Below are 144,179 nucleotides of genomic sequence, written 5' to 3'. Positions count from 1 at the left end.
GCTCTTGAATGAAGACCTCTTGAATCCAGATCTCCTGAGTCAAGATCTCAGGAAACACCCCAGAAAGCACCATGTACTTCGACTCTGTGTTGCTCATTATTCTCCATCCCAAAGGAGATGCTGTTACATGTATGTAGATTTGTGATATGGCAAGGAATTCCTTAAGAGGCAAAAAAGAAGGGGCATGTGTAGTCAAATAAGTTTCCACCCATCATCACAGATCCCACAGTCTTTGGCCAAAATAATACAGATTTTTCTTTTGTTTGGTTTTGTTTTTTTTTACCAAATGTTTTTCATTACAGTTATTTCAAAAATAAACAGATACTCTACATAAAAACATAAAAGAGAATGGGACAGGAGGAGCAAATCATGGCTCCTGGGAGGCATTGCATTTGTCAGTGGTCACAGACAAAAATGTCATGTAGATTTATCCCCTTAGAAAACAAGTACATGTGCTATCTCAATAAAACACTTTAAACTGAAATTATGCAACCAGTCTTAAAGGAATGGAAAAAACCTCTAGCCTTTTGAGATTTCTGTGTCTGACAGAAAGCAGTAGCATTAAACTCATTTTGGTCCATCCCTAAATCCACTCTTTACCAGGCAGCATTTTTTCCAGCTAAGCAGCAACCCAAAAGTAACACAGCTCACTGTGGGCAGCATAACCTGGGAGCCAGGACACACTGGTTCATCTCCTGTCTCATGAAAAAGCTGGTTTGTGAAGACTGAGAGGCCTCAGTTCCCTACACTGATGGATTATAGCAGAGGAGGGGAAAGACTGAGGGCCAGGATGCCTCAGTTCTCTGCCAGGACCTGGCAAGGAAGCAGTGTGAGATGAACAGGAAATATATCTATGCTTGCAAACCACTTGCACAAGATGCTAAAATTATTGTGAAATAAATCTGCCAAGAGCAGTGGAGCCTGCTCTTCACAATGCCAGCATTGTGAGGAGACGAAGAGGCTGAGGGAGATGCTGATCACATAAGATGACCACAAGGCTCTAAGATGGCTACAACTTTGAGTCACAGTTCCTCATGTCATTGTGGGACCCAAAATCCACGAGTCTGCTGGGACTCATCAGTCTCAAATTGTAGTTGCACTGCCATCCTACAGGCTCTGTACCAAATAGAGTATCAAATTCCCTGGAGAAGTTCATGCACCACATGCCCTGCCAGGAGTCCTGAGCCAAGCTCTGGGGGATGAGGAAATAGATTCAGGTCAGCAAGGACCATGGAGATGGTCTGTAGCAAGAGGGAGAGCCAGGGAGTCCCTCCATAGCACTGAAGCAAAGGGAGAAGGTGAAGAGTGGGATTCACTCACTACCAGGTCCTAAATTAACGTTTTCTGGTCCTCATAAAAAATGCAGCACTGTCCTCTAACTCCCCCATGGAAAAGGGGTTGTCTGCAGGGATCTTGGTCCCTGTTATCCAGACCTCCATCACATCCTACCTCTCTAACCTCTCCACCACCCCGTATTTGACCTAGGTGACACTGACAAAGGACAAGTACTACTGTCACAGCAGCATCAGTATGTATGTAGCCTTCAGCACCTTTGCAGGGGTGGCTGTGGTAAGCAGGAGGAGGGTAAAGCTCTGGGTAGCACGTCTGGAGTATCCTGCAGGGGCACAAGGGGTAGCATAAAAATGCAACAGGCTTTGTCAGTAGAACAGAGCTTAACAGTGGACTAAGCAAATGGAGACCATGCAAACCACAGCTAAATGTCAGCTGGTACCTGCAGCTTCACTCCCTATAGGTTGCTCCAGCATATCTGAGGATTCTGTGGCTTGGGCAGCTCAATAGTGGGGTTTGTAAACTGCGTGCTTGCATCTGTGTCTAATCCCCCAACTTGCAGTCCCTCCTTTGATTCATTCCCAACGGTCGTAGCACTGAGTCACAGCTGGGTAGCACAGAGGACGGACCTCCACTCAGCCCTGACATTTCACTACTGGTTTCAGCTGCAGTGCAGCCTTTCTGAGGCTGCGTGGCAAACCAGAAGCCAGGCAAGAGGCAGGCAGGAGGCACAGAAAAGAAGAACAAGGATTATTTTGTTAATCCAAATTTGGAAGGATGTGACTGTTCAAAGCAGGACTTGAATTGTGCCTCTGTTTGCTTATCTATTGGCCTGCCAGAGGGACTGGGACAAAATCTGAGAATATCTGTTTAACCAGAGGGATCAACAAAGAAACTGAAATTATTTATCTAGCTGGCTAGGTGATTAAGGTCTACAGAGATCTGTATTAAACCTGAAATTGTGTGTCATCTCATCTGTGCAGCACCAGGGCAGGGACCCAGAGGGATCAGTACAGAATTCAAAACTACATGTTTATTCACCCTTCAGCCTATTTACTTTCCCAGATCTAAGACACGAAGGAGGCCAGCAGAAATATGAAGTGCACCTCTCAGACTGGGGCCAGCCTGTTCTTGAGTGGTATATAAGGCTTGTGTTGTTAGAGCATCACTGCAGTTGTTGAAGACTTTGTGATTTACAAGGGCATTGCTAAAACAAACTGCAAGGTGCAGGACCACTATGGATAACAAAAAGGTACCACATGGGCCCATTCCCTCAACCATCTCAAGTGTTTGTCCATTTATACCCAGCCACTGCCTCCATCTGATCCTATAATTATTTAGAATCATAGAATAGTTTAGGTTTAAAGGGACCTCAAAATATTGTCTAGTTCCAACCCCCCTGCATGGGCAAGGACACCGTCTTCTAAACCGGGTTGCTCAGAGCCCCATCCAATCTGGCCTTGAACACTTCCAGGGAGGGGGCTTCCACAATTTATCTGGGCAACCTGTGCCAGTGTCTCCAGTGAAGAATTTCTTCCTGATGTCTAATCTCCATCTACCCTCTTTCAGCTTAAAACTGTTCCACCTCATCCTGTCACTACAAGCCCTCATAAAAAGTCTCTCTCGGGCTTTCCTGTAGCCCCCCTACATTCCCTCATGTATCTCCCCATCTCTACTGCACACAGAGAGTGAAGAGGAAGGGGGATTGTGTCTAATGCTTTTTAGTGTAAATACCAGATCCTTTTTCCCCATGGGATATCAGTGACTAAATCCCCAGAGCCCTGTTTCCTGGGCTTCTCAGCTACAAACACAGTGCCTCACTTTCTTGCTGGAAGAGATGACAGGAGTCTGGGGTCACAGCCCTGCAAGGGATGCAATGTGAGCCTGTAGTTTCTTTGGCATTTCTTTTTGAGATAAGGGTTTAAAGGTGCCCAGTGTCACAAAATATTTTATTGACCAGGTGCCTTACAATAGGAATTTGGCTGACAGGTTAAAAGGATGGATCAGGAGGATTTGTGAGTTGCTTGCACAAGATGTGCTAATGGTCACCTCTATCATTTTGTTGCCTTAGTTTCACCGCAATTCCAAAGTGGCAGGACATATCTCTTTGAGGATAGCTAAGGCTTATTCTAGTCACCCTCTATCAATCACGTCCAAAAAACAAAGCTGTGTTTTTCTTGCAAAGTACTTATCGACGCCTATTTTCAACAGTCTCAAGGAAAACTATGGATTCCTTTTCTGTAAGTGTTTAAGTGGATTGCCTGACAGTAACCAGGGATTTTGCTCTCCTAACAGGGTCCCAGGGGAACTGAAGTGTGATGCTTTTTCGTGGCAGCCAAAAATGGTTTATCTAGTCAATGCTGAAAACAAAAGGCATGATAATGTGTTGCTCTCTATGATGACTCTCTGTTCTTTCTTGGCTCTCTGTGACAACGGGCTGCTCTTCTGGAGCCAGTCCCTAAAAACGTGTAATTATGCACCTGCAGGGATATTGCTGAGTTAAGGCCAGAAAGGATTGCAGGGCTTTAAGACACCTTTCTTTCTTATTGGAGAAAACTCTGTGAGAAATGGTCAAGCCCTTGGCAACACAGAGCAGCTGTTTCAAGGCAAATTCAAACGTAATTTCAGGAGAACAGAAATTATTTGAGAACAGTTCAGCTTTTCTAAGATTCACAGTGAATCAAATCTTTGACAGCAGACAGCTGCAACATTTATTGATCAATGTTTTGAGCAAAAAACCCAGAAAGTTATGACTGTATCGACTGGCCATTTATCATATTATATGCATTTTAAAGGAAGCAGAGGAGGCAAGTGTAGCCTTAGCACTCATATGTGGGGAATGTACACCCACTTCTTCAATGAACCCCAGTACCTGCAGGCAGAACAGCTGGGCTTCATCCACATTTCTGGAATTCAGCGTGTTGATTCCTCTCCCCTCTTCCCCCACTTCTAATCACTTTCAGTAACAATTGCTGTTTTTTCCCATGATGGTTACTTTGCACTAGTGCTTCAAAAGAGTTGTAATTTGATTTCCTCACAGACTTTCCCTGTCCCAGGATCCTGCTGGTCCAGACTTCCCAGCCCATGAGTGCTGTGCTCCTCTGAGAGATCTTTTGCTGCTCCTTTTGCAAAGGTGGAACCATGGCAGAGAGAACAGAAGTACAGGGCACATTTCCAAGCAGGAACATGTCAGTTATTAACCAAAAATGACAAATATCAGCTGAAATGTTATGAGTATTCAAATTTTCACTCTTTTTTCATTCATCCCCCTCCTTATTCCAGACCGCTAGGTAGTACATCACCACTAAAACATTCAGGAATGAGAGCGAGAAGCATGGAAAAGAGTGGGGTGAATACAGAAAACCAACACTGTTATTTTTGTTTAATGTTTATATACCACTTGAGGCCTGCCTGCAAGCAAATTAATTCAGCCCCTGCCACAACAGATATGGTACAGACAAAAGGTTAATGACTCTTATGTCATGAAGCAGCTCCTAGCAGCATGCAGAAGCCCTACCCTAGTGGAAGGGAATACATGCATATTAAAAGCCATTTACCAAAGTAATGAAGAAAAGAGAAGCAATACTTTCCTTTGACTTGGAATTCCCTTTTCTGCTCAGCTGGTAATAGAGGCATAATTAATCAAAGTGCATAAATAAGTTTCTCTCTGCCTTAATCAGAACTGTGTAAATAAATAATTCTTCAGTTCTGTAGCTGAACCAAAATAATAATAACTAACAGTAGAAACATTTTTAAGTTCTCTAAGATGAAACTTCAGGCTTCCTCAAATATTTTCAGTGAGCAGAAATATTTGATTTAACCAAAATGAGATGGTGACTCTTCACTTTAATTGCTCTTTACATATTTTAAACACAGAGAGCTAAATTTGTCCTTTAAAGGTTGTTTTGAAGGGAAAAATCAAAACAGATCTCTTAAAAGAAGTGTTCAAATTAACTCTTCTGGTTGCACTATTTCTTTCTATGCTTCCTGACTTAATTTTTCACCAAATTCACTTAATAGGATCACCCCCAACTGGCATTCCCCAGCAGTTGAACAAGCTTGTCCAAAACAACTGCTATCCAGCTGTGCCTAACATCTTCTGAAAACTCTTTTGCAAAGGTACAACCAGAAGCCCTGTGGAGCAAGGGGTAGGAGGGATGGGATGAGAAATGGATAGACTTGGAAGGACTGCTTGTGTCTGTGATGTGCTATTCCTCCAGAGGTCTCTCCTTACAGAGCAATCACCCCTACTGATTTAACATGTGGCAGAATTCACAGCACAAAAAAGCTTGCTCAAACTTTCCCAGTCTGCCCTCAGTGTACATTAGCTATCTTTGGAAAAACAGGTAGTACCAGGGCCAAGAAAAACTCAGAGGCAAGACTCTCCCTTGGCTGAAGCCAGCTCATGGCTATGGCCCTCAGTGGAAGTACAGGTGTGGAGGTACTGGGAGAAGTGCAGGGTGATATTTGTAAGCTCATATCAGTACGGTGAGACACAGCAATGGTTCTGTGGCTGCCCAACCCCTCTTGACCCCAAAATGTATGTTTTCACTATTTAACATAATGCATTTCTACCTGCTCTTCTCATCAATTCTCTCCTCTGAGAGAGCCTCCAGAGTCAAAGTCTGAGGGACTCAGAGGTCTGGCAGGGTCCTCACAGCCCATTAGGCTTCTGCAAAAGCTGTAGAGGCATCTTCTGCCTCTTTGATTGCATCTGCAAATGCTGGGTCATGTTTGGCTGGCATGTCTCAGCATATGAAAGGAGGCTCCCCAGGATTCCTGGCTGGGCTGGGAGAATGCTGACTGGAGCTGGAGACCAGGAAACACCACTGTTGCTGTTCCTTTGATGGAAAAGGCTCCAACAATCCCCCAGCATTCACTTGCCTATCTAGGCAGCCCCAGTGTGAAGCCCAGATTAATTATATTTAAACTCTAGATGCCTGATGAAGAGAGAGAGATCCTTCCAGACGTGCTGGGGGCTGGCTCAGACCTGAGGCTCCCTCTGTCACTCCCCAGTGGGAAGAGCTAAGGGATGCTATGCATTTAATTTGCCTGTGTGCAGTAACTAAGGCTCTGAAGTGATAATGGGGTTGATCCAGCAGCAGGTGTTATGTTTTGCAGTTCAAAGTGTCCAAGATTGGAAACCAGCCCCTGCACACGTGCCATTCGCAATGTGGGTCTAATCCACAGTTGCCCAGGAGTTAGAAAAACCATCTTTACCAAAAGTCTGCAGCCCATACATGGCACAGCAGCTCTGTACGCCTGAGAAAGCTTCCAGTATAACTCACCATGTCCACAGGAAGCACATCTCCTTTATTTGGCAGCACCAAGTGGATTTAAGCATAGTACCTCCTATTAAAGCAACTGATGGATTCAGCATGAAACAAGCTGCTTTTCTGTGCTCAGGTTTGGGATACATGTGTGAGCTGCAGTGCCAAATATAAACTGAGAACAACTGCTCATGGCTCAATTTGATCAATTAACTTGGTGAGAAAAGGTAGTTGGTAGCCAGTAAGTGGAGGAGGGGTGTTTTTAGCATGAAGAGAGGTTAAAAAGTCATTCAGTCCTCTGGGAAAGGGAGAGGGACAGAAAAAATGAGAGTAGCAGGTAATTTACTGCCAGTGGATCAAGAAGCTGTTAGCTGAGAGGAGGGGATAAGAATTATAAAGTGCCATAAAATCAATATCTCTATAGAGCCCGTGATGTTTAGTGTCCAGAGCTATGAATTTCAGTTCCCTGGCTTGTCTCTTGCTGCTCCTATTTCAGACATGAAGAAGGACCTGGGAGCTCTAAAACTTGTCCCTTTTATCTGTCTCTGTGAATTGTCTTTTAAAAAATGTTACCTCTCCTGACAAATCTTGCCTCCAGCACCTTGTCCAAGTCCAGTGACTCCCAGCAGAGCAGCACAGAGCTTGGGCTCGATCCTGCCCTGCTCATGCATGACCCGGTGCATGATGAGCACGAAATGCCTCTGGTGCAGGAAATGGACTGCCCTGCCCTATCCCTCCACATGCCCTGCTGTGGATGATGGGCCATAGAGCAGGGCTATGGAGATGCACAGCCTGTTGCTGTCTCTTTGTAGAACTAACCCCAGTCTTTCCTGCAAAATGCAGCAAATCCCTTTTGCTCCAGAAGTAACAGAAATTATGTCTGCTGGTCTAGAAGACCGCTGCAGTTAAACCAGCAGAGACTGGTGGCCATATCAACACCAGCTTTCAGGCATCCACCTGCCCTTTGGTCCCAGGGCCTTTTCAAACTGAACTTCTAACAGGAGAACTGGTTTTCTCCCATCTACAGCCAAGTCCTGGCCCTCTGGCTTGTCTTGGAGGAGAGGAAAGCTGCAGCTCACACAGGAACCACCCCCTTCTCTTTGGATGGGGAAGGCTTTTCCCACCTACTTCCCACCATATGGCCTCACGCAAGAGCCAAAAGCAGAGCTTCCCTGCCTGGCAGCGCAGCGTAAGGGATCTGCCTCAGCAGGGAAAACAGCATTCACATCCTTTCCCCTGCCTGCCCTTGGCCTCTCTCCAGCTTACTTGGAGTGACTCACTTTCTGTGGGTTACTGGCAAAAATGGAACAGAGTCAATACAGAAAATACCCTATATGAAGAAATCATAACAAGAGGGGGGGAGGTGTGGGTTGTGGGGTAGGTTGTTTGTTTGTTGTTGGTTTTTTTTTGCAAAGAGGACCAGAGAGAAAGGCTCCAAGTGAAAAATGCTGGTGCTGATGGCAAGTCCTTATTGAACTGCTGATGTGCACAGAGGTTTGCCTTCTTCTGCAGTTCTGCAACTCAGCACCAAGCCCATGCTGATGTACCTTATCTGGGTAGCTCTGGCTCACTGCATGAAATTCCTTTCTCCCAAGACCTTTTCTCAGTAAGAAAGGTGGCTTCCAGGATGTTTTGGGGCTTGGAGTCAGGCTGTCCCTTGGTGCTGCCTTTCATCATTCTATGTTGGAGGGAGCTCTACTGAAGGACATCAGTTGACAAAGAGCCACAGAGACTTTCATAAAGTTACTACCCTCAGGAGCTGAAAACCCAGAAGTTAGCCCTCCAAAATTCAATCAGCTTCAAAACAGGACTTTGAAAGATGGAACAAATGTTGGTATCTTCTCGTTTTCCTTACGGGTTTTGTGTCAAACTGTTGCCTGCAGCCAAACAAGTTAGAAATGTAATGCTGAAAAGAAAGAAAACCCATGGCTCTCACTCAACCGTGTGACTCCCTGAGCTCGGATTACCAGGCAGGGACATCGCTGCAGTCACTGGCACCTGCCACAAGGAGCTTCAGGGAGGTGATAAAGCACAAACTGGTTTTTCACCAGTGGGGCGAGGGGATTCCCCAAGTCAGAGATGATACGTAAGGATGGGACAGAGCCTTTGGAGCACCTGGCCACTTAGCTGAGGGACATGTTGCAAACAACAGCAACAACCAGTTGTGAGAAAGTCTCCACTCCTGCCTAAATGTTGCCTGGAGGTCAACATGTGTTATATTTCTGCTACCTGGAAGGCAGGAGGTGCTATGGCTGGTTTGACAGGCTTAGAAAGTTGATCTGCAGTGATTCAAACCATCAGCTCAGGTGGTGTCCTAGAGCATGCTGTTCTCAACCCACAATCATAGCCTGGATTTTCTGTGCTGTTTTTTGTCACAGCTGGTTTTTCAAGCATTCTGAACTGTGGGATTTTCCACATATTTGGAAAGAAGTCAGCATATCACATGGAGATGTCACTGTGCATTTCAAAAAAGCTAATTTTCTCCTGGAAGGTGCAGTTTCCCCACACACCTTGTCTTGGGGATCCACTAAAGGCACCTGGGTTTGGGGTAGGGATCCTGATTGAAGATGTGTCCAATGCAACTTCTCTTTCAATTATTTCCCATACCACTGTATAACTCTATGTCTGGCTTAAAGACCCCTTGATACAACAGGACCACTGTCTTCCAGTCTACTCTCAGCAGACATGCAGGAAAGTTACCATCTGCTGTGCCCTGAAAGAGTTTTAGGACTCTAGAAACCTTAACTGACCTTTTCAATCACTGATTTGGATTGAAGTGGTTTGGGAGTCATCCTTCCAAGTTCTGCTGTGACAAGAACACCACCACACACTGTTAAGAACATGAAGATGTAAGCGAATTAAATTCTTAGTTCTCACAAGCGTCCTCTGATATCTATGGGGACACATTGGGCCTGTTTCTTGTTCATATGAAGAGCTGTTTATGCTGCTGCACTAGAAAAATTGCTACCTAGGCTTTGTTGTAGATCCAAATTAGGCTCCTAATGTTGCTGCTGGGGAAAGGATTAAATTTAACACAAGCAGTAGGTATATAATATTTTGTATTCCCCAAGCAAACCTTTCCACAGCAGAATGAAAGACTAGAGACTGTGTCTGTAATCCAAGTAGGAGGGCTTTCTTTCTTCATGCTAGGCAAACTAGCAAAAAAATAAATAAATTGAACTCCTTTTAAACTTTCCTGTATTGACAACTGATTTGCAATTTCTTTTCCTGGAGAAAAGACGCCAAAACAAGCCAAACAAAAGCTAATACAATAATTACGAAGGCTTCCTATGGGTCCAGAGCCAGCCTTACTTGTTCATTACACTAATAAATAATAATGCTGAAGTAAGCCTGCATGGAACTTGAAGTCAGTAAAATGTCCAACCAGTCTTGTTCAGGCATGGAGGAGACATACCAGAGGCACTCAAGCTAGAGGAGCAGAAGAAGTTAGAGGGAAAGATTTTCAGCTTTCTTTCTGAGGCAAAAGCTCTGTGGGAAGTCAGCACTGACATGACTGTGGACTCTTCAGGTGTTCACTCCCCCATGCTTGAGCAGTGGTCAAGCTACCGTGCTTGCCTGCAAGCAAGATGGGCACCCACAGAGAAGCACTGGAAAGGCTGTAGGGGACTTTTGCAAGAGGAGCCACCAGCAAAACATGGCTGTGCTGTGGGGGAGATCATCAGGTTTGAGGGGTTCTTTGGATACTGAATCCCTATCTTCAGGCTTCAACTAAATCCATGACTCGCTGCCTACCAAGGAGGCAAGCACTGCCTTGAGGATGGCTTCAGATGAAACCCCAGTATGGGCACAAACAAATATACTTACAAGGAAATGGTGAGCTCAGGAGAACTAAGTTGGGATGGGTTTGGTACTTCTTAGGAGGCAAGGGTCTCCCTTGCCCTTTTTGCCCTCTTACTCACTTCAGTGCACAACCTGTATTGAGCAAGGACAACTGAGCATGTTATAAGGCCATCAGGGTTGGACACGCTCCAGGGGCACTCAGCTGCACCTCCCCATCAGGCTAGCCCCCCAGGTGTATCAGTGCTCTCAGAAGGATCAGGACTACATGCATTATTTTCAAGGATATCTATTCACCCAGCTGCTCAGTGACCTGCTAACAGGTCTGGTGACAAGGTCCGGGGTGCTCTTCACTGAGTCCTCAGCCCCTCTGTACCCATGCAGAGCTCACAGCTCAGCTTGGTTCCCTCCCCCTCTCCTTCTCTCACATGTAAACAAGTCAAAATAACTTGTTAGCAGTCCAATTGCATTCCACTGCTTATCATTTATTCATTCTGATTTCTGAACCAGACCTAACAAATACACCCACCATTAGCTCTGAATACCCATTCCCAGGATGTAGAGCACACTGTAAACAATGAATATGCAGAGCCTGTTGCTTCCACAGCCAGAGGCTGGTAAAACCCATATTCACTTACCTGCAGTTCACAGAGATCTAGTTCAGTTCACCCATTTCTTAAAAAAACAAGGCTATTAGGAGGGAGGTGTGCTAGAAGGCTCTACTATGCAAAAGAAACTAGTTTTTTTATTTCTTTTCTTTTCTTGTTTGCTTTTTGTTCTGGGTTTGATCCTGCACATATCAAAGTCAAGACAAACATTGCTATAGGGATTAATAATGGCTCTGAGGGCCAAGAGTGAAAATCATACTCCAGAAACTAGTCCATGCTCCAGTTTTGGAAAGCTAGGCTCTATTTTGAAGACAGTAGCTTGAAGAATCTCTGGCTGTTGCTCTGAAAAACCACCTATAGTGCAAGCCTAGAGTGAAAATGATGTGCTCTTCACTACACACAGTTGCACAGTTGTTGCAGAAATGCAAAGAGCCACATACTTAGTGCACCTATTTATCCACAAACTCAGACAGATCACAAGCTTTGCGGTCAAAACTACCCCTACCATTTACCTACTAAATCTGGGAAACAACAGTTATGCATTAAATAAAACAGACAGCTCCAGAAATCCAGTTGTCAGTATTTATAGCATACATAGTGATCACCAGCTGCAGCACACTACCCAAAGGAATTCCTTAGCTACGGTTATAGAAAGCAATTAGAAAACCAAGCAAAATCCAGATAAACAACAAATATGACACAAAAGCAGGAAAAGGAAAACCCACCAGAATAATTGCTGCTTTTCAAAATTGCAGAAGTGTTCTGGAAAAAACTCAGCAGTTTAAAGGGTGCCACCCCTGAGTTCAGATAAAATCAGAATCAAGCCAAATTCTGAGAGCCCGGAGGACTGACCTGGGCTGGAACAACTATTCTCCTGCCCAGTTTGTCTCAATTTAGTACTGGGTGTTCCACAGCTAGAGGCATAGAGCAAATCACTGTTGTTTGCCATTGCAGAGGTAGGGTCTGAGAAATATGCCATCTGATTCGTGTTGACTGCACTCAGCTTCAGTTTAAGCTTGGGTGGTTATTAAAGTCAGATGAGTGCTAGAAACTAATTTCTATCCTCACTATAAAATGCACCTGGGCTTGCAAAAACACTTCATCTTCTGTTGGTCTTGCAGAAGCCAATTTGAAGATAAGGCAAAAACATTTATGTCCAATCCAAAAGGCTTTTAGGCTTAAAGCTCAGGTCACTGGAGACATGGATCTGTGGCATTTCATTCACTTGTACCTTAGTTGTGGTTGCCTGTAAAACCAAGAAACAGAACAAGCTCTGAAAGAGGGAGCTTTCAGCAAGGTAAAAGCAGGTGTCATTTTCAGAAAGAATTTGATATCTTTACAAGCGTCTAGCAAAGAACAAAGCAAGAAAAATGAGAAATATGCTTTAAATAATGACCAAACGTGAATTACAGATTTTGTGGTTGTTTTTATCTGTCCATTCATGCATCCTCTCAGTGAGGAGTTCTGTGCTGCATTATGAGTCCTCAGATGTGTCAGAAATACCAGGTGACGGCTGAGCACCACATTACTATTCTTGCCCATCGCCAAGCCAGTTGCAGGAGTTTGGACAGGAGGAAGCAAAGCTTTTAGCCTTTCAAAATGCAGCTAGTGTGCACTACCACGTGCAGAGCAAAGCTCAGCCACAGAGATTCACACCATGATTAATTCATATGCATACAATCCTGCTTCACATAGCTCCTTCAGCAGAGAGTAGGCAAGGTGGGAGGCTCCCATGTAAGTCAGCCCACGCACAATTATTAATGGTGTTATTAAAACTTTTGTGTTGTTGTCTGTCTGATGAAGGCAGTCAAGTCATTCATGCAAGTGCTAATAACTTTCATTACCAACACTGTGATTTTGCAATGTTGAGGAGAAAATGAAGAGCAGGAACCTCACACCCCCAAACCTCCTATAACTCAAATCTTGCCTGAAGCTCTCTTTGGCACTTCAAAGTCAGGAGGTACTTGCTGCAATAAATTTGGGAGAGGATGTCTCAAATGCTGCAATAATGACTGCCTTCTGAGTATCCTAGAAGGCCCTAGGATTTTGTCCTCCCTGTAAATAAAGAGGGGCCATGCCGTAAGGGTAAGTGGCACCACACAGTCCCTGCACGTACTGCTAAATTCTCTTTTCCTCCAAAATGGAGTGGTATCCCTTATGCTGCACCTTGGTAATACATCAAAGCCATGACAACAGAAGTGCTAGTGTTGATGACTAGTTTACAGTGCTTGAGCCTCTGCTCTAGCCTTATTCATTCATAACTGATATCTTCACCTCATCATGCTGGACTTGCCTCCCCAGCTAGAGGAGGGCCAGGCCACATGTTTGGCCTCCTAATTTTCAAATCTGTTACCTCAAGTTTAAGCCCATTAGAGAGACAGGCAATGTTAGCAAGGTGCTAGATGTGCCCCATACCTGCAGCCTGTGCAGGGAGAAGGGACATAGAAATCATGCTGGTAGGAGGAGGTATTCTTCCTGCTCTCCCTCTTGTTCCTATTTCTGTTCCTCCTGTTCCTTATTTTCCTGTTACCCCTCCTCCTCCTTTTCCTTCATTCCTGTTTCTCAAACACCCCCTCTCTCAACCTTTTATACACAAACCTTCAGAAATGTTTTATATAAAATAAATGTTTTGGGCAAGTATAGCTCTATACTTGCTCTGTCCATACCCTGCCATGAACACCAAACATCTCCACTGTCAGAGGAAGGGTACAGAGTTTCTCTCTTGTGTTGATCCCACACAGCTGGTTGTTCTTGTGTTTCATGGATGAGCACTTGGACGTTGAACTTACTCAGTCCACTCATTTCTTGCCTCCATACAGCCACCCCAACAGCCACACCAATGTGTGGCCCCATGAGGACGGGCACTTGGAGGTCTAGGGGCATGGAGCTCAGTGTACTTTTTCAACCCCAGAGTTGCTTCAACAAAAGCCAAAACAATTTAAAAACTTTAGTCCAAAAATATAGTATTAAAAAGCTGAGAAAAATATCTCAGGTAGCCTGTGCCTTGCTTTATGGTGGGTATCTTTGCTACAGTCAGAAAAAGTTCATTCCCAGACCGCCCTTCTTCTAATTATACTGCAATTAGTTTTCAGCTGGGATCTTTTAGCTGTTCCCATAGAAGGTCTCAAGTGAGTGTGTCTGCATGAACCTTTGTGTTTCTCCTCTACCAGACAGGCATATGTACTGTGATAGGGGATAGGAGGGTGGACTCCTGTCAACCTATATTCATTCTGGCTACAGGGGAGCCACTGCCCCTCCACTGCTTCTGTCCAGTGTATTGAGGGCAGAGTCTGTTCCCATGGTATCTGTAGTGTTCCTTGCACCAAGAAACCTCCATCTCATTGGGGACAGAATGATTAGTGGCTGCCTACAGAGTTCCAAAACCTGGACCCAGTAATGAAATTAAAATGAAAATGTTAATTAGGAATTCCTAACAAGGAAAAAGACTCAAAGGAACTGAACATAAAAAGAAAATAACAAAAGCTCTGTCAAAATGTACTCAACTATTTTTAGCCTTCCCTTATTTTCCAGAGATGATAACATTGCATTAATATAGTGTCTTCCATATACTAATCAATTAAGTCTTCCTCTGTAGAATGGTATTATCACCATTCTACACATGTGAAAAGCAGCATCTTGGCCAGAGAATATCCTCCCAACAAGGGACAGAGCCCAGGTTCTGGAAACTCCACGTCCTAAGTTTTCCCCACCCTGTGTCCTCCTTTCTTCCAGTCCCAGTCAAACAAACATTATAATGCGAGACAATAAAGCCAAACAGCATTACTGTGGTAACCTCCCAGAAGAATTACTTGTGGGTAGAACAGCCCGGGGACCTTCCTGAATGTCCATTAGCATCACCAGTCTCACAAGCATGCCTTGTGTGCTGTCCATACAGCTCTCCAGTCCAGTCTGGATGGGATACATCCTGCTTCACTCCCGGGTTGACTGTAGCTCCGTGCCTCTTCTCCTCCTGCTCCTACAATGTAAAGACTTCTTGGCCGGCTCTGGAGGTGGGTGATATGTTGTAGATGAGGCCAGGATGTATGTAGGCATGTAGGTACTAAGCTCCTGCTGACAAAAGGACCACGAGATCCTTGTCCAGTGCCTGTGTCTCTGGGAATCAGCCAGGGAGCTCTCATCTGCTGTTCTGCACTCTAACCCCCAAGCTCAGAACACATACTCCATTAATATTTCATATTTTTTTGCTTACACTGTAGACCTGTTGGGGCTGCTTTCATATCTACCCTAGGTTCCAGCCAACTGTTATATTACCATCTAAGACTCAAAAGCATGATCCTCTGCTCTACAGTGATGCACCCATGGGATGGCTCAGTATGGACAATCTCCCAAACGAATTAAGCAGAGAGAAAACAATGTAATCAATCAGTATTAATGAGCACAGCCCGATTGTTTACAAGCTGTTTCTATGTTTCAGCCGCTGCCTTTGATCTCCTGTGCAGGTGAGTGCTGGCACTGCATCAAAATGCAGACTATCTCCTGCTCACTGGGGCTCAATGCTGTGTCTCTGCTGGCAGAGGATCGAGTGACACAAGTGCACGGCTTCAACCTACTGACTTACTGCACAGGACTGGCCAGTGGAGCTGGCTGGGAGTAAGCACATGCCCAGGTGAAGATCTGACCTGAAGAACAAAATGCTGATTAAAAAAGGCCAATCCAGCTGGGCTGGTTTTTTTGCGGTAGGGGTGGACAAGGAGGATGGGTAACTGCACAACTATTAAATGAAGACTAGGTTTCTCAAAAAGCTGGGAACCCATATGTTGTTATTGCAGTACTTGGTATGGGACTGGATTCCCCAAAGAAACCTCTGGCAAGCAGAATGAAGCCTTGTAGGGATTCACCTGCTGGAGCTGCAGTGTGGCCACTAAAACTAGCTGGAAAGTGAGGTGGTGAGGAAGAGCTAACTGGGAAACAAATGGAGGGCTGAACACATCCCATGTGGTAGTGGCTTTCAGATGGGTAAAGATGGGTATTTTAAAGGGAGACTAGGATGCTTTCAGGTATTATTTCAGAATTATTTTGAGCAACACCAGGGGTTTTTCTTCATATCAGGGATTGTCTGTGTGCAATGCCTAAAGCTGATTCTCTCTTCTGGCCCCAGCCATTATGGTAATAATGAGAATAACAACAGCAGCAGCCGTGCTGTGTATGCTAATGACCATGTACTCAAGCGAGAGCAGGTTACATATTGCAGCAAGGTTAAGATATGACAGGCACATTTAATGATAACTATATAAACAGTAGAGAACTGACAGACAAAAACTTTGGTGAAGAAGCATAATCCTGCTGGAGGGACACATTAGAAAGACAACAAAGGAGGTACAGAGTGAAGAACTGTTGGAAAAAGAGAATGTCGTAAGAGATTTTTTTTCTTTTTTTCTTGAATTCTTAAGAAGAAGGTGGAAATCCACTAATAACTTCTCAAAGGAAGGATACAGTGTTTTTCTGTTGTTTTTTTGATAGGGTTTTTTTTTATACATATACCCTGAGAAACAGGCTGTAAATAAAAAGGGGGATGTACAGGGACCTCACCAACGAATAGCACAGGAACTGGACAGCTGATAAAATCCCTCCTGAAAGTGAAGGGGCAGAGAGAAGCAAGGGAGCAAAGCAGAGATGTGCAGTCTGATCCACTATTCCCAGTATCTTCTCCCACAGTAGACCAAGCTGGTTCATCATCTTGGGTGGAAAAAACCCAAACAACCCCAAACCTGAGCAGTAACTTGTACACTTCTCTTCCCAGCTAGAGCAGAGTGTGCAAATCTGAGCTCACCACCCTGCTCCCAGACCCTGGTACAGACCCCACCACCCATACTTGGAACTGAAGCACACTGATGAAGGCCATGGAGAAAGCAATGCAAGTGTATCCACGTACCTGTCCCATACTTTCAGATAACCATGCTATTCAGAGTGACTCCAAATCTGCATTGTGAGTGTTCATAGCTACTGCACTGTTAGTGCCACTAAGTATATATTGTAAGGATCACATTCCCATGTTATCAGTTCTTTCCAGTTGACACAGAATTTTCTTTGTCATATTGGAAACCAGTTACTCAGGAGACCCTTTGGCCACTCTTCACTTCATCACAACCACCATCCTAGGCAATTCTGTATGATCTGCAACCTTAGCAATTCCCCTACTCATGTTCTTCCTTGTGTCTCTTATGAATCTGATGAGTACCACAGGTCAATGAGAAGAAATAGAAACATCTTCAGTAATTTCCTTGCATGGTGAAAACAGACCCTTACTCCCTACCTTGAGCTGGTTATGAATCTTTAACATGCTGGACATAGTTTTTCCTTGATGGGTTTTATGAGGAATCATAGAATCGTGTAATGGTTTGGGTTGGAAGGAACCTGAAAGATCATCTTGTTCCAACCCCTGTGCCATAGGCAGGGACGCTTCCCACTAGACCAGGTTGCTTAGGACCCCATCTAACCTGCCCTTGAACACTTTCAGGGATGGGGCATCCACAACTTCCCTGGGAAACCTGATCCAGTGTCTCACCACCCTCACACTGAAAAAATTATTCTTAATATCTAGTCTAAATTTAACACCTTTCAGCTTGTAACTGTTCTCCCTCATCCTGTCAATACAGGACCTTGTAAAAAAACCCTCCCCATCTTTTCTGTAGGCCCCCTTCAGGTACTGGAAGGCTGCCATAAGGTCTCCTTGGAGCCTTCTCTTCTTCAGGCTGAACAACCCCAACTCTCTCAGCCTGTTTTCATAGGAGAGGTGCTCCAGCCCTCAGATCATCTTTTGATGCAGTCCATGACACAGTTGGCTTTCTGGGCTGCAACTGCACATAGCTGGCGCTTGTTGAGCTTCTCATCAACCACCACCCCCAAATCATTCTCTGCCCAGCCTGTAATTGTGCTTGGGATTGCCTCAACCCAGATGCAGGACCATGCACTTGGCCTTGTTGAACTTCATGTGGTTTGCACGGGCCCACTTCTCAAGCCTTTCAAGGTCCTCTGGATGGCATCCCTTCCCTCCAGCATGTCAACCTCACCACACAGTTTGGTGTTGTCTACAAACTTGCTGAGGGTGCACTCAATGCCACTGTCCATGTCAGTGACAATGATGTTAAACAGCACTAGTCTGAGCACCCACCCCTGAGGAATGCCACTTGTCACTGGTCTCCACTGGATCTTTTCAAAGGGATCTTGCCTATGGCCTCTTTTCAATAAACGTAGACCAGGTAAGACTTCCTGTTATCCAGAGTCCTCCCAAGAATATAACGGAGTTGACAAGATATTTTGTCAACTTTTCTCTGATGTATCCCACTTGTTCTTGTGTTTACTGCTTCCACTCTGCACTATGGCAAACATATTTTGCCCCCTGTCACTGTCTGACTTAGGTCTGACAACAATGCTCCCGATCCCCTCCCCCTCCCACCCAGGTAGGGAAGGAGAGAAAGAAAAAGAGAGAGACTTGGCTGGATTGAAAACTAAACTACACAGCTTTAATTAAACACTAATGATGAAATAAAACATATACAATTATATACAAATGTGTTCAGGAAATGTACAAAGTCCCTATTGCCTCCCCCCACCCCCCGCAACTCCCACAGCATCTCCTTAGCTGTGAGCAGTTCTGAAAAGTTCCAGACTGCTGCCGGAGAGAGCACAGAGTGATGAGGGTCAGGAGAGCTCCAGCCTGGGGGTCGACGGTGATGGGTGGACGGAGTCTTCCCCGGATGCCAGCCATGGACGGAAGAGAAGGGAAGAAGAAGCAGGAAGGAAGTTGTCTTCTGTGATCTCTGACCTTCCTCTGCGCTTACGTAGATACATGGAATGGAATATCTCTGGCCAGTTTTGCTGTCTGTCTAACTCAGCCTCCTACAGGGGGGTCATAGATCTCCCCGTAGTGTCTGAGCTGGCAGAGTGAAGGTGTGACCTTGGAGACCCAGCAGTTAGCAAAACATTCCACCATATGTTATCACTCCTAACTGGAACACTCTGCTACTAGTTAAAAGGAAGCCCACTGAGGTGGGGGAAAAAAAAATCAGTAAAAATAAAATTGGTTTCATCCTGACTCAAACCAGGATACCCCCTTCATTCCTTGGTGTTGAGGCTGGTTCATTCAGAGTACACTACAGCACTATCAGAACTTGTAGAATTTTTGGGTGGATTCCAGGTGGTTCTGGCAATACCATAAATAATTTTGTTTTCAATATATTCAGAAATATCCAATTCTAGCCCTGGAACTTGGCCTGGTTCCTTCTTTGGAGATAAAAAATGGTTTGGGGTTTTCTTATTGGCTCAAGTGATGTCAGTGACCAGCTCAACAGGGCCGATAGGATCAGGTTATTATTTCAAGGAGCCTCTCAGCTGGTCATCCCAGGCACATGCCTCCAAAGCAGGTCACATCACCCAGAAGAGGTAAACCTTGGTTGTCTTCCCATGACTCAGGTCAGGCAGAGGAATCAATCAGATACTGCAGCCACTGTGTAAGCAAGTTGTCTCCATCAGGGGCCTCAGGGTTTTGTTCCAGTTGGGCAGATTTGTTTTCTCTTTCCATTAGTTGTGCATCCACCCCAGTCACTCATGTGAGAAGGTGGCCAGCTGGTGAGCACAGTGGGCTGGACGTGTACCAGCAGTGTTGCACACATGTAATTTTCCTTGCAGACCTTTTGCCTAAAATATATATGTATAAAAGAAAAGTAAATGACCACTTCATACTCAATGAAAATAGTTAATCTATACAAATGTGCAGGGACTATTTCAGAGGACACTGCTCACCCCAGGGCATGGCCCTGCCTGCCAGCCATGCTGGTGCCTGCTGCCGCCTTGGCCAGTGGCTGGGGTCAGCTTGGCATGCCAGGCAGGTGCCATGGCTAGCCAGCACCAGCACTCACAGCACCCTCACCAGCTCTCCTGGTGGCTCCTGTCAGTCAGGTAGATCTTGCTGCAGGCATCTATCTGGGGCGATCGCTGCTGGAGGCGATGCCAGCCAGGTCCTGCCATGAAATATGAACTTCACTGTCTTTGTGGAGAGCATGTGAAAGGTGTCCTTCGCAGACATTTATATTTGAGATGCCTTCATTTGTCTGAATAGCTTTTTAAAATAATGCTAAACCTTGGTACTAAAAAAATAAAATAATCTATTATGTTATAAAACGGAATGCAAAAGGAACAGTTCGTAACTAATGGTTTTCCTTCCACCTCCTCCAAGACCCTCCAAAGGTTGAGAAGATTGGGACTCAGAGAACAGCTGGAAGAGCCTTCCTAGGTTGGTTTTGAGAGAGCCAAGCCAAACACAGCATAGTGCCTGCAGGATAATTCACAGCAAGTTTTGGGCTACAATTTGGAATTTGGTGTCCCCGTGCCTGTAGGACCCAAAGAGCCATCCTAGTTTCTCCTCAGAGGACTAACTACACAGAGACAAACACAGCTCAGCCAGATCCCTAACACAGTCCCTGTGGAGCAGAAGGCATCACTCAGTTCTTTTAAACATGAACTCTCCCTACACTGGGGTCCCTGTCACTTCTAAGCAATACTATTTTGCACGAGGGTAATCACCGCCCAAAGAAGTGCTGAAGATTCTGCTGTCCCTTGACCCTCAACCACGAGCTGCATACCAAGAGAGCTGAAAGAATGAGCCCCACAGAGAGGAAATGTTTCAAGGAACTGATTTGGAAAGAACTTCACTGAAAATACTGATTTCTGAATACAGCATGTGAAGTTAAAAAAAAAGTAACACAAATATTTTAAAAACAAATAAACAAACAAAATTACTTTTCTTCCTAGTTTCAACAGATACATTTTTCCCAGCCCTACTTCTCCTACTGAGACAATGAAGAAAATACTGCCTGACATGGGTAAGACTCCCTCCCCATGCTCCTTGTTTAGAGTGTAGCTTTTTAACCAGCTTTACAATTGCAGACTCATGAAGATAACCCTTAATCTAAAGACACACTGGAAAGAGAAACTCTCCAGTGCTTAAAGAACACAGAGTGGGAATGCAGGAAAGAAGAAATAACAATTCCAACCTTGATCTTGCTCCTTTTCAGACCCTGAAGGGACTAATGTGGGTAAGGTATGATTTATTTTCTGCTCCATCAGGCTTCCTGATAACAATCCAAGTCGTAATGTGATCACGCAGGAGAGAGTTTCTCTTGCTCTCCTGGAGGTGGTAAGGAAGAACAGACTCATCATCTGCCTTGAATCCTAGTAGAGCAAGGCTGAAAAGAGGCCCAGAAGCATGCCTGGGCCATGTGTGCTATGTGTGAGACAGTTGGGGAGTTAATTTGTTTTTTAGCTTGCTTGTTTGGTTGGTTGGTTAGTGGGTTAGTTGGTTGGACTCGGTGATCTCAGACGTCCTTTCCAACCATGACTGTTCTGTGATTCCATAAAGAGAGTATCATCAAATTGCAACTTCCCAGTTAGGTTACCCTTCCAGTTAACAGCCAATTACTAATGGAAATTGTGTCAGCGAACTTCAAACTCCAGCCCTGATACGTGGCACAAACTAAAGGCAATTTCACGTCACCAGCAGGAAACATCTCAGTGACCCTCAGCGCACAGGCAGACCAATAATGGCAAAAGGTAGATGGGCAGGTCAGCAGTAAAACTTCCTCTGTCTTCAGTAGCTCCAAGTTTCTACCTACCACAGACCTGACTTCCCAGAGATAGAAACCTGAAAGAACTATACAGACTGTGTTGTAGGCTGCAGGGGCTGGGTTGTTTCCTCCTTGCAGCTGTGCAAAGGGCTGAAGTCTGCCAATGCCTCTGTCTGTCCTGGGCACTTCTCCTGGCAGGATGCTGAAAAGAGCCAAGGCCTGCTCCCCAAAGCCTGACTGATGCACGCTGCCATCTCCCCCAGCTGAGCTGCTGGAATGTGCTGTTGGGTGTAATGGTTGGTCCTTCCCATTTTGAATGGACTGTGAAGAAGTACAATAAGAAGCACATCATTTTCTGGAAGAAATGAGCTCTTCCCATCTCACAAACAAAGCTGCCAAAGAAACTGCAGGAAAAGACAGAAGTGTCTTGTCCTGTGCTCTCTGAGGTCTGAAGTTTGGACACACCAAAGGAGCATTTTAATATCAGACTTCTCTTAGTTCTGGAACCCATTGGAACTTGTAGAAAATCTGCTCTAAACATGCATGACTAAGTCATGTTTGCTATGCCATCCTTTCTCCTTTCTAAGCCACCTTAGAGGTTATTTCCAAAAATCTGGCAAGACAACAACCAATTTCATAATGGTTACATGGTTTTATTTCTCTCCTTTCCTTTTTAATTTTTTTTTTTTAATAACCATTTTAGATAACTAAGAAAAGTTGTGTGGTATTCACAAGGGATGTTTTTGTCCTTCTCCACCTGTACTTTTCCCCAGCTGAACATCATTTACAGTATACACAGGTTTGAAACACTCCTCAGCACAAGTGAAGGTGATCTTGAAGACCCCTGCAACAGTGGGTCTCTTCCAGCCCAAGAGGAGTCCTTCAATGTTTTTTCCCACCTAGTAATGGTCCTAGTGCACTAGAGCACCTGCCACTTCAAAAGCAAGGGAGTACCAGCTCCCTGTGCTGGGGAAATACCTGAGAAGACATTAAAAATCATAGAATCATAGAATGGCTAGGGTTGGAAGGGACCTTAAAGATCATCTAGTTCCAAGCCCCCTGTGTGGGCAGGGACACCTCCCACTAGAACAGATTGCTCAAAGCCTCATCCAACCTGGTCTTGAACACCTCCAGGTAGGGGGCATCCACCATCTCCCTGGGCAACCTACTCCAGCATCTCACCACCCTTACAGGAAAGAACTTTTTCCTCACGTCCAACCTGAATCTCCCTTTGTTAAGCTTCAAGTGGCTTTAAGAGGCCACTAGCATAAACACACACAAGGATGTCCCTTCCCTGTTCAAGCCAGTCTTGGAGGAGAAGGGTGGCAGCTGAAGAGCTGAGTCTTGGCCACAGCACACCACACTGATTTACTGCTGTGGTCAGAATGTGCCACATTACTGTCCCATCACAGGCCATGGGGATGAAGAGGCAGAGCTGGTGGTGTGTGGGCCAGCTGCTGCAGCTTCAGTTTTAAACACAGGCTCAAGCTGTTACTGGTGAACAACCAGTTTCCAAGGCACAGTGTTGCATCAGGAAAAACTCTAATCTTAGTCCTGAGGGGCATGTTGCCAAGTAAGCACATTTTAAAACCAATCAAGCAATAGCAGAAAACACTTAGCACTTGGCTGCATGTTTCTGCTTGCCCTTGCTCAGCAGACATCCTGGGACAGATATGGGACCTGTAGGAAGAGTAAGGAAGAGCAAGCCATTGTTTTGACACAGTCAGGGCTGTCCCAGCTCCAGGCACCAATTGGACTCTCAATCTCAGCATTCAGCTTGACTTCATCCAGCACTGAGGACAAGACCATACCCATGCCAAGCTGCTGGGACTGTGGTTACAATGCTGTAACCACTGCTTCTCTCTGTCCCTGTCTGCTTGTTGACTCCCGTGGCAGCTACAGGTCTCAATGTCTGAGTGGAAACCATCTCTCAGCCTGGAGCAGGCTGCTGAGATCCTACAATCTGCTCAGGGGCCAGATTAATTCCTGGAGTAATACCCTCCCTCCTGTTGTCCTTTGGGAGGATGCACGAGCATCTCAGCTAGACCTGAAGCTCCTGCAAAGCCCATCCACAAACATCAGATAGAACTGACGTGTTTTTTACACTTCCTTCCTGAGGAAATATGAAGTTCTGAAGTTCTGAAGAAATCTCTCCTAAAAGAGGATAGATTCAGACTAGAAATAAGGAAGAAATTCTTTGTGATGAAAGTGGTGAACATGTTGCCCAAAGAGGTGCTAGATGCCCCATCCCTGGAAACATTTAAGGTCAGGTTGGACAGGGCTCTGAGCAACCTGATCCAATTGGAAATGTCCCTGTTCACTGCAGGGGGGTTGGATGAGATGACCTTTAAAGGTCCCTTCCAACACAAACTGTTCTATGATTCTATAATTCTTTGAAATTCTGACTTCAGCCAAGGGCTAGAAAGATTGACATACACAGTTATAAATTATTTTACCTCCCTTGGTGAAGTTTGTATTAACTTTTACCCTTTAATCAATATGATTCACATCTACCATTACCATGCAGGGGTCCCCATTATTGCAAATTCCAGTAACACCCATGGCAAGCTGCAGGCTGAAGAGGCACCTCAGGGCTGTCATTGCTTCTTTTCAGCTCCACATATGAGATTTGGGGGGGAATCACAGAGGGGTTGTATAAAAGGCAGAGAACCTGGCAAACAAGCAGAGTCAGTGGGATTGGATATTGCCTCTTACTTCTACACTTGTTCACTGTTGCACTCAGTGAAGATTTTCCTCACCAAGCTGGTGGAAGAAAGTACAGCTTCTATACCCAACTGAGGCCATGGCTTATCCTGGACATCCCTACTCTGAGCTGCTACCCAGCAGGTGAAATTTCTGGTACACGCTTGCCCCACTGGAGAAGCACTGGGCAACAGTTTGAAGAAGGGGTGTCAAGTGCACTGAGCATCTCTGCTCTTGCTCTGCAGGTTTCCTCCACAGGTTTCCTATCATATGTTCCTGGCTCATAAAGGTAGACTTGCCCTGACAGAGACAGCTGCTGAATTACAGCCCGATGGAGGAGGATCATGTGGGACAGTGATCACCAGCGGGACATCAACATAACATATCTTTCATGACCTTAACATTTTAAATAGATCTTAATTTTTGCTTCCCTTGGAGGCTCAGAAGAGCTATTCCATCCAAGGAGTTTATACCAGCCCTTGTACCTCACGCTGTGACAGTCAAGAATGCAATGTTAACTTCTGTAGGTGAACTCTTGAGGCTACAAAATGCCATGAAATAGCTATGGTTGACCAATGTATTAGAGCAAAAGCCCACAATGACAAAGATATGGCTGAAATCCAGTTTCCACAAAGACTACAAAGTAAAAGCTAAGTGAAGTGCAGAAGTCCTCTACAACAGGTTGCTTGGCAGTATTCATGTTCACCATGTCCTTCAGCTGACTTGTTGACAATAGCTACCTCTGTCATTTGTTGGCAGTGGCTCTATATCACCACAGGCCAGATGGTTATCTCCACTCTTGTTTTGAAGTGGCACCTGAAGATGGACCGAGTACATTTTGCACACAACAAATCTCTTTCACTGCGGTGGTGACTGAGATGTCTCCACTGGTGGGAAAGGTTATGTTCCAGGAACTTCAGTTTTGTTGAACAATGGTGTGTGACTCTGTTTCAGCAGAGCTACAAGCCTACGCTGTTGAATCAGCCACAGTCACACTCTGTGAGCTGCTTTGGAGAGCCAAGGAGTCTGGCAAGACCCCAGCAGAATGGGAGGGGGTTGCTATGAGATGACTGCCAAAGGCAAAGGTCTGCTCTCAGACTGCAGTAGCTGTCCTCCAATCACAGCCATGTCTGCTCCCAGGAAAGCAATGCCGGGTTTCTTCTGGCCAAAATTCAGCCACTGCTGACTTGTAAATACCACTCAGAGCAATCCAGTTTCACTGCTGCTTTATCAGTCATGGGTGCTGTACATCCTGCAGCTATTGGCAGAGAGACACCAACCACTCAGCTGCCCTTTACATGCTGCCTTCACAGATGGGAAACTTGCTTTTGATTCTACTGGCAGAAAGGCAGTGCACAAGGCAAACAGCAGCTTAAATAATCCACTGCATGGGATGTAGGACCTTCACATACACACAACAGCAGGATGGGAGAAGATTACCCTTTGGATTCATCATCACAACAAGAGCACAGGCAGGGTGTATCCTGGACATAGGGACACTCTTAACAGCCTAGTTTTTAGAATAGGTATTAAATAACCCAAGAATTATCAGTGTCAGTATATACCCATAGCAGAGCACCTGGAACCCACGCACAAATGTTTTCTGACAACAGTTGTGTCTCATTCGGTCTCTTTCTTGAACTCAGACCAACCTTCAAATGTTGATGTACAAGAAAAATTCATGCAGAACTTGCTGAGATTCCATTTGGGAAAACTCAGGTTAGCCTCAAGAAGTGTTTCCTGGGTAAATGTCTGCCAGACAGGCTCTGAAAGTTTGCTATGCCCAGACTCCTAGTGAAATGTATATAGAGCATACTTTGCAGCTGGGCATCACACATGAAGGTCATAGAATCATAGAATGTCTTTGCTTGGATGACCTCTAAAGGTCATCTAGTCCAACCCCTCTACACTAAGCAGGGACATCTCACACTAGAACAGATTGGTCAGAGCCCCATCAAGCCTGACCTTGAATGTCTCCAGGGATGGGGCCTCCACCACCTCTCTAGGCAACCTGTTCTAGTGATCCACCACCCTCATATTAAAGAACTTCTTCTTCATGTCCAACCTAAATCTACCCTTATCTAGCTTAAAACCATGACCCCTTGTCCTATCATTACATGCCTTTGTGAACAGGTCTTCCCCAGTCTTCTTACAGGCCCCTCTTGGGTATTGGAAAGTCATTGTTCGGTCCCCCTGGAGCCTTCTTTTCTCCAGGCTGAACAACCCCAACTCCCTCAGACTGTCTTCATAAGAGAGATGCTCCAGCCCTCTCATCCTTTTTGTGGCCCTCCTCTGGACACGCTCCAGCAGGTCCACATCCTTCTTGTGTTGGGGCACCAGAGCTGGATGCAGCACTCCAGCTGAGGTCTCACCAGGGCAGAGCAGAGGGGCAGAATCTCCTCTCTCGATCTGCTGGCCACACTTCTCTTGATGCAGCCCAGGATGCAGTTTGGCCTTCTGGGCTGCAAGTATACATTGGTGGCTCATGTCCAGCTTTTCATCCACTAGTAGCCCCAGGGCTTTTTCCACAGGGCTGCTCTCCAGCATGTCTTCCCCCAGCCTGTATTGATATCTCTGGTTGCCCTGGCCCAGGTGCAGGACCCTGCACTTGGCCTTGTTGAACCTCATGAGGTTCACCTGGGCCCACTTCTCCAGCTTGTCCAGGTCCCCCTGGATGGCATCCTGTCCCTCTGGCATATCGACTGCACCACCCAGCTTGGTGTCATCAGCAAACTTGCTGAGGGTGCTCTCAGTGTCTCTGTCAGTATCATTAATGAAGATATTAAACAACACTGGTCCCAGTATGGACCCCTGAGGGACACCACTTGTCACCGTTTCCCATCTGGACATCGAGTCATTGACCACTACCCTCTGGATGTGACCATCCAGCCAATTCCTTATGCACTGAACAGTCCACCCATCAAACCCGTATCTCTTCAACTTAGAGAGAAGGATGTTGTGGGTGACTGTGTCAAAGGCCTTGCAGAAGTCCAGACAGATGACATCCATAGGTCTTCCCTTGCCCACTGATGCAGTCACTCCACTGTAGAAAGCCACTAGGTTGGTCAGGCAGGATTTGCCCCTGATAAAGCCGTGCTGGCTGTCCTGAATCACCTCCCTGTCCTTCATATCTTCTAGGAGAATCTGCTCCATGATCTGCTTTCAGATGTCTGAAGCTCAGCAGCAGCCGCCCAGAGATGTTCTAAGCAGTGGCAGAATCCTTGTGGTTACCTCTCTCTATCTTGATTATATCAATCAGCCAATAATTTGTCTTCTGATAATTACATTTTAAACGAAACTATACTCAAGGGTCATCGTGGAGCAAACTGCAGACCCCCAGGTTCAAGACAATTACAATAAATCAATTATCTTGTTCTACCACTGTTCTCAATGGGAGAAGGACGGTGTCCTTACCAGCAAGGAGTGCTAGTGAGTGATTTTTGGAGAACGCTCCAGCTGGTACTCAAGACACTTGGAAAATCTGCATTTGAAGAAGCCAAAACATGACATGGTCTAGCAGCAAAGCAGAAGGAGGAGGAGAAAGGCCCTCTCTCACACACTGAATGCACACACTCTAAGTGGAAACACCTCAAAGTATTTGTTTTTTTTTAAATTTGCCTTTCCAGTAAATATTTTCCTTGAAGCTCCAGCTGTTCATAGGCATGAAAGATAAGGATTTCCTCAGGATTTTTGCAAGATGCTTGACTACCTTCTCATCCTACCTTTTTAAGTGGGCTGAAAAATGAGCCAGTTTGGTTTGCAGTGTATTACAGAGAATATTCCCACCGAAATTCTTCACGTGCCTGCAGAAAGACATAAAGTCATGATAATGATGGGAGACGAGGTGTTCAGACAGAGAAGGTAGACAAAACATAAACTCTTACTAAACCACCTGAAATCACAGCCTCTGCAGCCTGTGTCCAAGCTGTGTCATATGGAACAATGAGAATACAGTCATCTGTTTTATGTGTAAATGTAAAGCCCATTGTTCCTATATTTAATGTTTCTTAAAGAAATGTGTTAGGCTAGGGGGTCATGGGCCATAGGAACCGTAGGGTATAGCGTGATGAAAATCAGCCTAATCTCATCAGCCACATCAGCTCCCTGCAGCTGAAGCTGTTCTACATGAAGTGCAAATGTCTTCCTCCTTGACTTCCCTGTAGGCATGTTGTAGTTGGAAATTGCACTAGACTGAAGTGATTGCACTAGCATGCCCCAGGAAGCTTCAACTGACCAGCCCTGGGGTTAGAGTTGCAGTTGTACACCCCAATTTGGATTCAGGAACTCTGCTTTGTCAACTTCCTTGAGCAGGCTGTGCTGGTTTCTGCATTTTGTGTGCTCAGCAAGTTCTGCTCTAAGTTTTCCTCCTGGTGATCAGTAGAAAATTTCCCTATGGGACCCTGCTCTGCATTTCCCTGGCGTAAAGGATATATTTGGACTGAAACAAGGAAAAAAAAAAAAAAAGTCAGTGTTTGTATATGAACACAATGCATTATTTATGAAGAAATGACTGCTATAAATCCTAAAGCCTAAACTTTCTCTGCCTCCCTTCTGGTAATTGCTACACAGAAATGTAAGAAAGAACAGTGCTACTGTCCCAGTGATTCCAGTCATTTATAGAACAGGTAGATTGCAAGAGGTGGATAAAACTTGCAGGCAAGAGGCATTTCATGGAGTTACTTTGTATGCAAGAATATGCACTGATCAAGGGAAAAAAAATAAAATAAAATTACAAGATACTCATAAAAACTGGTACAATGTATTGGTATTTTGTCAGTAGAGGAAGAAAGACTGTCAGCAATCTAGCACCAAAGAAACACACATTTGGAGTTCAAAAGTATTTGGTTATCCATTCAAAGTATCTTTAATTGTTCAGTCCCATGAATGTGGGAATAAGTTGTTACTTTGAAATAGATGCATGTAAAGAAAATCAAGGGCAAATTTTCCTAGGACATTAAGGAGCAATAAGATGAAGTGACTTCTGTGGTTTTATTTAAGCCAAAATGCCTGAGAATGAATTTCAAAGCTGTCTAAGAAATTTGGGCACGAGTGCCACTCAGATCAACAGAAAACCTTGTACAAACATCCAAGGCAGAGTCTTCCAAACATCCAAGGCAGAGTCTTCTTTTTTTGTGTGTTTGTTTGTTTTATTGTTGATTTTTTTAAAGAAGAAAAAAGCCTACATGGAACACATCTTTAAATTGAAGGAAGTTTCTTTGCATTTGCATCAGTATCTCATTGTAGTCAATATTCAGAAATGCTCTGAAAGATGGGTTGGTTCTTCATCAGAAGTTGTGATATTTCTTCCAAAAATATTCCGCAAACATTGAACACTGCAGTTTTCCATGAATGAAGATGTGAAAAGTTGGAACACCTCAATACTTTGGAGAGGGGTTTAGTTTTCCTTTTAAAAGCAAAAGTTCAAAAGGAAAATAAACACCTGCTGAAAGAAAATAAAACAAACAAAAAAAACCCTTAGCAAAACACAAAAAAACCAAAACCCTCAAAAAATTTCTGCTAAAAGAAATTTTAATGGAAAATTGTACCATTTTTACTTAAGGGACAGATGGTGCCCATAAAACTCAGCCTTGATTAAAGAAGGATATGTAACCTTTAGAAAATCCTACCTCAGAAATGTAAAAAAAGCCAAAAAAGCCATTTGGATGAGGTAGCTATTGAATGTGCCCATACAGTAAGATGATGCATGTCTAGTAATTCTGGCAGTTTGAGAGGCCACAGAACCTTAAGAACAGCCATCCTGGATCAGATCAAGTGTCTGTCTTTCTCCAACAGTGGCCAAAAGCAGGTGCTGAGGCAAAGCTACAAGAACATGGCAAATGTGGTGACACTTCTAAATCCTATCCTATTACCCAGCACTTTGCAGGTCCAGGCTTTTCCAAACCAGACATAACCTTTATCTATTAAATGTCCTCACCGGACCTCTTATAGAATCATATAATCATGTAGGTTGGAAAAGACCTTTAAGATCATCAAGTCCAACCAGAAACCTAACGCTGCTAAGTCCACCACTACAGTATGTCCCTAAATCCCACATCTACATATATTTTAAACACCTCCAGGGATGGTGCCTCAATCACTTACCTGGGCAGCGCTTCCATAAACTTGTCCCATGTCCTCTTGAGCCCAAGTAAGCTGTCCTATCTGCACAGTCTTTCAGCAAGATGCTCCACAGATCTGCAACCTGTTGTACAGAGAAGCCCTTCCCTCTGCTTGTTTGGAACCTTGGCACTTACCTTCTTTGATGACAGCTATAGTAATTAGAAATCAGCCTAATTATATCCCAAAATCCACCTTTTACTACTCCCTCTTGCTTGGGGAGCTTAATCAACTTAACCTCCCCTTTTCTTCTGTGTGCCCACGTAAAGATATATTATCCCCTTCATAAACAGAAGGGCAGTCTACATACTAGAAATGTCCTCTTCCCAGTAAGCTCCTTCCTTCAGGTTCAGTGGATTTTTCGAACAGACTTTAGATTGTCCAGGTGAGATTCTGGCGTTCCCCAAATCTCTTGTGCTCTGCAAGGTGCCACCCAATGCATAATGATGTGTCTGGCATCAGGACACATGCAATTTGAAAGGGCCATGCTATCACTGAAGTCATCCACTTGACCACTTCTCCTGTCCATGAGACAGACCTGCCGTTTGGGGTCAGGATCTGAAAGGTGCTGTGGATGCAGCGGGAGCTGTCCTGCTGTCACACAGCACTTTGGGATCCAGGATGGAAGGTGGGCAAAAGGCAGCTCTGACTAGGGGCTTGAAATGAGAGGACAAGGTAATGAACTCTACACCAGCTCTTTTCCCACTCACCAAATATGGCATTTCTGTCAAAATAGATCTGCAAATATTTCTAATGAATTTGGTTATAAAAGCAAAAAGATCCAGCAGCAACTAAGTGTGCCCATTGGAAATAAATCACTAGCATGTGATTAAATATTTAACCTTCCAAATTTAATTTCTAAAACCTGCTAGGAGGAGTTTTCAGACTGCTTGCAGCTTGCTTTGGTAGTGGTTCCAGGTCAGCAGGGACTTCAGCCCCTCTAACCCTTACTCTGGGGTGAAGGAACAATATACAGTGATAATCGTTTTGACTTCATGTTCAGCTCTCCCTTTTTAGAAACAACAGCTCAGTTCCCCAGCACCTTGTAAATCCAAGTCTCTGCAGTGGAGTTATTCTGATTTACACCAGCTGAAGACCTGGCCTCTAGTTCAGAAGACACAGGCTGCCAGTTTAATTACTTCATCCCAGGTATGGCATTAATAATATGGGAATAAATTTAATGCTGCTAAATAACAGCAATACAGAGGATTTTGTCACATTCATGACAATTAATGTGTGGTGCATGGTATTTCCACTTCTCCTGAGTTCCCTTTTAAATGATGCTCCTTGTGATTTGAATTTCAAAGAGTACTTCTTCTAGTAGTTCTCATTATTGATGGTGATTGTTTGCAGGAGCAGCTTAGTACTGCTTTGTTGGCTCATCACTTTTGATTCCATGCCCAGATGCAAAGGACAGAAGCATGCAATTAATTTGGAATCACAACCCTTTACTGATTTCAGATGGGAGATTTTCCTTGAACACCAAAGGCCTGATCTGTCCCTGACTACCTTTCCTATTGTTTTTACATAGAAAATGCCTTCTTTTTTCACTATAGATCTCTTTTGTAAGAAGGGGTCTCAGAACTCTGCTTGCCTGTAAGAACACACAAAGAGATCAGCAGAGAACCATAAACTACAGGTGATCCCCTCACCATCATGGGGAAAAAAAAAGATCTGGTTTTGGGGATGCCAATGAGCAAGGTGAAAAGGACAAGCAGTTTGGGGACCATAACTTCTTCCAAGGACAGGAGACAAAAAGTTACCTTTTTTTTCAAGATAATGCCTTTTTCCCCTGGAGTGAGAAGGCTCTTTGAGGGTCCAGACTTCCTGAGCAGTTTCCCCATATACATTCCAACCTACCCCTATGTGCCTGGAGCCTGGAAGCACCAGCTAGCTTTGGACAAGAGGTGTATGTCCACCTCAAAAGCACCTCCACAGTCAGGGCAGAGTGCCAGTCTGTGACCTACAGCATCTTGAACAAGGCATGGATGAGTCCTTCTTAGGCTTCCTGCATTGCACAGGATGAATAGGGAATCACTAGAGCTCTGCTAGGCTATTTGTTAAGACATTTTCTTTTTGAAAACCTCTCCTCTCTCTTTAACAGCTATTCCAGAGGAGCAAAACCTCTCACCATATATAAGGCAGGTAAGCACATGGAAATTGATAAGAAAGATACATTTATGTTGCTCTCTGCATTTTAAGGTGGCACCAGTTAATTCAATAACCTGGTAACTTGGTATTTGTCAGCCACACCGATACTTCCCTTTAGTGAATCTAGTGAAACTTTCGTGGGACCATTCATTAACGAGCAGGCAAACCATCTCCTCTCAACTATGCTACTTAATAACAATAAGGCCCAATCATTTTGGCCTGTATCATTAAGTGTGCTCTTCCACATGTTTTCATTTCAGTGTCATTCTCCTACCCAACTGTGAAACCTGATCATTTCTCATGGAGCTATCCATAACTCTCATCAGCTTCTCACTCAGTTATTTCTCAAGTTCTGTATCTTCTTTCATCATGTCCAGCAGTTCCCCTTGGTCTGTCCTGGTAGCCACACCTGACGCCAAGTCTTGTCATCTGCCTGCATGCTTTAACAGTCCTCATCCTCAGCAAGTTCTTGGCAGGCATCCTGAGGATCAGTGGGACTGCGTCCTTGCCATGGGGAAACTGCAGCAGGAGGCTGGAAGAGAGTATCTGAACTTCCCTAGATTTTCATGGGTTGTTAGAGCAGAAAGGAAAAGGCTTTTTCATTTGTTTCTCTTTAACCCCAAGTCACTTTCCTAATGTCACAGGACAGGCACTGACTTTTTTAGATCTGCAGGATGATGGAGAATCTGGAGACCATCATGTCCTTCATGCACATCTGCTGTTGAGGATATTAAGCTATGAGGTTTGATTCAAATTCTGTAGGCTGCAGGTGGCAAGAAAAGGGCATAGTATTCTCCTTAAATCACAGTTGTCAACGTGGAAATCAGACTCACAGGGCTCAGCTCAGCTCCCTAACTGTTGGGACATCTCCAGCCACTGCTTCAGAGAGGTGCAGCTTTCCCAGATGTTCCCATATGAGTTCATCGACCCTGCCTGGATCACACAGGGCTTCTCCACAGGCCTGGGCATCTCTCTCCACAGGGCTGAACCAAGCCAATGTGACAACCTGCAGTTCATTTCATTTAACTTAATGTCTGCCCAGTTAGCCATCAACATGCCCACAGAAATCTAGCTCCAGGACCTCTGGTGGGCACCCCTGATCTTTTCCTGTTTTGGCTACTTGATGTACCAGATCTCTGGGGAAAGGACTGTTTCTTACTATGTTCATATACACGTCCTTACATATCAGGAGCCTAAGCAATACTGTAAGACAAATAATAGGTCAATTTTCATGGCACTCAGCTCCAGAGAAATGTCTGACTTAAATACAGCAGGTATGTTGCAGCTTCACAGGGAATGAAAAGGCATTTAATGTAAGATGCTGAACAACTCAGAAGATCCCTAATCATATCGAAGGAGAACCTATATAATCTCAGATATCTGTCTGACTATTCAAGGTCTGTAGCATCTAAACATTGTCACCAACAACTGGTTCCTTCCTTTATAAAAAATCAAAAGGTGGCCTTGGCATGTTTTCTGTCTGACAGATGGCCACCTCTCAATTAGAACTCTCCTGGCTACCTTGGAAAGCAAGCAATACAAGAAGGCACAGAAATTGTACAGCCCCTTCTTCCCTGCAGCCATCTGTACTGGTCAAGGAGCTCCCTTATGAATAGGGAAGAGCTGGTGCCAGTGCCTGCTGTAAGGCTTCCTGAAAGAATCCCAAAAAGTTCAAACATGAGAACTGCATGCAGTGAGACAAGGCACAGATGGTAAAATAATAGCAATGCCATTTTTTTCCAAGCTTCTGAGTCTCTCAGCTCCTGGACATATGAGAAACTGGGCCACTTCAGCTGAATTCATGTAACTCATCTAGAGCAAAGGAGACACAGGCAACCTCTTCCAGAGACTGGACTAAAGATGGTCTTGTCTCACTTTTGCTAACAGGCCCTTCTAAATTAATTTAGTACCAGATATAAAGTCCTTCATCCTGTTTAATTCACCATCCTAGGAGATGATATCTAGCAGCCACACTTTCTTGGTGCAGGTTAGGCACAGAATGTCAGTGACTGCATTTAGATTCATCTGCTGTTGCAAGTAAGCATGCATATCCAGTTAACAAGAGTAAAGAAGAGTTCAAAGTAATTACATGTTTGATTTTGAGCTAAGCTACATGGCTCATTCAGCCAAAAATAATATATTTTGCTTTTCCATTTACCATAAATCCAGAATAATAAAAAATTTGTCAGCTTGAGTTAATCCAAGGTTTCATTTTTATTGATTTCAGAACTATCAGCAAACAAATCAACACAAACTTCAGCACCCACACAGCTCAGGCATCTCAGAGGACCCTTTTTTCTTTCTCAGAAAGCTAAAAGCACTCCTGGCTATGCCTTTGGGGTCTTATCTAATTAAATGTGAAGATTCTTCTTGCCTTTGGCAGGCAGAGATTTTTTGCTACTTCCCGATTGCTCTGTACCATCACTCTGAACAATAATGAAGTGAAATGTGATTCAGATCACACCAGTACCTATGGTGCCAGAATCTTCAACAGACAGAAACCATATGTGCCAACCTGCAAGCCCTGCTTGCTTTGGAGCACAAGGTCCCAGAGCTCAGTTGTGTCCTCTAAATGATGAACAAATCTTGTAGTCTTGTAGACCTGGGTGGTTTTGTTTGTTTTCTGCCTCATTATCACTGTAAATACCAGCTCTCAGCCTTTCTCTCCCCAAACCTTCTCATTTCCATCCCTCTGCCAGCTCTGCACCACAGCAAGATCACTCCACAAACGAACCTCAAGGCTGTTAAGGCTGAGTACATCAACTGAGCTACCTCGTTTAAGCCGACTGCCATGTTAACTGGGTTCTGTTTCCATTGAGCTTGAGGTGACCTCGGAGGACACTCTGTCTCCCAGCTGTTGCTTTAGAGGCATTAAGCAGCATTTTGTTTCCCCTGCAGAGAAGGATGCTAGATCACAGACAGATAAGAACCCATCCATGGAGCCAGTAGGAGCCTTTAGCAGAAATTTTGCCAGGAAAGGTTTAAGCCAGGTTCTTCTGCTGGAAGAAGGAAGTTTCTCATTGGCTGTCTAGAAGATATGGGCTTCAGTCTTGTTCTGGGAACTGAGAAAGAGCAGCACTTTGTCCATCTTCCCTCCTTCTTCATTCTCTGGTGATAGGTGGTGCTGCTGCTCTTCATAAAGCCCAGGGACACACTTACTTGTCTTACTACTTTCCTGCTCAGGGTGTCCTGGGTCTGTGAGAGCATACCACATACCAGAGACCCTCAGATTTTGTTGGACAGCTGAGGACCACAGCCTAACATTTCTCCCACCAGATTCCATGTGCATTTTAGCACATCAACAGATACAGCAGCTAACAATGTTCTCCAAATCCTCAAGACTACCACAAAGCTCATCCCCACTTCCTGCAGCATTTGGCATGTGGTTTCCAGACAGGGACCCTCTCCTGCTCCCACACTGTGATGTCTCCCAGGTGGTTTTGGCCAGGGAGCTTTCAGAGCAGCTCTGTCTCCAAGGGCTTCCACAGAGTGACAGCTAACAGTGGTGCAGATCATCCAGGGAAGCAAGGAGCAGGACTGTGTGACTCTCTGCCCAGGTGCTTCCACTGAAGCCAGTGGTTAAATGGTTGGTCAGTGTAAGTCCTTGTAACAGCCTTGATCTGAGCAACAAGCTGTGACATAATCTCCCTGGAGCTATAATGATATATGCCTGCAAAGCTTCATCCCTTCCTTTCTGTGGAACCCTGTGTTTCAGGAATAGTCGTTTGTATGTCTCTGGTCATTTCTGCTTCTAAGTGCCCTTTCCTCTTTATAACCTGTCCTGATGGCTCCCAAATCCCAGGTTCTGCACAGACAGCAGGAGACCATAGGACCCATGGAGGCTCCAAGGCCAACGTGGGCTGCCCTGCATCCCTCTCATCTCTTCTTCTGCTCTAGAATCATAGAATCATAGAATCATAGAATCATAGAATCATAGGGGTTGGAAGGGACCTCGAAAGATCATCTAGTCCAACCCCCCCTGCCAGAGCAGGATCACCTAGAGCACATCACACAGGAACGCATCCAGGTGGGTTTTGAATGTCTCCAGTGAAGGAGACTCCACAACCTCCCTGGGCAGCCTGTTCCAGTGCTCTGTCACTCTTACAGTAAAAAAATTTTTTCGGATATTCACCTTGAACCTCCTATGCTCCAATTCACATCCATTACCCCTTGTCCTATCACTGGTCATCACTGAGAAGAGCCTAACTCCATCTCCCTGACACTCACCCCTTACATATTTGTAAACATTGATGAGGTCACCCCTCAGCCTCCTCTTCTCCCAGCTAAAGAGACCCAGCTCCCTCAACCTTTCCTCATAAGGGAGATGTTCCACTCCCTTAATCATCTTAGTAGCTCTGCGCTGGACTCTTTCCAGCAGTTCCCTGTCCTTCTTGAACTGAGGGGCCCAGAACTGGACACAATACTCCAGATGCGGCCTCACCAATGCAGAATAGAGGGGGAGGAGAACCTCTCTTGACCGACTAACCACACCCTTTCTAATGCACCCCAGGATGCCATTGGCCTTCTCGGCCACAAGGGCACATTGCTGGCTCATGGTCATCCTCCTGTCTACCAGGACCCCCAGATCCCTTTCACCTACACTGCTCTCCAGCAGGTCAGCCCCAGTACTGGTGCATGACATTTTTCTTCCCCAAATGCAAAACTCTACACTTGCCCTTGTTAAACTTCATCAGGTTTTTCCCTGCCCAAGTCTCCAGCCTGTCTAAGTCTCTCTGAATGGCAGCACAGCCTTCTGGTGTGTCAGCCACTCCTCCCAGCTTGGTGTCATCAGCAAACTTGCTGAGGGTACATTCTGTACCCTCATCCAGGTCGTTGATGAAGATGTTGAACAACACCGGTCCCAGTACCGACCCCTGAGGGACTCCACTAGTCACACACCTCCAACCAGATTCTGCCCCATTGACTACAACTCTCTGACTCCTTCCCATCAACCAGTTCCTAATCCACCTCACTACCTGATCACCAAACCCATACCTGATCAACTTATCTACAAGGATGCTGTGGGAGACGGTGTCAAATGCCTTACTGAAATCAAGATAAACCACATCTACCACTCTACCATCATCTATCCTCCTAGTAATTTCCTCATAGAAGGCTATGAGGTTAGTCAAACATGATTTACCCTTAATAAAACCATGCTGACTGCTCTTGATGAGCCCCATGTCCTTGATATGCCTAGAGATAGAGACAAGAATAAGTTGTTCCATCACCTTTCCAGGGATGGAGGTGAGGCTGACCGGTCTATAGTTACCCGGGTCCTCCTTCTTGCCCTTCTTGTAGACTCTAGGTGGCCTTGTCATCCACTCTTCCTCTTTGCAAGCATTATTCTGGCTTTTGTAATTCATCAGGTCTTTGAACAGTAGCTTCTCAGGAGTTCAGGCCAAGCTGACCCTACTCAGGGGCCCTCGGGAGCAATGACTCAGTTCCCTGCTGTCAGAGCAAGATGGGGTCCCTGGCTGCTATACAGTTTTTTCTAGCAGGTTGCTGGCATAAATTCAGAATAGCAAGCAGCTGCAATAAGCCTCCAACAGCCATCAGACCCAAGGGAGGTGGACTTTTCTTCCTCCCCTGCCTTAGTCCGTTTAAACATCTTTTTGTGCTGCTGTCTGTCACCACAGTGCTTTACTCTTCTGTCTACTCAGAAGCTTTCCTACTGAGGTGCATCTTCATCAGCCCTGGAGGGATGAAAAGTGCCTTTAGAAAGAGAAAGAAAGGGTTAGATACCATTACTAGACACACAGCATGAATCTTCCCAATTTCTTTCCACTCCCAGCTCTTACCAAGAAACTGTGAAATGTGTTGGCACAATGCATTAAGGATGAATGTTTACCTGGTGTTGAAGGTGATTCTCGTGGTGCTGCTAGACCTGAAGAGAAACCTGCAAATCACAGACTAGTCTGCTGCAATTCACCTCACCCAAAACCTCTTTCTATTGGTGAAAACCCTTCTCCAAAGCTGGCAAAGGCAATGCAAGATGTGTTGTCAATCTGCAGGGTGCATGGTGAGAGCTGCAAATATCAACATTAGATCAAGTATAAAAAGAATCATTGAATCCTTTTGGTTGGAAAAGACCTTTAAGATCATCAAATCCAACCAGTCATTTGCTTCCCAGCATAAGTAATAGGCCAATTTATTGCAAAATCAGTGCAAATAAGGAAATGGCATGGTTAACATTGGTTTAGAGCACTGGTCAACTCCTTCCTGGGTGGTTTTTATTTCACAAGAGAAGAGGTTGACAACAGTGATTATGTCCTGATCTGTAGCAGCAGATACAACCACTGTGGTTGTTGGACTACTCAGATTTTCTTGGTTCTGCTGCAAAACTCAAGTAAACCAAATTAGGCCTGATTTCCTCATGGGCTTCCTGGACTGAATAAAGAATGTATTTAGTTTAATGCAGGGAGAATGGGAAATGTGGAGGAACAGTGCTAGAGAAAATTATTACTTCCCTGATGTCACGGAAACTCACCTTGATAGCAGCATGGAAAACACTTCATTTTGGAAGTGTCAGAAGGAAACAAAGAGGATCACAGTATGTGGCTGCCTGGAAGTCAGAAAATTTGACTTGATGACCCAGAAATCCCTTTCCTGCTCCATTCTGTATAAATGCTTTTTATTTTTTCTTTAAATTTCATTCATTTATCATTCATTCATTTATTTATTTATTATTCCAAGAAAAAAAATCTAACAAATCATTGTGGAAATCTAGCCACATTTCCTCCTGTTTCACAAATACTTGTGGTAATTAAGATACTGTATTTTGCCAGGAATTCACCAGCCATCCAAGCCAGTTGGTATCTCCAGTCAGAAGCAGTAATGCCTGATAAGAATTTGCACTGTAGCAGCTAGAAGGTATTGGGTTGCAAGTTAGCCCCCCTCCAGTTTTGTTCCTGCATAAGCAGAATGGAAAGACAGTTATTTTCCTAAAAGTCTTACTCAGTAACAGCATAACGAAAAGTGGTTTTCATGCTTCCATTCCCAAGAAAGGAAAGGTGAAAAGCACTTTGGAGAAGCAGGATGATCATAATTTGGAGCTATTTTTTTCTGCTGATTACATATTGAGTCTCTCGCAGTGCCTATTACATTCAGGAAGAGACAGTTTTCTGTAAGAACCAAAACCTCCCTGAAGTCTGGAGCAAGTCAGGAATGAACAAGGAACCAGATATTTAGATGGAAAGAAAAATCTTTTGTGAATATTGCTAGGATATACTGGAAACTAAGAGAGTTTGGAAAACTAAGATGTGAAAGCAGGGAAAATGGAGCTGTTGGGATCTTCTGCTGAAAATCCCCAAGACAGGCTCAGGTTATTTAACGTGTGTTTTAAATCTTAAACATTCTCCTTCAACAAAGAATTTGCATGTGCGTTGTTTTGGGGTTTTTTGGGGGGTGTGTGAATGAATAACAACAAGCAATAAGCAAGCGGGGAGAGAAAACAGCCTGATTCCAAGCAGAGAGGTGTAAGCCACAAAAAGGCACTGGGGCTGTCAGGCCTCGAGTCTGCCTCCCTGCAGTGCCACAGGAAAGCAGTGACATAAACTGGGCATGTGATCTTCCAACAGCATCTTGAGCCAAAGATGCTGAAGCATCTAGAAAGAAGTGGTGACAGAGAAGCTTTTAGTCAAATTACTTGGCTAGCAAGCCTGCTGGCTTTGGGAGGAGGAATGAATGAACCCTGCTTACCTATATTGTGTACAGTTATTAGGAAAGCAGGGAACAACCCCTCGATGCCGCAGAATGCAGCCCAGGCGTGCTCATCACGAAGCTAAAAAATCAAAACACATAAGCAAAATAAAGTTATTGAGACTTGCTGGAGCTTCCTCATCGCCTTGAGGAGCCGGTGTGTCAAGCTCCGGGCTCGCAGGTGCCCGTGAGGCTGACGGAGCCGCTATCGGATGCCTCTGCGGCAGGGAGAGGTGTGGGGGACGGCGAGAGGAGCCGGTGCCCCGGGGAGAGGCGCTGGGCTCCGGTGGGTGGCAAGCAGCTGAGACCCTCTGGCTGGGAGTAAGGCCCAGGGAGGAGGAGGAGGAGACGGGGGACTGGGGCTTGCAGTGGCCCACCTCCCCTCCGGAGGGGGGGTACACACCGGGGTATGTGAGGCTGCTGCTCTCTGCTGCAGGAGGAAAGTTGGCCACGCTGCCACGCAGGGCTGGTTCTCCCGCCTCCCTGCCTCCCTCCTCCTCCTCCTCCTCCTCCTCCTCCTCCTCCCAGCCAGTCGAGCGCACAGTGCGGGCAGGCGGTGCAGGCGGCACAGCCCCGCCGCCCGGCCCCGCCGCCGCCCCCGCCGCCGGGATGCTGCCGGGCGCCGAGCCCGGGCGCTGAGCCGCCGCCGGACCGGGAGCCGCGCCTTCCCTCCTGCAGCCCCCGGCGGGAGGACCGCGCTGCGGGTCACCTTGCAGGGAGGTGAGTGACCCCCTCTTCCACCCCACCCCCCCCCCCATCCCGCTCTCCCCCTCCGAGGAGCCATGCACCAAATTCCCGCTCACCCTCCGGAGCTGAGCCGCCAGGCACGGAGCGGGGGGCACCGCGGGGAGTCTCTGGGGAGAGCTCCCCTGGAGCTCCCCCGGGGAGCGCGGGGGCTTGGGGCCGTCCGCGGGCCGGGGCGGCTGGGATCCTGCCCCCGCCCGGCAGCGGGGGATGCCCGCAGCGGTGCTTCCCCGGTGCCCTGCTGGGAGCCGGAATTCGCGTCCCAGGTCGTGCACGGCGCGCCTGGCGGGGGTCAGCGGGGGGGTCTGGCCTTTCCAGTGCAAGAGCGCTGCTGGGAGCACTGGAAGGGAAACTATGCGGGCGAGGGGGGGGGGATGTCCTTCTTTTTCCTTCCCTTCCCCAGGAGAAATCCCCTCCAGCTCACTGTGTCCGAGCATCTTTCCCTCCCAGCACCCGGCCATCCCTCCAGTCCAGGGGAGTTTCTTCCCCGGCAAGAGGGTTGGGGGGTGTGTGTGTGTGTGTATGTGTGTGTGTGTAAGTGTGTGTGCACGGCCCCGTGCAGGCTCCGGGGCAGAGCCTGAGCCAGGGGACAGGCGGCAGGGAGGCTGGGCTCCTTGCAGCCACAGCTGCCCTCTCCCCTCACCAGCCTGCTCGAGAGGCGCCCGGTTGAATTTCTTTCCCTTCCCACCCCGTAGTTTGCGGGCAGCGACAGCGAAGTTGGAGCGAGGGATGGTTAAGGCGAGGAGACAGGAGCGGTCCCTGCTATTCAGTGGCAGAGAAGGGTGACCTTGGTTAAGTCCCCCACGGCTGCCCCATCCTTCTGGGTCACTAAAGCATCCCACAAGGGGTCAAGGAGAACCCTTCAGTAGGGAGAGGCTGGCAAATGCATTGAGACCTTTCTGGAACTGGCACTGCAGGAGTGCGAGCCTTCCTGGAACAGGACTGGCCGTGCTCACTGGTCCAGCGGTGCAGGAGGAGAGTTGCAAGGCGTCTATGCGGGACTGAGGGGGGTGGTGGGTTCCCCCCACCCCAGCTCCCCCCCCCCCCCCCATAAAAACATGGAGCTACCTAGTGGCAGGAGTTGCTCTGGAAAGCAATCTGTTGAACTGAGTCTTCAAAATAACTGGAGGGGAGGCTGCAGCCTCAGCGTGTCATGAGAGAGAAATGTGCCCAAAAAAGATCTAAACTTTCCAGGGAGATTAAATATTCAAATCACAAATGATTAGACATTAATCCCTCATAAACAGGGCATTAACAACAATTAAAAGATGCTTTGATATTCTTAAATCCGGGAAGATGAGTTAACTGGTAGTTTCAGGGGGATTATTGTGTGTTGTAAAATGCAGTCAGAGCAGAGAATGAGAATGTACTTTTCTACATTCATGTATTTAAATGACTTGCTCTTAATTATAGTTAATGAGCTATCATCTTCAAAGTAGCTGCATTTAGATGCTCTCCGTGTTCCTTTCAAATTACCTTGCTCCAAAGAATAGGCCAGTTCTAATTTTACTGGCCAAGGTGACATTTTATTGGCAATTTGGTAACTACAGGTCATGCCAGGATGTACGTTGGATGAATGCATTTGTAGGAATTAAATGAAGTTTCCTTTTATTAAGTGAGCAAGCAGAAATCTCACACCACTGGTACTATACACTCTGGAATAAATCTCACATGCACAGGAAGGCTCTTGGTTATACAAATGCAGATGTAATGCAGTACTAGTGTATATAGGCACCACCACAACACATTTAACCTGATGAAGGCTGCTTCCTGGATTTAAAATGCTTTTGCTTCTGAGAATAGTGTTAGAGAAAAGGTGCAACATAGTTGTAAATGGTTTTTGTTTTGACTGTAAATTCATATATACAGACAATTATAAATGCTTCTGTTCGGGAGAGTTTTTAATACTGCCTATGTGTGTATTATGATTGCACATTACATACTGGGACTTTCAAATTTTGTTTTCTTCACTTTGAAGACGTGACTTTTCACAGGTTATTCTTTGTATAGTGCCATTGGAAAAAAAAATTGAGAAGAATTGCAGAGATTTAAACAGGAGGAAAACACTCTGCATGTTCAGTGACTTGGCTTTGCCAGCTGTGAATGAACAGTGTGTGTGTGAGAGAGTGTGTATCTGCTCATGTTTCAATACACATCCTCTGGATATCAAATCAAGTGTTTCTGGATACTCCTTCTGTAGTAAAAGTTGGAAACTACTTGGAGCAATGAGATCACAGCAAAATGCTCCTCAGCAGGTGTAAAAGTCTGTGACCCTGAGTATTCAGGTGAAGCTGGTTCAGCTTATACTGCCTAAGAATCAAAAGAAATGGTGCTTTCAATTTGGTGTCATAATATCTGAAGAGTGACAACTTCTGGTTGTTTTCATTGCACCAGCAAAGACTGCATTTTCAAATAGTGGTGCAGTACATGAGAGATGTGAGTCTGTGCATGCCTCTAGCACTACCTATTTTATACATGGCATCCCTGTAGATGTGTATCTTTGTATATGTTTCTGTATAAAACCTGAATGTGTAAACTTCCCTCATTAACTGTTCATCCAAATCTGTGCTGTAAAGTACTTCTGTCCTTAAGCTCTGAGACTTTAATTCACTGAGGCACAAGAAGAATGAACTGACTGTTCACATCAAGATGGCATAATTTGAGCAGAGGTTTAATGGGGTTTATGTGCTTTGATTGAGTGGTCAGACCCCTTAAAAATCCCCAGGGAGAATGAAGATCTCTGAAATGGTGCTTGCAACTGGATAATTTGCTCAGAAGACAATCACGGCATAATCAAATAGTTCAGCTCCTTGAGGGGGAACCTGCTCATTATAGGTCCCATGAGACATGTTGCCTGGCTTTCAGATCCTGCAGGACAGCTGTGCTTACCGAGCATCTTCAGGACTTCTCCCACAGCAGCTGCCTGCTACACGCAATGGCTGATCCAGTCCTTTCCCACTGTGTGTGGTGTCCCCATGCCACTCACCCACCCACCTTTCAGCTGCTATTCTTGTGCTCTCTGCAACAAAATGATCTTCCTTCTCTCCACTGCAAGTGGCTTGCAAGATCACAGAGACAAAACTGAGTTAATACACTGCCAGCCAAATGCCTGTGCCTCCCATATGGAAATCTCCTAGCTCCTTTGTCCCAGAGGGAAGAGGAGTTTTCTTAGGGTCTGGTAAAGCCCTAAGTCTAATAGACTCCATTATTGATTTCAACTCTGATTTCTGCAGGGAGGGATGAGTATAAGGTTAAGAAAGGTCTGTAAAGGTCAACCCATCCCCACTATCCCCAGTGATGCTACTTTTTAGTGTTTCCCTGCCTGTCCTATCTGCCTCCAGCTACCATGCCTCGCTATGGCTAAATCACTTATTTGGTAAAGCTTTTGTCCCACAGTGTATTCCTGGCTCTGCAATTCTTTTAGAGCCTGATAAAACAAGGCTGATTTTATTGCCCCAGCAGTGGCTGCTTAATCTAATCATTCTCACTCTGATGAACTGGCACTAGCAATTTTACAGTATCACGGAAGCATTTTTCTAGCGAAGTGACTTACAAAGCTGGAGTGCTTTTACAGAAACCTTCATTTTGCACCCAGTCTTTACCACTAAGCTGTATTCCTGTTCTGTCCTCTCTTTATCATTCCGTCTTCAGGAATATCTTAAATCCCACCCTGGAGCATAGCGTTGGTGAGTAACATGGAGAGCAAGAGTAAGGCACCTAGTCCTACTTTGCTTCCTGCATGCAATGTGGAAACGAGTAGAGCCAGACAAGCACGGTGTATGCAGGGACCAGGCTCTAGGGGGTCTTGGCTGCCCATCAGGAATAAGATTTGAGTGAGTTAGTAGGGCCAGTCCTGGAGCCACATCTGGGTGTTTCTGTCTGTCCGTGGACACGCTCGGCGCTGAGGCTCAGGCTGGACCCGGGGCAGGCAGGCAGGCAGGGTCCCAGCACCAGTGTCCGCAGCAGGGGGGTGTCCCACGCAGAAAGCGTCCGAATGGGCCTCAGGGAGGAGGGAAGGGCCCACCTGCTGCACTCGCCCCTTTGATACCCCCTGACCCACCTGTCCCCTCAGTGTCACTGTCCAGAGCCAATGAGCGTCCCTGAGCCCCAAGTTAGGGCGGTGACTGCCAGGGGCACAGGATGGCTTGTCGTCCATCCTTTCTGTCCCGGGCCACAGCTGTTGTTTTGGGTTCAGTTGTCCTGGAGAAGCAAGTCTGTTTTAGTCCATTAGCTGGGGATAATCAGGAGAGGCCTTCCCTGGCTTAAAAGATATTTTATTCAGGCTTGTGTGGGGAAGAAAAGAAGTTTCCCACAGTTACAAACACATTTAACTGGGGATTTTAGGTCAAAGGGAGACACTGGAGTCAGCCTGCAGGCAGACCAAGGGGGTCAGGTGATGCTGTGATTTTGATACTCCTGGGTAAGCCACTTCAGGTTCATTTGGATGCTCTGTTGTATCCAGCAGGGACTTTGCTTTTCTGTGGATTTCTATAGGGCAGAGCATCAGGTGGCTTCTTCTAGGCTGGAGAATTTTAATTCTGTTGAAACACCAGGCATCACTTAAGTTGTGTAGAGGGTTTTTTTGGTGGTAACTCAGTCCTTTCCACACCTTTTAATCTTAGATTGACGCTCCGAAACTGTGGCGTAGGGACCAAGAGAACTGAGGCATCGTATCTTTTCACCTGAGAATGCAGCTCATCCATCACGTAAATGTGCAGTGAAGCAAGTGGTTCAACTGTGCTTAAGTTTTTACTCTGCAAAGCATGGGTTATGGTTAATTCCACAAGAGCGCTAGTTCTGGCCCCAAACTTGGCATGTGAGTGTCCAAGTCAAGTTTTTCCCAGAAGCTGGAGCAGCTTCTCCCTGCCCCAAGAGGGCAGAGGCTAGGAGTGCTCTTTGCTCCATGCAGGAAATCCATGGGACTCACTTTGCATTAAGCTTTGCTCAGTGAGGGCACTCTGAACAATTAAGAATGCAATTATACACCTCAGAGAGCAGCTGTATTCATTTGCTTCAAAAGTGAAAGGCAGCACAATTTTCTGCTCTTTGAGTTGGCAAAGAGATCCTTCAGCCTGACGACACTGCTGAAGGTACTGACCTGAGCTATTTCATTATGTGTCTCTCTATTTATTATGTCATGAAAGTCACTTTTGTTGTGCTGGACCAAATCAGAGGGTTTTATAGAACTTCTTTGGATGGCTGGAGGGAGGAGAAATGTCGGCTTGGCCTTCTGTTGGGACAGATGCATCTTTTAAAGCAAGAATTGCTGGTCATGATGCAATCTCCCCAGTTTGAATTTCTCACTTAAAAAGGCATGGAGCCTTATTTTAGACTGCTTTCACTTTCCAAAATAATTGCCATAAGTTGTGAAAATGGTTGGACTTGATGATCTTTAAGGTCTTTTCCAACCTCAACGATTCTATGATTCTAAATGGCAAGGTGATTTCATAGTAGTGCCTCCCATAACAGCCAGGGATATTTGCAGTAAAGCAGGTGCTGTTATTCAGGTCAGTTATTTATTAGCTGGAAAGTGCAGGTTTTTTATCAACTGAAGTTATGAATTTGGACTGAACTGAAAAAAGAGTTGAGGCTGTCAAAATTAGTTGGGAAGGAGCATCGCTAGAGAAGTCTGAATGTGTAATTTTTTTATTGGAGGCAACTTAAAGCAAATTTAACTAAAAGCTAGTTGATTAAATTAAAAAGAAATAAATAAATGAAGCATTACACTTCATTTTGACTCAGGCAAGATGCTTTCATCTGCTTAAAAGGAAATATTTTGTTGCAGGGATAACAGTTCGTGTTTTAGGTCAACACAAGGTAATTCCTCCTTTCTCCCTACTGTTCTTTGGTTCAGCTACTGCAATTATTCAGGCAGATCTAATATGCATATGGTAATTGTTTCCACATTTAAATATACCTCTGGATATGCAATCAAGAAACCTGGATTTTATTTCCAGCTCTGCTACTGTGTCTGACCTGACCTTGGGCATTTCGCTGTATTCTGAGTCCCTCCTTTTCAGGGCAGGATGGGCCCATGTCTCACAGTGGATTTGCTGCATATTGGTAACACTAAAATAGCATGAAGGTCTTTTTAATTCCACTGTTAGCAATTAAACATTTAGCTGTCACTATTGCATGCATTCCGAATTCTCCCAGTGTGACTTAGTTGCATTGCCTTATGAAACTCCCTGCAATTTACTTAATAGGTCAAAAGGAATTTCAGCTGCTGAAATAGCAGCATTCCCTTAAAACAAAACCTAATTTAATGAGCCCAGTGAAATCAAAGAAGAAAAATACCAGTGGGAGAGGTTTTTTTCCTTCCTTAAATATTTCGTTTTGTAATCAGCTCTCCAGGTCCATGCATTGCCTGTGATTTCTCTCAAGCAAAAGGTCCATATGCATTGTTGCAATTTCTAGATGTTTGAAATACCTCAAACCATGTTGAAGCCTATTGCATTATGCATTAAAAACTCCCTCATACCTGAAAGCTTGCACCAGGAAACCTTCAGCCTCCAAGCCTCTTACAATATGGTTCTTAACAGGCTGCAGCTCTCACCATTTGGCTTGCTTGCTCTTCAAGAAAGCTTTCTGCTCCCTGCTTTCTGTGTGCTGGCAGTGGGGTAACCAGCATCAAACACAGAAGTAGTTTGTTGAATCTGCTGGTTGTGAGGCTGCTCCAGTTTCTGCTGGTGGCACGGCCCTGCAAAGGGCTGTTATTGTCCCTTCTTGCCATGCTGATACTACGTTTAGAGTCACCAAGGAGTTGGCAGAAGAATGTGGATGGAATCAGTGTCTTGTTGGGAGCATGGGAGACAGGTGGGAATCAGTTAGGAGTAGAAAGGTTTGGATCATAGGTTAGTTCTTGTTGAAGGAAAAGCAGGAAATCTCTAGTCGAATCTCATGCTCAAAGCAGTGTCAGCCTGGTTACACCAGGTTGCTCAGAGCTTCGTCCAGTTGGGTCTTAAAAACCTCCAAGGATGGAGACTGGACAGTGTCCCTGGGCAACCTTTTCCAACTCTTAACTGTCTTTCTTGTGAAAAGATTTCCCTTTATATCCAAGACCCCTATTGCAGAGGCACGTGCACTCTTTGAGCCCTTTCTCCTGGCTGAATTTCTGCAAGATCTGCAGGGAATGGCTGCAGGTACAGTTGTAAGCCTTGATAGCAGATGGGGACTCTGCCTTCAGCCTCACCAGGTTTGTCTTCATCTCTAGGTTTTCCTGCCAGTTATCCAGGCCTTTGGCTTGGTGATGTCTGCTCTGCCAGGATGAATGTCTTTCTGATCTCTTGTGAAGAAGGGGCTGGGACTTTTCAACTGTAGCCTGGTATTTCAGAGGTAACAGAATTACTTGTTCACACAGAACTTCTGGTACCTGACAGGGGTCTCCAGAAATCTGAAAGACCCTGATGCTGTGCTAGAGCTGTGCAAAAGGGAGAGACCCATCAAGGCAGCAGGACAACAATGTCCTGCCAGGTCACAGAGGAACTAAGGAGTTTTGGGATGGTGAGCAGTAGCAGAGCTGCCTTCTGCTCCTTGTCTGCCAGAGTCCAGGACACAGTGTTTAGCTGTTCTCTCCATGCCCTCTCTACAGCTTGCATTTCTCTGTCTCACACCCTTTGCTTAATTAGTTCATCAGCCACTGTCATCATAGCAGGAGTCTGCAGAACACCCAGCAGAGCATAGCTCTCATTGCAGCTACTGTAGCTGGGCTCTGCTGTAACACAACTGATAGCTTAATAAACCTCAGCATTGCAGACCAAATACCTTGGCACTGGTTGCAGCTTCTTGTTAAAATAAGAAAGAGAGAGAAAAAAAGAAATGCAAGAAATTGGTAAGAATGATGGTTACAATAATTAATGGCTTCACTTTTAATACTAGAGACCAGGGTAAAAATATCTAATCCCCAAGGTAAAAATTGCATTGAAGTTTGATCTATTTGTCAATAGCTTGAACTTGGTTTTCCATTCTGGCTACAGCCTCAAGTCTGAAAATGCAGAATTATTTCTGGTTAGCCTGACTACCAGTGAGTGATTTATGGAGAGAAATTCAAACTGTGTGAAGACAAATGAAACCTGAATCAAACCAGTTAAATTATCTCCTCATCTTGGAGCACACTGCACAGCTCTTATTTAGAGGGCCCTGATGAGTTTCATTTTCCTGTCAGCATCATTCCGAAACCGCTCCGTGGTCCTAAGTAATACAAGTGGCTCTTTTTCACTTTGAGTGTTGGCTCCGTGCGGAGAAGGTGCAGGGAAAGGTCCCTGCCTCAGGTGGTCTATCAGAAGTTATCTGCTCAGTCGTGCCGCCATCCAGGATCCTCTGGGCTGCAGTTTGACATGGAAACTGGAGCAATCTCAGTTTTAGGACCTGATTGTGAGTTGCGGACATGTGAGCCTGATCTGGGACAGGTCATTGACAGCCCTTACTGGAAGGATGGTGACCGAATCCACATCCAAGGAGCCCCCTGCAGGCAGGACACAGTCCCTGATCCATTGCATTAGCACTTGCTGCCTTTTGCCCCTGAGCGTTGCTCACAGCCACATGCCCCTATTCATGGCTCCTTCATCTGAACCTGAGGGACTCCTTTCACCTGCTTAACTCATCTGAAGTTTACTGTTAAGATAAGAGGGTCTCCCCTGTTTTTTTCAAGGGTATTGTTACTCTGAAGAGGGGACTGAGCCCACCGGTCCTGTGTATCTTGCATACCTGCAATTCACTTTTCCCAAGAAACATCCTTGTGTGTCTGCAGGAGGTGAAATGAAGCCCAGCCTTTCAGTCTAATTCTCCCACCAACACTGAGGTAACAGCAGGTGACAAAGGCCCTGGAAATCTGATTTGATTTCCTTCAGCCGGTTGTTGGGAAGAGAAAAGCCCAGGGGAGATTTTCTTTGATCCATGAGGATGTGAAATTTCATTTGTGGCTGACAATACTCTTAATCGTGCCTTTTATTGATGAAGAATCTCTGGGTACCACAACTGTTTCTCAGTTTCCCTAGACAGCAATTGACCTTGTTCCAGCTATGCATCAAAATGCACTGGCAATCAAGGTGCTATTGATTTAAACCTAGTGGCCAGCCACTCAGAAATTTCACCTCAAAAAGAAAAATCAATGCTACCTTATTATTATTATTTCTGTTAGGTATTATAATGAAAAGGCATAAGAGTCTTGCCAGCTCCTTGCCATTAAGCAATACACTTGCAGGGCCAAAAACATTGAGTCAGGCTCTGGTGAGATAGCCAGCCAGCTACAGATGGAAATGACTCTAGGGTTAAACAGTTTTCTTTGATTGCATGCTGCCATCTGCATCTGTCTTTGCTGACCTTCCCTGAGGCATGCAAGCTGCAATGCTGCGTGGGACTCTGGAGAGGATGTCTTGAGCAGTGCATTAGCCCTATTAATGGAGGAGCTCTGTGTGGCAAGGGGATGTTGCCTGTCTTGTCCTTGCCTCGTTTTGGATGCTTTCTTTCCTCCCTCCCCCATCCCAAAGGGGAAAGTGTCACTCAGAATCTGCAATATTGGTTTACAAGGCTGGTTTAGATGCATGGCAGGTAGGCACCAGCCAGATAGATGCTTAGGTCCATGATAGGACTGAGCAACACCACAGGCTCCCTCCTAGCTAGTAAATGAGGCATACAAGGATCCATCCTGTTGCCCATGGGCTGAGCAGTCCAACATTTACTATGTCCATGCTGCTAATCTCTCTTTTCTGCCAAAATTAAGTGATTTTCCCCTTGGGTCTTCTCAGGAGCATGCATGGCACTTATTTATTGCAGTGTTGGTATTGTCTGGGAGAGGGCACAGGCTGGTGTGATTGATTAGGGAGGCTGCTTGAACCTGAAATGTAGTTGTTCTCATTTCCTTGGGAAGGTAGAGATAGTGGCCATACCATACCAAAGCCATCATCAGCAGTCCTGGTTTAGGTCTTTTGCAGAACCTTATCTGTCAGCACTCCAGAGACTTTGGAGCCAAATCTCTTTTTTCAGTGTTGTTGAGTCTTAGGCTTCCTTTTTATAGGGCTTTTTCAAACAGAGCATGGCTCCTGCATCACTTAGGCTGATGAACATTTAGGAGCAAGAGATGACACAGGGTGGTTCTGACTCCTGACAACACCAGTGACATTGTGAAGTGCTCCTGGGTCTCAGGTCACTTAGGCATATTAAAGCGTTTTCCACTGTGAGCTCTGCTTACTTTTCCCCTCTCGTTCTCGAGGAGTGTGAGAAGACCTGAAGGATGGTTTTGCTTTCCCAAGATTTTGGAGAGTCCTCATGCAAGTAAACATCAAAGAGATTGGAACGATCCTTCCTCATAATCCATAGCCAAGTATCATCTGGGTGATAGGGGAGTGCAGAGACAACATGAAGGGAATCAGATAGATCTGCTTGAAGTCATGAGATAAAGCTGCCTTAAAATGGCATTTTCCTGAGTGCTGCACAAGCCAGACAATACCCCTTTGTTGAACTGGTGTGACTACATGGAGGTGCAAGGCCTGACCCAAGCTTTGCTGCATCCATTGATGCAATGACCAAGAGTTCACCTTTCTACCCATTTTTCTGAGAGAGGATCTGGTTATTTTGAGCATCTTCTTCCAATTTTTCCTGCCTTGGTGATATATTTCTGCTGGCTACCTCATTTGCTTGGACAAGAATGCTAAGAATGCTTCTGAGATGGTTTACACTTTTGGGTGAAATCTCTCAGACTTCAGTGGGATTGATAGTTGGTGTCACATGTCAGGGAGCCTTGCACTTTCTTCAGTGAGCTCATGGAGAACTGAGCAAAGTCTCCTGACAACTTGCTCCTTAATTGCTGAGTTTTTCTCAGCTTCTACCTGTGGTGATGTACTTTTGCTTTGTTTCTTTGGGAAGAGTGGGAGGAAGAAGGGGAAGGTTTCTGGGCAAGCTGTTAGAGACACAGTAGAATGATCTGCTAAGCAAGTGGACCCATCCAACTTTAGCTGTGTTCCTCAGCTGAGGTTGTGGCTGGGTCCCACCCCACCTCTGAAGCCTCCTAAATGGCAAAACTGGGACAGTTTAGAAAGCCCACAAAAGGTCTTGCAGGTTGCCAGCACTTTGTGGGGACTGGTGGAGGGAAGACTGTTGTGCCACAAAGGCCAGTCCTAAGGCAAATGTGCAACATGTTGGCCTCCCCACACACTCTCACCTGATGAACTTCACTTGCTCCTTCCAAAAGCAGATCCACCTCACGCCAATTTATCTGTGCTGACACAGGCTGATGTTACTTTGCAAGGAGTGGGAAGAGGGCATGGTCTTCTGTTCATTTAGCTCAGGCACAGCTGCATATGGAAATGAGTTTTACTTGGAAAGACAGGGCACCAGCTCTCAGTCTTATCTGCTGCAAAGGGATTGAGGGCTTTAGAGCTAATTGTTTGGTGAAACTGAATGCAAGCTAATCTGCAAATTGGTTTAATTTTGCCAGCAGGTTCCCCAGGTTTGGGGCTGAAAGCCATGTCATGTAAATTCCATGGGATCCCCTGTGTTGAATTTTCACTTGTGTAGGTTTCCTGGAAGTTTATTTAGGACAAGAACTGAACTATTTGATATCAAAATAAAATGGGTTTTCTGCATGTTAAGCCAAGTGCTGTGAAGGCAAATATTGCAGCACACTTAGTTAAGCTCTCTTGTATGTTACACGAGTTTCTCTCTTCGTTTGCAGTATAAGAACAGAAGACCAGCCCTTGGGAATAGTTTAAATATCTCTCACAAGCCAAAGGAGAGACTGCAGGTGTTTGGAGTTTTTTAGAGGAAGTAAAATTAGGCTTTTGCTGCTAGAGGATCTGATACAAAAGGGAAATAGAGAGAAAGCATCAAGTAAAAATAATGCATATGTATATGTGTCTATATGTGTAATTCTTGTTTTCCTCCAGGCAGCACAGTGAGGATAGGCAATCCTGCCTTTAGAATTTGGCCTTAGCCTGGAACATGTGATTTCTATGGTCAGGCCCAGAAACAACCCTGAGCTCACTGTTGCTGTGGCAGATGCATCTGTAATTCAAAATGCATTTTCCTTTGGCTGCACCTGAGCAGAATGAGTACCCTGGTGAGAAAGTGTTTGGGTTGGAAAAAGGTACTTCTCATGCTTTAGTGCAACCCACACAAAACAGGGGTGGTCTTGTGAGACAGAGGATGGTTGTTGTTCCTGTGCAAAAGGAGACAACAAGCTCCTGGGGCTCAAGCGACTCTGCTTCTATGTCTTCCAGGTGAATCTGGATGAGGATGGTCATGCTGACAAGCCCCATCACAGCCATTTAATCTTTCGCCCTGAGGCAGACTCGGAGGCATTTGAGACCCTGTCCAGAGGAGTTTTAATTCCTCTGGGTCAGATTCAGTCTCGCCTTCAGGTGGTGGTTTTTCAGTTGATTTGAAGAGCACTGCCTACTTCTTTTCCCTTCATCTGGGTTTTCAAAGGGTAGTAAAGCACTTGTCAAGGGTGAAGGCTGGCTGTGGAGACTGACAGCTGAACACACCAGCTGCCTGCCCTTCATAATTGCATGCTTTTGAGAAATGAAAATTATTCTTTTATCTTTTCTCTTCTTCTCTTATCAGAGCCTTTAGAGGAAAGGGACATTGTCCCCAGCATGATGGTGTACCTATGGGAGGATGGAGGAGGCATCATAGCTATTCTCTGAAGGGGCCCACAATTACCAAGCCACTTCAGGAGTCCATCTGCTCCTGTTCACCCCATGGATCTGGGGTGGGGTTTTTTGCCTCTTCAAGTGGGGTTATAATTGGAGAGCCAGGGCAGGGTGTGCACATAATGTGTGGCTCTATTTCCTTGTGAGGTGATACCAAAGAAAAGCTGATTTGAGTGCTTTGGTGTGTAATTAATTGCTTGTGACCTCACCTTGGTATCTATTTCCTTTCTTCATCAGGAAAATGGGAGCCACTGCCCCAGTGTGACCTTCCTCTAAGGTACAACAAAATAAAAGACCACCCATCCCACTCCCTCAGACACCTCCCAGTATGGATGGCTTGGTTGAGCAGAACAGTGTGCTAATGCACAATAAGATCACCGAAGCTGGGAAAAGGAATGGTTTAATTAATACAAGGAACTTAGTGGCAGAGAGCCGAGATGGTCTGGTCTCTGTGTACCCAACCCCTCAGTACCAGAGTCGCAGAGCAGGGAGCCTTTCATCTCCAAGCTGCCTGGAGAATGGCAGGAATGACCCTGTGCAGCAGCTCCTGGACCCCAACATGCTGCAGCAGACGGTGGAATCTCACTACCGGCCCAACATCATCCTCTATTCGGAGAATGTGCTGCGCTCGTGGGGCGAGAGCATCAGCTCAGAGTGCTGTGAAACCACCTTCATCGAGGACCGATCCCCTGCCAAAGACAGCCTGGAGTACCCGGACAGCAAGTTCATCGATCTCTCAGCAGATGACATCAAGATTCACACCCTCTCCTACGATGTGGAGGAAGAGGAGGATTTCCAGGAGCTAGAGGTCAGATGTCATTTGGGATATGTGGGGAAGGCTGTGGGGCAAGGGTGTATTTGGGGTGAAGTGTACAGTCTCCAAGGGCTGACCTGCATGGGATCAGCTGCTTTGGAAGCTGGTCTGCATGGGATCAGCTGTATTGTTCTCTCCTCCACCCAGGACAGTGAGCAATTGCTCATCTTTGTTCACTCAGTAAAGTCCCGACTCTGTGGATACTCATGGCAAAATTCCCACTGGCCTGAACAGGAATTACCATTTCCCTCTTGCCTCTGAATGGGCTGGTCAGAAACTGAAGAAGACCCACATTCTTAAGTGCTGTGTAAGGTTGAGACCAGGAGCATCCTGGTTTCAAATCCATGGACTTTGTCCTGTTTCAGCAGGCCAACATAATCTCTTACTTTCTCCTGACTTGAGCAGGGCATAAAGCAGATTGTTTTGCATGCTGGCTCAAACACAAAACCTTTCTGTCTCTGAATGGACACAAACCCAAAAGTCTTTGGGTTTCAAGCCTCAATGAATCCCATGTCTCTGAAATAAAATACTTTTTTTCTGATGGAGTGGAACACTTCATTAGATACCAAATGCAATGTTTGCTTTTAGGTTCCTCTGCTTCACTGATTACTCACAGTAAAGTAAGATACCTTTTGTTCTCCAGATGGTGCATACTTCGGAAATCAACATCCTTCTTTCTTAAATGGTGTCTTTTACTTTAAAAAATATTTTTGTTTTGGCTGAAACCAGCTGCCCAAGTGCAGCACACATTTGTGTTTGCTAGTGTGTGTGGCAATTGAAGGAGTGCATAATGCCCAAACTTTTCCAAATCCCAAAACTTTCTCCAACATTGGAGACAGAAACCTAACCTAGCAAAGACTGCTTGGCTGTCTGGAGCAAAGGCATAGCTTCAACTCAAACATCCAAGATGAGATCAAGAGATTATTTTGTTGTGTTTCTCTGTTGCAAGAGTTTTCTCCACTGAGACCTAACAATTTCTAAAACTTTTATTTTCACCTCCTGTAATACCAGTGCTTCACCCTGTGATCAGCACAGGGGCAACCCTACAAGAGCCCAGCTTCTCTTTTATTCACTTTTCCCTCTGCTTTGATAAGGCAGAGAGAGAGAAGTGTGTTTCCCAGTGTGTGCCAGTAATGCCATACTCGATGCCTCCACAGGGAGACAAAAAGTTTATCTCTGTGTCATGTGAGGATGTTAGCTCCAGTTACACCCTTCTACAGCATTTCAAAATTGACTGTGGGAAGTCTCATTTTCTTAACCTAAACAAGATCCGTGGTTGCTGCCTTTTTGCCCTAGTTTCTTCTATTAAGTAGTGATGCGAGGGACTGCAGTGGACATGTAATTGCCTAATGCTGTTATTGACACATCTGCCCTGATATTAGGGAAAAAAAAAAGGTCTCACTCTTGCCAATCCAAATCCAGGAAGACCTTCTTTAGCCAACTCCTGAAGGATAGGCTAAAAAAGGCCAGGAAAATATGCAGGACAAGAAAACTGTTTTACATCAGAAATATTTTGCCTTCTCTTGGTGGGATTTTTAAGGTGCCTTTGCCATGTTGAGCCCTTGATCAAGGTGTTTTGTCAAAGTGGCACTGCAGGAGCTTGTTCAGCTTTTCATAGAGAACATGTGTTTCTAGAAAACCACCGTAAAACTGAAGGTCTGGACAAAGTGACTTCCACCTTGCCCTCCCTAGATCTCAAGAGGAGAAAGGAGAGAATCTTTGCAAATTTTGGTACCGTGCTGTGACAGTGTGTGCATCATTTTCACTGGCTTCTCCTTCTTTCTGTCCTGCTTCTCTGGACTGTAGCCTGCTGAGGTCAAATGCATCCCCTCTTAAATGGATGTACAGCATCTGACACTATGGAGTCCCAGCCTCAGTAGCACCCTGGCTGGGTGCTGCCATGCCAATAAACAGAGGGGTGTATGGACAGCCATCCTGACATACACATACCACATGCTCCAAGGTGGATGATATTCACCAAGTACACACGCATGCATCTTCCTCTGCTCTGTGTTGGGTTTTCTTCTTCACCGAGAGAATGGAGAAAGGGAGGAGAAAATGAGGCCAGGTCTGGGAAAGGACCTGCCTGACTGGAAACACACGCATTGCTGGAATTGCTGGAAGCCTCTGCTTTTAGCCCAGTATCAGTCTCCATCACTGTGCTACTTAGTCAACCTTTTGCACCACTGCAATTTTCACATTCCTTCATGAACCAGGCCCAAATGATCAACCTGCTGAGCAGCTGCATTTAGCACAAAGGGTCTCATCATGGGGAGTAACTGGCATCATCCCAGCAGGTCCAGATTCTGTGAATGCATCTGGTAGTGCAGAAAGATGGGGAGGAGATGAGAGATACATTCGACAGCATGAGACTAGCAAAAAAGGCGGCTGCTGTGTTGCGCTTTCCTGGTTCCCATCTGGTCAGATGCTGTATCTATGTGGCCAGATGCATGAAGGCCTCCTGGGCCTGGCTAGTACAGAGGTTCACTATAGATACAGCTTCACATTTTGAGACTACAGGAATGGAAGAAATGTGTTTGAGAACAGCAGTCACTGAATAGGGGAATGAACCATGCCACATTGGTAACTACACAAAAATTTGCCTGTCTGTCCAAGTGAAAAAACCAGCACCTGAATCATGCAGCATGAGGCTGGCCCCCTAGAAAGCTTTTTTTCCTACCTGAGAAGAAGAAAATGCTTTTTAAAATTTCTAATAGACTCGAAGTGGGGTGGAAAGGGAGCAGAAGTTAAAAGGAGAATAGTGACAGAGGATGATATAGCAGAGTTGCAAGGTTTTCCTTCTCCACCGCAAGAACCTTGAAGGATTTGCTTCTGACATAGGTAGTGCTCGGCACATAGCTGAGTATGTTGCCACGTGGACTGTCACGCCACAGCTCGTCGAGGGATGGGAGCTGCATAGTCAGAACAGGGGTCAGTTCTTGAAAAGGTTTTTTGTAGTAAAATATCTGCTTTGACACTTCTTTCTGCGAGCAAACTCAAAAAATAGCCCCTTTTTACAAACATTATTAAAGAGGGGACCTTTGTGCAGAAGAGCTGTTGTCACTTGAAAACTGTAGGCTACTGCTTGCACTCCACGTGTCAGGGCAAGGCAAGTGTATTCCCAACTAAGCCATCTCAGTCAAATGCATTCTGAGAGACAGGACAACACTGAGGTTTTGAGTTATTTCCTTCCCATAGCTCTGTGGCACTGCCTGTGTTACTGCAAAGCACCTGCTTGGGTTTTTTTTCAGGACTGGGTATTGAGTTTCTTAGAAACATAGAAACTTCTAACTCACCCCTTTGTAGTCCATGTATCCATGGGCTCCTGTGATACTTGCAGGAGTCCATGGGCGCATGCAGAGAATGGTTTTTATGGTCTCTCCTGATGAGGGTGTTGCTGTCAGGGTTTCATTTTTGAACAGAGTTGGGCTCTTGGTAACCAGAAGGGTGTTGCTTTCCTGCAGAGAACTTCACCACAAAGAAAGTTTCTGAAAAACATGAGTTATTTCAACTGACAGCTTTTGGTGTGAAGAGCTGGCTGAGCTGAACTGCAGGGGTTGCTGCTCTGTTACCTGTCAACCCCTTCAGGATGGGTCTGCCCAAGCTCACCAGTGTCTCTGACAAGCTGCCTCTGAAGAACCTGGGAGATGTAGCCAGGAAGCAGGAGGTGTCCTAAGCAGAGGTCCTGCACATCACTGCAACAATGTGGCCGTGTTTTTTTTTTACTAGCGGTGTTTCTCAGCGCCTGATGTGATGTTATTCCAACTGCCTATGAAAATCATTATTGTCTGGAGGGAAAAACATTTCTGAAACAGCTCTCATTAGCATATACAGCCCCACTTTGCTCCAGCAATCACCAGGCATGAAAGCACATTCTGTCAAAGCTTGAAACTTCTCTTTTCATTGCATATCCTTGAAATAAAATTATTCCCTGTTTAGTTATCTCTGGAATACTTATAAATATCTTATGAGTTTACACCACAACTAATGGACAGACAAGTTGTCAAATGTAGCAGCAGTGAAATATTGCATGAGTTGCTAGCTGAAATACCCTACTGTTAGAGTTCTTGTGTATATGCAGTGCCATCTTTTATCTAGAAATGTCATTTGTTATATTACACTCCTGCTAGTTTTCCTCCTAACCCCTAGATAGATGGCTTATTTAGAGAAACCCAAGCTATTGATGGCAGCAAATTGAATTATTCATATGTGTCGCATAAAAGAATACATCTGAGCTCTCTCTTAAATCCTTTTTCATTTTCCCAACACACCTGAAACAGTCTCTGAAAAAGAAATAAATAGAATGTTCTGGGGATTGAAAGAAGTAAGATAATGTAGTGCTTTCAAGCTAAACCTTCCTTGTTTTTTTCACCTACAAATTGCTGGATGCTGCTGTGAAATTCATCCCTTCAACATGAGCATAGCAGTGTAGAGACAGGTCTCTAAGCCACGTCCTGTTCCATCCAACCCCTCTTCTCAACATTCCCAAGCATCTCCTGGCCTCATCTCTTTTGTGATGTGAAGGGAAGGCTCTGCAGGGGATTTATGCACATTGAGCCCCATGACATGTGTCCTTTTTCTCAATGTGGCCAGCTGGCACAGGCTTGGATGTTCTTGCTTTGTGCTGAGAAGAGCTGAGCTGCTGTGTCCTGAGCATCCCCTCGGAGTAGATATCCAGACAGCATTTTTGGACAACCCCTGAGGAGCTGAGCATGGTGAAGTTACCCTTCCAGGAAGCTCTGCGACATGAGTGAAGAGGCAATCTAGCACAGATGTGGGAGGCTGTAGCATGAATGACATCTGAGGCAGGTCTTGCATGCTTTAGGTACTTGCTTCCTATGGCCATTTCCCTTCAGGATCTTGCACCTCATTTTGACTAATGAATCCAATGGTCATTGCAGTGCTCTTGTAAAAAAACAACAGTATTTTCTCCATTCTGCATCTGGAGAACTGAAGAAAATGGTGCAATTAATGTCTTGCCCAAGCTCACCTACGGAGGAGTTGTGGATCCGGGAATGTCATTTTGGTTTATTTTGCCCTGTGGCACATGCTCAGAAGAACACAGGAACATGGGATAAAGACACAGGGAAAGATGGAGGCATTTAGGGTCTTATTTCTGGAAATATCTAGACCTGTTTGTGGATTGTATTAAGTTCTTTTGGGGACTCAGGTGGCATGCCAGTGGAGAAGAGCTCTGGAAGGACTGCATGAAACTAACTAACTGGCAAAAGGGTGGCAGAAGAGGTATTTCTGTGTAAATAAACGGAAACTTGTAAATTTATGGGAAAATAATCTAATCCATGTGAACTCAATGCAGAGCTTGTTACTGTGAGCTACAACTCCGGAAAGAGACGGTGGAGGAATCATTGTCAGTGCTATGAAGTCCCACAGAATGGTGTGCATCAAGCCATACTTTGAGTATCTGAAAGAACACTTTTGAGAACAAGACAGAGCACTGGCAGTATTTTGCTGCTGTAGCAAAGTTCAGTGCAACCCACTTTCTTAAATGAGATGGGTGATTGTGGTCCCCACTTCTTAAGGATACAGTGGAGATAGAAATGGCAAAGAAAATGATCAAGATGAAGTAGCAGCCTTCTTACAAGGAGCAGTGAAAATGATCAGGACTCTCCATTTTGTAGAGAAGAATGCCAAGGGGAGTATGAGCCAACTGCACAAGATCGTGAAGGGGAAGGATGGGGTGAATGCAGTTTGCCAAAACTGCAATGTTAGAAGCAGGGGACACTTGAGGGAGCTAGTAAGATATTGGCGTAACACAGATGACAGAAAATTCTTCTTCACTCACAGGGTAGTGAACACTTGGTGAATTGCTACCACAAGAGGTTGTGGTGAATAAGCAAGTTCAAAAGGAATTAGACAGATCCATGGATGAAGAATCCATAAAGACTTATTAAAAGGAATTGTCAAAGCTTTTCTTTCTGATACATCTTACACACAGTAGTGGGTACTGGGGGAGCACAAGGGATGGACTGCAAAGTGTCCAGGTTTATGTCATGTCCTGCAGCTGCTGTCAAAGGCAGAGCATGGGGCAAAATGGACCACTGGTCTGACCCTTCAGGACATGCTTTATGTCCCTGGATTCCTTCACAGGCACATTATTAACAGGTTGCAAGAGTAATGATGCTTCATTTGCATTTGATTTATTTTTCTGCCTTAACGGAGAAGCCACTGGAGTCTGGAGATACTGAGCCCTGCCAAGGGATATCAGCCTTTATTAGCCAGCCCTAGGTGAAGGAAGCATGGCTGTGAAGTCACCTTCAGCAGTCTCCAAGTGTCCTGCTATGAATCTTGTTAATAGCAGCCAGGGAGAGTGATTTCCTGTCTCAGCATCACTTCTTTGAGTTGTCAGACTGACTACACAGTGAGGTTCCTGGGCTCCAGCCTGGAAGTGGCATGAGCTTTGGATGAGCTGCATGCTGTCATTTGCAGAAGGTGGGGATGGGGCACACTTCTTTGAGGACTAGGCCACAAAGGAAGCTCTGTCAGCTCTAAAGCAAAAAGAGGACAAGCATAAAGGGTCACCCCCCCTAGCTTGAACTGTGTACTGCTGCTCTTCATGCTGAAGTGACTCAAGGAAGAGGGCGACCTAGTCTTCCTCAACATGCAGTGTTGAGACCATCTGCTCTGCAGGGACCACCTGCTCTTCTCCTCCTATTGGCAGACAGTGGAGGTCCTTTCCCTGAGTGGGATCCCTAAAGCGATGCCACATGCCACGAATAATAACACTGGTGAATTGCAGTGCATTCACTGCAGCTTCACCTTTCTCAATAGCTGACAGCAGGAGGTGCTGAGAGCCACTTCTCTGTGGTGGCTGCTGGCCCACCTGCAGAGACGTGAGCATGTCACGATACACAAGTGCCTTCCCCATGAGTACAAAGGGTTGTTGGGAGCCCCTGTCACTCACACAGAGATTAACGGCATTTGCTTTACTTTACTGCTCTCCCAGGGAAGGGGTGTGATTTAGCAGACTGACAGCTGGCCTGCTTTAGCATGGATCTGTTTATTGCTGTCTGCAGTGATCCCCTTCCAGTGGCAATGTGTGGAATGCAAGTTTCTTATATGCTATAGGCAGACTGGCTGTGGGTGTCTAGAAAACATCACAAGGGAGATGATCAAAATCCAAAGGGACAGGAGGAGGAACAGACAGTGGCATCCAAATTAGTTTGCCCCTAATACATTCTGGTTTTGCAAGGCTATATGTGAAAAGCTTTTCAAGCAAGGAGAGACCTCTGTGAGCCCATTCTGTAAGGCTGTCTGCAAGGCAATTTAGGCTGGGAGTTGCAGAAAAAAGAGGAGCTTGGACCAGGTCAAGGTTAGTGGATTATGGATCATTTAAATACCTTTAAAACTGAAGAGTAGCAAATGCAAAACTCAAAATGATAGAAGGAAATAAATAGGTGAACAAATATAAGAATCACCAGGACAAAGAATGCATGACAGCAACAGGTTTCAGAGACATGGCCTCTTTAGTAAGCATCAGCCAGATGCTGCTCAGTGATGAGTTAAGTGTGTGGAGGTAGAGCAGTGATGAACTACAGCCCTTGGTGGAAGAGCTACCATCCATAATGCTGCCTTTGGCATCTGCTGTATTTACGTGAACTCAAACTCCTTGCAGAAGAGCAAAGGGAAGCAGAGTGCTGGTCAGAATGGGACACAATGTTTAACTACATTACTGAAACAGGCATTGTGTGGAGGGAAACAGAACACATATTATCTTACAGCTATGTCATGTGTTGGTCTTTGTCAAAAACAGACCACTGGACCATCTGGATTTGAAGCAGATCCCAAAGGGCCATAACAGAAATTAGTTTTGTATGCAGTGTGTGCAGGGAGCTGAATTGTTTGCTTTGAAAGAAAAAAAATGAGTAATGCCAAAAGGGCTGTTTCCTGAATATCCATCAAAAGTTGCTGACAGCTGTGGTTCACAGCAGACGTTGTTGCCTGACTCCTCCAGTGTGCCTGGCATTTCAATACTGTGAGGGACTATGTGACCATCAAGTCCAGCCCCCAGTGTGCCGCAGGCTGAGTGCAGAGCTTCTGTTCACTTATAATGTCTCGGTTGCTGTAAAGCATGTAGCTTTTAGGGATAGCTACCTCAATTTAATAAAGGGATTTGTGTAATAGAAAATCCATTATAACTGCAGAAAAGTGCTCATCGCCACCTCTGTTAAAAATCTGCACCTTGTGTCTGCTCTTCATCTGTTCTGCTTTCAGCCACCGGCATTTCTTCTGCTTTTCTGCCAAATGAAAGAGCTATCTCTGATCAGAAATTATCTACTCAAAGATACACTCAGAGATATACTCAAAGACAAGACAAAGATAGCAGTTCACCTACCTGGGAGGTGTCACCAGAACTGAATTGACCTACACCCATCAAAACCACCCCGGTAAGGAAAAAAAGGCAACTCATTGTCCTAGGTGGCTCAATTCTGAAAGGAGTGGAAAGCCCAGTCTGCACACTGGACCCACTTCATAGAGAAGTCTGCTGCCTCCCTAGGACTCACATTAAAGATGTTTGTAGAAAGCTGTTGTTCTTTATTAAGTCCTCAGATTATTAGCCATTGTTAATCTTCCAGGTAGGTAATGATGAAGGAGTAACGAGAAGACCAAAGGCAATGAAGAGAGACTTCAGGGCCTTAGGATGACTGGTTAAGGGATTAGGAGCATAGGTGGTGTTCTCCTCTACTCCTCCAGTTGTGGGGACTGATGAAGAAATAAACAAGAAGAGCCAGCCGATCAACATCTGTCTCCAAGACTGGTGTTACTGGCAGGACTTCAGGTTCTTGGATCACGGATTGATTTACACAACACCAGGCCTGCTGGCAGCAGACAGGATACACTTGTCTTAAAGAGGGAAGAGGATCCTGGTGCAAGAGCTAGTAGGGCTTGTTGAGAAGGCTTTGAACTAGAGCTGAAGGGGGAAGAGGATGGAGATTCGTGGTAAAAAAGATACATGGGTCACTGGTAAGTTAGTTACTGAGGGAGTGCCTGATAACAGCTAGCTGGGAACTAGGACTTCTCAGAAGAAGAGGGTGGGAGCATCAGCCCAACTGAAGTACATCTACATGAATGCATGTGGCATGGACAACAAAAAAGAGGAACTGGAAGCCGTTGTGCAGCAGGAAAACTATGACATTGTCACCATCACAGAAGTGTGATAGGGTGATTTACATTACTGGAGTGCTGCAATCAATGGCTACAAGCTCTTCAGAAGGAACAGGCAAAGTAGGAGGGGTAGTGGAATAGCCTTGTATGTTAGGAAGTGCTATGAATGTCTTGAAGTTAATGATGCTGATAATAGTATTGAATGTTTATGGGTAAGAATCAAGGGGAAGGCCAACAAAGTAGACATCTTGGTATGAGTCTGTTATAGACCACCCAACCAGGGTGAAGAAACAGACAAAGTATTCTATAGTTATCTGAGAGAAATCTCCTGGTCACTGGCCCTTATCCTTGTCTGGAATTTCACCTTCCCAGATGTCTGCTGCAAACATAATACAGTAAGGGAGGGAACAGTCCTAGAGGTTCTTTTCCTGTATATTACCAGGGGAAAATGGGGGAAGGGAGAAGTGAAGGGAATAGGGAAAGGGGAAAGGAAGGGAGGAGTCCATTTGAAGCAGGAAATCCCCACTGTGTGCTCAGTAATTTCAGAGATTTGTCATTTCTGCTACAGGGCTGTTTGCACAGGTATCTGTTCTCACAGGAGTAGCTATAAAAGGGCTGCAGAGAAGAGAGCTCACTTGGCATGGGGAAGGACTGTGGCCCTTGCTGAGATTGCATCTTTCACATTAAAACACAGAGATGTGTCTCCAAGACAGAGCCTGACTTGCAGTGGAAAGGTGTTGCCTTCTGTCAATATTCTCTGTGCATTGTGGTTAGACATGGCTGTGCAGTTGCAGAGGAAACTGCTGAAACCAGATGTCATGTCTGAAAAGGAGTGAATCCCTCAACATCCTGAAGAGACTGTCAGCTGCTGCTGCTGCTGTTCCTTCACAGCCTGTCATCCTCCTGTCTCTTGTCACTTAGGTGGTTGCAGCTGTGTCAGGATGTACTTTACCTTGTTTCATCCTAAGATTTTTCTAGCATTGTGAAGAGAGTGATGCCAGCTGACTGACAGGATAGAAGAGCTCTTTTCAAAGAGGATAACTCGATTGTGTCTTTACCACCTCAGCAAAAGACTTGAGTAACTGGGAGTTGTTAGGAGAGTATCTATTAGGGAAATTTGCTCTGCTGATGAACAGAATATCTGAACCAAGAAAAATATGCTATTTGTCAGGGGTTTTTTATTATTATTTTTTAATGGTTGCACAAGTTCTCTTTTGTTTGCTTATTATTTGGTTGGAGAAGACCCTGGTGGTACACCTGTAGAAAGAAAAACTTAATAGTTTGATCAGATTGCTTAAACTTATCTAGCTTAACATTAAGTGAAGAAGAGTTTGTCTGTGCAGTCTTGCTCACAACCCAAACCTTGAAAATTAATTAGTTATGCTATTCCCTAACTACTGCAAGTATTAAAAGCTTTCAGTCAGATTAGTGAAATTATGAGATAATTATGAAAAGCTCCATGTAAATTTACAAAGAGACTGTTAAACATGAAAGGAGCAGTGATGTGGAGAAGAATATTAGTGATTATACAGGATTAGTCGGCTAACCCAAAGTCACTGAAAGTAATTCTGACTTCATAGAATCATAGAATCATAGAACTATTCAGGTTGGAAAAGACCCTTGGGATCACCAAGTCCAACCATCATCCCTACTCTACAAAGTTCTCCCCTAAACCATATCCACCAACACCACATCCAAATGACCCTTAAACACATCCAGGGCTGGTGACTCAACCACCTCCCTGGGCAGCCTATTCCAGTGTCTAACCACTCCTTCTGTGAAAAAATTGTTCCTAATGTCCAGTCTAAATCTCCCCTGTTGCAGCTTGAAGCCATTCCCTCTTGTGCTGTTGCTAATTACCTGTGAGAAGAGACCAGCACCAACCTCTCTACACTGACCTTTCAGGTAGCTGTAGAGACTGATGAGGTCTCCCCTCAGCCTCCTCTTCCTCAAACTAAACATTCCCAGCTCCTTCAAGCATTCTTCATAAGATTTATTCTCTGGGCCCTTCACCAGCTTCGTTGCCCTCCTCTGTACTCACTCCAGTACCTCGATATCTCTCTTGAACTGAGGTGCCCAAAACTGGACACAATACTCTAGGTGTGGCCTCACCAGTGCTGAGTACAGGGGAACAATCACCTCTCTGCTTCTGCTGGTCACACTATTTCTAACACAAGCCAGGATGCCATTGGCTTTCTTGGCCACCTGGGCACACTGCTGGCTCATGTTCAGCCCCTTGTCAGTGAGAACCCCCAGGTCCTTTTCTGCCAGACACTTTCCAGCCACACTTCCCCAGCCTGTAGCGTTGTCTGGGGTTGTTGTGGCCTGAGTGCAGGACCCAGCACTTGGCCTTGTTGAAGCCCACACCAGTAACATTAGCCCAATGATCTAATCTACCCAAGTCCCTCTCTAGAGCGTCCCTATGCTCATGCAGATCAACACCCCTGCCTAGCTTGGTGTCATCTGCAAACTTACTCATAATACACTCTATGTCCTTATCGAGATCATCAATAAAGATGCTAAACGGAAACGGTCCCAACACTGAGCCCTGAGGAACACCACTTGTGACTGGTCACCAGCTGGGTTTGACTCCATTGACCACCACTCTTTGGGCCCGACTGTCCAGCCAGTGCTTGATCCAACAGATCATATGCTCATCCAGGCCATGAGCAGCCAGTTTTTTTATGAGAGTTCTATGGGGAACCGTGTCAAATGCTTTTTGAAGGTCCAGATAGACAATATCCACAGCCTTTCCCTCATCCAATAGTCAGTGCATCAGGTTATAAAAGGAGATCAGGTTCATCAGGCAGGACATGCCTTTCATAAACCCATGCTGGCTGGGCCTGAACCCCTGGTTATCTTCTAGATGTCTTCCAATAACACTCAAGATGATCTGCTCCATGACTTTCCCTGGTACCGAGGTCAGACTGACAGGTTTATTGTTTCCCAGATCCTCTTTTCTGCCTTTCTTATAGATGGGTGTTACATTTGCTACCCTCCAGTCCATTGGGACCTCCCCAGTTAGCCAGGACTTCAGGTAAATAATGGAAAGTGGCTTGGCCATCACATCTGCCAACTCTTTCAGCACCCTTGGATGCAGACCATCCAGTCCCATAGACCTGTGTGTGTCTAAAAGTGGTGCAGTAGGTCTCTGACCACTTCCTCTTTATTTGTGATGACCTCAGTCTGCATCCCCTCCCTGTCTCCTGGCTCATGTGGCTGTATATCCATGGAACAGATAGTTCCACTGCTAAAGCCTGAGGTAAAGTAGGTGTTGAACACCTCAGCCTTTTCCTCATCCTTTGTTACTAAGATTCCCTTTGCATCCAATAAAGGATGGAGATTTTCCCTGATCCTCCTTTTGCTGTTAATGAACTTATAGAAACATTTTTATTATCCCTAACAGCTGTAGCTAGTTTGAGCTCCAGCTGTGCTTTGGCTCTCTTAATTTTCACCCTGCATAGGTTCACTTCATTACTGTAGACTTCATGAGTGACCTGTCCCCTCTTCCAAAGGTCATAGACTCTCCTTTTGTTCCTAAGGTCCAGCCAAAGGTCCCTATTTAGCCAGGCTGGTCTCCTACCCCGCTTACGTTTTTTTTTGGCTCAAGGGGACATCCTGCTCCTGTGCCTTTAAAACTTGTTTACTGAAGTATGTCCAGCCTTCCTGGACTCCTTTTTCCTTCAAGGCAGCCTCCCAAGGGACTTTGCCAATCAGTCTTCTGAGCAGGTCGAAGTTTGCCCTCCAGAAGTCTAAGGTGGCAGTTTTACTAACCCCTCTCCTTGTTTCTCCAAGGATCAAAAACTCAATCATCTCATGATCACTGTGCCTGAGACAGCCTCCAACTTTTATTTTCCCCACAAGATCTTCCCTGTTCACTAGAAGCAGGTCCAGGAGGGCACCCTCCCTGGTCTGCTCACTTATCAGCTGTGTGAGGAAGGTATCTTACACACATTCCAGGAACCTCTTGGAATGTTTCCTCTCTGCTGTGTTGTATTCCCAGCAGATGTCTGGGAGGTTAAAGTCCCCCACAAGAACAACAGCAAGTGACTGGGAGATTTCTCCCAACTGCTCCATCCACCTCATTGCTTTTGTTGGGAGGTCTATAGCAGACTCCCACAGCAACATCAGCTTTATTGGCCCTTAACCTGATCCAAACACGCTCAACCTCATCATGACTCTACTTGATTTCCAAGCTCTCATAGCATTCTCTAACATACAGGGCCACTCCACCCCCTCTCCTTCCCTTTCTGTCCCTCCTGAAGAGCTTGTAGCCATCGATTGTGGCACTCCAGTCGTGTGATGCATCCCACCACATTTCTGTGATAGCCACTATGTCATAGTTTCCCTGGTGTATGATGGCTTCAAGCTCCCCGTTCCTTGCTCATACTGTGTGCACTGGTATAGGTGCACTTCAGATGAGCTCATGATCCCAACACCTTTTTTCCACTGTGGGCCCCACTTCCAACCAGACCCTTCTCAGGTGCTTCCATGATTTCCAAACATATATCCTTTCTCTCAAATGAAACAACAGATTAAGAATCCTCCCTAGCCCACCATCCTTCAAGCCCTGGCGTGTTTCTCTTGGGCTTGTCCCTAACAGGCCTAGTTATCTCCCCTCTGCCCTTCATATCTAGTTTAAAGCCCCCTAAAAGCACCCCTAAAGCCCAGCTCCTCCAGTGTCAGGGTGCAGCTCTTGCAGAAGCAGGAACAAATGAAGACAGCCAGCTAGCCAAGTTATCAGAAGCTTTCAATGTAAGAAAGGTTTCTCTCTTGATAAGCTCAGGACTGGGTATCATGTTGTTAGAAAGAGAAAATTAAGGAGGAAGGTTTGCTTGGAGAAATGAGTGTTTAGCTAGAAGAGCTAAGGCATACATTTTGCTGTTGTATTTTTTTTTTTGTATTATTTATGATTTTTTTTTAAATTCCCCCCCCCTCCCGCCTCTGCTTCATATCTGGACTACATAGCCAGGGCTTTCTGATCAGAATGATTCTGTCACTCTTGGTGACTGACAGTCAAGTCATCTGATCCAGGTGTATGATGGGGACTTTACCCATCAAAATGCCATACTCACTGTAATTCTATTGAACTAGTGTCAGCCTATAGTCATAGAATCACAAAATGTTAGGGGGTTGGAAGGGACCTCTGAAGATCATCGAGTCCAGCCCCCCTGCCAGAGCAGGAGCAAAACTAGGGTAGATAACTCAGAAAAGCATCCAGACAGGTCTTGAAAGTCTCCAGAGAAGGAGACAGCAACATCTGTCAAAGCAGACTCCATGCTAGCAAGCAATGAGCCATATCACTTGATGGGTTCCCTAAATGGGTCTGTTTGGGAAGCAATCACTTTGCCTAGTGCTAAGTCTTTCAAATATCATGAGGTTACTGGCATTCCCTATTCATGACTTCTTCTCAGTCACGGCTCACTAGTGGCATGTTCAGAAACCTACCTTCTTGCACATACGTTCATTTTCCTGTCTTGCACACTTAGCAGAATCTTCGGGAGTTTCTCACTTAGAGCTCACTTGTAGAGCAATGTCATTTTAACAGTTGTTTTGGCCCAAAGGCCAAAAAGTCGTGAACAGGCTGCTAAGTTTCTCAGAGGGACACAAAACCCATGCCCAAAAGGGGAGGTTTCTGAACATGACGCAGATATCTTCCTTTCAGTGACATTTTGCAAACATTCCTCCTACAATCAGTGAAGAACATGCAACTACAAAATGATTTTTTGAGATTATTTTTTGCTACCTTGTCTTAGGCTGGAAGTGCTCTCAGAGTGAGTTAACAAGCTTCACATGACCCTTCTTGCACTAAAGCTGTAACTCCAAAGCCTGGAATAACCATAGCCTTGGTGCCTGTTGATGTATTGGATGTCTTTGCAGGACAAGAGGAAGCCACTAGAGAGCAGGCTCTCTTCCAGTCCTGGTCTGCTGGAGAATTGTACTCACTCAGCAGCAGGACCATCAGGTCCCCTTGGACCAGCCCTAGTAATCACCATGAAAGAAACGTTTCCTACGTCAGCGTTGCTGCGGCTTGACCATGGGTCTTTGAAACACGTCTGGGCAAGTGCTTCTGCCTACACTCTGTAAATCTGGCAGCATCCTATTGCTGCTGGAGAAGCTCATGCTTTTTTTCTCTTTCAGCTTTTCCTACTTTGGTTCCTTATGCTTAGGTTTGCACCACATTTGTCACCTTGTCCCCAGTGCGTAATGTCTGGCTGATGTTCTCCTGGCCACCTGAGTAGTGATCTTCCAGAAGACTGGCATTTGAGTTACGGGGTGCAGAGCACCCAATGCTTAGAGCTCCTACTGCATTAGATATGTGACGTTATGTTTCCAAAGTGCCAATGCACCCAGGTTCACCATGGTTAATTAGCTAGAAAGTCTGTTTCTTTTGTTCATGAGAGATGGACGTGTAAAATTAGCCCTTTTCAATTCCCTGCTGTGAATTCCAAAATCTCTTGAAATTTCTCTTTCAAGTTCATGCACTAGTCATGGGGGCTGTGACAGAGTTGGTAAATGGAGATTCTCCTGGTGTTCATGAGGAGCACACCTGCTAGCCAGTGCTGGGTGTGCAGTAGGAGACAAAAAGAGCTGACTTTGTGATGCTGGCTGGGGTGTCTTGCCCAAGTGTTGGTGCTGGTCCCAACCTGCAACTTGCAGCGGTAACTCTGCCTCTGAGCTGTGCTCCCACTTGTGTCCTGTTTGATTTTGGTGCAGACATAAGGATTTGGGTCTTTGAGCCTCCCCACAGGCTGCTGGTAAAACAGGGGCTAAGTGTCCGGGTGAGCCTTTCAGCAGAACAGGGAGGAAAATGTGCCACAGCCACTGTCCTAATCCTGAAGTCCTTCTGAAGGATGCCACCAGCTGGCAGACTAACTCCTGTGGTCCTGTCACTGTGGGGCCACAGCAGAGCACAATGGGTGCACAGGCACTGACAAATGCGGTTCAAGTGCCCCCAGAGCTGGCCCTGCCTAGAGACCCCTGCGTGCTAGAGACTCCAGGGTGGGTCACCAGAAGCCTTCTACCATAGAATTACAGAATCATTTTGGTTGATTGTTAAGGCCAACCATGAGTGCTGGAGGGCTGTCTTGATGTTCAGGAATCGCCCTGGTGTGACTGGGGAGAGATTTACAGGTGGTTGATCCCAGCCTTGGCCCATGGTAAAGGAGAAATAATTATATTATTAACCAACACCTCTACATTTCTTTTTCCCTGGTTATTCCAGAGCGATTACTCAAGTGACACTGAAAGTGAAGACAATTTCCTGATGATGCCACCAAGAGATCACCTTGGCCTCACTGTGTTCTCCATGCTCTGCTGCTTCTGGCCATTGGGAATTGCTGCCTTTTACCTGTCTCATGAGGTATGTAAAAACATCTTCTCCTAATTCAGAGTTCTGCATTCATGGAGTAGCCATCACCCCACACCAGCAAGGAAAGTTCACCAAAACCCAAATGTGGGCAAGACATTCTCCAGAGTAGTGGGAGGCAGGTAAATGGCATAGTGTATTACCCACCTTGGTATGTCTCTGTGATTGTGGTTGTTGTCTTGTGAGATGCTTTGCCAAGGGAGGAGTCTACAAAATACTTAAGGTTTTAGTTGATGATGGTCAGATTCCATGTCAGATTATACAATGTCCAGCTAAGCATTTTCTGTGAACAGGACTTTTGAGTGGAAAACACCCTTGCTATCTCAAACACTTGCATTTCCTATTGGGACAACTGATCTATTGGTTCCCAAGCTGATCATCTGGAAAAGCAAACCAGGTAATATACTTCCAGGAGCAGAAAAATAATTTCCATTTTGCAGAAGTGAGTTTGCTTTTCAGGAACTACTTGGTTTCCCCTGAAAAATTGCTCAGTTTGTTCTTCTTGTCCAATTTTAATACGGAAATATTTTTCACCAAAGAAGTGAGACTGTTTTGGTTTGTGTTCTTCTTGAGACAGTCTTGCTGGTTTCCAGCCTAGGCCTAACAATCACCTCATGCCCCATCATTTGTTTCGACAAGTATGTCTTCACAAGTGCTTGCAGAGTAATTATTGAGTTTCCCAGCATGGCAGATAATGTAACGTGACAGAAAAGGAGTCACACTGGAAGGCTCATTAGTGGCTGTAAGGAAATGCTCCCTTATATTTTTGTCTACTGGTGGCAGCAATGCCTGTTGCAAACTACAGCCTGTACTCCACAGCACTAAAATGATTCCACCAAAATCTTGCCTATCTTTCTAATCTGCCTGCTTTGAACATCTACCAGCACTAGGTATTTGTCAGGACAAAGCAGGCACTTCAGATCTGAAGAAACTTAGTCTTCAAAAGTCAGAACTGTAACTAAAGATCAAAACTTGGCAGTTGCATTCAAACCTTTTATTTGCAGTTGCTTGAGCTCTTGAAAATTTCATGTCTCCTGGATAGTTCTACTTACTGAAAAGGCCCAGTCTGGGAAAAACATGCAATGCTTAGGAACTTCAAAGGTAGCAGATGGATTCTTTGTGCCAGAATACAGCACTTATGAGAAAGTTTTTTTAGAAACCTTTACCCCTCTAGGTGTGCAATGCATTTACAGATGAAGGCTTGATTTGCAGAAGATATATTTGCAGTGCAGCTCAATCCAAAAGGACATATTATTTCAGTTTAATACTGGTAATACATTTACACTGCATGTGTCTATGTCGTGGTGCAAAATAATTACACAAGGATGGATGTTCTAAGGTTTCAGAGGTATTATTTACAAATAGATTAATTGCCCCTGTACTCCATAAAAGCAATGTGATTCTGAAAGGGGCTATTTTTGCTCTGTGTGGGGCTAATATTTCTACCAAGGCTCTTGCCAATATGCTGCTGCCATAGGTAGCTGGGCAGGGTGTGCCTGCATAGTGGAATCAAAGACATGCATCAGGTTTAGCTGAGCCAGCAGGGAGTGGAAGTGCATTCAGAAATGCATTCTATGAAAGCCAAATCGGTTCCTTTCCATTGGCGTGTCCAGTTTTCACAAGTAGGGCATCACCTGGTGATCTTCCTATCCCAAGCAAAGCTGAGAGCTTTTTGTCTTTCCTCAATAAAACAGAACCTGAGACCATTGGGGTGTTGTATACTTGCTCATTTACTTGCTTTTGCTTGGATTTGTGTTTTTCTTCTCACAAAAGACTTCTACCCACTGCTTGTGGCTGCTCAGTACTGTTCTCTCTGTCAGCTCCCAACAAATCACTGTCAGGGCTGGGCCATTTTCTTCCTTCATGAATCCCATCTTCCATAATGTTTGATTCTTTGGACCATGAGATCAGGACCTGACTCCCATTGCCTCACAGGCACAAGGTGTCCTCCTGGTTATGCTGGCATCTCGCCTGAGCTGTCACAGCTGAAATACAGGTGCTTTGCACACATGAACCTTTCAGATCACATGTCCAGAGGGCCACTGCTTTAGGATAACCTTTTATGAGGGATAATGTCTCCGAGTACTCTGATTTTTAACAGTAGACTGTGTTTATTGGCTAATTTTCATCTTCTCTACAAATACAGCATGTGATTTTTTTTTATGCTTGTAATTTTTTATATCAGCTGCTTTTCTAACAGCTTAAAGCTGAGTATGAAGAGCTCAGTCAGAGGGGGTTTTTATGCATTTACAGAGGAAAATGTAGATGTTTAATTTCTATCACCATAAAATTCTTCACCACTAACAGTGTCTGATAAAAACCCACTAATTGTGTTTATTTTTTTTGTAAATCTTCACCCTCTGGCATCATGCAGGTACCTCAGTTTTCATTTTTACAAAGTTTTTAGCTTTAGCTTTGTAGATCCTAGGCAAGCCTGAAGCTTCATAAATCAGAGAAAGAACTGTAAAAATTTATCTTTTTGTCTTGTCAAGTTCACCATTAAACATACCAGGCAACTTATCAGGGCCTGTCAGGATTTCTGCTTGGTAAGGACTGATAATCTTGCAAGGTCTTTTTAGTTTGCATCCTCTTTTTCTCCCTGTGTTTATTTTTAGGAAAGAGGGCAATATCTTGGCACACTTTTCTCTCCCTTCTCTAAAAAGAAACTCATTGTCAGAGACCTAAGGCTGTGCTGGTGTGAATGAGCTTCACTTTGTACTTTCTCTCCCGTGGGATGGGGGTGGTCATGTGGAGCCCTTCACCCCTGTGAGTCCCCACCAAAGTTTCTGAGAGATTCCAGCCAGGCCAGAGCAGAAACAAAAGTATGTACAACACCTCTGTCTATCTTCTGTGTAACCTCCGTGGAGCTGTGTCAGGCTGGAATAGATGCACACCTGAAAAATCCCACTGGACATTTCTCAGCATTCTTAGGTGCTCAGGTAGCTTCCAAACCTGCTTTCCTTCCTGGCAGCATGTGAGACCTGCCAGGCAGCAGACTGCAATGCAAGTGCATGAGAGCAATCACTTCCTGTCTGCTGCACTTACTCTGTACTGCAATTGCCTTTCTCACACAGTGATAGAGGGATGCACAGCTCTGTAATTATTTCCCCAGCCTATGAATTGCTTGAGTAGGCACAGCTCCAAATACCATCACTGGGATCATCTTTAAAGACAAGTCAGGACTGCGCCCTGGGTAAAGGGTTTTTCTCTGGTTTTCATATGGACACAAGGCGTACGTGATCAGGCAAAGGAGCAGCTTGTCTTTCTTCACCGAGTCATTATTGCTCGATATTCACTTTTCAGAGGTAGAAGCTTTGAAAACTGTATTTTCACATTTCAGTGGTCACTGGAGAAGCGGAGAAAAGAGAGATAATGTACATGTCCCCAAAGGGAGGGAGAAGACAGTATGAACTTAAACTTTATCAGAGACCAGAGGTTAGGTACTCAGCACACAAGAATGTATTTGATTTCTTTGCTTTTCTGTGTCAGATTTTGAGGTCTAGCCACTTCTAAAATGGACAGGGGTTATCTGTTGTTTATTCATTAGAAATGTGGTTCACAGTCCCCGTCTCAACTGGGAAAACAGGACAGTGGTGTGGCATGCCACAGTCCTTGAAACTGGCTGGTGGTGCTGGCAAGACCTACCCATGCTTTACCTGCCCACCCTGTTTGGTTTTTTTTCCTTTCTGCCCCACTTTTGTCCATCAGAAAACAGAATATTAGACAATAAAGAAGTTGGCAGCCACAGCCATTAGTGTGTGTTTTTACTGGTGGTGCTGCATCCCCTTGTATCTGAGATGAAAAGACACAGGCAAAACCTAAAACCTGGAGTATTTTCCTTTACTTGTTATATGTGCAGTAACAGGCCAAGCTGTATATTTGCAGGATGTGCTGGTCAGCATTGCTAAAGCAATTCTACCAAAGCAGACAGTGGGCTTTGCATTTTCAAGAGACGTTTTTGATTTTTTAGCACTGCATAATTTCTTGAACTAAGAAGCACTTGTACAAAAGACCTGACTGTCAAAAGATGAGCTTTAGCCTTCTTAAATACAATATGAAGAAGTCTTCTTTTGTTGTTGTCTTGGACCAGGATACCAAATCACACAATCTCTGAACTGAAGCTGGGCTTTTACTTTGGGTCACTCATCTTGGCTGTAGGGTAGTGGGTGTGTTCTGGGGTTACCCAGCCCTGTCTGTGCTGTCGGTCATGCAAAGCTTTGGTGTGTCTGTGCTGATCACTCAAAAAGCAAATCTACATCTCTTCACCTGGCTCTGTGTATGCATGTGAGTGCAGGTGCATGCAGGTACCCTTCTGAGGAAATTTTGTAGTCTTTGAACTGTAAGAAGTTAATAAAACCTCCATAGAACTAAACTCTCTTGTGTCAGGAATGAGTCCAAAAACCTCAAAATTATTTCCTTCTCCCATGGAGCTGCTAAGGACTTGTTTAGGTAGAAATCTTCCCAGCAGAACTCTGTGCTAGTATCTTCCTGAGCTCATCTTCTTCTAATGAAGATGGTAGTAAAGAGCACACCTGTGGCAGGTGAGCCCAGGTGGAGGAGCTTCTCTGCCTAGTGATGGAGCTCCAGGAAGAGGTAAGTAGGTTCAGAAGATCAGAGAGTTCCAGAAAGGATACACCACTGCAGCCACATCCTGTCCTCCCTGAAATAAGCCCAACAGGCTGACAGGGCTCATGACACAGAAAAGTCCCTATACTCTCTTTGCATGGATGACCATGGTGACTTAGAGGATAAGGGTAAATGGCAGCAAGTTCCTGCCTGGCACAGCAGGCACCACTGGTGTGTCTCTCCAGCAACTGCCACACCTTCCCAGTTACCATTGCATAATAGGTGCAGTGCCCTGCAAGGAGAACTGAATGCTGACAATTATGATGGTTCACCTAACTTGGAGGTGTCACCAGGGCTAAATAGGACTACACCCATCAACACCTCTCCAGTAACGAAGAAAAGGTGAGTCATTGTCACAGATGACTCAATTCTTGTCCTTGTTGGGAACTTCAACTTACCAGATGTCTGCTGAAAACCTAATACAGCAGAGAGGGAACAGTCCCAAAGGTTCCTAGATTGTGTGTAGGATAACTTCCTGATGCAGCTGGTGAGAAAGCCTACAGGAAAGGTGCCCTGCTGGACCAGCTGTTTGTCAACAGAGATGGGCTTGTGGAGGATGTGATGGTTGGAGGCCATGTTGGGCGCAGTGACCACAAAATGCAAGAGTTCTCTATTCTTGGAGAAGTAAGGAGAAGGGTCAGCAGAAGTGCCACCTTGGACTTCCAGCGGGCAAACTTTGACCTGTTTCAGAGACTGGTTGACAGAATCCAATGAGAGGCAGTCCTGAAGGGCAAAGGAGTCCAGAAAGGCTAGACATTCCTCAAGAGGGAAGTCTTAAGGGCACAGGAACAGGCCATCCCCCTGTGCCGAAAGATGAGCCGTCAGGGAAGAAGGCTGGCCTGGCTGAATAGACAGATCTGGCTGCTACTCAAGGAAAACAGGAGAGTATGGCCTTTGGAAAAAGGGGCAGACCACTGAGGATGATCATAAGGATGCTGTGAAGCTGTGCAAGGAGAAAATCAGGAGGGCCAAAGCCCAGCTTGAAATCAACCTGGCTCCAGCTGTCAAAGATGACAATAAAAGCTTCTATAAATCTATCAATGACAAAAGGAGACCTCTGTCACTTATTGGATGCAGGGAGACACAAAGTGACCAGGGATGAGAAGAAGGCTGAGGTACTTAATGCCTTCTCTGCTTCAGTAGTAGGTCCAGTTGTTCTCTGGGTACCCAGTCCCCTCAGCAGGAAGACAGGGACGGGAAGCAGTTTGAAGCCCCCATGGTACAAAAGGAGATGGTTAGTGACCTGGTGCACCACTTAGACATACACAAGTCTATGGGGCCAGATGGAGTACACACAGCAGTATTGAGGGAGCTGGCAGAAGTGCTCACCAAATCACCTTCCATCGTTTACCAAGGTCAAGGGTCAGGTTCTGCACCTGAGCCACAACAACCTCATTAAATGCTACAGGCTTGGGGAAAGAAAGCTGTCTGGTGAAAAAGGACCTGGAGGTGTTTATTGGCAGCGAGCTGGCTGCATGTGAGCCAGCAGTGTACCCAGGTGTCCAAGAAGGCCAACAGCATCCTGGCTTGTATCAGAAACAGTGTGGCCAGCAGGAGTAGGGCAGTGATCATCCCCCTGTACTCAGCACTGGTGAGGCTGCACCTCGGGTACTGTGCTCAGTTCTGGGCCCGTTATTACAGGAAAGACATTGAGCTGCTGGAGTGAGCCCAGGGAAGAGCAGCAAAGCTGGTGAAGGGTCTAGAGCACAAATCTTATGAGGAGTGGCTGAGGGAAGTGGGGTTGTTCAGTGTGGAGAAAAGGAGACTGACAGGAGACCTAACAGTTCTCTACAGCTACTTGAAAGGGGGCTGTGGCAAGGTGGGGGGTGGTCTCTTATGCTAAGTAACATGGGACAGAACAAGAAGAGTTGGGCTCAAGTTGTGCCAGGGGAGCTTTAGGTTAGATATTAGAAAAAACTTCTTCACTGGAAGGGTAATTAAACACTGCAACAGGCTGCCATGGAGGTGATTGCAACACCATCCCTGGAGGTGTTTTAAAAGACATGTAAATATGCTGCTTTGGAACATCACTTAAGCACTGGACTTGGTAGAGTTAGGTTAATGGTGGGTAGATTTAGGTTATGGTTGGACCATAGGATGAACCAGAATGATTCTGTGATTCTGTGAGGTGGCCAAAGGCCGATGGTATGGCCTTTGTGTGAGAGCCCTGGCACTGGGAGGTCCATCTGCCAATTGGATTGTGTCCCAGTTGCAAGGTAGATGCAGACACCATGACTTATGGGTTCTTCTGAGCCTGTTTCAGTCATAGTAGCTGATGAATATAGATTATCTTTAGTTAATATTTATTATTTCTTGACATGCCAGCTCTTCAGCTGGTAGAAATCATGCCCTCTCTGCTTACTTCTCTGTGCCAGATCTTCTTTGCCAAATGTCTTTCCAAGAAGGGGACCAAGCCAGGGACTCACTCTGAGGTGCGGATTCTCCAGATGATGCTGGAGCAGTCTGTGCTTACATTGCTTCACCTCTAGGTGCTTATGGCTCTCACACCCTTGTGTCACAGGGCTTAGCTTCTTGTTGGGACAAGCTGTGTGCTCTGGGGCTTTTCCTCAGGGATCACTCTAAGAAAGAGCTGAGTTCTTCCAGCCACATTTGCAATGCAGTCTTGTGGAGGACTGGCATGTTAGATTTCTGAAGTTTGGCAGAGCTTGGAACCATTGAAAACAAGTTTTTATGTGAGGAAATGTGGGGGGAGCATTGCTTGCAAACTATTCATAGAGCTCTGCTTGCAAACCAGCTCTGTGTATGAGTGCAGATGCCTGCAGTCGTGTTAAAATAGAGTGCTTGCAAAGATAAGCACTTCAAGATCATCCAATGACACCATAATTTTAGCTATGACAAGACAGCTGTCTTCTGATTTTGCGTATGGCTCTTCACACATACATAGCTTGTGCTTTGGCTTGCATTTATACTCAAGCCAAAGCTCTCAAGGTCTGAGGAACATGGCCTATGCTGATCATATTCAGCTGATGGCTTTCACCCCTTGTCCAGCTTGTCGACTCAGGGGGTTGGGGCAGGGGCTGTCTGTGTGTGACCCAGGCATCCTGCCCTTGGCAGGTCTGTAGACATGACTGATACTAACCTGGAGGTGGGTCTGGCCCTGGGCAAGGGAGCAGTGCTGCATATGGTGATTTTCCTGGCTGGGCAGCGAGATTTGGTCTGTGAGCAACAGACGCAAGCCCACTAAACTGCCAGCCATGCATGTTCATAAAAAATGGAGGTAGCATCTGTTAGAGAAAATATGTTATATCAGATACAACAACCCAAGAGAGGGAAAGCTACTGCTACTCCATGCCCTGAGGTCCAACCAGCAAGGCTGGAGATGCAGAACACACAGGCACACCACGTATGCTATGTATTTGCATATATACATGGTTGGCCACACAGATCATAGAAGGGCACTCAGAGGACTCAAAAAAACTGGAGTCAGCACCCTCAGCCTCATTATGCTCCTCTCCCTGAGCAAGATGGAGGTCCACTAGTGAGAGCACAGCGATACCCATACCTTTGTCTGTATCTATACATCTGTGCAATGTGGATCCCTCCAGTACCTGAGCTCAGGCACCCAGTCTGCACAGTAGCAAGAGGAGGGATCCCTCAGCCTTTCTGAGGGGGAATAAAGGGCATCAAGGAGAGGGGAGTGTACTGTGTTGGATGGGGAAACTGAGAGTGGGAGAGAGGTTGTGTTGAGCAGAGTCAATATAGGAGCATGGCATGGGATGCGATAGCTTGGGTGGGTCCAGCTTACTCGTCCCAGTTAGGTCTTGCTTGAAGAAAGGCAGGTTTGAGATTTCCCCTGTTAAGATGGATTAAATGTAAGGTTGCATGAATACTGCAAGGGGCTTTCTCTGCCACTGTGGCTCATGTGTAGGCATGTTCATGAGGCTGGTGGTTGCAGCTGTGGGCACTAAATAGGTTAGTATGATACTCTGTCCTAACTAGGACAGCTTTTTGTGGGGCTGAAGCTCTCCCTTGACACTGAGTGCCTCTGTGCAGACTCCAAGTGAAAGGGAAATGCTCAGAGGATGATGCCTCAGGCCAGCAGAGCCCATGGGCCATGCAGAGCATGAGCGTGGCCAGGGCACAGACAAGACTGTATTCATAAGAGCTGATCTGCAGCATGTTGCTACTGCTGGCCTGTCCATACTCCTCTTGCTCCCATCAGACAGATGGCACATTTGCTGGGCAGGGGATGTTAGTGAATACTGAACACCCCAGCCTGTGGCAGCATAAAATAACACAGCTGCTGTTCTCAACTGTGATAGAGTGAGAAACTACCTGCTGTGTTAGCCAAGAACATATGTTGCTGTGTGAGAGTGCAGGGTCTCTTGTTCTTGGAAGAGCAGCTTTGAAATGGATGGCCCTGGCCCCTGATATGGGACATTTGGGTCACATCCCTTGGCTTTGCAAAAAACCTTGTCATATGCATCAGTACATTCCATGTTTGAAACTTACTTGCTCCTTTCAGAGGAGAGGAAAAGCCTAGTCTTGGACAGAGTGGCAGAGGATGTCTGATTCCCCAGGGTCTGCCTCAGACTGTCATAGCTGCTCTGAAAGGGGTTTTATCAACTATCAGCACCTCTAATTCTCTGCTTTCCAGGCAGGAGCTGGCTCCCAGCCAGTTGTTTGAGTTTGGGTAGACTTCTCTCATGCTGACTTTTCCCTTCAGGGTAGATGACTCCTGAGAAGAGAGATGTTTGTGCACACAAGAAAATGACCATTTAGAGTGCATTGTGTGTCAGCAGCTGCTGATTTCAGTGCACTGTGGGTGAGGTCTTGGGCCAGGGAACTTTGTAAGTGTCTTGTGTAATTTCTTCTTCATTCCTTTTTGTCCTTTACATCTTGTGGTCACATTTCCAAGTCATGAACTACAGCTACAAAAAGGTATTAGATTAATGAATGGCCTGATTGCTTTAGCCCTTAAGCTAATTTTCAGTAATTGGAAAGGTAGCTCACAAATAACATTTCCTGGAGTCTTTAATTCATTATGCAGGTGTTTAATTACAAGGAAGCTTTGGGACAGGAGAGAGGCCAACTCAAAATGTTGGAGGAGATTAAGGGTCTCTTTTATTAGCAAGAGTAAGCTGCACAATGGCAAACTTTGTACATTAATCGTTCTGTGCCAGACATTTATGCTTTGTGCATTATGCTGAGCCAGCCAGAGCCCAGAGACATACCAATATAGTTTCACTCCAAGGGTATAAAACATTATTCCCTTCTGGCATCCTCTCTTTGTCCTGCTGTTACTTTTTGTTGCTCACCTATTGGCTCATTATTTCATAGGCTGACACCACAGCAGGGCTTGTTTCAGTGCAGAATAATGCATATTCAACAGGTTACTTGCATGCTTGCCACTAAGCTTGGTGTGTCTGTAGTATGCACAAAATCAGAGGCCTGTTGGGTGTAGGCATCTGAGGAACAGGGTAATAAATCTTCCACAGCAATCAATCAGGGGATTCAGGCCCCTGACTTTAAGCAATCCTCACCAAGTTTAAACAACTTTTTAGTCCGTGTTTTTTTCTGTGTGTGTGTTTTTAGCTTAGACAGCAAGGATGCATTTTGTTAGCTGGGACATGGAAGGGCTTTTGTTAGTTATCCTTTCATGTCGCAGCTAAATACTTGATTTTTCACATCTGCAAAGGTAGGGTATCATGGACAGATTATATTCCAGGAGATGACTCAGATGGAGCATGCTCCCTGTCCAAGGGTACAAACAAGTCACATGATTTTGCACCTGCCTGTATGTCAACCTGCTTAAAAAGGCAGGAGAAAATAAGAGACCCATTGCAGATCTGGGAATGGAACATGGTATCCCCATTCTGGCCATACCAATGTGCTTCAGTTGTCAGAAAAGCCATAAAGCTTTAGATGCTGCTTCAGTGGCTGCTTCAGAAGCCTGGTGAGGTGATGAAGCTTCTCACATCCTACGTGGTCAATGATCTTCCTTGAATTCTCCTGTGGCAGGAACAACAAAGTGTGTCTAGAGGAGTTCTTTGAGTACTGCTTATACAATAGACCTTTCCTTCATCTCATGCTGTGACAGCAGTCTTTTCCAAAACAGAAACAAACAAAAGGAGGCACACACATCTGAAGTTTAATATATGCAGCAGTAAATGAATGGATGTTTTCAACAGTGGAGACTTTAGGTTAGCCTTCTTTTGGTCTGGACAATACTCAGGTATTTTTTTCTTTTCAGGGATCAACATCATGTATCAGAGACTCAGGGCTGTATTCTGAACTTGAATGTACAGTTTAACTATTTCAGTAGCTGTTCTGGTGAGGGCTACCGAGTTACTATTTTGTTTGGATACACAGCAAAGTGAGTTGGTCACTGCTGATTACAATCTACGTATCTCTTTCAAATGGGAAAACCACTTCAAAGTGAAGACTTTAGTCTAGTGGTCTAGGCACCCAATGATGCCTGACAGACTATTTTAGCTCATTGAATTGACCAGCTTCTCAGCAGTAGAAAATAAATTAAGTTTTTATATGTTTATTTTGGGATGAACTACAAGAACCAGCTGAAAAGGAAGGGACTAGAACCTACCTGCAACTGTGCAGTTTGTATCTAAAACTAGGATTATGTGTTGTATCAAAGTGGATGAATCTTTTGACCCACTGCAAGGCAGAACCTCAGAAGGGAATGCAGCTGTTGTACAAAGGGATACAATATCTGAGATAGGAAGGGAGAAAATTTCATTTTCAGCTGTTGTATCTGAGCAGCATGGACCTCTGTCATGGTTATGTGCTGAGGTTTTCCTTCAGGGAAAACAGGAAAACTAAGACAGATAAAGAAGTCATATCATGGGACCCTGGAAGGCAGCATAGTAAAAGACAGATTTCTATTGCTAGTGGCAGTGTCCAGGGGGACATCTGTAAAGTTAACCAAAACTTTTTGCCAGCCAAAAAGCTTGAGAGCCAACAAGACCATCAAAAAATAAGCCTGTCCCACTAAAGCAGATGGAGAGATTGCACTTTGTTCCCATGGCTCCAAAGTATTGACCCCAGCAGGAACAGCTTCCCTGAGGCAGCCACTAGAAATTTGGGCTGCCAGGTGCATGCAGATACACAGGTACTCTCCTCCTTCAACAGCTCTGGCTTCGATCTGTAACAGTCTTTATCCTACCTCTTACCAGTCTTTGTGGTACCCTGTTTCCAGCCCTCGTTTCATTTGTGCCTAAAATGGTTGAAATCATTCTCTAAGAAGTTAGATTAGTTAGTTATCTAATATTATTGTGTTGTTCCCAAACACCGTTTCCTAATCTAAGCAGTAGCATTTGCACTGTGCTTTGCTTCCAACTGTATTCACAGAAGTAGGCAGGACATTAAAGCGCACCTATCAAGACACATGATCTTAATGTACTGTTGGTAATAAAACTAATGTATTTTATGTGCTTGGGGGGGAAAAAACACCAACTTTTTCATAGTGTGAAAGTATTTCTTCTCCCTTCCCCGTGTCAGGTTAGTATTAAAATAAAATCATCATGGGGAAGGATGAGGAATGAGCTATGAATGACATTTCCATACCCTGACCCTTCTTGTATCATTTCCAAGAAGTGTGAAAGTCTTGGTTGCTTGAGTCAATGCAAGTCTATGCATGTTCACAGAGAGGCTCAGCTTCCTCCAAGAGGGTGAGGGGAGCCAGAGATAAAAGAATAGAGATCAGAGCATTGAGCAGGAGAGATGGAACTAGCAATCCCTGCTCAACCATGTTCCTGATCCTGACTTCCTTGGACTGAGTATTTTGCCATCATGAAGTCACAGAATCACAGAATTGCTGGAGTTGGAAGGGACCTATAGAGATCATCTAGTCCAGCTCTCCCAGTGCAGTAGGATAACCTAGAGCAGTTTACACAGGACTGCATCCAGGCAGGTTTTCAATATCTCCAAAGGAGACTCCATAACCCCCCTGGGCAGCCTGTCTCAGTGCTCCGTCACCCTCACCATAAAGTTTTCCCTCATATTTAAATGGAGCTTCCTATGTTCCAACTTGTACCCATTACCCCTTGTTCTGACACTGGGAACTCCTGAGAAGAGCCTGTCTCCATCTTCCTTGCACCCACCCTTTAGATACTTACATACATTTATAAGGTCTCCTGATAAGCCCAGGAGAAAGGATACAATTCAAACCAGCTGTTACCCAGAATTCTCAGGCCCCATGCCCAGACATGGACAATGGGTGTTAGTGTCCATCCCAGCATCATGAGGTGCATCATCATGAAGAACCTCTCCTTATGGCTATTTTCTCTAGCAAGAAGTGTAGAAATGTGATGGTGGGAGCAGGAAAGAACAAATCTTTTCTTCCCAGGTCCGTTCAGGAAACTATCTTTGAATTTGATCTTTTTATTGCTCATTCATCTGATGGTGGATCTCTGGAAGGAATCATGTCCTCTCTTCACAATGGAGACCAAAAGTTGGTGGAAAATTCCCTGTCCACAGTTCAGAGCCTAGTAGCTGCTCCCAGCACTTCCCTTCATTATGGCAGGGACATAACTGCTGAAGCTGAAGGTGGTCCTTTGCCTGATAATGGCAGGCAGAGCAACTTCCAAATCCTCCTACATGTGATAACCCAGGAAATGGGATTCAATGTCCAAAGACATATGGGCCTTTGAACTAATTTAAATAGTAATTGTCCCAGACTGGGATTTCTGGCTTTCATTCAAGACACCACACTTAGTAATTGTGCTGAATGTGTCCTCATTTGTTGACCTTGTCACACAGATGGCTTTGTTCTAAGCAGGTTTCTACAGACTGCAACTAATTAAGCAATTAATTAGGAGCTTGCACTTACACAGAAGCTATTGTAAAGCAGTAACTTCTGTGACCTTATGGGACCTTGTCACAGCATTGGTCCAAAGACTGTCCCACTTGTCTTGGATAGTTTCAGTGCATCCACCTAATCTCATTTTGAAGCACAGCTTTGACAGGTTGACTCAGCTTAAGCTGTACTCACCCTGTGCATCTTCTGGGGCTTTCTTGGTGTGTCTACAGGATGTCTCTCTTATATTTGAAAGCTTTCCTTCCTTGGTGGTGAAGACCACCTTGCCCTGTGACATTCAGAGGCTATTCCTAAATTGTGGTGAACATAAATTTATTGTTTCTCAGATATTCAATATTCCAATAATGAGTATTTAAATCACATGGGCATTGGCTCTTACTCTTTCATATCTCACTTTCTTCTATCAACATTTTTTGCCTTTTTTCTCCTGTCAACCTTGTTTCAAGCCTTAAGATATTCTAAGTGTGTCATAGAGGCTATGCCTTATGACTCCCTCCCCCATTTCTGTGTTTTATAATAACAAAACCATAACACACACTTTATATATCTGCTAATGGGAAAAAAGATCATCATAGAGGTTTCCAGTGCATGTATGCACCCTGGCTGGAAAACCAATGAGCAGCATTAGTTCCCCTTCATTTCGTTATTAACAGCAAGGAATCTTAAAGTATTACAGGGTGTTGGATTCAGCCTGGGGAATTGGTAACATTATTTGCCTGTTTTTTACTCATGAACTGCAAGTGCAGGTTAATATTTTCTGCACTTTTTCTTAGCAGAAATGTTGAAAAGAGAGAAGAATTAATTTATATTTAATTTAAACTTAAATTTAATTTTGCTTAAAGTAAATTTAAGCAAAATTGAAGGTAAGCTCAGGGAGCAAATTTTCATTGTGGCATGTGATGACTACCTCAGTTCAGGGTTCCTGTATTCCTTTGTGAACATGAGACCCAGCTCAGCCCTTGCTCCATACACACTGTGTCTAAGTGGTGGCTTAACAGTGGATCCCCTTCACTGAGGGAACCAGGATCTCTGGAGGGAAAAGGCCTTCATCTTTGAAAGGTTATGAGACTACTCCTGCATCTCCTGATGATGGAAGATGCCTTTCTCTAGGATCGCTTGAATCCATAGCCACTGGGTACCCAAGACATCCCATGCCTGGGCAGATTACCACTTCCAGTATTCAAGAAAAGGAAGCTGCCTAAAATAAGTGAATTTCTGCGATGTTCATTATTACTGGAGGTTCCTCACCTCATCAAGCTGTTTTGCCAATATGCTGAGAGGGGACATTGCTCCTCCTTGTAGCAGATACAAGCTGTGGTAGGACCACTGCAGTAACAGCACTCACTTTCCCTTGGAAGTAGCTATACTTTCCTGAATTTATATGGTGATTTGACCTCGAATGCATTTAAAATAGTGCACATGTTTCAATTGCATCTGTCAGTACATAAAGCAGTGGTAAGTACATTTGAAGGCAGCCTATGCCTCTGCTAGATTTGACATGGAGATGGCTTGTGGTACAGCTTTGCCTCAAAGAGGGCTGAGCCTGAGTCTTGTTTCCTTGTCATTTGCAGAGGACAAAAGGAAGGGCATCTACAGGAAGACTTTTGAAGGGAACCACATCTAAGACACTCTAGCCATGGTGCAGCTTTCCCTGTGTCACCGTCCTTGCGGTCAGGCTCTGAACACTTTGATGTTGCTCTCTCTGCCCCTTGGGTGCAGCTCTCCTTGGATTGGAAATTTCCCATTTACTAAGGTCCTGGATAAATGAATGATCCAATCTTCAAAACCCATTAGGGATTGATTACAAGCAGAAGTTTTACTGTTTTAATTAAAGCAGCACAACTCAGGCAGCACATCCCTGTAATGCAGGATTAGTATCAATGTCCTTTAGATCAGAAAAGATCTTCGCAGGTGTAAGAGATTGGGTAGAAGGGAGTAATCTGTTCAGCAGGAAGCACGAATATACTGGCACCCTCTGCTACAATTATCCTGAAAGATAAAACAGTGTCCTGCTGGATGCAGCTATACCACTGCCAATCTGTAGGTCAAACTGACTTTCCTTTGGAGCAGCAACTCAGGAGGGTTTCTGCACAACAAAGACAGTTGAGACACTTCAACAGGTCTTTCATGCGAGTGCAACAACCAAAAGTCCAAGCTGGTTCTGAAAAGAAAAACAAGGTGGTGAACAGCTGGAAGGAAGATAAACAGCCATCTCCTCTGTAGAAGCCAGGCTTGCTGATGCAGGCATTAGAGTCATATCTGAGGTTTCTAGCTTTATATATTAAAGATACCACTGTTTGGCATCAAGCTCTTAAATTCAGGATGTTTCCAAAAAAAAAAAAAAAAAGGCTCAAATGGTTGGAATCTGAATTTCTCTTAACATTGTAGATCATATTTGCAGCTCTAGTTGGAGAGAAGGGAGGCCTGTTTTGCTTTTGGAATAGGATATGTGCGAAGATTATGTTGACTTGCTGTTTGCCATAATGTGATTTGGGGGAAGTAGCTGCTTCTGCTCATTTTAGGAAGTCAGCCAGACCCGAACAATCTCGCAGTGAGCAAAGTGACACCTGGATTCCTGCTTCCTTGCGTTCACTGTTTTGTTACAGAGCCCTGCTATTAGCACAAAACCTTTTTCCCCCCTCTGTAACAGCTCCCTTGTGGATTTGAGGCTGTAATATTTTTGTGTCCACAGAGGAAACAGCATGTTTGAAAATCATTTGATAAGGCCAAAATAATTTACCACCTATGAAGTGTGACATATTTCAGCAATTGCTAATTGAACTGTTTGCTGTCATAGCTCTGTGCAAAGGGAAATCACAACCTCTGTGAAATCTCTTTGGCAGAGTGTGCCTCATCTGCTATCTCCAGTAAGAGCACAGGGTGGTGGTAGCATTGTCAACATTAAATCACCCTTCCAGTATCTTCAGCTTCTCTTTTAATCTACCAGCCCATACCTCACCAGCCTGGTGTCTTCACTGTATGTGCTTGCACCTGCTAGGAAGGCAAGTAAGATCACGCTTCCTAGCAATTGCTATGTTGAAGAATCAAGGGCAAAATGTAGAAATGCCACCATTTGTAAATCCTGGCAAATATGTGAGCTGCTTATCCTATGAGGTGTCCAGTCTGGGGACATTTGTTGTAAGTCAGGAGGATACCTCCTTCCCCTGCTCCTGCAGTGCCACGGCTCTGTCCCACTGCATCAGTTGCTGGGAACAACTGCTTGAGCACTATGTGACTGCAGAATTAATCAGGAGAGAACTGGGAGATGGAAAGCAGTGGTGTAACTACAAGTGATGATGAATAGACACCCTGCCTGGTATTTCTTTTGCTGAACAGAGATGGAAATGTTGTGTAGTTCAAGTCTTTCTTGGGCATCCAGGTTAGAGATCTCAGAGCTTCCATTTTAGGGTGACAATACAGAACAGGGAATTATACTAAACTCAACACTGAGAAATGACCTCAGATTGATGGCACAAGCATACATAAATCTGAGGGTAAAATTTTGGTAGGATATATAATACCTTTTTTCTCCACAAATTTGCATTCATCCCATGAAAATAGTTTCTCAGTGACCTCCCAGCAAGATCAGGGCCACCCCACAGAGAAGGGGGACAGGAAGCCAGTGGTGACATTACAGAGAGCATTGTCCTCATTATCACAGGGAGCAGTCCCACAGCACCTGACTGTAAAGCTCATTGCTGCCTTCAAAGCCCTGATGCCAGGTACCTACCCTTCTACCTTTGCAGAGACTGTAGAAATTACATTTGGAGCATGAGTTCTCCTGCTGATTTGGGAAGGCATTCCAATGTGTAAGGGGTACAGATAAGGTGTGTTGTAATTTTTGGACTTTTACAAGGTAACACATAAGACCTGAAACCTACTTGACCATGAGTAGCTCAGAAGAGTACCTGAGCAGCAGGAGCAAATAGACATCTACTCAGTTGAACAGAACACCTGCTTGCTATATTGCCATTTTGGCATATCCCCATGCTTGGTCACAGTGGCAGATTAAGATGATGTCTTGCAGTATTTGGTGTCTGGTGTCTGCTTTTCACCTTCACCTTGTGTCAGTGAACATCTGAAAACAAATTGCTCTTATAGCTTGAGAGTGAGAGTTAGTGGTAGAAAACCTGGAGGAGATGGGGCTAGGCTGTGCAACAACTAGTGGATGAGGGAAGCTTTGGAAGGGTGTGAAGGGTGTTGATGCGAGTGGTGCAAAGCAGCAAGGACAAAGGGAGATTTCTCTGAGAAGAAAAAGGAAAAACTGGCCATTTGCAGGGAAAGGATTTGTGTCCATTTTGATTACGAAGCTCTGGCAATGTAGGGAAGACAGGAAGGGCAGGTAAGAAGTAAAGTTTAGTTATGACATCTCCGAGGTTGCTTTTACATCCCTGCAGATAAAGAAGCAAGTATGTATAGTAACTATTTTTATTCATTCTCTACACCATGTGCATAGCAGAACCATGGAGTCTGGTTTGAGAGACTAGAAGAAAAATAAAAGCAGCAACCTTGACATGAGCTGGGAAGTTCTTTCCTCTCTGCCAGCTTTTTAACAACTATAAAAGGGGCAAGTCAACTAATGCAGGCTGTGCTTGCATTTTGAGACTCTATCTGCTCTCTCCTCATGTAAAGTCTCAAGGGTCACTGAGCTGTCAGAAATGGAGGGCTAGTCTTTCAAGAGGAGGTGAATTGTACCCTAGTATCCCTGTCACAGCAGGAATTTACAGATGAAACTGCAGCTCATATCTGGTTGCCATAATCTGCTGCTATGTCTTGTAAGCAGGCAGTGCTTCAGCCAACATTGGAGCAAGGGAGAAGCAGAAGATGGGCAATACTCTTCCTTCCATCACAGGTCCTCCTTGATCCTCCTTTTCTGCAGCAAAGACCTGGAGCAGGGCTAGGGTTAAGTGGTGTCAGGAAGGAGGAGGCTATGTTGGCAGGAAAAGCTCCTGTGCTCCAAGGCAGTGCAGAAAGGAGAGGGACATGCTGGGAGTGGTGTGAATCCCTGTCCACGTAATGCTGGTGCATGATATGGAGTCCTTGAACCCTTTGTGGGTTAACACAACTTCATGTAAAATTATGTGTAACAATAATACGGCACAACTTCACTGTGCCATAAAGTCCTCTGAGGAAAATCCTGACTTCTCACCTTAAAATGAAACAAGTTAGCAAGAGCAGTACTCTGAAAGGATTAAGCAGCCTTGCCAAGGGAATCTCAGTAGGGCATTTTAGGCAGCCCAGCAGGACAGGATGTTCAACTAAGCAGCCAGAACAAAAAGTGCTTCAAAAAGCTGCAGTTAAGTATTTGATTTGCTGTTTGGCTGTAGGTATGGCCGAGACATTCCTGGTTCGTTTGTGATGCCTGAAATGCTATTGCTTTCTCAAAGACCAAATTGTTCTGCTTTGCATATACACGAGAAAGCCTCTTGCCTTTCTCTTGTGAATTGATTTAGGAGAGAGAGAAAACATATTTTGGAGAAAGCAAGTTAAAGATTTTTTTCTTAATGATAAGTGGCTGAGCATAATTCAGTTTATTACTAATTCCAAAGAAAGGAAACAGAACCATGATGTCATGTCTTTTAAACTCCATTCAAATGTTTCATCTCCTCTTTTTCTGACTGAAATGACTCATAAAATCATAGACATTAGGCATGGCAAAGACCTTTAAGTTCATCTTGCCCATCTGTCTGCCACCACTGGCTTGTTATTTAGAATGGTAAACAAGAAAACCATGTTAGAGAGAGACACAATGTTCCCTGAAAGAATGGGAGTACTAGGATATTCTTCAGTTATTTGTGTATGTCACACTGGGTCTGGAACCAGAGACCTTGAAGTCGATGCAAATGAAGTCAACACAGTGTGGCATCAAATAAGGCTAGAACAGATCTCACCTTTCTGGGCTCCGAGAGTCCTTCCACAGAGAAAAAGCTTGTTTCCACCCCAACCCATTCCCTCCCTTGCTTACATCACTTCCCACAACTGCTTTGTCACATGTTGCTTTTGGTGACATCCTTTTAGAAGAGATGAGTGGTTTAATTTTTAGAGATACTGGTTTTCATGAACCACTGGTTAAACTCACTGGGAACAATAAAGCCCAAGAGCATCTCTGATGCGGGCCATCTGTGACTGGAAATGCCTCAGGTTCAACAGTCAAAAATATGGCTGCTAGAAAGAAAGGTGATCTGCTGGAAATCTAGAGTTATGAAAGGCAAACCTTGAAACAAAAGCTGGCAGAGGAGAAAGGATCTGTTATCACACCTTTGTACAGAAGCTGGCATACCCGGTCCCTGATGCCCCTGAGATAAGGCTGAGGGCTGAGTGTCAAATCCCTGCAAATTCTGTGGGGCAGGGCTCATCCTACAGGGCTATGGGGTTGTGGCATGCCAATGCACATCTGGGGTCCTAAGTGTTGTACAGGAGTGTGGTATATTTATTCAGCACATGCATTGCACCAGAATTTCTGCTAGGTGCTGAAATCACACACGAGCCAGTCATACTCCCTGCCTCTCCTCCTTACTTATCCATTACTGCAGCTCTGACATCTCTGCTGTCGCTACTGATGGCAAGCCTAAGTCCTCTGGTTGCTGTCCTAAGAGCATTTTTGCAGAAGCTGGCAAAACAGCTTCGCAACAGCAAATGCCAGCAGGTAATTTGGTCAGTTACCTTTTCAACTCGCTTGTTTTCTGGCCACATGTGTTCTCTAATGTCATGAGAAGCCACCAGAATCATTATCCACAGGACAACTCATGAAGACCTAATACATCCCTGATGACGTGCATCTATTCTGCTGCCAGGACACTTGACAATTTCACTCCTCATCTGCCAGGATCATTTTGCTGTGACCTCAACAGCATGTGGGCATGGGCTAAGCCTTCCCTCTGTAGCAGGAGTGATGGGGACTGCCACCCCTGTTAAGCCCCCCCTACCAAGATGCTCTGACTTCTCTGATTAGCTGTCTGTGGCAGGGATGTCTGTGAGGGATGTCGCTGCCTCTGAGCCCCTGCAAGGAAAGGTCATTAACCTGCAGCCTGCCTGTCTGTGGAAAATTATATTCATATACCCAGCAGCAAAGGACAACCAAATCAACACCCAGTCAGACTCCATTAAGATGGCCCTCAGGAGGCAAATGCCTCTTCACATGAAATTATGTGCCATTGATCATTTCAGCACCCAGGGCTTCTAATAGGTTCACAAGCCATTTTCATCCAGTGAAATGTCTTCAAACAGTAAGTGAATCTGATTCCTCAGAGGGAAGCATGAAATGAAGACCTATCTGTGGGCAGTTTCCCTGCAGGTGGTGGAAAAGGCACAAACATGCCCAGTGTCAGAAAATGCCACCTGCATCCTGGATTGCAGGCATTCCTGTGCTATGGTATATGTACCTCTGCTTCCTCCACACCTTCTTTCAAACACCAGAAGGGCAAAAGGGCAAAACATGCACTGAAAGCCAGTTTAGGGTCTCCCCAAAACTCAAGACTGGGTTACAATGACCTACCGCCTCAGAGGAGAAACAAATAGTGCAGTGATGAACTCCATTAGATGCTGCTCCATGGTGGTGTTGACACAGCAGTACTGAGCAGCTTGCCTGTAGGTTAGGAGCAGGGAACAAATTTCTGATGCAAAACCCCAGCTAGGAATAAAGGCAGGTCCTCTGGGAATGTTAAACCCATTTCATTTTCCCTCAGCTCATGGCTAGCTTCATTACCCTTGGCACTTCCTTTGTTCATCTTAGAAAATTTCTTGAGTAAGTCTCCTTACATTGGGAATGGCTCTGCCAAGAGATACCCCATGTCCCTTCCACTAGCTGTATCCCATCCTCAGAAAATCGCTTTCTCTGAATCCCTTTCAGTTTCTCCTGTCCACAAGGACATTTCCAAGCAGTAACCACTGACAAGTCGTTATACAAGCATTTAGAGTTCTGACTCCAGGGCTTAGCTCAGCCTCCAGCTTCCAGATACCTCCAGCAGGAGACAACAGAGGAACTTTTTGAGATTACTTTACAGGGCATTGCTTACACAGTCCTTTGGGTCAGCTTTCATACCAGCATCTCTGCGACAAAATGAGCTGCTTATCCCTTAGCCATCAGTGGCTGCCTAGGCTGCTTGAGTTGGAAGGTGCAACCCAAGCAAGGGAGAAGTCCTTTCTGTTATCTCTGCCAGTGAAGACATGCCAACAAAGGCAATAATGGATCCCCTCTGGCTTTGACAGTGCTGATGATGCTGATGTTAGATCACTGTGAGGGAACATTACATGGCTCTATATTTGTGATTTACATAAATTGCATTGTAGAGGTTTACAGTCCAATATATGCATTTGCTGCTCTGTTGGGAGCTGTAAAGAAGAAAATAATGTAATAAAGAGCCTTCTGGTCCTGACATAAAATTCAGCTTAATACATATTATTATCTCTGCCTGTGCCAGCCCTTCCTTCTTGCTGTTGCCTATATTTTCGGTATGTGGCAATATTACCAGTTCCTTAAGCCAACTAAGGCTCCTTGCTGATGTAGATCAGAGCGGAGAAAAAGTCGGGAGAAGAGGTGGACAGGGAGAAATGCAGGAATGCTCTCCTGTGTGTGAAGGGCAACTGCAAACACGGAGGAAGTAAACTATTCTCCATATCCAGTCCAGGATGGCTAAAAAGTCTCAGTCCTAGGTTGCAGTAAGGTGGGTCAGTATTCAGCTTTAGAAAACGCTTTCTAGTGGTGAAGATGGGGAAATGCAATATTACTTTACCAGGGCAGAGGATGGAGAACAGCTTGGATGAACAGTCAAGAATGGCCTTGCAGCTTTTATAGGCAGAACTTAAGATTTCTACAAGATTATCTTTGGTTTTGCTCAAATCCTCTCTCATGCCAGTTTGATATGCACTGGAAATGATTTATTAGTATGACTCTGCTCTGTGCTCTGTAACTAATTTTGGGGGGGAGGAAGCATAATAATGTTTAATTTTGCACAGCAGCAATCTCTCGGTCTTCAATTAGTTTGCTGGTTACTTGATACCTGGTGCATCTGCAGCCTCTTCTGAACCTACTGACAAATTCTGGAGTGGCTTTCTACTCCTGTCAAGACTGCCACTCAACTTTGTTAGAAAGCATAACGGCAGCGCGCTTTGAAGCCAGAGAAGGAGGTGGATGGGACTGAAAAGTGGCACATTTCTTCAAGGACTGGGGTAAAGTTTGCAATAAAGCCCTGGTGCCTGTCTCCTCCCACCAGTAGTTTCTCCATTGCTGGAGAAAAAAAAGAATTTTCCATCCTGAGTCTTTCCAGAGTTCAAAAATTTGCCTTAGTGTCCTAAATTCCAGTTCTGAACTTTCTATGCTTTTCATGAAAATATGGGAAATAGGTGGGTTTGATGATTAAAAATGAATTTCAGATCTGAAGAGGTTGTTGTGCCAGGTGACAGTTCTCCATTTGCCATAAAAAAGTGCATTAAAGAATCAAGGGGTTAGTTTTCAATATAAGTTCTCTACTCTGAATAATGGGACAGATTAAGACCCTGACCTGGTTCTGTTTGAATTACTCTTGTTATCTGTGAGCTGCTCTTTGTGCCATCTACACAGTGAGGCTTTCTTTGATTCTCTTGCCTTCAAGTATAATGTTCGTCTTTGCATGGTACCCTGTGTCTCATTTCTTCCTGCAGGTTTTGTATCCTTTGATGGGTGAGGGTAATGTCACCAATTTGATAAGAGAGCTCTGTCTCATTTGCAAGCTGCTTAGATTTGCTCGGTCTGATGTCATATGGAAACTGTACATAATTTACTATTTTGGTGACTTTGCTAGATGGTCAGCTAACTGCTTTTGCAGGATTGCTGAATTTGACCATGTATTTTTGGAGTAACATTTGCTTTTTAGTGCTTCATTATGTTAACCCCCGATACTCTGAAAAGAAGAGGTAGTTTCCTCCAGCAGGAGGAAAACTGTTTCTCGTGTTCCTTTCCAAATATTCAGTAAACCCGTGCTCAGTGACTAAGAATAGTTACCAGGTCATGCCAGCAGGCTGTGTCAATACACATCAAAAAGAGTTTGACAGCTCATCCAAAAGAAGAGTTTTTTCTTTTTTTTTTCAGCTCCCTGCAAAAGAGTTCAACAACAAGAAAAAATGCTCTGGGGAGAATGCCCAAGGCAGAGCAAAACATAAAAGCACCCAAGTTTGCAGTTAAAAGGCTACATGTCTCCATACAGAATTACTACCCTGCTTTATGCTCCCGTTCTTGAGTGCTGACAGGACTCCCTGTAGGGGCATCCTGGGATTTCCTGGCCATGGTGCATCATGGTGGAGAGGCAGTCCTAGTGGGGACTCTGGTCCTTAGCTGAGAGGGAGACATTCAGCAGGCAAACTGGAGCTGTCTTGAAGCTGAACTGCAGCAGAGCATTGGAACTGAAGTATTTTCCTTTTCTTGGCACTTTTTTACACATCTCAAGGAAAATCTTCACAGACAGCAGTCCTGTTCTGTCAATTTCCTTATACAGGCAAACAAATATAAACACACATTGAGAGAAACTTCCCAGCCAGTCCCTGCTGTTTGCTTCTGTAAATCTAGGTTTCTGCCTTGCAATTTGTCGGTGAAGAATGGGCTATGACAAATTCCCCCTCGAGTGTCTTTTCCTGGGCTGTTGGGGTTATATATCTAAGCCAGCTGACAACTATTTCCTCCATGGCAATTTAGCCACTTAAAACAGGAGCACTTTTACTGTGTGCTCCACTACCAGTCACAGCTATTTTCATCACCCTCTTCTGCAAATTCTGCATTCTGCACATCCCCCTTTTGACATGCACATCCTCTTCAACCAGATCATACAAGCCAAGAGCTGCTTTTGCAGTGCCCTATCTAGAACATTCCTTCAAATTGAAGAGGGCAGATACGTTTATTAATATTTAAGATCTGTCAGTGACTATATTAGCCAGGCTGATGTTTCTGCTGAGGTCTTCACTGCAGAAAGAAATTAACAAAGAAACAAAATGAACAAAGGGATCTGAGATCTCTGAATCACTGCTGTTCCATAGCAACCTTCCTTGAAGACTAAAGGACTGTTTAGGGAAGCTAGCATGATGTTCTTGCCCTACCCTTTTACACTTTCCAGGACAACAGGTATTTCCCTCTGCTGGAAGCAACGTGTAGGGAAACCTTGCCTCACTTGTTGTGTCTGTTCCTTCACATTATTCAAGCTCTTAGTTTTTCTTGGTTGACTTGCTGAGGAGCAGCTGTACTGCTGATGGAGCAAACAGTGATCTCCAGCTTTTTTGTATCTCGAAGAGCAGTCTCTCCCTCAAGCCTGGCAGCATTAGAGATAAGACTTCCAAGGGCAGAGATCCACACATATGAAATGAGAACACTACGTTCAAACCTCACTTGGGTTCTTGGGTACCAAAAAAGGAGCCTGATCATCACTTGGACATAAGATGGAACCACAGGATCAAATTTGCCTGGAGATGTTGTGTCCTTTGGCCACCTCAGGTCTGCTCCACAGATGGCACATCATTGTTGCACCACTGGGGTGAGCACTGCAAGAGGTCTCCAGCAGCTTGCTGCTTGGAAGAGGCAGGCACTCGCTCCATCAGCTGCGCGGACTGAGTGAGGTGATGCCAGAGGGGGGAAGGAGCAGGATTTACTATGGCTGGTGCACCTGCAAATTCTTCCTGCCTCTCCTGCCTTCTCTGCCCCAAAGCAGCAAGCAAAGGTAGCACTGCACATCAAAGACATAGAAAGTTTACCATATTTGCATTCTCTCCCAGCTGCAGCTGCGCCTCATCACCAAGTACACTTGCTCTGAGGAGACGCCAGTTCCACCTATTTAAGCTCAACCACCATCCAGAGCAAGAGCAGGCCACTCCAGCTCAAGGCTGCGACTAAAAGACCCAAGGCTCTTCTTGGTTCTGCTGCATGACCTGAGATTTTGCTTTCCTCTCCACTTATGCACTGCACACTAAGATTACTCATGCAAACGATAGATCCTTTTGTTTGAGGCAAGACCCCTGGCAAGGTGCATGACTTTCCTTGCAGTTGTCTAAGGGACGGTGGGGGGAAGAGCTGGTGCAGGCACCAAGATCTGGCTGCTGCTGCATGTGTGGCTTCCCAGCAGAAGTGTGTTGCTAAATTCCCTAAACGGCCCTGGGAGTGTTTCATTTTCCGTGTGGGCAGGTGTAAAAACACTGTTTCAGAAATTTCCAGAGGAAACGTAACAACAGTGAGAAGATCTGCAGCTCCATGCAGATAGCCCAGGCCCATTTGCAAAACACAAGTGCCACCCCCACTGGCCACAGAGATCAGATGACAATGGCAGGAGATCTGTGATTTCTTCCCTTAAAACAGGAATGAGCCTCACTCAAAACTTGATCCAAAAGGCTTTGAACTCCATTCAAGACTGACATCTGAGTTATAGCAATGTTATTTACTTCAGGTATTATATATGTGTGTGTGTGTCCAAGTGCACATAGGTTTGTATGTACCCAAGATGTCCCCTTGCAATTAATTCAAGCAAGGGTTGGGTATGTCCCATGGCCCAGTCTCCAGAGTCAAGCACAGGAAGAGCTGAAGGGACTTATCCACACTTAAAACTGTGAAATGGTTGCTGAACATGGCATGTGGGCCTTGACCTGGGTATCCCAGATCACTCTGCCCATGAGTAGTGATGACCAAACTGTTGAGTCTGCTGTGGCACTTTCCCAGAAGTTCTGAGGACTGATGGTGCTCCATCATCCAGTGAAGTAGGAACCAGTGTATTAGATCGCACAGGCTGCATCCTTGGTAATAAACTGAATGTGTCAAGGTTTGCTCTCTTGCTCTGCAATCTGTGGGGAGGAATGGTGTAGACCCATTCTGCTGTCTTACCTGCCATCAGAGTCATTGCATCAAAGATGAATACTGGGAGTGTTCCTGCTCTGCAGAAGCATCACCTGTTACACTGATACCTGGCACAGCCAAAACCACATCATGGACTCTTAAAACTATCTAAAAGTGCCAACTGTCAAGTTCCAGTGCCAGAAGATTAACAAGGACTTTCTAATGCTATTACAGGTGCAGAACATGGAGTTTCTGGCTGCTGTTGCCTTTCTTCGGTGATGCCTCAGTCTCTTGCTGGTCAGTGTGTAGTTCTTAGAGCAGTTCTTCATCACTGTGTGATCCCTCTGCTTGTCTCTGCACACTCATCCAGTTGTACATAAGACTCTGTTTTTCTTTCCTCTGCCTTCAGAAGCATCAATGAAGCAGCGACAAGGCAAAAGGAGGATAACACCCTTGCCGCTGGCCATTGGTGCTGGTAAGACAGACTCAGTGCCGGCATTCCCATGGGTCTGAGAAGGTTGCTGTAGGGTAAGGTAGAAGTCAGCTGATCAAGTGCTCAGTGCTTTTCTGGATCAAAGCACCTTTGCCAGTCCACTGTATGATGTGAAGACCTTCCCATCCTATTGAGTTTATCAGTAGGAAAATTTTTATATAAATACAAATGACAACAAATTTCAAATTCCAGAGAACTTAAGGGAGCTTCTTACCAAAGAGAGGTGCTTGTGTTCTCCTGCTATTTATTCTCTTTCACTTTCTCTCTCCCTCATTAAAATCTTGACTGGCATAAGCAATTAGCCACCTCTGTCCTCTCTGCATTTGACACTGTTCAACTCTCAGATTAGCAGCTGCATGTAAATGAAAATATCAATACTTTCCTAGCCATCTGCATATGAAGGAGAAGTGTCACTGATCTCCTGAGTGAGTGATATAAATGCAGGCTTGGTCTTCAGGAAACACGCTTGATGACTCTTTATTTGGCAGCTCTTCTCCCAAAGACTCACCTCCAGTCCCTGTTTGTCCCAGAAGAGTGGAGCAAATGGAACAAGACAAGGAACAAGTTAGTGAGATGTCTGTCAGTAAGATTTCCAATCTCTCTTTTCCACTCTTTGCTTGCAAAGAGCAATATCCAGGTTTGGAACACGGACACAGATAAACCCAGATCCACTCAAGAACTGGCAATGAAGAGATCTGTGACAGATTTTCCATGTTGTCACTAATAGGCTGCTTTTCAGTCACCTGCCTTTCTACTTAAGAGCTATACCAGCTATCTCTATGCAGTAGAAAAAGTTTCACGTGCCACTATTGCATGAGGTTTTAAATATCTTTGGGTTCAAGCCCATGAGCCAATGCAGTAACTACCACCAATCCATCATATTAATTCATGCATCTGATTTCAGAAGTGGAAATTCTGGTAACAGAAAAAAACCCTCTGCTTTCCAATATGAAGTTATGATCCATGATTTTTGGCCTATCAATCCCTGGATTTTCTGGAGGATCTTCACATGATTTTGGTTTGCAAACATATGTCCTGCATGCTCAGGCTGGCTCCACACTGATAGGCTGTGTTGCTGAAGCATGACTTTGTAGCTGTCATACAATGCTGCTCTCCAGAAGAAGGTGTGAAGCCTGGCTTGCTGAGAGAGGAGAAGGGCACACATCTTCAAAAAATGCCACTTACTTTCATGTTCCCAGCAACCTTGTGACACTTGGCATGCAAAAAATAAGTTATTACTGAGGCAATCTAGCATTATTTTTAATAGCAGAATCATTGAAAGCTGGCAGACTGTGTATATTTAGACCCTGGGGAAACCCTTCCAAGAGGGAAGCAACCCTTGCTTGCTCACCTGTGCTCATGTATCATGTAAAGAGAAGTACATAATGTGCTCTGGCTCTTTACATGCTAGACAAGAGCTCGCCTGGTGTTTAAAAGTTAATCAGAATAATGAAAAAAAACTACCAGCAGTTGCAACTTAAGTAACTATATCCTTTTCAAGATGGAAACCAATATGTATTATTATCCAGCTGTACTATTAAAGCTATTGCCCAATATTTACAGTAACACGAGTTTTGCATTGCTGGTTGATCTGTCACTCATCCCCTCACTTCAAGACAGGCAATGGCTTTAGAGGGATATAAACTGTTGCTTCTTTCCATAGATAGATGGTCCATTTCAGTGTAATGTGAGTATAACAACTGAAACCCTTCATTAAGGTACAGACTTAGGAATGTTCCTAATACTCTCTTGTGTGTAACTGGCTTGAATTCAATACTCTAAGAGATGCACTTATGGTACCACTTGAAGCCCAGCACTGATTAAAAATACCTTCTACCCTGGAAAGGCACAACTATACAAATGCACATATTTTGTAAAAACTGGGGGGGAAAAGGTAAAACAAATAATTATCTTATCTTCATAAAACATGCTGCTTTTAAAAGTGGGGTTCCTATGCAGTGCTCAGTCAATGTCTCGAAACTGCAGAAATGGTCTTAACTTTCAGCCAGCCACAGAATGGTGGTAACAGTCAGCTAATACAATACATACACAAATCCTGATTTTGCAAATATTTGCCTTAGTTGCTGTCTGGGGTTAAACCACAACATATATGTAAATATTGCCAGGTATTAGTGGCTGTATTTTGGCTGTTCAGTATGTTTCAATGAACTATTGTGCTGCTCTTTTTTCCACCCTTATCCTCCAACACATGGAAAATGTTGTTTTGCCATTCAGTTTTAGGATGGTGGCACCGAGAAGCTAGCTTCCTTTCTATATAGGAGAAGTTTTCCCTGTTTAACTTAAATCCCATTATAAGCACATAGACTTGCACTGGTGCCAAATATGAATATGGATGTTTTATTCAAGGCCAGGAGTGGCACATTTCAGTCACATTGTTTGAAAACGAGCTTCTAAAATAAACTCGCTAAACCTGGTTCACCTTTCTTGTGCCATTAGGCTGTGTTGGGTGTGCTAGTGGTCTCCTGCATCCCAAAGAAAAGAAGTTTTCCATCAGATCTGGATAACCCCAGAGCCTTCTTCCAAATGTGAAATGGCTTCTGCCCTTGAAAGTTCAGGCATGAACTCCTTCCTGGCTTTCTTGCAGCAAAATTAAACTGATGGCTGGTGATAGGGAGTGCTCCAGGGAGCACTCCCTATCACCAGCCATCTTGGGGAAAGGGCTTTGGCTCAGGACCCCACTTGGAGCCAGTCAGTAGACCTCACAAGCTGGTAAATATCAAAGAGCAACCATCCCTCAAAGGCTGTGAAACTGGTCATGTAAATTCACACTCCTTCATCCAACTTGAGTGCGGGGCCACAGTGGCACAAGGGTGCCAGGTGCTGCTGCATGAAGGGCAGGGAGACAACACAATTATGGATGTAAATCAGCCTGATTTTACACAAATAAGCACAGCTCCCTTGTGTTACCCTCCCAGTGGCACTTGTACAAAATGGCAACATTGAGGGATCCAAAAAAGAGGGAGAAACACAGCAAAGAACTGTCTGAGAAGATATGCCCTTGCACCAGCACTCCAGTGTTTCAGAAAGGCTTTGTTTTCCACTGGACATAATCCAAGACTTTCCAAAAAGCACCGGGAACCTGAAAGCAGAGAGTAAGGTAGCCTCAAATTGCTGCAGAAAGCCTTTTCATTATTTTCTTTACTTTGGGCAAGGACTTCAATTCTCTCTCACATGTAGTTAAAGAAAAAGCAAGATGAGTTTTAAAAAGTACTGAAATGACTCAGCCTAGTTGCTTCGACAGCAGCGATGGCAACTGAAACACTTTCAAGATTGTTGTCGAGACCTGGTGCTTTGCTCCAAGCCACATGCTTGCAAATAATAAAACAACTCTTTCTCCCTAGTAAGGGGCTTGTTTGAAAGGGGACTCATTCCAGCCTGGGAACACAGCTTCTTCTATTTTCAGTATTGATGTTTTTCTTTCTGTGGCGCCATGTCACTGCCTTCGTCTCAGCTGGTTCCCAGTTCACAATCTATCCACCACAGATTAGTGATGGTCAGAGAATTGTTCACCTAGATGTTCCAGAAAGCAAATTCCCTGCTCTGGTACATATGTGGGCTTAAATCACAGAATCACAGAATGTTAGGGGTTGGAAGGCACTAGTGGAGATCATCGAGTCCAACCCCCCTGCCAGAGCAGGACCAAATCACTCAGAAATGCATGCAGATGGTCTTGAAAGTCTCCAGAGAAGGAGACAAAGAAGTTATTCCTCATGTTGAGGTGGAACTTCCTGTGGTCTAGTTTTAATCCATCGCCCCTCATCCTATCACAAGGCACAAGTGAAAACAGGTTGTCCCTTCCTTCTTGATGCCCAGCCCTCATGTATTTATAGACATTAATTAGATCCCTTCTCAGTCTTCTCCTCTCCAGGCTAAAAAGCCCCAGGTCTCTCAGCTTTTCCTCATAGTGCAGGTGTTCTAGTCCCTTAATCATCCTCGTAGCCCTCAGTTGGACTCTCCCAAGTAAATTCCTGTCCCTCTTGAACTGGGGAGCCCAGAACTGGATGCAGTACTCTAGGTGAGGTCTCACTAGGGCAGAGTAGAGGGGGAGGAGATCCTCCCTCAATCTGCTGGATACACTCTTTTTAATGCACCCCAGGATACCATTGGCCTTCATGGCCACAAGGACACCATTAAAGGTGCCCTGTTCACACTCATCACCCAGTAACAGCTTCACAATGTACATGTGCTGCCTGGCTGATCCACAAAACCGTGCACGTGTTCTTTCATTTCCCATGAATCACAGAATTATAGAATCATAGAACCATTCAGGTTGGAAAAGACCCTTGGGATCACCAAGTCCAACCATCATCCCTACTCTACAAAGTTCTACCTTAAACCATATCCACCAACACCACATCCAAACGACCCTTAAACACGTCCAGGGATGGTGACTCAACCACCCCCTTAGGCAGCCTATTCCAGTGTCTAACCACTCTTTCTGTGAAAAAAAATTTCCTGATGTCCTGTCTAAACCTATTGCAGCTTGAAGCCATTCCCTCTTGTGCTGTCGCTAATAAAGATCCTGCACAACCAGTATTGCATACAATTTTTCATCCAACAGAGGACATTATTGCATGAACCTTGATCACTTGTGCCCATTGCTACATCCCTGGCCTTGTCTAGGGCTGAGTCTCCTGTCTGCACTCCCAAGAGCCTGGAGAGCACTTTCTTCAGTCCTTTGTAATCCACTAAAGTGAAAGTCCAGGTGTGTCTTTCCCCCCAGGGGAACAAACTTCTCCCTGGTCCTTCTCGGGAGAAAAACAATGTAAGTCTTGTTAGCAGTCTCCTATGGACAGTTTGGCAGCTCCAGCAGCTAGCCCAAGCTAAAAACACCACACAAATTGAGCAAGGAGTTTTGGTGGGTCTGAGTCAGGACACAGCAGTGGGACAGACACCAAGTTCTCTTCCTTGCAAAGATATACCCCAAAGCTCCTTTGCTCAATTTGTTCTGCACTGTGCAGGGAAACAACATTCACAAGCACTGTCTCCCCGCTCAGGGTTGAGCAGCGCAGCCCCTGCTTTTGTGGGATTGTTAATTTCCCATCAAATGAACTAGTGGCCCCCTATTATCTTTGGGTACCTGTGCCAAGTATGGGCATGTGAAAATCATCTGCAGGCATTAGGAACATGATCTTACTGACATCTCACTGCTGGGCTTAGGACCCCCTTGTGTTATGCACAGGAGAGACAGCTATACAGTGCATTTTTTTCTGCAAGTTGCTGCCACCAGTCTCCCCAGCATCCCCTTTCCCCTGCCCAGGGCCCTCTGCCATGTGACATGACACTGAACTGCAGAAGGGAAATTTCAGTCTGTGATCCTGCCCCAGAGGAGAGGGAGCACGGTGGAGGGGCAGGGGCCACATCCAGCCCACTCTGGAGTCCAGCACAGACAAAGGCATTTCTAGTGGTGTGGACACCACTAACAATATGTCCTGCTGCCCACGGCTGCCAAAATCACAGACAGTTGTGACTGTTCCACACCCCCTTCCAGAGATGTCAGGAGGCCTTCTGGCTTCAAAACCTCCTGTTCCTTAGCACTCCAGTCCCTCCCCATCATCCCAGATAGCTCTGGACACTTCAAGTCCCTCTTTCTGCTGAGTACCAGCCTATGGGACGTATTTGCTCACATCCCCTGAAAGGGTTTCTTCAAGTGGATATTTCTTTCGACTGCTGTTCACTCTCCAGCATGCAGACATCACAGAGCAAGTCTTCAGTGTGTCTCAGCTGGAGGTTTGAAATGTCCCAGAGGCATTTACTAAGGGAGTCAGAGACAAAGTCATGCAGCACTCACTCCCCTCAGGAGTTGGTGGAGCTGTGTCCTGCTAGAGTGATTTCTCTTCTCTGAATGTTTTGCATATAGTGCTGCTGTTTGCATGAGGAACCACAAGGTAACTCCACTGAGCAGAAACAGCTCTACCTATAATTATACTAGAATGAAATATTTTCTCCATCAGCAAACAGATTTTCTGTAGTGGGAGATAGAAATGTAAGCAAAAGTGCAATATAAGATTACCTGATATACAACCTGATACTCCATGTTTTTACAGTTACCATCTTTGCTAGTGTGAGAACCTTGCCTCTGAATTGAAAGAGAAGAAAGGTTCAGAGAGCATCCCATAATAAGATGTGTACCCTGTTCCAAAAAGGGTTGGAGCCCAGCTTTGTGCCATTTTCTAGTGGAGTAGAAAAGTGTGGACAATTAACTTAGTGCTCTTGATAAGGTCAGTATCTATTTTACTGCCACCAGCACTTGCCAACGACAAGGATCCCTACTGTGCTAGGTGCTCTACAAATCAAAGCCAATACCTCGGAAATTATAAGAAAATTGCACAAGCCTATCCCTAAAAGCTTGCAGCTTAGAAAAAGTGAGAGACAGCAAGGGAGCAGGAGACAGTGGACAAGCACCAGATACCATGGCAGATGGTTGCTTTAGACCTCTGTCTGCATAGCTATCATGAAGTCAGTTAGGACTGGGAAAATAATGAAAACATGTTCATTAATATTTTAGGGGAATATTTGCAGAAAGTATATATTTAAATCATGAAGCATGTGTTAGCCCAGTAGGGCAGAGAGATGAAAGAGAGCGAGAGGTGGGGTAGGAGGAGAGCAAGTAAGCTCTGAAATAATTGTCAAACTCCTCCCCTTTTGAATTGCTTCCTGATGAAATCTTCTGATGGACAAATGCAAGAAAGGTGTCAGACCAGGATAGGCTTTGTGCCTCACTGGCACAGTCCTGCTTCTGTAGCTGCTTTGTTGCAGTGTGAAAGATGTTTAAGCATCCACCCAGTTTACATCTGCATCCGTCACCCTGCTCACTTGCTACTGCCTCTGGACTTAGCCCAACCTCTCCCATATCCTTTTGTGTAAAACTGCAGCTGCATGAATGAGATGGGTCTGTTGATCCTTGTGTCTCCTCAACACATGGTTGAAATCACTCTGAGTGACTTCTGAAGACTTAGTCCCCAGGTGCAGACCAGATCTTTTTCACTACTGTACTCTTACTCAAGTAAGAAGGAAGCAGGTCTGGCACTTTCTGCAACTTCCCTCTGTCCCCAGCTGGCTGAGCACTTAGGAAAATTCTGGCTCAAGTAAATTCAAGTTATGTGGCCTGTGAGCTGCCAGATCCCAAGGCACACTGGGTCCCAGGATGAGGTAAAGCCCATGGCTCAGCCTGCAACAAGCTGTTGTCCCTGTGCCCTCATTGCAAGCTGGGGCAGGCAGTGGGCACAGACCATGCGCTGCCAGCAGCTCAGCTGGCAGATGGCAGCTCACACTGGATTAGTGTGTCTTGCTGAGCCCTACTGAGAAAAGTGGCATTCTGTCTTTGACATGCATGAGGGGTTTTCAGCTGGGTTTTGCAGGGAAACGCAAAGGCAGGCATACAGCATTCCTCTGCCTGCCCTTGTATGATGCAGTAGTCCCAAGCATGGGGTAGCCAAATTAAAAGGACTTACATGTGAAAGAGATTTTTTCCATTGTGGCTTTGTCAGATGCCCACTCTGCTCCCTGTACCTTGAAGGGAAGAGACTAGAGAGCAAGAAGCAAAGTCCTTTCAAATCAAAGGGAGCCTGCTCTGAATCCCGAGGTTTGCATTTTATAGAAGGAATCCTCTATTCAACCAAGGTGTCCTGCTGAGGCTTTTATCCCTCTTCTCAGCTAGATTGTGGCATCTAGGCTACATCCTCCCACAGGGAATGTGTCTGTGCATTCCCTGCCACTTCACAGTGGTCCCACTCTGCACAGGACGTGCAGACAAGGACATGCACACAGACACACAGCCCTCCTGCAGACAGGGACCTGGCCTCTGCAGCAGCCACTGTTTCATCCTGACCTGCCTGCTGCTAGACAAGCCAACTGACTGGAGAGGGGAGCTTTTGATTTTCATTTTTCATTACTCTTGGCAGACACAGCAGTGCCCATTAAATCAGGCAGAGTGAGATATTTGCTGTATGTATGCAAGAGAATGAAGGAAAGGGAAAGAGAAAAGAAGCAGACTTGTAGGTTTTGTTTGTACACTCTGGAATAATTTGATATTAAAAAACTTGGCCAGGTTGTTGATGATTCCTCAGAGCTACTAAGAAGTATCCTTACTAGCCATCTGTGCTCTTTCTATTGGACAATCAGGACTTATGTTTGTATGCTTATGGGCTTTCACTGAGGAAGAGCCCAACCCCCATGGACCAATTAGTTAAAGGGAGAAGAGACCTTTGGGACAGTCTCTTCCTTCCACCAGTTATCATCAAAGCAGCAAATATTCTGACCGGGCCCCCCATGAATCAAAAACAAAATGGTCCCAGCATGCCAATGTAAGAATTGCTGCAGCTCTGCTCCATCCTGCTCCTTTCTCTTAGTGTGGCAATAGGAGATTCATGGAGCAAGCCTGAGGTGATTACTGCGGGCATTGATAAGATGCTGGAGAGCTAAAGAATCCTTGGCGATACACGTCTCATGCCAGTTTGCTTTCTTTCTGAGGGTAGGAATAAGAGCTGACTCAGGCACGATGAAGGCACATTAACAGGATGTTCTTGCCATTGTGGAACTGAAACCAAACAGTTCTGTGCTGCAAGACCTGCAGGAGTCCCGCACCTACTCTTTTGCTTAAGGCACTGCAGGTGTGGTGTCTCTCTGGTCTTTCTGTGAACGTCAGCACTCAAACTGGGTTGGGAGAAGCTGTCATTAGTGCTCAGGCAGGTGACTCACTCTTCAGCAGCAGCTTTTCTGGAGAGCTCCTTTGATCTCTCACCAACTTTCTACCCTGCTCACCAGGCAGCGGAAGGATGAGCAAAATCTTTCCAGCTCATTCTGGCTGCTACTGGGCTTCTTCCAGCTGCCCACCCCTCAGAAGTCAGTGCTGCTGCCTGGATGCCTTCTGCACACCCACACCAGAGAGCTTTTTTCCTGCTGAAACACTTAGCATAAGAATGCAACACACCTCACCTCCCACCCTTCAGGCAGCCTTCACCCATTTAAAAGGGTCCACGAAATGCATAAGCAGGGTTACTGTTTAGATAGAAGAAAGAGAGAGTGAACCAGGAGCAGAGGAGCAACAAGAGAAGCAGAACTGAGTTGCAGGAGCTCTAATGGGAAGAAGCCTGCAGGGGAAGAGCGGGGGCTGAGATAAAACCTTTTGACAGAGTCCCCACACATGCAAGCCACTGCACCATTGAAACACAGGACTGTCTGCCTGGGAGTACTGCAGTTACAGGATAGAGGACTCCTGTACATGAGAGATAAGGGGCTGGTATCTGCTGGCATGACAACACCACAATGTGTTACTGCTGGAGAACATGGAGTTCTTGTCTTGCAGATGCTGAGTCATAGGAAAGACACTGCAGTCATTACAGGGTGTTGACAGCTTAATACAAGGTTAGACCTTCCATTTCCACGCCAACAGCAATGGTGACAAATACAAATGAATCGTTTCAGGTCAGATAATGAACTTCCCTTGTAGCAAAAAACAAGATCTTGTTGAATCCTCCTCTACAGAGTTGAGTCAAGAGATGAGCATGCCATCCAGTTTCTTCAGCCTATGCAGAGGTGTTGCTGGCATTACTAGATGCTGGTGGGTGTCTGGGTAGGATGCCTGTCTTACAGTACATCATTTTTCTCCTTATTCATTATTTCACCATCCAAGGATGGATTAGGCATGAAGGATGGAGAAAATCTTCTTTGTACCTCAGTGATCACACCACCAACCACCCTTAGTGTTCAGGTCTCCCCCTACAATATGAGCAGCCTAGCCATAAATAACTTTCTTAGCATCCCCCTTCTAGGTTTTCCAAGGTAGCAGAGTCAACATCAGGTCTGCATCCAGCAGCAGGCACAAAATACCTCATAGGCCCAGACTATGTCTTCTCGGGCGGATCACTACTCCACAGGAGTTTGTTCACTTGAGGCGATCCCAGCCCCTACAAGGGAACCTTAGAAAAGGTCACATTTGGGAAGAACCAGCATGTGTTGGTTCCTGAAAAGCAATTAATGTATAATGAACATATAATGACTGATATTGGAGCCAGATGAGAGCTTTTCTACCAAAATTTTGATTTGTTAAGATTGTGTGCGTGTGTCTGTCCAGTATATGTTTCAGAAGTTATTTTAAGAACTTTCATGTCTCAGAAGTTTTTCAAAAAGTATTTTGAAGAGGTTGGAGCATCCCATATCAATACATTTTCAAGGAGGATAAAACAAATCCCTTTATCAATTGGAAATTATTTTTTTATCTGAAAGGTTTGGTTAATGCATATATATATAGGGAAAAAGACATAAGAAAAGATCAAAAACCATGTGAAGTATTTCAAAACTATCTATATAAAGTGCTTAAATTAATATACAGGTTTCTTTAACTATGCTTCTACACATTTGTGTTCAACATACTGTTTTTACAGTGGTTTTTGGTCAGAAAAGAAATGCCACTTTTCATGCTTAGTCCCCTGCCTGTATCTCTGTTTAGTTCTAAATGCAGTTTGGATTGTTTTAAAATAGTTAAAAGGTCTCTTCTCCCCCAGAGCTTTTAAAGCCTTCCTCCTGAGTTTTTCTCTTCTGAAATGTCACAGTTGTGCCTTTTGTGGGACTTTTTTTGTCATGTAAATATAGAACCTATTGGAAAAGCAGTGGTTAACAGTGAAAGAATGGAGGAAATCAGAGAGAAAATTCATTACATTTTGTTTTAAAAGAATTAAGCCTATTAGAAAGACAGAAATCCACAGCCTTATTCCCCTTACTTGTCATCAGCCCTGAAGATTCTGGTAAAAATGGGAACAAAAGTCTAAGCCAATACTTCACATACTTTTCTGTACTTCAATTGAGAATAAAGAGATCTTTTCAAATCAAAATGTGGTGACTTTAGCTCTTACGCTAAATAGGTGCAAATTTTGGGTCAGCAAAATCAGCAGTCTTTTGATGACAACATACAGAAATAACATTAGCATAATGGATTAACTCAGTGTATTACCCTGCATTACAAACCAACACTGTTGAGCCCTCCTGAGTATAGATGAAAATTCTGGATCAGACATGGGGTCCATCCAACCCAATAACCTGACTTAGGCAGTACTGTAATCAGATAGGGGAGTGTTTAAGAAAAGAGAGAGCAGATACTTCCTTGATGTTGTTCTGTCATGGTTTGGGCCCAACACAACAACAAAGGAACAGCCCCATGGCCGCTCACTCAATTCCTACCCCCACACAGACACTCTGGGATGAGGAGGACAAAGCTCCTGGGTCGAGACAAAGGACAAGGAGGGTTCTTCACCAGTTAAGGTCCCCGGGCAAAACAGACTCAACTTGGGGAAAAAATAATAACTTAATTTCACACCAATCAAACACACACAGGACACAGACAACACACAGAGCAGGGCTTGCGTATGTTACCCCACCCCTCCCTTCTTCCCGGGCCCAAATCACTTTGTTCCCAATTTCTCTCCCTCCTTCCCCCCAGCAGCACAGGGGGACAGGGGATGGGGTTTAGAGTCAGTTCACAGGCTGGTGGTTCCTGCTGCTCCTTCCTCCTCAGGAAGAAGGATTCCTTACAGTCCTGCCCTGCTTCCCCAGGGGGTCCCTCCCATGGGAGAGAGTCCTCCACAAACCTCTCCTTCATGAGTCCTTCCCACGAGGTCCGGAGCTGCTCCAGCCTGTGCTTCCCACAGAGTCAGGGGCTGCTTTGGGAACAGTCACCTCCCCTGGCCTGGGGTCTTCTAAAGCTGCACAATCAGAGCCCACTGACTGCAAATCCTCTGGCCACAACATCCAAGACCACCGGCCAAGTTCACCCCTCCTGGCACCTTCAGGGAATGTTCCACCACGTTCCTCCATGAGTGCAGGGGCACAGCTGCCATCTTGCCATGGGCTGCAGGGAAACTTCTGCTTGGGCACCTGCTTCCCCTTCTTCCTCACCAACCACCAGCACAGCTCTTCTCCTCTAGCACAGCTCTTCTTTTGCTTGTGCTCACTCTGCTCAGGTCTCATGTCAGTTCTTCTGTATGCTAATGGCTGAGGTACATGTCTTGTCCCTCTAATGGCTCCTTGGCTGGTTTTGGAGCAGGGGGAGCTTCTCAGCTTCTTACCAGAGCCACCCCTGGGGCTCTTCCCACTACCAAAACCCCACCAAACCAAACCAGAACACGTTCCCAAATAATATCCATGGTATGTGCATTGGTAAAATTTCAATTCAGAAATACAGCTTCTAAAAGAAGTTCCCCTTTGAGACAGTTCCTTGAAAGAAAACACTTTGCTACTGAGTTCAATAAGAAAAAAAAATACAGTTTCATATCTCTGGTGTCAGAAGTATATGGAGGTAGCAGAGTCCTTTAATGCACGCCAACATTTTTCATGGAATCAAGCATTAAAAAAACCCACCAGAAGTATATACAATTGAAATAAATGTTTCATTTGACCAAACCAAGATATTTTGTTTAATGTAGAAAGGAGATGTTAATCATTTTAATCAGAAGAGAAAAGTAACACATCATATTTTTAAAATGAAAGCCAAGACACTAAAGTGTCTGTCTCATTGGAGTGAATTTTTCCCAGGGCTATTTATATCTCTGTCACTGCTCACAGGGGATCCCGGAACTTTGAGACACTTGAAACAAGGTTTCCGGGACACCTCGCAGGTTTGCTACTGTCGTCTGGGCTTGGAGCCAAAGCCAGGAGACAGGAAAGTGCCGATTAGGAGAGAAGGGAGCTCCCGCTGGTGTCAGGGAAGGGACGTGGGCAGAAAGAGGCAGGACTGAATTCTGGGACCTGTGTTTTACCCCCAGGCTCTGTAGCAGGACTTCCTACTTGCCCTTGGGAAAGCAGGACATCAGTGGTTTGTAGGAATTGAATTTACAGCTTGCTGCTATGTAGTATAGTACAGCTCTACTATCTGCTAGGGCATTCCCATTGCCATCGATAGCAAAGCAAGGCTTCAGCCTGAAGAAGAGAAGGCTCCAGGGAGACCTCATATCAGCATTCCAGTGCCTGAAGGGGGCCTACAAGAAAGCTAGGGAGGGACTTTTTACAAGGGCTTGTAGTGAGAGGACAAAAGGTAATGGATCAAAACTGAAAGAGGGGAGATATGGGTTAAACTTTAGGAGGAAATTCTTCACTATGAGGGTGGGGAGACACTGGCACACATTGCCCCATCCCTGAAGTGTTCAAGGACAGGTTGGATGGGGCTTTGAGCAGCCTAGTCTAGCGGGAGGTGTCCTGGCCAATGCAGGGGGGTTGGACCTAGATGATCCTTAAGGTCCCTTCCAACCCAAACCACTCGATGATTCTATGATAGGTATTTCCTTGCTGGTACCACACGCACATAACCCATACACTAGGGAATTTTGCAGTTTAATTAATTTTTTGTGGCCTTTGTAATTGTCTGTCTGTCCGTCTTATTCATCAGCCCTCACTGGTAACTTTTTAATCCACTGGCCAATTTTGCTGATCAAGTAAGCAGAGCACTACAGCTCTCATGGATGACGGAGTCCTGAATTGCAGACTCATTCGTGACATTGTCCATTCAGTTCCAATCCAGGTCCTGCAACAGGGGTAGGGGCAGTGCTTGCATTTTTAATTCTATGGCTTAAACAAAGAAGAAGCAAACAGCCAACATGAAAAATAAAGGAGCCACTTGGAACTGAGTTGGTCACTAATAATTGGTTGATAAACTTAGGTGGTACCTAGGTAGTTGCATCCAGCCAGATCATGTATATGCCTGCACGTGTAGATACAAATCCATGTCAGCTGTGTGTAAGTCTGTGTGGGCACGTTTGTGTGTGAGTAAATTAGGCTTCATCACATGTAAACTTTCCCAAAGTTTCTTTCTCTTTCATCACAAAAGATCAATATCTACTTAAGGCCTAGAAACAAAGCTAAGGGAGAAAACAATCTTTACCATAAACATCCAAATTCCTGTATATGCCAGGAAAACAGAATTGCCCTCACATCACAGGCTGAGGTCTCATTCTCTCAAGTTCAATCAAATGAACTGCTGTTGCTGTGAAGCCTGTCTAAAAAACATCTGTTCGTGTTCTGCTCATTCAGGCCTTATACGCTTGCTGTTCTCATGATTATGCTCTTGTTTTTCCAAGTGCTGAAATCTCACTTGGACGTTTATTGTTTTATCTGCACTTGAGTACACAATCAAATGCCACAGGCAGGACCAGCCGGGGGCTTAATCATGTCCTCACCTGTGTCGGTTTTTCAAATTCCAGTAGAAAACATTGATGCCAAGATGATCTGATGGCTCAAAGCCAGATGTTATAAAAGTTGTTAATGCAGAAGTCAAACTTGTGCTGGTGTCCATCTATACCCTCTTCTCACCATTCACACTTTCTTCTTCTGAGCCTTTCCTGGGTTTCCACAAGTAAGTATTGTTCCCAGTACATCACCTTTTACCAATAGAGCATCATTCAATTTGGTGGAAATCCCTTTACACAGGCCATTTATTTTCTTCTGCCACATCACCATTCAGGAGCTCGGTGGGATTTTGACCAGGCTGGAAGTTCCTATGCTGATCTCACAAAGAAGGAAATGCCAATTGAAGAGCTTGCTGCAGTAACATTTGGTTAAACTACACTTGTCCTTGAAGTGCAATACAAGAGACTACTCCAGATACAGGATGGCCACCAGTCTGTCCTTTTCACTGCCTGGACAAAAGTGGCTGATCCTGCCACCACTGTGATGGGCCTGTTGTTTGTTTCATTGTCCTTCTGGACAGTCATGGTAAGGAAGGGGGTGAGGCAGGTCAGAGGGGCTGCTGATGGGAAGCAGCAAGTGTCTGCAGCAGTGCACTCACATTGCACAGTGCTGTGCTGTGGCTGCTGAGGGCACAAGCCTGTTTACTAGAATGAGGATTCATTGTTGAAATAAATGCTTCAGGGGCAAGTTTTCATACTGGATTTTGTTTTGTCACTCTGAGGTGCAGCAGAGCACTTAGGACATCTGGCAAAGCCTCGAGCAAAGCAGCAGTGCCTGCATATGCCAGTTTATCCCCTCTCGATGTGCTAATGAAACTCTAGTGGCGTGTCTGTATCATCCTTTTGTCACTGCTACTCAACTACTCAGTATCTCACCATAGCTCCAAAGGAAGTTCCATGTGGGCTAGGCATTTGCTATCTCAAGGTCCTTATCAGCCATTCCTACTGGATCTTTGTGCTACCAGATGGCGAGAGACAAGGATATGGTCAGGATCTTATGATTTTTATCTTACAGATGCTCAAGGTGGGGTTGATCTCTCACTGAAAGAAACATATCAATCCCGAGCAAGATATCTAGTCTCCACCTATCAACAGTAGAGTGTGGATGAGAATTCCCTGAAGATGATCCAGCAATTGGTTTTGGACACTGCAGTCAGAAGGCTAGCTTAGGCTAGGTTGGATGCCTTCCTTGGAAGAGGAGAAGACAGTTAAGCATCAGAAGAGATGAAGTGCAGCATTAAGCCTAGGAATTTTGTGTATCTGTTTAGGAGTGCTTACATTTCAGGTGATGCCTGCTCCCCGTTTCCAAAGCAAGTTCCAGAGGGGGAATGGCTGCTTGAGACTCTTGTCCATTTCCTAGGCCAATTTCCCAGCAGAAATTATGGAAACCTCCAGAAGAGCTCTTAGGTACCCAAAAGGCAAGATGCCGCAGGCTGAAGTTTTTATTACATTATGGGCACAACGGACTTTGCAAAAGCTGACAGAGCAAAAAAACATTTGTCATGTATTTGGATCACCATTTCTGCCTGTAGACATGTTTGATGGAACTCCATAGTCTCTTTGATGCTCTTCTGAGGACTGAAAACTCTCCTGCCATGTGATAGCCCCTACACTGAGTGTCTGCCAGCCCCATGCTTTCCCCTGCTGACTCGCATCTCCCTGCTGTCATTCATGGTTCAGAGACAAATCCTGACTTCACCCTTTTCCCATCTGTATCTTTAGCAAAGACTCTGGAGAGTTTTTCTCAACAGGGTGAAAATAAATAGTATAAGTCTGAAGGTGGAAGATCTTGCCCAGAAATTTGATCTCAGCAGAAGTACAAGTTGGGCAAGTTAAAAACAGTACCCAGAGCTTTTGAGCAGAAGAAAGACAGGAGAAGATACAGGAGCAGAAACATTTTCTCTAGGAGTCGCTCCTCATTCTGTGGCAGTTTTTTGCATGCCACTTGAAGAAGTGATACTCAGGGTCTGATCAATGGCTGCGTGGAACCTGTGCATCCCTGCTCCCTGCTGGCCATTTCTTCCTGTAATGTGAAAAGAAATCCTCCCTTCACCTGATCAAAGGGGTCAGGATACCCTCTTCTCCTCCTAGATGGAGCCATTCCTGCTCTCCAGCCTCAGACAGATGAGGCAAGATTAATAATTTTGATCAATGTGTTTCTTGTTTCCAGATGCAGCATACCAGAAGGCATTCTCTGAGTATGATATATGAGTCACTGTGGGATGCAACAGAAATTTTTGGCCTTGCAGCCATGGAGGTGCACTATTCATCTTCTCTCAGCCTATAAAACATGCAGCACAGAGACATGATTAATATGTTTTACGGAAGCTTAAGTGGAAACTCCAGGGATGTTCCTTGTTTCTAAATAACAAGTCATTCATTTTGTTAGTTAAACAAAGTAAGATAAACTTTCCAGAGCTCCTTACCTCTGCTTTCTACACCCCTCCTCACTTTCCTGGCTTACTTCCTAAGCATCTAAATAGAGGAGGGGCTGGTTTGGGGACTGGTATTTGCTCAAGCCCCTGTCTTCAGATATGAAGTACCCAGCCTTCACTACAAACTGTACCAGTAGCTGGCAAGTTGACAGTCATATCTGGGCATTCAGAGGACACAGACCAAGGGGAAACCAAGAGGCAGGAGTAGTCCAGGGATACGAACCCTTTGCATATAAAGCATCTCATCTTCTGGCTGTGCAGTGAGGGAACTTGCCTGGTGCTAAGCAATGAGTTATCACCCCATCATAATTCATCCCATGCCTCGCATTTGTCCCTTGCTCTGTTTACCAAACCTGTTGATCCCTCTGCCACCCAAAGACTAAATTAAATTGGTTCATCAATCATCTTGCTGTCAGCCACAGTCTTGACAAGGAAAGGAAGAAGTGAATGGATAGAAGTACTGTAAAACTCCACAGATTTTGATTAGGAAAAGAGCTTCTGCATCCCTTTCTAAGCCCATTAGAATAGTTGTATTCCTTACTCCTTAAATCAAGGCACTTAGCTTGAAGAGGCTGTAATGAATCAAACCCTTTACTAGTAGGGCATTTGGATGTTCATTCTTGCACCAGTCCTGGCTGCATTACCCTCTAGTCAAGCATGATGGGCAAGTTAATAGCAGAAAAGTATTCAGCCCAGTAATATTCATAGCTGGGGCTTTGCTTTTCAGAGCAAAGAAGTAACAAAAACAAACAGAGCTTTAATGACTCCAGAGCTGAGTCTGTGAAGAGCAGCTCACAAAAATTCATTTCCCAGCTGGGTAAGAATGGCTGGACAAACAGTGTCTTTGTACAATTTGGCACATCAGCCCCCGGGGCTTGGTGAGGTCCCTGGTGGTGCACATTACCCCATCCCCACCTCTGATTGAGCAGCGACTCTTGGATGGATGCACAGGTTTGTCATCTCAGACAGGTCTTCTTCATAGACTGGTGTTGCCTGTGGCACCAAGGGCTGCACAGAGTATGTTCATCACAGGCACTGTGGGCATCCACAATGGAGCCGTTTAGGGAAAGTAGAGACAGCATCATTCTAGGGAAAGTAGAGACAGCATAATTCTAACACATCCTGGTTTGCACTAATTTGCAGACTAGCACACCTTAAATGTGACCTCATATTTAACCAAAGTTTGGTGTGGCATTTTCCTTACTCAGTATTTTTTATGAAATACATTGTTTTTTTAAAAATAATTTTATATAGAGAATAATTCACCAACGTTTACATCTAACACAATTTTATAATTTTAATAATTTTAACCACAGTGGCATTGGGAAAGCATGTATTGTTTGACTCAAAAATGTGTCAAAAAAGAAGACAGAATTTGTTTTGATGCCTGAGGTCCTAGTGTTGTGGCTGGCAGCGATTACCAAGAGGGGCCCTCAACAGATACCATTCTTTTACTTGGCTCTGGAGACTTGAATCCCTGCGTCTACTTGTCTGTCAGCAGTGTCTGATTATGGGCTTAGGTGGTCCAGTCCTTCTAAGTAGACAACTTTCATCTTTCAGCTAAAAGTACCCAGGGTACAGACACTATGAAGGCAGCCTGACCACTGTCGGGATTTAGATGTCTTGGCTTCTTTTTATGTTTAATGGCCATTGTTTTCACCTTCTTTACCACATCAAGGAAAAGCTGGTGAGACTGGGTCATGCTGAGCTCTCTGATCTTCACAAGACATTCCTTGTCCTCATTTCCCACACGGAGTTTGCTAGAGCACAAGCATCCCTGGTGTGGAACCCTCCGAACTTCTCTGTGTCAGGCATCAAATGGGATGAGTCATAAGCTGTTGGATGGGTTCTAAAACCGAGGGACTCCCTCAATGTGCACAGAGATACTAAAGATCTGATTCTTGTTTAAAAAATAATAATAATTTTAAAAAAATGCTTATTGGTTGCCAGATGCTAACCTATTAAAATTGGCCTCAGTTTCATTTTGTATAGTTCCTGTTTTCCAGATCTGTTTATTTAAACCTGCAGAAAGGTTGTAATTTGCTTATAGTGACAATGAGGTGGTTTTTCTAATTAGGGAATAGCAACAAAGAATTCTCTTCAGAGAATCACAGAATGTTAGGGGTTGGAAGGGACCTCTGAAGATCATCAAGTCCAACCCCCCTGCCAGAGCAGGACTAAAACTAGGGCAGATCACTCTGAAAGGCAACCAGGCAGGTCTTTAAAGTCTCCAGAGAAGGAGACTCCACAGCCTCTCTGGGGAGCCTGTTCCAGTGCTCTGTACCCCTCACAGGAAAGAAGTTCTTCCCCTCGTTCTATCACTGGGCATAAGTGAAATTAGGTTGTCCCTGCCTTCTTGATGCCCAGCCCTCATGTATTTATAGACATTAATTAGATCCCCCCTCAGTCTTCTCCTCTCTAGACTGAAAAGCCCCAGGTCTCTCAGCCTTTCCTTGTAAGACAGGCACCTTACAGGTGTTCAACATCCTCACAGCCCTCTGTTGGATCTTTCAAGTAGATCCCTGTCCCTCTTGAACTGGGGAGCCCAGAACTGAACACAATACTCCAAGTGAGGTCTCACCAGGGCCGAGCAGAGGGGGAGGAATGATCTTAGTGATAAGCAAATCCTTTCAGACTGGTTTTATGCTAGTGGAAGATGGTTTCTGTGTTGATGGTTTCTCCTGCCCATGTGCCCTTACCAATGCACTCTACACTCTGAGTTCATTATAGTAGGGATTAAATTTTGCAAAGTCACAAAATATGCATTAGGTATGAAAAAACCCACCACTCGGATTAGATAATTTGCTGAAAACTAGAACTTCTGTGCATGCTCAGGACTGTTCCTCCAGCCAAATCAAGACATACCACAATGACAGGAGCTACACAATTCAGCAACTCTGTGGCAGCATGTGGCTATTACAAGATATTTGGCTTTGGCTGGGACAAACTTTTTAATGAGAAGCTAGAGATAGTTCAGATCCTTTCACAAAGGTCAGGGCTGTCCTCAGAGAGCTCATCAAGAAAAATAGCTGTTCTTTTTGAGCAAGTTTGTCACTAGGCTGAAGATCTTATCAGAAGGAGGCTATTAATATGTGACAGATCAGCCTTCTGAATTCCTTTCTGTTGCTCAACATATCATTTTGAGTAAATCTGACCTCTTTTCTGGAATCCAGTCAAGATACTGTCAAGTTTGCAGATAATTCAACATTTTGGTAAATGGTCTCTTTTCCCTTTGAGTTGCCAGCTATTTTAAGTGAAAAAATACTGGTTTGAAACTGTGCAAAATTTCATTTAAAAGACGTCAACCCAAAATACTGCAGAATTTCTCATAACATAATGCAACATTTCAGAAATGTAAAATTTAAAGCTTTCAGCGTTTTCAAACTTTCCCTCCATTTTGAGGGCTGAGACTGCTTAGCTCAGTTTATCCAAAGGCTCAGATAGCTTCAGTGTTGTGCATTTACCTTTCTCCTGACCATTCCAACCTAACTTCTGTGAACAGGAGCTTCTCTGTTCAAGCCTTTTATTAATACTGTGATGGGTAGCAGATGCTTGAAGAATATATTTGAGGAGAGCTGAAGGACCAACTCTTTATAAAGCTTTCTCTGCTTTCCTTGTCAAGACTTTCAAGTGACCCTAAGAAATACTTACATGATCCCCAAAGCCCCTAGCATTTTTCCAGAATGGGCTCTTCTTTTGAGTGTTTGGGGGTGTCAGACAAAAAGCCCATTAAATCCCTGGTCACCCTGCAAAAAGACCTGGCCAGACATCCTTTGCAAAATGGCTAGGCTGCCTTTCCCATCTAAACTAGAGGACATGACATTAGGTGTAAACTTGGGAGTTGTTTATATGTTACTGTTTTGAAATTATTATTTTCCTCCTGCCTGTATTATAGTCTTTCTGCCTTTTAATATGTATTGTTTGACATTGAAACGTTTATAAGCTGTTAGGTTTAAAAAGTAGTTAGTGAACGAGAAGAGATGGTTCTCCTAATAAAGTAATTGACAGAAAGGTCAAAAGCCTTTTTGTCAGTGTGGAAGCTTGTCATTTTGCTGCTGTAAATTGTTCTGAGTAGCAAGATAGAAAAGAAAGAAAAAGAAGGAAAAAAATAGAGCAAAGATGAAACGGGAGTGTCTCAGCAAACAGAGCATTTGTGGAGAGATACAGTTAAAGAGTTATGAATTCCTCAGTTATTGTAATGAGGGAAAAAAGACTGTCTCAGAACTTAAGGAGCTCATCTGCTTCTACAAGACCTTTCTTGTAGGTCACTGCCAGGTGACCCTGCTGATATCAGACCACGATCCATAAAAGTGACATCCTCCTTTCATCACGCTGCAAGACTGAGACCAAATGAAATGGTGTTAGGTGGACTTGTTAATGGGCAGATCAGTCCTGTCAAATTTTAGCTCTCCTTTGCCTGTTTTGAGCAGAGACTTTGCTTTTTGTTGGCTCCTGAGGTCAAAGGTGCCTGAAAGGTGTGTTAGAAGTTTAGAAGCCAGCCATATCCGGGGCTGCATCAAAGTTTGAGGAGGTGATTCTTCCCCCCTACTCCACTCTGGTGAGACCCCCACCTGGAAGTACTGTGTCCAGTTCTGGAGCCCCCAACACAGGAAGGACATGGAGCTGTTGGAGCAAGTCCAGAGAAGGGCCACGAAGATGATCCAAAGGTTGGAGCACCTCTGCTATGAAGAGAGAGTTGGGGTTGTTCAGCTCGGAGAAGAGAAGGTTCCAGAGACACCTTAGAGTGGCCTTCCAGTACGTGAAGGGGCCTACAGGAAAGCTGGGAAGGGACTTTTGACAAGGGCATGTAGCAATGGGACAAGGAAGAATGGTTTTAAACTGGAAGAGTGCAGATTTAGGTTAGCTGTTAGGAAGAAATTCTTCATTGTGAGGGTGGTGAGACACTGGAACAGGTTGCCCAGGGAAGTTGTGGATGCCCCATCCCTGGAAGTGCTCAAGGCCAGGTTGGATAGGGCTTGGAGCAACCTGGTCTAGTGGAAGGTGTCCCTGCCCATGTCAGGGGGGTTGGAAGTAGGTAGTCTTTAAGGTCCCTTCCAACCTAAACCATTCTATGATTCTGTGACTCTAAGGACTGATATTTGAATACTTCTCAGACTCCAGGTGTAGCTTTCTGCAGTGGCCATCCAACTGATGTCAGTGTGACTGCAGGATCATCATAGGACACAATTCCCACTCAGCTGCTATTTTCTTTTTGTGCTCATTATTGACAGCTGTACTAACAAGCTGTAACTTTGTGAGGTTCCTTGTGCTAAAGCCTAAATGTCTTGCATGTAACTTTGGGAACTCCAGCTGATCAGGTGTCCCAGTTTAATGTTAAGGGCAAACCACAAACTGGAGGGCAGAATTGCTCCCTATTACCCCCGTTCACCCTCCCAAGGGAAAATAAAAGGGGAATAAGGAAGAGAGATTTAAGGGTTGGAAACTGAAACTGGAACAAGTTTACTGAAACACGGAAAAGGGAGTAACATGTGGGGTGAGGAGCAGATATATAAACTCATATACAGATATATACAAAATTGATCTTGGTGATGGCAGGAGTAGGTAAGTGAGAGTCCCTTGCGGCAAGGCCACCTCAGGAGAGGGGTCCACAGCTCCTACAGCACCTGGTAGAGTTGGGTTCTGAAGACCATGTGGTTAGTTGAACAACCTCTGTGCAGCAACAGGAGCGAGGAAGAAAAGCACAGGTTCTCCTGGTTTTTATGAAATATTTCAGAAGTGGGAGGAAATACTGACTCCTCTGTGTTCCAACTCTCCCAGGTCCTTCGGGGTCCTATAGACCCTCTCTCTAGTTCCTGTTATAGGTGTCAACAATTTGCCAGCTCCACTCAAATCATAACATCAGGTTGAATTCAAGGCACCTGTTTGGGTACTCAAAGCTACACAGAAGCTGTGATATAATTACCAGAGCTTTGTATTAGTCTTCTGAGCTACTGGGACAGGAAAGCCACTTTATCACTATCAAAATGGAAACTCCTCCTCCAGCTGACACATCCAGCTGAGTGCACCACCCCTAAGAGAGAAGACCATTACTCCAACACCAATGACTCCACTAAGCATGTGCATCATCCCTCTGATAATCAAGGAAAATGCCCTGCTTGTATACCTAAGTGTTTATCTGAATCAAGGCTGAAAGAGTGTCTGCTAGCTCTGGTTTCCTAAGTGTTTCCCCTGCACTAAAGCTCAGGCCTGAGGTGGATGCAACATGGTGCCTGGCCTCTCTGTGGTGGTGAACCTGGGCCAGTCATTCCACCTAGTTAGCAGGCTCAAAAAGTACTGCACAGGAAGGGAAAATTCAGCCCCTCTTGTCCTTTTCCAGGTAAGAATAGATTGAACATTTCACCTAAGTTGGAAAAACATTTTTTGCAAGTGGCACGTTTAAAGGGCTTTTCACTTATTACCATTCCCAACCAGGCTGGAATCCAGCCATCTCACAGAAGCAGTATTGTAGCTGTGTCTGGAGGGGACATGGCAGACCTTTGGCTTATGGCCCTTCCGTCCATGTTCCCAGGGGAGGCTGAGCCATCTCAGAAGCTATCACAATGCATAGTATCAAATACTAGGATGTGATCAAGCTTAAATGCACTTAAAAGTACCACTTGAGAATGCCATTGGTTTCATCATCATCCTAATTGTGCAAATAGCCTCATTTGACTAAACAAGTATCTGATTTCCAACCGATTTACTGTTATAACCCAGGATCAGGTTTCAGCCAAGAAATGAGCATCACATCTTCATTTCCACGTGAAACAGATAAATATATTGCATTGTTGTTGTTGTTGTGTATCTTGCAGACAAACAAAGCAGTAGCCAAGGGGGACTTCCACCACGCAAGCTCCAGCTCCCGGCGAGCACTCTTCCTGGCTGTCCTGTCCATCACAATCGGAACTGGCATCTACGTTGGGGTGGCTGTGGCTCTTATTGCCTATCTCTCCAAAAACAATCACTTATGAGCCTCAGGAAAGGGAGAGAACCAGCCACCCGGCGCCTGCACTGCAGACCTCCCCAGCAGATCAGACTGCATGATTTTCCAAAAAGCTCAAGAGACAAACAAACACCTTTTGGGGGCAGGTACAGGGTAAGATGGGCTTGTGCTTTATTGTAGGGTGGGAAGTTGGCTGTGGTTGGGATAGTTCTACCATCTGTGATGCACAAGTCTTGCTTCTCTTCATGAGCCCCTGAATAAGAAAGAAAGAAGGAAAGAGAGAAAGAGCAAAAGAAAGAAAGAAAAATAAAAGAAAGAGAGAGAGAAAGGATAAAAAAAACAACCTCAGCAGGAAGGCATTTGGGGGAAGTATGTAGGGGGGTGTTTTGCCTTTGCCTTCTTTGCAATATGGTGTTTACAAGAAGCTGGCAAACTGGGCTGTTCTCTTAATACCTTCTTGATCACCTGAACTTTACAGCCAGCATGAGCTTGTGCTTAGTTTGCTTGTTAAGCACAGCACTGAGATCTGGGAAAGCATGGACTGTGGCTGGTTCTCTGAAAGAGCAATATAACAACAGGAAGAAGATGCTTTCTTTTTTTTTAATGCAGGACTCATTTGCCTAAGGGTGAAGCAGAGACCTCAGCATAGAATGGTATTGCCTACACTTCTTGTGTGGGTAGGTCTCCATGGAAAGAGAAAAGGAAATAAAATATTTCTTTCCTATCCTTGTTTTTGGATTAAGATGTGACCCACAAGCCCACCCAGTGCAGAACAGCTGAGGTTGCTGCATGACTTGACTCCACAGACTGTGTGAGGTAAAAGTAGCATGGGATCCATTGTGAAAAGAATTCCTCCATGCAGTCATTTCATAATAATGGCACATTTCTGTGGCATATTGCTCATCTGGGTTGCTCTGCCTTACTGTGGAAATCTGCATAGCAGTCAATGCAAGAAACCTGGAGGAAAAAAATGCAAACTGAAATACTAATAAATTTTAAATTAAAAATCATGGTAAATCACGGGATTTAACCAGGGGAAAGAATGCTTCATACACATTTCTGAGGCACTGTTCATACACAGAGCAGTGAAGGAGACCACTTAGATTACAAGCTCACAGCTCATCTGTGGACCAGGGACACAGCATAGCCGTGGAGAGACAAGCATGTCCCTTGATAAGCTTCAAAGTGGTATAATGTAAGGGAACTGAGCATTGTCCTTACTTCATTGACTGAAATGATCCATTTATTTTCTTCTTTACTCCTTCCCTACAATCACCACTTTTTTTTTTTTTTTTCCGCTTTTGGTCTTACAGATATACCATTTAATTCCATCAAGGGTGTATCAGCATAGATATATATATGTATCTACGTATATATATATATTTATATACAGAGAGAGAGGAAAAAACGATCAAAACAATAAGCATTTTATTATTCACTACCTTGTGTTTTATAAATATAATTTCCTTACCAAGGAATGTAATCAAAGACCTTTTTTTCCAATGCTGTATTGTGTCAGCTTTGCTCTGGGACAATTTTTTCTTCCATTCTGGGGCTGGCGTTATTTTGGTTTTAACTTCAGTGTTTTTATTTTAGGGGGGAGGAGGACAAACACATCCAAAACTATTTTTCTGCTAGTTATACAGTTTATTAAAACACATAGTATACAGCTGCTGATGCTCCGTGTGGCACTTTGTTTGGACAGATGTGAAGCATTAGGCTGAGTGAAAATTTTCTCAGTACCCTGAGTTCAACTACCTGAAGAAGTACCCATATGGACCATCCTGTACTGTACCTGGACCCAAAAGCCTATTGCAGGCACTGACAGTTTTTCTTTTGCATTGATTTGTTGGGCTCCAAGCTAAGCCTGGGGACTAGCAATGTACCAACTTCATCTGCTCTCAGCCGCTGCTAAAGCTGAGGGCACAGTAAATGCAGATCTCTGGCCAGGTTGCCCTATTAAGGTAAAGTCAATTCTGTGGTTCTTCCCCTTCAACCTTTTTTTTTCTAGCAACAGCCATGGAGGTAGGTCCCTCCCCTTTGAAGCAAGGCAGTACTGAGTGGGCAAGTTAGGGTCCCCACTCTGTATTTGCCCTAATGGGCAGTATCTGGGTTTGGGTAAGTGAGGAACAAAGGCACAATTGGCTGCTTTTGTATTCTTCCAGGAGGTTGCACAGGGTTTCCAGCTATGGTCCTTACACCACACTCTCCAAAGCAGTGTGTCATGGCTGTAAACACCAACCTGGGATGTGTGTTGCAGTCCTTGCCTCCTTTTCTCCCTGGAAATCAGGTGGCTGGTTTCAGTGTGACCATTTCAAACTATTCTTCCCATTCAGGAAAAATGGGAAGTTTCTTTCTTGGTTGTTTTTAAAGGTGGTATAAAGTATTTTTAAGCTTGAATGACAACAAGGTTCTGTACACCAATGCTGGACTTACATCAAATATATCACAGAATCATGGAATCATAGAATGGTTTAGGTTGGAAGGGATCTTCAAGATCATCTAGTTCCAGTCCCCCTGCATGGGCAGGGACAGCTGCCACCAGACCAGGTTGCTCCAAGCCCTATCCAGCCTGCCCTTGAACACTTCCAGAAATGGGGCAGCCACAGATTCTCTGGGCAACATGTTCCAGTGTCTCACCACCCTTACAGTGAAAAATTTGTTTCTAATATCTAACCTAAATCTCCCCTCCCTTCTTCCAGTTTTGATCCATTACCCCTTGTCCTCTCACTACAAGCCCTTATAAAAAGCCCCTCCCCAGCTTTTCTGTAGCCCCTTCAGGTACTGAAAGGCTGCTGTGAGGTCTCCTGGAGCCTTCTCTTCTCCCTGCTGAACAACCCCAGCTCTCCATTTATCTCAATACAGATCTTATTTTGCCTCAGTTCATAATGTAGTAACACCTTATCTGAGAGAAAACCTTGTCTGAAGCTAGGAAAACCCTCATCTAAGGCTAGGAAAGCCCTTCTCTAACAACCAAACTGGTTATTTATTTAACTTATGTTGCGGTTTGGGCAGTTGTTTTATCACCTGACCCCACCTGGGAAGGGGAATCAGGAAAAGGGAAGGAGGTGCATGGGTTGAAATGAAAGCAGTTTTAATAGAATAATAATAATGAGCTAATATTAACCCCAATGCTAAACTAGGATCCAAAGTTATACTCAGCTCCAGATAGCAGACACGAGCTGTGCACTTCGAGCAGGCTGAATGCCTGGCACTGCCAGCACCACGGCTCCAGGGAGCAAACAGAGGAGAGGGCCTCAGGCACAGGACAACCGACAAGCCAGATGGGACCCTCTCAGAAAGGCAGCCATGGCAGAAGGCCCCAAACATCCCTGCAAACTTCCCAATTTACAGTGAGGGTGACATTTATGGTATGGAATATTTTGGTTGGCCAGCTTGGGTGAGCTGCCCTGAACTTCACTCCTAACCCACTGCACCTGCGTGGTTCAAGGCTACCCTCGACCGTGGTCACTGTGGAAACCTGCACACCAGAGCATGTATCTCCTTTATTGTCACAGACTTGAACTCTACAGTCTCTCAAAATTGCAGTTTCTCTAAACAGAAACTTGATTTTAGAATTCTGTCCCAGCAAAACTAGGACACTTAAATGAAGAGATTTCCATTTGGGCCTTTTGTCGTTCGTTTTTAATCTAAAATAAGCACAAAGTCTGGGGCAAAAAGGAGGTACAGCAGTATGGGGCACATCACCCTCAGCTGTACTCCTTCACCAGAGCTTGCCCTTCCTAGGCATTCAGTGCAGGTGTTTCCCCTGTTTCATGCTCCACAGCAGCCAGCCAAGGTCTTGCACTGTTAATGGGGCAGAGATGCAGCCCTTCCACGTGGTGACTCCTGTGCTAATCAGATGGGTAGATGATGGGCGTGGCTGGAGCTACCTGTCAATGGGAGGGATCAGCTCACAAGAAAAGTTCGATATATTGCCAGCAGAACTCTTGTCTCACTCAGCTCACTCATGACATTCAGGCAGGGGAGCTGGTATCCATCACCACCTTGGGAGTCTTTGGGGTCATATAAGTCCCATCCAAGACCACAAAGCTGAGCACCACACGTCAACAATTTATCTGCTTCCTAAATAACTCAGGTTTGACTGTCTTTGGGTGTGGTTCATCACAAGAAAGGAGAATGGTGATTTGGATTCAAACTAGCATTCTGAGGACACCACTCTACCCCCTGGGTGAAGGCCCTAAATGCTGCAGTGTGCAAGATGTGCAGCGAGACCTGCAAATATACGCATTCACTTTTGCAATATGCAGGTACTCAGTGAGCTTAAATTTGGGCAAGGTAACAAATTTCAGTTAGGACTTGGCTTTCACTGTGGGCTCCTGTGCTTTGCCCCTGACACACAAGTGAGCCCAAAGAACCACACAGCCGAGGAAGTGGATTGCTGTGTGTAACATGCTCTTCGCTCATGTCAGCATGATTTGTGGGGAATTAGCTCTTTCTCTCAAAGCCTGAACTTAGGTGCACATGGTATTGAGGAAGAAACTCAGGTTCTTCATTTAAAAAGAAAGCAATTATTATTTCCTAGTCCAAATCTGAATTTAACCTGGGGCTCAAAACATTAGAAAGCAAATACAGAGACTGTAAGGTCATTATACATGCACAAGAAGAATAATAGTTTAATTTTTAAACCAATCATGTGGTTTAGAGGTCTGCCTTATGATTTTTGGTGCTGGTTGTGCAGGCTCAATATTGATCTGAGAGGCAAAAGCCAGCTCTGGAGCTAGAAAAGCTTTCCCAGATGGGCAGCCTTAAAGATCCCATAGAAGGTCTTGTGTCGAGCCTTAAACACAGAATCCCAAACTGGGGAGTACAGGCTTGCATGTGTCCAGGAAGCCCAAAGGGACAATAAACAGGAGCAGCACCATGAGAAAGACCTGCCTAGCCAGAGCACTCGTGAAGGCATCACCTGGCTGAAAGCTGAGGATATGCCTCTATGCTGCACAGGCTGGAGTCACCCTCTGAGCAACATGGGGCACTTGGCACAGCAGTGCAGCAGGGGGAGCAGGGACCCTAAAGGGGACTTGCAACCCAGAGAGGTAGACCTGGGCCTCACTTCAGCCCAAAGTGGGGATAAAGCTTCTGTTGATAGCTTTCATGCCTTAGTATGGGTCCAGTTTGGTGAATATCTGCAGCATGGTTATTTACCCAGTGCCATGGGTCAGCCAGGAGCTGAGCGGGGATCTGTCTGTTCCTAAGGTAAGCAATGTTGGCATTGCCCACTGCAGCATCTCTGGCTGGCAGAAAAGATATCATCCTGTAACGAAAAATCTATGGCATGAGGACTAGAAAGTGTCTCCGACACCAGTGCTACAGTAGGAGCTTCTGCTGAGCAAGGGGGGGATGGGTTTACTCCTGTGTGTCAGGAAGGTTCTGATGAAGGAAGGAGACATTTGGAAGAAATGCTGCAGAGGTAGCATTTGACTCAGGGTTCCCTCAGCTCAGGTTTTGGGGTTGTACTGTCTTACAGCTTGCAAGAGGATGCAATCGCCTTGGAGGATTCTCTTCCTGAAAGTCAGTAGGCTGTGAGGGGCTGAAACAGCATTTCAGCTTCTGTCTTTCTAAATGCTGGTTCTCAAAACACTGTCCACATTGCCTTACTGCACTGGACTGAGGAGGCAGCTATAAGCCACCTCCCAGCTGAGACACTGAGGCAGCCTGTTGCACAGGCAGACTAGGATCTATCTGCCAGTGCACCTGAAGCAAACTTGCTTGTGGGGTTGTGGTATGTCCTGGGCCAGCAGCCTCAGGCCAGCACATAAGTGGGGTCATCCTGGCAGAGGAGGACTTGACCCTTACAGACCTGGTGAAGTAGAGCAGGTGGCTAAGGGGGACCTTGCAAAGATGTATGGTATCAGAAGCAGTGCACATGCACACACAAAAGGAATATCAGACATTTTCAAGTCTGCATGTATACAGCACCTCTCTGAAGAAAGAGAGGCTCACCCTGATTTTGGGTGTACTGTGTATCTCATCATCTGCAGTGATAGTCCTGGAAGATGCTGGCTGTGGAAATACATTTATAACAATACATCTTCCTGCATCAGCTTGAGAAAGATGTGAAGTCCTGCTATCCTGATGGGCCCAGCTAAAAAGAGCTGAAAGAAATGTGTTTAGGGCATTCATAAGGTACCTGAGAACAAGAGGACCAGCAAGAACCAAAGGTAAAAGTGATGCCTTGGGCTGCCTGTGAGCTTGTTTGATGTTGTTGAAAAACTTAGGCAAAGTCAGGGAACAGCTTTTCAAACACATGTGGAGGGATTTCTAGCCTTTTTCAGCAGGAGAAGGGAGAAGGGTCTGTGTGCATATTAAATCGTAAGTCTTTGTTACTTAAGCTGGAAACACAGCTCTGAAAATGTTCAGTCACGTAAGTCATGTTCTTTTATTCACAGAGAACACCCTTTGTGGCCCACGCTGCACCTGAAACCACACCACCAGTTCTACTGGCCATGGGCTGACAAGCACTCCACTGTTTCAGATGTATCAAAAAATAAGCTGTTATGTTATCTTTCCACATTTAAGCTGTGTCAGAGCAAGTCCCACCTGTCTTTCCCCAGCCAGAATAAATCTGGCATGTACTTCTATTGTGTTCTCAGGCAAATTTGGCAGGAAGAGCAGTATGTGCATCTGCCTTACCCAGCTGTCATTGGTATTTCCAAGTGATGCCATAGTGTGCAAATGTGTATGAACTGAGAAATGACAGTAATATAGAGGAATATCTTCTTAAATTGCTACAGCAATTAATTCTGCTGTTTAGAGCCATACCATTCCAGACTGGCTATGAAATGTTGTCAGCAACTGTTGAGCTAAGAAAGCACTCTGCAGATGATCATTATTCATTGTTGGCTGCTTGTTGCTGATTATTATTCTCTGCTTGTAACCCCTCCTTTGGGAAAGGAAGGGTCGTGTGACCAGGAAGGGAGAGACAAGGATCCTACATCTGCTGTGAATGGTGAATTGGAAGAAGTCAGGAGGAAGTAATGGCAGGTAAAGATAGACCCTTGAAAGCTTACTTATCTGTAGAGGGACACTAAGAAAATTAGTCTGGGTGCTTTCCTTTTCCAAAGCAGCTTTTTGAAACCAAGTTAACGTACCTGTCATTCATTTCAGCTGGAACTTGCCCCTTAAACTTACCTGTTACTCAGAAACCATTATTTCTTTTATGCTCTCTCCAGCCTTAGAGGCAACTTTATTTTTAGTAAGTATCGTTTTGGAGTAGCAGAGTGCTCTGCCCTGCTGTGTCTGGACACAGGGAGACCCTGTTCAGTTTAAAAAAGAAGTCTGGCAGAGAGAGAGGAAAGAAGCCTGTCTCCCAGAGGCTACAGCTGCCTCATTGCTTCCCTTGCTTTCCAGAGTGAGACCTTCATCCCCTATTGGCTCAATCAGGAGGTGTCAAAGAAGTGGCACTGATATCTTTACCAGATGACAAGGTATAGTGGTAGCTAAGATTTACTACTAGGGAAAATATCAAGCTGTAAAGTCAAAGGTTGGAAGGCTCCAACTTAATCGTAAAATGTTCAGTGTCGTTGTGGATTAACTTCAAAAGATGCATGGGCAGTGCTAGAGACTCACTAAGAGGGAAGAATAAAACCCTCTTTGTAACAAAGTCTCAGAGCTCAAGGGAGCAGAGAGACACTCACCATTAATATGCTGGGTTAGAGACTAATTACACATTACATCTGCCATCTGACAGGATTTTATAATCCCCTGATACCTCCATTGATTCTTGGTGTCTTCATTTGAGAATCTTCCTAGCCTGAGCATTTTTTATTGCTCTGTCAGTGTGAAATGAGTTTCTCCCATCTTCCTTGCAATACCCACCAGACAGCTATCGTGCAAGAGCTCCCTGCTGAGGCAAGAAGAGGGCATAATGAGGCTGCTTATGTGCATCACTGTACAGCAAGGCTGAAACAGATCTGGGTAGACATCAGCCTGCCTCCTGTGGCAGTGGCAACCACCTTCTCTGGGCTGGCTGCCATGCTCCATTCACAGCTTGGGAAATGCCACCTGGTGAGCTGCAAAGGAAACTCAGAGGCAGCCAAGAGCCAGAAGCTCCTCTGTAATCCCTCCTCAACTTCTTCCTGCATCATTGCATACAACGATGGCTGACTGGAGGATGTTTCTAACCTGAGGGACTTCTAAATTTAGTAACCGTTTTCAACAGAACTTGACAGAGGATGTGGACATCTTTAATACAATTAATACATGTCTACAAACTTGACAGTAAGGAGCAGTCCAAGAGAAGAGATGTACCAAATCACTGCCCCCAGAGAAAGGGCTCAAGGAGAGAGTACCATGTGCCTGGGGAGAAAGCCACCTTCTCTTGGCAGATAACTCTATGGTGAGCTATTTTGCTGTGGTCAAAGCCCTCACTCTACGGTCTTTCCCAACAAGTAACAGCCTGTATTTGTGCAAAGGTACAGGGTCTGAAGTGATGCACCAGGTGGTTAACAGTAGCTTCCCCTTCCCAACAGAGTCAGGTATTTGCATACCTCTCAGACTCAGTTTGTCCCTCCAGGAAACACGGAGGTGTTTCCTCTCTTTCAGTCTCACACCATTTCTTAGTGCTATATATGTATCCATACATGTGCATACATACACATACAGGTGTATACATGCATTTAAATATATATATACATGTACACATACACACGCATATACATATATCCTATATATATGTGAGATACCAAACAGAAAGACACAGAGTAATAGATTGACCTGTTCTCCATCAAGGAGAATGCTGCAGTGGATTTCAACAGAAAAAAAGCCCCAACAGTATTGATCAATAATAATATACAAAATGGACAACAGATCATGAGAGCTAGGCTTTGCTGCTTCCCTGCATCATGCTTTTGGGTCAGCTGTTTGCTGCTTTTTTCTCCCTGCCACCTTTGCATAATGCATCTTTAGCACTGTGTGGGAACAAACTGATGGTCATGCATGGAAGTGGTACTGACACATCCTGAGCAGCACGCTGTCCGTTATTTTGCAACACAAAGGACCTGGATTGTAGGCAGGCAGGTCTTCATACAGCTTGGCCGTGGATTTCTTCTCTGTGTTTAGATAAACCTTAATAGAGTCTGTACTGCCCTCCAGGCACTGGCTGTCTACCAATTCTCTGGAATCATCCTGTCATTTGAAACCTCTAGGTATTGGATATGGTGCTCTACATATACGACCACAGAATAACTCAGGTTCACAGGGATTTCTGATGGTCTTCACTCTGGCCTCCTGCTCAATGCCCTTTTCTTCAGTCACCTAATAGCTTGGTGGCCTCCACTGGACTCATTCTACTTTGTTCTTCCATCTCTCATACTGGGGAGTCCCAGATTGAGCAGGATCCCACCAGTCCCAAGTAGAGGGGACTATAATCACTCTAATCACTCCCCTCACACTGCTGGCTGCACTCTACTGATACAGCCAGTTGGCCTCCTGTGTTGCAGGGGCATACTGCTAACTCCTGGTTAACTCCCTCATGTACTTTATAAGATTGGGTCATTCTGTCCCAGAAGAAGGACTTCACATTTGCTTTCACTGACCTTCACAATGTTCATATCAATCCATTCCTTCAGCCTGTCCAGGTCTCTTGCAAAGGCCCATCAGCATTACTGCCTCCTCCCCCAATCTCTTATCTTCAACAGACCTGATGCATGGGCCACAGAAACTACATTTCCCCTGTGCAAATCCAAGCAAAAAGACAAAAAACATGTGAGTTGACCAGCATTTTTGCAAGTGCTCTTCCAAAAGATGCAACTCTGCTCTTTGAATTTCCCCCAAACTGAAGAATAATTTGAGCCTTAGGTGATTATCATTGACTCACATTTAGAACTGGGACCACATTTCTTCATTTTGCCCTAGAATTTGTTAATTACATTTTAAGAACAACTAGAATGTTCTTGACATACTCATTATTTTCTACTCATTTGAGACATACCCAAGAGGGAAGACTGTTCACAGTAAGTAAGTAAGTCAAAGTAAATAAGTAAATAAATAAATGTTCAAATGAGCCAATATGAAAGCTAAGTAGTATAGATTTTCTTTCAAAAAAAAACTCCTGAAGCAGCAGCTTGGTTATCAGCTACTTAACAGCCATGACAGTGCAACAGCCTCATTAGGTAAGCCATCATGGAGGCTCTGGTCATGGACAAGGTCTGGTCAAGGCCATGGGTACAACAGCTACACTGACATAAAGAAACTAGCATGTATGCAAAAGTACTGACAGTCACAGCAAGCAACTGGGTCTTGAAGAAGGTCTCTCAGAGGTCTCTAAAGTATGGATATGGTTCCACAACAAGCAGTTTTGGTGATGTCCCCAGCTGTGACTAGCAGAAGTGGACTACTCAAGCAAGAAAATTTCATGAGACGTGAAAATAGTGTGCTCCATTCCATCCTCTGGGAGACAGATATAACCCCTGTGTAAATTAGGGATGAGAGCAAGCCTTTTATTCTAGTCCTTGGTGGCCCACCCCTGGGGAAAAAGTGAGTATGAACTACTATACTTTCCTCAGGATGTTCTGGCATGCACGGTTAAGGCAAAAGTCCACCAGCATCCCGGTGGGAAGGATGATCCCAGGGATATTCTGTCAGTACCGTTGGTTTCTACTCCTTTGTGAAAGACTGGGAAAAAGAAGGGTTTGACCAGTTGGATTTCATTCAGAAGGCTGGGAATCCCAAGTCCTGGTTCCCTATGCCCCTGAGGAGTAGTCTGAGGGACAATGTGCTCCAGTAGCCCCGAGGAACTCACGTGCCACAGGTGTGCAAGGGAAAAATGTTGGTAGCAAATGGCAACCCTTAAAATGGAACCATGAAATAAGTAACCTGAAACATCTCATAAAGACTGGACACTTGCTTGCATGCAAGAGAAAAAGAACTTCTAAGATAACACCTAACAGTGGCACTTCTGGGAACAGTTAAGCAGAAGATGCAGGAAGTAATTACATGACCTGAGCCTTGAGAACAGTGATTGGCAATTAATCTGGTAGCAGAGTGGGGTACTGCAAATTCCTATTATGCCAACTTCTCTCATCACATCAAAGCTGTGGAGAGCCCCTCTAGCCAAGAAAGAGAACAGACGTGCAGGCACTTCTTGGTTCAGCAAAAGACCCAATAAAATTTTACATTTGGAGGTAGAATTATGCACACATACACATTGTTGCAAGACTCCTTCCCATTCTGTAGTGTCCTCAAACACCTTGATAAACTACCATCTATTATGTTATATGGGCCTGTAGAGCACTCTTCCCACTCTAAATGCTGCACACAAATGTATGTTTCTCCCATTTCTCCATATTTTTGTAGGATTCTGAAAAAGATCTGAAATTAGTCTGCCCACTACAACCTGAACTTACCTTTCTTCATTATATCATTTGATTAATTTGTTCATTTCACTGTTTCTGGGGTGTTGCCTGTGAACTCTTACCAGTAACTTCCAAGCATCCAGTGACTTGTTGAATCACCAAAAAAACCAACTCGAGGCAACCTCCCTTTTTCTGCTGCCCTCCAAGAAAGGACCTGTTGGCATACTCTTGGCACACAGCAGCAGTTAGAGCTGGACACATTTTACAATAATTTTATGTTTACTTAGAACATTTTTCCATCAGAAAATGCCATTTAATCAAAAGGAAAGCTTGGCTGCAGGAAGGTGTTGCTTTCAAGGGCATTTTACAATTGAGAAAACGAAAACCTAACCATTTTCAAAATACCAGAATATTTTAAAGTGACCTTGTTGAGATCTAACACAGCTCCTTTGGCTGAGGGTAATCTGTGCATGCTGCTGCACTGGCCCTTCATTTACTTCAGCACCAAGATGTGGGAAGAGGCATGAGCTTTTGGGAGGGACTTAGGGCAGAGTGTGACAGATGACAGGTCAAAGTGGTGTTTCTTTCAACAACTGAAATGCAGGATAATGACTATTAACTAGTGGATCACTTAAGATTGCATTGTGGGTTTTTTTGATAGAGGAGTTCTCTTTTGAAAATAAATTCCCTGTTATTTTCACTTTTACCCTTATCCATCAGCACAAATTAGCTTTTCTTCATTGTTCCTTGGCTTTCTTCACCACACACACTGTTGGTCAGTTTATTCATCTGGAATCCGCCATTTGCTAAGTGATCTGAGTTAATTACTAATTATTTGTATTACTACATCCCTGATGTTATACACACCATGGGACTATAATTTAATTATGGCATAATATCAATCAGACACATAAATTTATATGTTCATGTTGTATATAAGACAGGCTGAGGGAGTTGGGGCTGTTCAGTCTGAAAAAGAGAAGGCTCCAGGGGGAACTCATAGTGACCTTCCAGTATCTGGAGGGGACCTACAGGAAAGCTGGGGAGGGTCTTTTTACAGGGGCTTGCAGTGAGAGGACAAGGGATAATAATTTTAAGCTGAAATAAGAGAGATTTAGGTTAAGAGATCAGGTGTAAATTCTTCCATGTAAGGGTAGTGAGACACTGGAAGAGGTTGCCCAGAGATGTTGTGGGGGCTCCATCCCTGGAGGTGTTCAAGGGCAGGTTGGATTGGGGCTCTGAGCAGCCTGTTCTAGTGGAATGTGTCCCTGCCCATGCAGGAGAGCTGGAACTCGATCCCCATGGCGTGTATAACATCAGGGATGTAGTAATACAAATAATTAGTAATTAACTCGACGATCTAAAGATCAAGGTCCCTTCCAACTCAAAAAATTATGTGATTCTATATGAGCCCTTTTTCTATTTTCAGTTGTATGAGCTGCCAGGCTTGGAGGAGAAAAAAGCTGTTGCTCCAGGCTGTTGCGAAGTGAGAGATGGGCAGTTCTCACAAATCACGTGGAGAATTGGGGCTCACAGTTCTCTCATGTGGCTACCTTTAAGAAGAATTCTTTCTGGAAGAATTTTTAACAAGAAAAACTGGGGTTGTAAACCGTTCAAGATCTCCAGTGTCTAGTAACAACTAATTTAACTACATGATCTATGAAGAACCACCTCATTGCATTCAGTCTGACCTAGACAGCCGCTGAATCTTCTGCTGGAAGTAGGAATGCTAGTCAGTCTCTTGATGTCCTTTCCTTGTTGTTCATCGTTTTCACACCCTCATCCATTTTTTACACAGACCTGGGCATAAGAACTGTGTGTCTTATCAATATAGATATCTACACCTGCTGGGAGACAGTCAAGATGAATCATAGAATCATAGAATCATAGGGGTTGGAAGGGACCTCGAAAGATCATCTAGTCCAACCCCCCTGCCAGAGCAGGGTCACCTAGAGTACATCACACAGGAACGCATCCAGGTGGGTTTTGAATGTCTCCAGAGAAGGAGACTCCACAACCTCTCTGGGCAGCCTGTTCCAGTGCTCTGTCACTCTCACAGTAAAAATTTTGTTTCTGATATTCACCTTAAACCTCCTATGCTCCAATTTGTATCCATTACTCCTTGTCCTATCACTGGTCATCACTGAAAAAAGCTCAACTCCATCTTCTTGACACTCACCCTTTACGTATTTGTAAACATTGATGAGGTCACCCCTCAGTCTCCTTTTCTCCAAACTAAAGAGACCCAGCTCCCTCAGCCTTTCCTCATAAGGCTTAAGCATCTTTGTGGCTCTGCACTGGACTCTTTCAAGCAGTTCCCTGTCCTTCTTGAACTGAGGGGCCAGGCGCTTCTCAAGGACTAGAAGGAGCAGACACAATTTAAAATATATGATATTTCAGCTGCACATGACAAACCAACTTTTTCCTGTCTGGTACAGGTTCCCCAGGGAGGCTGTGGACATAGGCAACCTGCTTTAGGTGACCCTGCTTAAGCAGGTAGGTTGGACCAGAGATCTCCACAGGTCCTCTCCAACTTCAGCCATTATGTGTGACTGAGCTTTGGTTTCAGCCCTAAAACCTCTGAACCTCTGCACCCTTGAAGCCTGCTGAAAAGGAATCTGGGACAAGGGATAATCCCAAACTCGTCCTCTAGGATTCATCTCTCCACTCAAGAATATCATATGGCAGACACAGTCAGAAGAGGAAAAATACCTTTTCATTGCCTGTAGCAACTGCAGGAGCCCAGGAGTGACAGGGGTTCAGCCAGTAATAGTAAAATGGCACCTATAATGACAGAATCAGAATGGGAATGCCCTTGGAGAGCTGTGTGTGTGCAGAGATGCCCAGTGCCCCTGTGCCATGCAGCAGGGCTTGATGGAGCGCCTGGGGGCAGCTGCCATGGAGTTCTTGCCAAGCCCAGTCCAGCAGCACCATCCCTCACTGTCCCTTGCCAGCCAGCTGGGCTGTCTTAGAGCAGTGGTGAGAGCTGGGGAAGATGGGCTGGAGAGCCCGATTTACACCTGGGCTTCTTGACCTGCTGGACCTCCCTTCTTTTTATGAATCCCCATCTTCTTCTCTCCTCCTTTTCTTTTCTCATTGGCATTCCCTTTCCTCTGCCCAGGCTATGTTTCTCTTTCCTTTTCTCTTTCTTTTTTTTGGTTTCTATGTTCCATGGGGGAGCCTGCAAACCTTTCCATCCCACAGAGGGATTAGACAGATAAAGCCAGGATCAACTGGAATTAGTTCTTGATTGAATCAAAGCTGGTTCATTTTACCTTCTTTCCCCTGACAGGCCCTTTACTTCTTCGCACATCTCATGGAATCTGTCTTGGTCTTTGCAGTGAAGGCAATGGGTGCCTAAAACAGAAGCCTTGGCATTAGCCGGTGGCAAGGGACACCTTGGAGCAGTAAGCAGCTGGTTGCCAAATTGCTCCCTTAGGTTTATAGTCAAACCCTTTGGCTGGTTTGCGTCAGCCCTTTCTGCCAAGGGTCTCCCTTTGGAACACAATGTTCATGCAGGCATGTGACACCTACCTGTTTGGAGGGGCTGTTCAACAGGGAGCCTGTGGTCCTCCTCCAGTCAATAAAAGGTTTGCCCACTTAGCTTTGCTAGGGTTTCTTCTGCCCTCCTGAGAAAGAGGTCTGTGGCTCTTTGGTGAAATACCACTTTGTGCCGTGGGAGGCTTTGCTTTTTAAATCTTTATGTAGGTATTTTGTAGGTATTTCCTTTGATTAAACACATGCCTAACACCTCGGACAAACAACCTTTCCAGTTTTGTGGACAACGTGTCATTCCAGGGGAAAAAAATCCACATGAAGCCACAAGAGGTTAAATGCCAGGAAAAGGAACATTAGTCCTGAGCAGACTCCTCAGGAACTCCCCTCCTACAGGAGAAAAGTTGTCCCCGTGTTTATGGACCTGCCATACCTGTGCCATTTCTGATCCCATCATGTCTGCCTCTGCTGCTTTGTGAAGGATGAGCAGATGGGGTGCATCCAGGAAGGCTTTTGCCTAGTGCTCCACAGCTGCTTCACCTGCAAGGCCATGTGGCTTTTCCAAAGCCAGCTCTGGAAAGCAAAAGACTATGCAGCAAAGTGGCTTCTTGGAAATGGACAACAGCTAAAGTAAAGCCCATCTACACTACCTGTCTGTTCAGGCTGAGACAACCCTCAGTCCCTCCTCCTTCTTCTGCACTGGCAGCTCCCCAGCTGAGGGACTCGAAAGGCCAGCTATCAGTCCCATGTGTCCTCTACTCTCCACCTCAGCTCCTCTCCTCCCCCTCTGCTCTCAGGTCTTGTATCACTTCTTCCATATGTTAATCACAGAGATGTTTCTATTGTCTCTCTAATGGCCCTGCCTTGGCCAGCTGGTTTGGAGCCAGAGGAGCTTTTCAGCTTCTTACAGAAGCCACCCCTGGGGGCCCTCCGATGCTACCATAAAATCCTGCCAAACCAAGCCCTGCCAAACGCAGCCCTTGAAGAGTTGAGCACTGCACTATTTCCTTCATGGTTTGTGCTAGTAGGGAACCAGAACCGGGAAAGCCAAGGGACTGCTAAGGAACCTGACTGGGATGAGAGGAGAAACGTGCCCCTGAATTCACAACTGAGCATGGGCTTTCTAAATGTGAGCCCAGGAGCCTTTCTCTTCTAGATGTCAAATTTGAGGAGCTTTTACATGTCTCTGTAAGGGATACCACAGCTCAATACTGTGTGGTGTTAGTATCTCAGATAGTAGTCCACTAGTTATTTATGGAATAGATGATGAACAGTTTATTCCCTGATCGTGTTCTCCCAGTAGCCATGGTTTTCCAGGGCTCCAGCATGTTCCTCAGCCCTGGGTGCTGCCAGGACAGCTGGGAATCCAACTCCAAAAGACCACCCCATCTCAGCACTACTGTGATTCAGGGCAGCACTGTGTCCCCACAGTTGCTCCAGTACAACCAAATCCTTTAAGGATAATCCCCACTGGGGAAAGGTAGAAAGATCCTGTCTTCCAGGGCTGGGGACAGCCCTGAGTTAGGCTCAAATCCACCATTACCCCACTGACACGTTTAACACCATCTCCACTCATCAGCTCTGTCTTGCTCCTCTCTCCTTGCAGCAAAGCAACTGGAAGTGGTCAGGGACCCAGCAAGCTACAGACCACAGCAAACGAGTCCTCAGCCACTCCGCTATCTCTCAGCAAGGTGCATGATGTATTAAAAACACATTATTCTGGCAAATATTGTAATTAGAAGAGAAAACGGCACTACATTAATCCATTCCTCTGACAGGGTTTGCAATGAAAAAGACAGGAGCTTTCACATTTGCTGTGTTAGTGCTGCAGTTCTGTCCTCCTTGTTTTTGTCAGTATTAATTAAGAGAAAGAAAATAACAGTTGTATCTTCACTGGAGCAAGACAGATTTCTGGTTTGTTTTGCCATGAAGGAAATGTAAATATCTTCAGCTTTCTTCCCACAGAACTGTAGAAATGCTCGTGCAGAACAGTTGAAAGTCACTGAGGTACTGGCAAGACAAAGGAAACGCAAACTCCAAACAGGGGCTATGCAGTATGCACCAAACCCACCTAAGAAGCGCTGTTTGCCAGAGACCTACTTTTCTGATTGCTTTGCGATGTCATAAAATTATATGATTCCATGAGTGATACCATTTCTCCTGGTTGTTTCCTTGCTCGGATTGTGGAGCTGGCATCTCTCTGGCTTTCTGCAGCAGTCTTCCCATCACCGTAGCTCATTACAGACCACAAGTTACAACTGCAGCTGAGTGCTCAGCCAGCCCCTGCCCCATTCCTTTCCACCACAGAAGCTACAGGCACACTGCCTGCTTGTGACTTCCTCCAAGATGTACCAGACCCAGTTTGTGGCAGGATCAACTGTAATGCTTTTACCACAACAGCTGTGGGAGCTGAGACTAGGAATGGCACTCGAGAGTACAGGGAGAAGTCTAGATATAGGAAAAAACAAAGACAAAGTGCAATGAATAGATGTGAATCCAGAATGAGAAGAATGAAAGCAGATAGGCATCCATCCCTTTCACTCATCTCTGCGCCTCCTGTGAAACATACCAGTTTTAGATGCCACCCAAGATATATTGTAGAAATAGTGTCACAGTTGATGGGATGGACTCCTACTCTCTAGTGTCAGTTTTCAAAAAAAGCACCATGTTTTGCTAGCTATCAAGACCATTTGAAAGACTTGTAAAAATCTGTCTGGGCCTGCCTGAACATACCCAGGAGCCTTGACTCTTAAATTGTAGGGAAAAACTGGAAACCACAGCCAAAGTTGGTACAACCTCGCCTTAACTACAGATTTCAAGAGAACCCAGATCCTGCTGCTGTATGCTTGCTGCCCTACACCTCCTCCAGGCTGAAGCAATATCAAGGCTGTGATCAAGAAGCAATGGCACGTGGGGAGTGGAATGATACTGGTATAAAGGAAGGAAAGCCTATCCTGAAGCAGTCTGAAAAGGGAGCCAAGCCAGGCAAAACTCTTCTAAGAGCAGTTGTGTGGACTGGAAGCCCTTACTTCTTGAGAAATAACATAATTCTCTGATGGAAAGATGCCTTGTTCCAGCTCCATGACACCTTGATTCTGCTTCAGACTCAGGCTTATTTTACAGTTCTTGGACAACAGCCTTTTCTTCTGTTTTGTTTTTCTGCCCTGTGTGATCATCTGATTAGATTTCTTTTCCAGTTTATTAAAATCCATGAGGCGCTTGATCCTTTCAGCAACCTGGAGAGTATCCAAAGCTCCCAGTAACTCCAGGGAACCTTGATCTCTCCATTGCCTAATATAGCCTACTTCAGCATTGCAAACTGAAATGCACGATGCTGGAGTTGCAAAATGCTGTAGTTCAAAACTCTGCAACTAGGTTTTGCAGAACTTTAACATGAGTTTGGCATGTGCTAGCCCATGATGCCACCAAAACCTGGGATCAGGTTGATACCCTTGTCAAGTCTGTATAATTACACCACCTTCCAGGATAAACTATCTCAGAGCTTCCAGGCTCTCCAGCTCACAACCTAGCAAAAGAAGACCTACCTCCTCCCCTCAAGATTGTCTTCCCATGTACTGCCAGCTCTTCTACCCAGCAAGATAGTATCTTGTAATTAGCCAAAGATAAAAGGATGCTCTTATGTTCTGTGGGGTCTATTAAAAACTTACTTGTAGATTGTATCAGAAATCACAGGAGATCAATTTTTATCTTTAGCTCTCCTAACACATCCACATGATACCCTTGGACTGTCACTTTGTCTCATTACCTTGGTGGTAAATCAGGACTGGAGATACCCCCACTCCAATGACACTTCAGCTCATGGCAGACCCAGAGGAGAGAAAAGAGGGTGAACTGCTCACTTGGAGGAAGGGACTCCACTTGTGGCAGGAAGGCAGCAAGGCTTTTGTGCATTGGTTGTTGTGCTTCAGGTTTTGTGGGTGTCAGGAGGCAGCATGAGGAGTGGATGAACCAGGAGCTGGTGGTACTCCAGTGTTGGCCATGCCCTCACCAACAGGGCACAGTTCCATCAGGTCTCAGAACAGCTGGTAGAGCTGAGGGTGGGACAGGGTCCATCAACAGCACCAGAGACAGTGGGGGGATGAACTGCAACCAGGGTCCCTCTAAGGAGCCTGGTCTGGAGCAGGAGATGGGGTAGGAGACAAGGCTATAATGTACATAGAAGAGGTCCCTCCAGAAGGCAGAGACAGAACTGGAAGCAGACTCATCTATAGCACAGCTCAGGCAGAGACTCAGTAGGGACCTGGGCCTGAGTTTAAATGGAGTCTTGGCTCATGGGCAGGGTGCATGGGTGGAAGTCCCTGCTCAGGGCCATTAAGGTCTGTTACTTCCCTCAGGACTCTGATGGTAGGAAACCAAAGAAGCATTTCTGCAAACAGAGGCTCAAAACAGGGAAGAGAGGAAGCACTGCAGTACTGGTAGAGTGACAGGTGTCAGACATCCCTTCAGAGACAGGAATTTCCAAACCTGTGACATCCCTTGACTTCAGTTCCTACAGCATAGCCTGCAGCAACATCCCTGCATACATATGCAAGAGCTGCCAGACAGACATGAGCAATGCCAATACATTCAGGGATATGCTTCTGCTTACAGGTGGTACACCAGAAGTGGTGCATATTTGCCTAAGTCCTGAGCCAGCTGGTTTCTGTGGGAGCCTTTGGACCTCCTGGGTATTGGTCCTTTAAAATCAAAGAGTAGTGATTGCCATCAGTGCTGAGAGTCCAGGATGCTTGCCCATCTGCTGTAGCTTGCAAAAGAGCTGCACTATGCAGATAATACCCATGAGGCTAAGTCTGGACCAGGACTAGGCACAGGGTTTGCTTCCACTTCCCAGCCTTGCACAGGTAGCCAGCACAAGGCTGCCTGTCCCTTCAGTGATTTGGGGCAGAGTTGGGCCCTGGATGCTGAGGCAGGGGTGAGACAAGTGTAATGAGATTTTTCTGGTGGCAAAACCTGATGCATCAACTCAGAGCAATTGTTCCCTGGATCTCTAGGCTTACAGCTTGCTGTTCTAGACCTGGAAAAGGTGAAATATGCATCCAACAGCTTGTCTGTCTCATCTCTATCAGCCGTCTACCAAAAGTTAATGTGTGATATTCTGCCCTGCTGTAAAAGTGATGCTGTGCCCACATGCCACTTTTGAAACACGTAACACCAGCCAGCCCACAATTCCTGCATATACCTTCCAACCAAAACCAGTCTTCCCCTGGAGTTCCATATGTGTGATACACTAGCAAGCTGTTTTGGTGCTCCTTCAGAACATACCTTTTGAAAAAGCTTTTTATTACCTAAAACCGGGGAAGTGCCCTTTTTGGGGCCTTTTTGGAAACACCAAATCTTTCATTGTTTCTTCTCCAAGAGGCCACTAGACTTGAAGTCCCCCAAGACCCAGGCCTTCTTTCCCATTCCAGCTCAGGTCCAGCATCGCAGCAAAGGCTGGAGGCTAGAAGATACTTCCCAGCTGTGCAGATTGCCTGGGAGAGGCAGCTAAGGCTGGCTCAGTGGAACTGAAGACACTGTATACACAGTAGGGTGGGTGGGAGTCTCTTACACGCTGGTTTGTAGGTAGCCTGCAACACCTCCTAAGGAGCAAGGCTGCTCTTCTCAGGTTTGCCTTGAACCCACAGATGCAGCAAGCTGGCTGAACAGCCATCCTCCACAGGTCAGTGAATGGGACAGTTTAGTGGCTCTCTTTCTAACCACACTTTTTAAACCCAAACCCACAAGTTGGAGTAATAGCTAAAGCAGATTTCCAGCTTCTCTTGGGAATGAGGCAGCCTTTGCAGTGCTCTGACCCCAACTGCACCCAGTTTGCTGAGAGGTATGTGGAAACTCATCCCTTCCAGAGGACTTCCATTGACAGTTTGTTTAGGGAGTTATTGAATCTATATAAACATATTAATATCAGTTTACTTTTGCTGTACCATCCATGTCTCTTGATGAAAGTGGCCATGGAACAATAGCATGCAATGAGTATATTGAATGGAGCAGTAGATATATCTGGAACGTATAACTAAATTCTACTTTGACTGTTCAGTTTTTCTGCACAAGCGTGGGAGTGAGGTATGCATTCACCATGTGCAACAGAACTAATACCAAGAACTGTCTGATTGCAACATTTATTACCTCTGGAGAATTTAAAAATTGAGTGAAGGGAAATGTACTTTTGTTTGCAGAGTGTCAGCGGAGTCTTTATGGATTTCAAAAGCTCAAACACAGGCTGAAATACCAGCACCTCTTGTGTCTTTCTGTACCTTGTTCCATTCTTCAGAATTAATTCCTTTCTGTCTTCTTTTGAGGCTATTTCCTCCACTGTTGCTGATGTGAGGTGCATCACAAAGAAAGCTTTGAATGCAACAGCATGGAGCTTGGATAGCAAAACACTCAAACCATGATACCTGGAGGATACAAGTGTCTGGCAAGAAGTAGTTTGCTTCATACAAGTGTGCATCAACCATGACAACTTGGGTTTTTTTTTTCTTTTCAAAGGCTTTTTTTTGGTAAGAAATTACAAGATTCTTTGGTTTCCTTTGAACAAAAAAAAATAATAATTAAAATGTTCCTTTCTTATGAAAACCTTCCACTTAGCTGGAAAGCCATTTGCCACTGAGCAGTATTTAGGGGGTCGTCAGTCCTCAGCCAGAGACCTCACGGCCTGGGTTTTTCCGACTCTACTTGAGTTATGAGCCACTCAAGCACAGCACTACAGAGAGGGATCCATTTGCTGCCATCTCTCATTGACCTCAGGATGAAAGACAAACAGACCTCACTTGCTCTACCTTCCCTTCTGTGAGACAAGGGTAAAGAGAAACACATTTTGGGAGGAGGCCAAAGCAGTACTTCCCAACCCCCAGCTGGAGGAAGGGATGAAAAGGCAGCTTTGTAGGTCGTGCTCACAGAAGGTTAAGGAGAAAAAAGCAGAAGGGATGATAAGTAGGACCTGTAAGGCACAGCCTTTACTCTGTCTTTGGGACAAGCACCTTTAAAGACTCCAGGGAGCCTCAATAGGGCTTGTATCCATTTCACTCTCCTGAAGTTCTAGGGGCTATTTGGCAGTTGCCTCAATTTGGAGGAGGCACTAACACACATCAGGCCGCGCTGAGCATGGCCAAAGTAAGCTCATGCCTGCCACTAAAACCCTGCATAGAAATCACTGTTCTCTGGTTCCTGCTCTCTTCTCTGCCTTTTGTCTCTCACCTTCATACTGCCAACAGGAGGAGTGCTCTGCTGCACACCCATCTGTGAGCAACACATGTCCATCTAATAGAAATAATAAACATCACTTTGCCTACGGGTTTCAATCTGGTGACTTAAGAACTCCAGTTATCACAAGTCAGGAAAAATAAACAAGCAAGGAAGCTTAGAGACAGTCATGTCATAATGGGTCTCTAGGAATTCTGAGTAAAACATCTAGTATCAGACACAGGGAAAGCTGTCTTACTCTCCAGCCATCAGGTCCATGGTAAAAACTGCAGGAAGCTTCCAAGTATCCATTCGTCCTGGATGCTGCAAATCCAAAACTCAAACAGCCCATGCTTGCAGAGGACTTGGAAATACTCATTTTCATTTCCCTACACTTGTGCTAAGTGTTTTGTCTCTTTAAGAGAAGGGCTACTCATTTCAACACTGTTTTGTAAAAATCCAGTTATAGGACAATCTTCTTATCTCCTAGGATACATAGGTTTTGTTTGAATATGATAAGGCTACAGAGAAATTAATTTATTCTCTTGAAATTGTATATCTTTTTCTGTATATATGTACATAAATATGTACATAAAATATGCATTTTCAGCTACTAAAACAAAAAGTACAAAGTTAGTTTAAGAAATCAGCTAACACCATGAAATGGTTTTATGCAGAGACAGAGCTTTTCAACTCCTGTTGATTAGCATATTTCTGACTTGGATGGAGAAGTTTGAATTGGCCGAAAACCCAGGCCAAGAAGTGACATTTAATTTTCTAACTTAATTTCAAGCTACAAATGGGACTCTCTTGTTAGGTCAATTTTATTTTAAAATGCTAAAGGAGTATTAAGGAGTCATGTTTTCAAAAATCTGTGCCTGCAGAGAAGGCAGTTCCTGAGAGAGGAGGTTTGCTTTTATTTTGTTTCCTTCATTACTTGCTTCTTAAAGGGGAGAAAAAAAGAAAAGACACAGGGAA

General features: G+C 45.0%; 1 protein-coding gene across 3 annotated transcripts; it reads left to right on the top strand.

Annotated features, from left to right (window-relative positions):
- The first annotated feature begins 40,872 nt into the window (after positions 1-40,872).
- SYNDIG1 (synapse differentiation inducing 1) lies at positions 40,873-122,957 on the top strand. 3 transcript variants are annotated; one of them, XM_051615651.1, is made up of 5 exons: positions 40,873-40,941; positions 53,853-54,423; positions 70,778-70,915; positions 97,360-97,422; positions 97,535-97,683. In XM_051615651.1, the coding sequence occupies exons 2-4, from the start codon at positions 53,944-53,946 to the stop codon at positions 97,402-97,404; spliced, it is 663 nt and encodes a 220-aa protein (XP_051471611.1). In that variant the 5' UTR covers positions 40,873-40,941; positions 53,853-53,943; the 3' UTR covers positions 97,405-97,422; positions 97,535-97,683. The 3 variants fall into 3 exon arrangements, with proteins under 3 accessions (XP_051471611.1, XP_051471609.1, XP_051471610.1); XM_051615649.1 differs by lacking the exons at positions 97,360-97,422; positions 97,535-97,683 and adding an exon at positions 121,061-122,957; XM_051615650.1 differs by lacking the exons at positions 40,873-40,941; positions 97,360-97,422; positions 97,535-97,683 and adding exons at positions 53,553-53,674; positions 121,061-122,957.
- The last annotated feature ends 21,222 nt before the right edge of the window (positions 122,958-144,179 follow it).

Source organism: Apus apus, chromosome 3 (assembly GCF_020740795.1).
Source record: "Apus apus isolate bApuApu2 chromosome 3, bApuApu2.pri.cur, whole genome shotgun sequence".
Lineage (NCBI taxonomy): Eukaryota > Metazoa > Chordata > Aves > Apodiformes > Apodidae > Apus > Apus apus.
Note: the sequence above shows the minus strand (reverse complement) of the source record. Positions and strands in the feature narration are given on the sequence as shown.

Excerpts from the sequence above, each read along its gene's own strand:
- SYNDIG1 (XM_051615649.1), top strand. The coding sequence starts at position 53,944 with ATGGATGGCTTGGTTGAGCAGAACAGTGTGCTAATGCACAATAAGATC. Across the intron at positions 54,424-70,777 it reads AGGATTTCCAGGAGCTAGAG|AGCGATTACTCAAGTGACAC; the intron begins GTCAGATGTCAT and ends TGGTTATTCCAG. Across the intron at positions 70,916-121,060 it reads CCTTTTACCTGTCTCATGAG|ACAAACAAAGCAGTAGCCAA; the intron begins GTATGTAAAAAC and ends TGTATCTTGCAG.